The sequence below is a fragment of the Panicum virgatum genome, chromosome 4N (assembly GCF_016808335.1).
Source record: "Panicum virgatum strain AP13 chromosome 4N, P.virgatum_v5, whole genome shotgun sequence".
In the NCBI taxonomy this organism is placed as follows: domain Eukaryota; kingdom Viridiplantae; phylum Streptophyta; class Magnoliopsida; order Poales; family Poaceae; genus Panicum; species Panicum virgatum.
Window position 1 is genome coordinate 6,989,538 of NC_053148.1, and position 138,902 is coordinate 7,128,439.

The 138,902-nt window shown below is 46.7% G+C and overlaps 13 protein-coding genes, 1 non-coding gene and 2 pseudogenes across 23 annotated transcripts; 6 read left to right on the top strand and 10 right to left on the bottom strand.

Moving 5' to 3' along the window:
• The first annotated feature begins 15,046 nt into the window (after positions 1 to 15,046).
• On the top strand, positions 15,047 to 22,245 carry LOC120670045 (origin of replication complex subunit 1-like). The gene is made up of 17 exons (XM_039950023.1): positions 15,047 to 15,835; positions 16,280 to 16,415; positions 16,513 to 16,665; positions 16,758 to 16,901; positions 16,972 to 17,123; positions 17,198 to 17,297; positions 17,390 to 17,512; positions 17,616 to 17,777; positions 17,888 to 17,945; positions 18,023 to 18,201; positions 18,583 to 18,691; positions 18,887 to 18,957; positions 19,192 to 19,287; positions 20,710 to 20,786; positions 21,417 to 21,500; positions 21,609 to 21,754; positions 21,862 to 22,245. The coding sequence occupies exons 1-16, from the start codon at positions 15,135 to 15,137 to the stop codon at positions 21,670 to 21,672; spliced, it is 2,409 nt and encodes an 802-aa protein (XP_039805957.1). The 5' UTR covers positions 15,047 to 15,134; the 3' UTR covers positions 21,673 to 21,754; positions 21,862 to 22,245.
• Positions 16,573 to 16,650, top strand: LOC120671719. The gene has a single exon (XR_005673810.1). It is a non-coding gene; the product is annotated as a small nucleolar RNA snoR28 (small nucleolar RNA).
• Positions 22,246 to 22,772: 527 nt separating the features above from the next.
• LOC120668904 (trimethylguanosine synthase-like) lies at positions 22,773 to 24,600 on the top strand. The gene is made up of 5 exons (XM_039948708.1): positions 22,773 to 23,379; positions 23,475 to 23,610; positions 23,825 to 23,916; positions 24,196 to 24,319; positions 24,414 to 24,600. The coding sequence occupies exons 1-5, from the start codon at positions 22,895 to 22,897 to the stop codon at positions 24,498 to 24,500; spliced, it is 924 nt and encodes a 307-aa protein (XP_039804642.1). The 5' UTR covers positions 22,773 to 22,894; the 3' UTR covers positions 24,501 to 24,600.
• A 124-nt stretch (positions 24,601 to 24,724) lies between these two features.
• Positions 24,725 to 26,560, bottom strand: LOC120668903 (UDP-glucuronate 4-epimerase 1-like). The gene has a single exon (XM_039948707.1). It carries the CDS (start codon positions 26,243 to 26,245, stop codon positions 24,923 to 24,925), a length of 1,323 nt encoding a protein of 440 aa, XP_039804641.1. The 5' UTR covers positions 26,246 to 26,560; the 3' UTR covers positions 24,725 to 24,922.
• Positions 26,561 to 29,846: 3,286 nt separating this feature from the next.
• LOC120670769 (RING-H2 finger protein ATL13-like) lies at positions 29,847 to 31,397 on the top strand. Its single transcript, XM_039950914.1, has one exon. The coding sequence runs from the start codon at positions 29,889 to 29,891 to the stop codon at positions 31,170 to 31,172; it is 1,284 nt and encodes a 427-aa protein (XP_039806848.1). The 5' UTR covers positions 29,847 to 29,888; the 3' UTR covers positions 31,173 to 31,397.
• A 22,996-nt stretch (positions 31,398 to 54,393) lies between these two features.
• On the bottom strand, positions 54,394 to 57,740 carry LOC120669058 (annotated as a pseudogene).
• A 5,326-nt stretch (positions 57,741 to 63,066) lies between these two features.
• LOC120670949 (UDP-glycosyltransferase 73B5-like) lies at positions 63,067 to 64,970 on the bottom strand. The gene has a single exon (XM_039951139.1). The coding sequence runs from the start codon at positions 64,896 to 64,898 to the stop codon at positions 63,384 to 63,386; it is 1,515 nt and encodes a 504-aa protein (XP_039807073.1). The 5' UTR covers positions 64,899 to 64,970; the 3' UTR covers positions 63,067 to 63,383.
• A 718-nt stretch (positions 64,971 to 65,688) lies between these two features.
• LOC120671624 (serine/arginine-rich splicing factor RSZ21A-like) lies at positions 65,689 to 69,287 on the top strand. Of its 3 annotated transcripts, XR_005673726.1 has the most exons (8): positions 65,689 to 65,843; positions 66,115 to 66,216; positions 66,555 to 66,643; positions 67,308 to 67,542; positions 68,001 to 68,114; positions 68,185 to 68,308; positions 68,429 to 68,617; positions 68,686 to 69,287. XR_005673726.1 is itself a non-coding variant. In XM_039952013.1 (6 exons), exons 2-6 carry the CDS (start codon positions 66,128 to 66,130, stop codon positions 68,204 to 68,206), a joined length of 549 nt encoding a protein of 182 aa, XP_039807947.1. In that variant the 5' UTR covers positions 65,689 to 65,843; positions 66,115 to 66,127; the 3' UTR covers positions 68,207 to 68,501. The 3 variants fall into 3 exon arrangements, 1 of the variants encoding a protein (XP_039807947.1); XR_005673725.1 differs by having other exon boundaries at positions 68,429 to 69,287; XM_039952013.1 differs by lacking the exon at positions 68,686 to 69,287 and having other exon boundaries at positions 68,185 to 68,501.
• A 1,656-nt stretch (positions 69,288 to 70,943) lies between these two features.
• Positions 70,944 to 76,291, top strand: LOC120671623 (cyclic nucleotide-gated ion channel 17-like). The gene is made up of 7 exons (XM_039952012.1): positions 70,944 to 71,333; positions 72,560 to 73,055; positions 73,390 to 73,602; positions 73,734 to 74,020; positions 74,257 to 74,368; positions 74,699 to 74,935; positions 75,091 to 76,291. Exons 1-7 carry the CDS (start codon positions 71,272 to 71,274, stop codon positions 75,730 to 75,732), a joined length of 2,049 nt encoding a protein of 682 aa, XP_039807946.1. The 5' UTR covers positions 70,944 to 71,271; the 3' UTR covers positions 75,733 to 76,291.
• Positions 76,292 to 76,903: 612 nt separating this feature from the next.
• Positions 76,904 to 81,789, bottom strand: LOC120669751 (glutamate receptor 2.8-like). 4 transcript variants are annotated; one of them, XM_039949599.1, is made up of 5 exons: positions 81,366 to 81,789; positions 78,613 to 79,862; positions 78,210 to 78,522; positions 77,729 to 78,135; positions 76,904 to 77,644 (listed from the first exon to the last, which is right to left on the bottom strand). In XM_039949599.1, the coding sequence occupies exons 2-5, from the start codon at positions 79,642 to 79,644 to the stop codon at positions 77,261 to 77,263; spliced, it is 2,136 nt and encodes a 711-aa protein (XP_039805533.1). In that variant the 5' UTR covers positions 79,645 to 79,862; positions 81,366 to 81,789; the 3' UTR covers positions 76,904 to 77,260. The 4 variants fall into 4 exon arrangements, with proteins under 4 accessions (XP_039805533.1, XP_039805532.1, XP_039805531.1 ...); XM_039949598.1 differs by having other exon boundaries at positions 76,904 to 77,363; positions 77,476 to 77,644; positions 78,613 to 81,774; XM_039949597.1 differs by having other exon boundaries at positions 81,031 to 81,773.
• Positions 81,790 to 84,697: 2,908 nt separating this feature from the next.
• On the bottom strand, positions 84,698 to 88,328 carry LOC120669827 (UDP-galactose/UDP-glucose transporter 7-like). 2 transcript variants are annotated; one of them, XM_039949681.1, is made up of 7 exons: positions 87,757 to 88,328; positions 86,914 to 87,019; positions 86,575 to 86,820; positions 85,868 to 85,978; positions 85,612 to 85,770; positions 85,227 to 85,370; positions 84,698 to 85,112 (listed from the first exon to the last, which is right to left on the bottom strand). In XM_039949681.1, exons 1-7 carry the CDS (start codon positions 87,792 to 87,794, stop codon positions 84,945 to 84,947), a joined length of 972 nt encoding a protein of 323 aa, XP_039805615.1. In that variant the 5' UTR covers positions 87,795 to 88,328; the 3' UTR covers positions 84,698 to 84,944. The 2 variants fall into 2 exon arrangements, with proteins under 2 accessions (XP_039805615.1, XP_039805616.1); XM_039949682.1 differs by having other exon boundaries at positions 86,914 to 87,082; positions 87,754 to 88,327.
• Positions 88,329 to 88,499: 171 nt separating this feature from the next.
• LOC120669828 lies at positions 88,500 to 90,855 on the bottom strand. Of its 2 annotated transcripts, none has more exons than XR_005672826.1 (3): positions 89,515 to 90,855; positions 89,109 to 89,413; positions 88,500 to 89,021 (listed from the first exon to the last, which is right to left on the bottom strand). XR_005672826.1 is itself a non-coding variant. In XM_039949685.1 (3 exons), the coding sequence occupies exons 1-3, from the start codon at positions 90,137 to 90,139 to the stop codon at positions 89,006 to 89,008; spliced, it is 966 nt and encodes a 321-aa protein (XP_039805619.1). In that variant the 5' UTR covers positions 90,140 to 90,853; the 3' UTR covers positions 88,500 to 89,005. The 2 variants fall into 2 exon arrangements, 1 of the variants encoding a protein (XP_039805619.1); XM_039949685.1 differs by having other exon boundaries at positions 89,495 to 90,853.
• Positions 90,856 to 91,106: 251 nt separating this feature from the next.
• LOC120669059 (glutamate receptor 2.8-like) lies at positions 91,107 to 93,582 on the bottom strand. The gene is made up of 5 exons (XM_039948880.1): positions 93,282 to 93,582; positions 92,969 to 93,150; positions 92,411 to 92,729; positions 91,878 to 92,287; positions 91,107 to 91,757 (listed from the first exon to the last, which is right to left on the bottom strand). Exons 1-5 carry the CDS (start codon positions 93,580 to 93,582, stop codon positions 91,218 to 91,220), a joined length of 1,752 nt encoding a protein of 583 aa, XP_039804814.1. The 3' UTR covers positions 91,107 to 91,217.
• A 1,820-nt stretch (positions 93,583 to 95,402) lies between these two features.
• Positions 95,403 to 102,236, bottom strand: LOC120671289. 3 transcript variants are annotated; one of them, XM_039951587.1, is made up of 10 exons: positions 101,654 to 102,236; positions 101,465 to 101,566; positions 101,185 to 101,372; positions 100,659 to 100,837; positions 100,446 to 100,551; positions 100,049 to 100,362; positions 99,450 to 99,824; positions 98,161 to 98,245; positions 96,465 to 97,961; positions 95,403 to 95,996 (listed from the first exon to the last, which is right to left on the bottom strand). In XM_039951587.1, exons 1-10 carry the CDS (start codon positions 101,677 to 101,679, stop codon positions 95,821 to 95,823), a joined length of 3,048 nt encoding a protein of 1,015 aa, XP_039807521.1. In that variant the 5' UTR covers positions 101,680 to 102,236; the 3' UTR covers positions 95,403 to 95,820. The 3 variants fall into 3 exon arrangements, with proteins under 3 accessions (XP_039807521.1, XP_039807520.1, XP_039807519.1); XM_039951586.1 differs by having other exon boundaries at positions 100,659 to 100,840; XM_039951585.1 differs by having other exon boundaries at positions 100,659 to 100,840; positions 101,164 to 101,372; positions 101,654 to 102,213.
• Positions 102,237 to 106,414: 4,178 nt separating this feature from the next.
• LOC120669520 lies at positions 106,415 to 109,338 on the bottom strand (annotated as a pseudogene).
• LOC120669060 (glutamate receptor 2.9-like) lies at positions 109,034 to 111,373 on the bottom strand. The gene is made up of 3 exons (XM_039948882.1): positions 111,024 to 111,373; positions 109,127 to 109,346; positions 109,034 to 109,040 (listed from the first exon to the last, which is right to left on the bottom strand). Exons 1-3 carry the CDS (start codon positions 111,328 to 111,330, stop codon positions 109,034 to 109,036), a joined length of 534 nt encoding a protein of 177 aa, XP_039804816.1. The 5' UTR covers positions 111,331 to 111,373.
• Positions 111,374 to 138,902: the final 27,529 nt, after the last annotated feature.

A 138,902-nucleotide genomic window follows, 5' to 3' on the forward strand; every position in this document is an offset into this window, starting at 1 on the left:
GCAGATCCCAACAAAGCCATTACCCACCTTAGCTAAACCTGACTAGCCATCACGGGATGCACCAAGGGGTCATCGACCGTTCACTTAGGTATAACCGGGCATAAGTCACTCGGGGCTTATCCCTTCTCCTTAGTCACCCGTTGCTTTCAGCTCTCCTGATGGCTATCAAATTAACTAGTGGGATTTATGCTAAGCCGTTGCCCATTCAACGGTCGAGTGGTTTGCACGAAAGTGGAGTTAGGTGAGATGTAACACCAACTCGGTCCTTAGTTGTGACAAGATGGATATCTCCCTTCCTTGCCCTGCCACACCGGCACGAGCACACCAAACGGCAAATCACACTGAAATGCTATCCATCCCGTCTAGACTCATCTTTCGAAAATCCACTTTTATCCCTTCCCACACACACACATTTTCATTATAAAACAAGTTGTATAAAGTAGCAGATCCTAAGCGTTCTAGTATCGATTAACGTCCAAGCAAATTCAGACATTAATCTAGGTGGTCAAGGAATGGTTATCACAAATCAAGGGGTGGCTATCCAACTGTGTTTTCATGCAAGCAAAACATATGCAATTTTGTAAAACAGGCCAATAGGTTGTGTTTATAAAAACTAGGACAAAAACATGCATCAAAGGATGGGATTGAACTTGCCGTCTTCGAAGCCTTCGGGGAGATCCTGGTCGAAGCACTGTCCTTCAGGCTCGGGGTCGCGAAGCTGGTCCTCGTTCACGGGCTCGCAGCACTGCTCGTCAACGGGCTCTCCTTCGTTCACACCGTGGTCTACGACACGCACAAACAAACACACAATCAAGAAAAGGAAATAAAAGTTTTATCGTTGAGCTCGAATCGGGAATGATTAAGATACGGAGTTCGGGGTAATGTTTTCATGTGGTTTCCTAATAGCATGGCCGAAACTAGGTTAAGAAAGGCGTGGTAAAGTTTCGGGCCGATCAGAGTTCGTTTGGTGCATAAAATAATAGAGCAACGGGATGATTAGGGTTAAATCAGTGGTTCAGGGGCTTGTTTGTAAGTTTTTCTGGAAAAGAAAGGGCTTGGTTATAATTTCTAAGAATATGTGGGCCTAATAGAAGAGTGTAGGGGTCTATTTGTTATTAAGTTTAACTAGCGGAGGGTTTGTTTGCAAAATAGGAAAACAGGAAGGGTGTTTTTAGAAAAAGGGTTATAAAAGGAGGGGTTCTTTAATAAAATGGGAGGAGAGGGAGGGCCTAAAAGCAAAATGGCCACTCATCCCCTTCCTCCCGACGCGGAACAGGGGAGGCGGCCAGGGTCGGCGGCGGCGGCCAATCCGGCCGCTCCGGGTCTCGGGGGCGGCCGGGACCGAGGGGAAAAGGGAGAGAGGGTTGCGGGGGACCGATCCCCAGCCTCACCTCTAGCTGGGGTGACGCGCAGAGGCGGCTCGGCGGAAGCGGGCGGCAGTGGGCGGAGCGGTTCGCGGCGGCGGCGCTGCTGCGGCTCGGGAGGAGGCGGGCGGCGGCTGTGATGGCTTGGGGTGTGGAGGAGCGACGCCGAGGGCCTTTTATAGGCGCGCTTGGTCGGTGAGGCGGAGCGGGTAGGTGTGTCCGGTGGGGCGGTGCGGGGCGAAGTAATGGCGCTCCGGCCGCTTGCTCGTGTCGGGACGCGGCGGCGCGGGCGACGAGGCAGCACAGCGGCGACGTGACCGTTCAGGCAGGCGGCGAGCGCCGAGCCGAGCGAGCGCATCGCGACGTGGCGTGGGCAGGCGGCGTGGCTCGGGGCGGCGTGTCGCGGGCGCCTCGTCCTGGTGCGCTGAGCGTCGCGCGCGCGCGTGCGCGGGCGGGCAGGCCGGGGCGGCGCGGCGTGCAGACGTGCAGGCATGACCGGCCAGGCGGGGTGCGGCTCGGAGAGCGGTAGAGGGAGCCGGGCCAGGCGGCGTTCGTGCGGGAGCGAGGCAGGTGGTGCGCTCGCAGGGCAGGCGAGCGGGGTCGGGCCGGTGCGCGCGCGGCGGCGGGGAGCGGTGGTGCGAGCAGGAAGCGAGAGAGGGGTCCGGCGCGTGCGTGACCGAGGGGAGAAGGAAGGAGAGAGGAAAAGACAAAGAAAAGAAAAGAAAATGGAAAATGGGAAAAAGAAAAAGAAAAGGAGGGGAGAGAGAGAAAAAGGAGAGGGGGGAGGAGGGATTCGCGCCGCGTTCTCGGCGCCCGGTCGGCCACGCGCGGCGTCTGGCTCGTGCGTCGCGCGGGTCGAGGGCGAACAGGGAAAGGGCCGGGGTTAGAAATCGGACACTTGGAACAGGAAAAGATTCCGAGAAAGAGGGTTCGGGGTCTAGGAGGGTTTTGAGCTCAACGATGAAAAGAAAATTTTGAAAAAAATTGATTAGCGTGTGATTTGTTTGGTAAATTTTCCGGGATGTGACAGTTGATTTGAATTATATAGTTTCCCCAGTGTTGAATGGAATCAAGCCTATTTTGGGTTTTGCTGCTGCTTACTTTTAAGCATTGTTGGATACTCTGATTAATAAACTTCATTGATACATGCTGATATATGCCTGATTTTCTTGTTTCCTCTCTGAAGCTCATGATTATGGAAGTACCAATGCAGTATGTTCTCGTCTCCATTTTTTTTTCATGCAATAGCCCCAAGTCACAGTTAGACAACAATTTTTTTTAGTAGAGCAAATTCATGCATCTCATTAGGTCATCAAATCTCAATAGAATATTTGGCAAGTTAAAGGTAATGTACTGACCGACATATTCACTGCAGTAAAATCTGGTTATATAGATGGTCTCACTAACTTTTGCTCTAGTTGTCCGTTGCAATGGGGGTGTAGGCAAGCCTGACTGGGTGCCATTCAGGGACGCAATGGTGGATGTGGTAGTGAGTTTGTGCTAAGTCGTAATTGCTGCCACTGGTGTTCGAGAAGCCATGTTATTAGTCAGGCAAAATACTGTTATTAGAAAGCCACTTTTCCTTTCGATTTTGTTCTGCTCAATTGGAATTGCTTGCATTTTTCATAATTTCTCCACTCCACTTCATGCTGGTAGGGATAACTTAAGCTCATCACTTGTTACTTTGATTGGGTCGGCACAACAGCAGCAGTAGTTATTCTTATGTAGCAACTTTTGTGTTCTTATGATCTGGTAATGTTTTCTACTAGTTTAGTTCCTGCTTGGTGTTTGGTGTTAAGAGCAGGCTCACACAGACCATGTTGCAACCAATTTATGCTTTTTTGAGTTTACTATATGATTTTTTTGTGGTAGAAGGTATGCACTTTTAGCAAAACTCATAACCATTTTAATTAGATCACTTATGTGTTTTTTTAATCTCATATAAGTATTTTAATGTTGGTTCTCAATAAAACTATTATGTGGAAGCAATAATATTGATTCCCAATAAGCAATTTTATTGTTGTATCTAGGCATAACAATACATTTGTTTAAGCAATTTTGTCTAAGCATTTTTTCAAAATATAATTAAATGATCATGCCATCATTTGATTTTGGATGTTTCATTTTGTAGATGCCAAGTGATAGGTTTTTGGCACCAACAAACAACCTAACTTCCTGATCTGCTTTTGTTTTTCAACATTCTCTGCACATGGATTTCTGAGGAAAAAATGTTCAGCTTCTGAAGAAAGGCACTACCCTCTTGGTACTATTCTACTCGAACCTGCATTTGTTGTAGTTTCTCTTCTCTGCTTCATGCCAACAAGATCCCATGGATAAAATGAGCCCATCATCTCTTCTTTGATTGGATCGGCACAGCCGCGGCAACCATTGTTTTGCCACCCCCACCAGCAGCAACAGCGTGCCAACGTTTGTCATCAGCTTAGGGAGGTAAGTAGCTCAGCGATCCAGCAATTTTTCAGATGTCATTTTTCATGGGATAGTGATGCAACTGCTGGCTACAGTTTTTTAATCATGGCTTGCTTGCTTTTGGCCATGAATTGAATTCAGTACAATGAATTTTAGCTCGTGTGCTTTTGTTCATCTCATTCGACCTGTCCATTATCTTTTACTGGTATGTTTTAATAGAAGCAGGTAGCTGCAGCTTGACTTCGTTTAGAGAAATTGAACAACACTGAATATCTTTTCATTCCATTTTTCATTAGGTAATAACTCTAAATTAGGCAATAATATAGGAGGAATTATGCAACAATGATGTTCTATATAGGCAGCAATGTTGATTCTCCATAAAATTGTCCTATAGAGGCAATAATATTAGTTCCTAGTAAGCAATAATATTGTTCTATTCTAGGCATAACAATATACTTCATTAAGCAATTTTGTTTGAGTATTTTATAATTCATTAGGCATAACAATAACATGATTTTCATTCGGCAATAACATTATTTTCTTTTAGTTAATGATGTTACTCCTAGCTAGACAAAAGTCTTCCTCCCATTTTAATCAAAATGCTATTCTTTGTCAAGCAAAGTTCTGTTCTCAGTTAGTCGAAGTATCATTCTTAGACAAATAACTGTTAAAATCATTGTTAATACTAGCAAAATATTGGTTACGAATAAGCAAAACAATGCATTTGCTTAGCCAATTTCCAATGACCTTTTGTTTTTAGAGTGCCTCTGTTGATTATTAGGATACCCAAGCTAGTTCTCCACCGCCTAATGTTTTTTGTTAGGATGGCTGGGATCCCTAATTTTGTTTGGGCTGAAAAGTTGATAACCTTAGTTCCTACTTCGGTCCAACGAACGAGAGTACTACCAGTTCTGTCATTTTTTTTCCTGGTTTGATCAAAAATGTTTATGGCGTTCCCAACAAGCTAGCAACTTAGCTAGCTGATGTGAAGCTGAGAGAAGAAAATTAACTATACTGCTCTCTCTCTCTCCTATCATGTATTACATGTGGCTAGCCAATTTTTGTTACACTGATTTGGTCTTTTTTTTATATGGCTTATAAAGTAAGCTCATCAATCATGCAAGTTTGAAGTACAATAATGTGTTAAGAAAAGGCAATTCAGTGACTAATTATTTAGCTGCCTAATTATTTAGCTTGATCTTATTTTTTTAGTCTAATACATGTCCATTGCAGAACGGAAAATTGTAGAAAAACAATACTGGTAGGCTGTGCAATTCTAAAATGACTGAGTTGATGTTTTTTTGTGCATATGTTGCCTGATCATGCGTGATGTGAATGGGGTCTGACTTGCTGTTTTGATTCAGATTTAGCACAATGAAAAAGTTACTTTAAGGGCGCACCGACCGCATATTTGGTTGCAACTCTGGATGATTTGCCTGGGAGCAGATGCTGCATGTGAATATGTTCGATTTCTGCTTTTGCCCAGTAACTTGTAGAGTGGATTGTTTTTATCGAAGTCTAGTGCGTGATAACTGAGCCATCAGAGCGATTTTAGAATATTGGTTCAGCGGCTGCTGCAACAAAACTTGCCCTGAGTGTTTCAGTTTTAGAATCTTGTGTAAAAGCATGTCATGTTCTGTAAGAAATGTAGAGTACATGTATTCTTCTTATACAAATGGATGCACTTTGTTTTGTATGATAGCATATCATTTGCTTGGTCGGAGATGATTTTTTGTATAGATGCACAATGTACAGATTCTTAAAAGAATTGCATGTCATGATGTGGTCAATAAGGAAAGCAAATATGCATTTTTCTTTTAATGTTGTTTGCTTGTATATTTTACTCTAATTTTTCTTCTAATCAATCTATTTAAATTGTTTGTACATTTATTCTAAATTGCTTCAGAGTTTATTACAATATGCTTTCAACTTTTAACAAAACTGCTTTTTGGGACTGCATGAGAAAAATATCATCGAAATATATTGAAGTGAGATCTTGTTTTGATGTTTTTGTTGAGGGCAACTTAATGGTGCAATCAGATTTTAATTTCGATGCTCTGGTGTAAAGTTACAATTTTTTTAAACTTGAGATTGCTTTTGCATGCACTGATGTCATATTTTTTGTCTTTATCCTCCTCTGATAATGAAGTTGCACTCGGATAGTAGTTTTTTTTAATAAAAAAGGAAAATGTTATCCAAATAACTAAAAAAAGGTAAGCCACGGCCGGCCGTACGTTAGCTGCCTCCAGAAAGAAACCAAAAGTTCTGGAACACAGAAATAAGTATAGAGGAGCATACCATATACAGTACAATTCTGCTTTAGTTTATTGAGAGGAGGGGAGAGTGGAGGCGACGACGAGCGCGGTGGGGAGAGGAGAGCGGACGACGACGAGCGCGGACGGCACCCACAACCGCAGCTCCTGCGCCTGCGGCAACGCGCGGGGCTTGCCTTCTCGCTCGCGGAGAGGCCGGCATTTGTGAGGGTGGGCGCGACGGCGGCGCACGTTGGGGGTGCGGGAGGAGCCGGCGCGGAGGCACGGCGGGGTCGCCGGAGCGGGGCGAGGCCGCGCGCTCACGGGAGAGAGCGGCGGAGGTGAGGGCGGGCGAGACAACTGCACGCGGTGGGGGTGGGAGCGCAGGCAGAGGGACCAGGGGCGACGGCGTGCGGATGCTAAGGGAAAGAGAGAGGGGGCGATGCGAGAGGAGAGAGGCGAGATGAAATGCTCGTGGGAAGTGGGGGCGGGGAGGCGAGGAGGGAGGTGTCGTGAGCGGTTTCGTTAGCGAGGGCGAGGAGGCGGAACCGTCGTGAGAGCGCGCGGCACCCGCGGTGAGACGAAGCAGAGCGTCGGACAAACGAACGAAACGCAGGAGGATGAAAAAGGGTGACAATTAGAGTCTTTTTAGTAGTAGAGATAGAGAACAAAAGAGACATACTACTATACTAGAGTAATAGACTCATCACCAGCTACGCTGCTAGCCCTCGTCACTGGAAGGGCAATGCCGCTTCTGCCTGGGCCCACCGGGCAGTGGATAAAATGGTCGACGCTTCGAATGGGTCCGGTACTTCGGTAAGTGGCCCTCCAGGGACGCGGGAAAAGCAAGCGCTCCGGGCACGCGCTAGCTGCACACGAAGAGAAATGCAGGACACTGTTCTGATTCAGTAGCCTAGCCTTTGTTTAGATGCGTAAAAGGGAAGTTGTAAAGTACTGTAGCATTTTCGTTTGTATTTGATAATTATTATCTCGTCATAGGTTAACTAGGTTTAAAAAATTCGTCTCGCAAATTACAGACAAACTATGTAATTAATTATTTTGTTTAGCTACATTTAATACTTCATGTATGCGTTCAAAGATTTGATGTGACGTGGAATCTTGTAAAATTTTAGAATTTTGAAGGGAACTAAACAAGGGGCCAGTAGGATTGCTCTACACTCGTCAACGGCTGCACTCACGGTGTTGCTTCGAAGTTTAAGCAAAGTTCAAGCCGGACAAGAAGACACGAGGATCTTTGATCATCACCATCGCAATGATCAAGTTGGTACTGGGATTATAAACTAGAAAGTATCCATCCGTCTAAGATTATTGGTTAGTGCTAAGTGTAACTCGTTACTCTATATAACCATGATGGTATTGTAAATGATTAAGTTATTATTATTACTGGCATAGTCAAAGTTATCTATGTAGCATTGAGATCTTGTGATGGTGAATATAAGCTCGACTATGTTTGCGAGTTTGACTCTATTTGCCACTTGAGAACAAGGTGACTTTTTGTGGAAGTTGATCATGAGTTCACCCACATTTTTTAGTTCGCCAAAGTAAAAGTAGACATAACAAAAGAGTACACCCTGAATCGAGTAATGACTTTGTTCCCACTTCTCTTTAACTTGCTCTCCAACTTAGTTGCATTATGTGGCATAATTTAGTCGTACTATTTGGTTGGATACCAAAATTTGCCCACCTCTCACATTTACCCTACCAAAATGTGGGCAAGTTTTTTGCCCAATATTTTTTACTAGCCAAAACTTTGGCATGCCAAACTTTTGGTAGCAATCCAAGCAGGCTTGTGTACCTCTCTCACAAATACACACGAAACACACTGATGCGGAATCCATAATCTTAGCTTATGATACAGTGACATTAGCTAGGGAGGGAACTAGAAAAATTAAATGCGAGAGGCCAACTGCTAATATAACTCTCTCCGGCTATTCTAGAGATTATACGATAGATTAACAATAAGACAAAATGATCATATTTACCCCTATTTATTACTCATATTGGCTATAATTGATTGTTATATGCACATGCACACTTTCTAAATAGGATAAAATAGCTTATTTGTTGGGATAAATTTTGGATCCCAGAATAACTTATTTTTAGGACGAATGGAGTATAAAGTGGTCCAAATGAAGCTACACAGGTAACAAAGCGAAGGTTGGAGCACTATTTTATTTATATAAATATCCAAGTGATTTTAGATGGCTCCAGTGCTTATAATTTCTGATGCTGCAGCTGTTCAGGAATCACCATGGGGGCCATTTTCACCATGGGCCCATTTTTTTTAACGGCATCACTCCACACTGTGGAGGGTCTAACTTTCAGGATAAATTGACAAATGCTCGCATGTAAGACTACAAAGCTGCCATTTTGATATAAAATGTCAACCCCTTAAAGGCCCTACTAGTCTTTGTTGAAAAAAAAACATGTGTGTTCAATCAATTCTGTTGATAAGGGAGGAGACAGTGACGTATCTAGAGGGTGAACCGGGTGGGCCGTGGTCCACCCTAAGATTCGGCCCAACAAACTCATCCACAATATTTTCTTTTTTTCTGAAAGAACTTGATTGTATTTTTCAACCTCATGACTGCTTAAAAAAAGTTCGATTTGCACCGGACCATCCTACATTGACATTTGAATTCGCCACTCGGAGGAAGGGGCATATGCTCCCTCTCCATACCCATATGTGGAGGAGATATGTTCAAGCAATCATGATGAGGACATCACTCCTATGGATATACAAGAGGTTCCTCCGTTGGACATTCAAACCATTCAAGGACCAATCACAAGAGCTCGCGCGCGATAATTAAATTTAGAGGTGAGCTCGCTCCTAAGCATTTCTATTAATAATTGTGAGAATGGTTTGCTACCTAATTTTTACAATGTGATTAGGAACCAAGGAGAGGGCCAGAGAACACATGGAGAGGAGCATGGAGGTGTGGAGGAACAGCAAGGGCCGCCAAGCCACATGGAGGCCCAATACAATTTAACTTCGAGTCCACCTCGGAGTCCAGGAGCAGTCTGACGTAAATTGGACGCCCAGGCCACATCCGAAGTCCGAATTCGACGATCCACATATGGATGGAAAGCTAATTTCATGGAGCTTCTATTGGCGTTGGTTTCAGGCCCAAACTCATTCTGAGTCGTCGGGAATTGTCCGAGGAAGTTGGCATCCAGAATCTGTCCCGGTGCTGCGACATCGTAATTTGGCCTTTGGGCCGTGTATCTTCGTTGAGCCCATTAGGGGCGCGTCTAGGGGGGAGCCATGCCCCTATCCCCTATATATCAGTAGCCGCCGCCCTCATTAGGGTTCGGGTTTTGCTTTAGATCAATCTGTCTTTGAACAGTCGCCGTCTTTCGGTTTGTAGAACCCCAACTTTCGAGCTTAATCATTGATCTGCAGTTGTTACTTCAATTTGAGTGCTGAGTTTTTTTCGAGTTCTTGCTTGTGTTCTTCGTTTCGCAGGTAGGGATTAGCCTTCTCAACGAGGTCAACCAAATTGTGACTACGGTTGATAACCAGAGGAGTTGTGGTGCTAAGATTGCGGGGTTCGAGTTGCTGACTTGAAGCCGGATCGGTGTGTCGCATTCCGACCAAAACGAGTTATCCTTGACCTGACGGAAGATCGGGCATCCCCGTTCATATCAAATCACTTCATGTATCTAAGCTACTTTTCAAAATAGAAAAATTTAGAACTGCCGCACCTGTGTCTCTGAATTGACGTCATGTGCTACTTCTTCACATGTCATGTCTTTCATCTCATTCTCTTTTCCCTTTCATTAGTCAGTTGTTTAGGATAAAATTTTACTATCCTCCAATTACAATCTGCCATTAAGAGAAAACTTACCAGGGCAGGTTGTTCCTTGACAACCTTTTCTTCTTTGTATAGAAGACTACTATGCCTATCACAACAACCACGCCCACTGAAACCTAAACCTAAACGGCCATTTCCTTCTTGCGGCGGTAAGCAACTGCCTTATCATCCTCTTCAAACAACAGTTGTAACAACATACTACAATCACTGAAAGAATAACAAATATTCTAATTTTGTCTGTTGTCTACTATTTGCTCATTTAGAGAGTCCGCTGGAAGGCTAACTGTAGGGCGGCCGCTGAAGAAGGTGTGTAGTGCAAAGCGATAGCTGCACCACACTAAAGCTGCATTCCCGCCCAATATGCTCCTCGCCAGAACCGGACAGTGCCTGCGTCAGCTTTTGGAGGCAGAAGTCGCAGTCTTCATGAGCCAAGGATGGTAAGCACTGGGCGGCTACGTAGAGGTTGAGCTGAAAATCAATTGCATCAACTACCTTCTACCCTATGGCAAACAGCCGAGAAAGAGGCGATTGTCCTCTCTATCACAGCCCGCGCCAGCTCACGAACAACATTCTACTGCAGCATGGTCCCATCTGCTCTCGGAACTGTGTGGTAAGAGGCGTTGTTGGGAAAGAAACTCATCTTGTTGTTGTAGTAGCTGACGATGGACAAGTAGTGAAAGACAGACGTGCCAACTGTTGATGACCAAAATTGGCACTGGTCGAATAGACCGGTCTGATCGGTGCTTGAGAGCGGTCTAACCGGTCTGGACCATGTAGCCGGTCTGGCAACACCGACCGGTCTGACCGGTGGGTCTGACCGGTCAGACCGGTCTACCTGGAATCCAAGTACAACTAGAACTCTTTGTAGATTTAGATCTATAATAGGATTTCTTGCGGGATAAGTCCACCCCACCCTATAAATATAAAGGGTCACGACCGATTAGGGTATCCAATCGATCAAATCAATACAACTTTTATTTTTTTACTTTTCTCTTGCCCTAACTTTTCCAATCTACTATTTGCTGTTCCTCCGTCGTCTCTATGTCGATTGAGGGCGTTCTAGGTGTCTTGCCGACCCTAGAACAACCCTACATGCGCCTGCCCCGATGGGTCTTCCCGGGCTAACGTTCGTAGGCTTCATCACCGATCTGCCGGCGGCGATCGGTCTGACCGCTCCAAGGGACCGGTCTACGCAGGAGGCGCTACAGCGAGCTGCCTCTTCGCGCTGCACGTTCGAGTGCGTTCGTGTGTTGATCCTGAAAGGCGTCAACACCAACCTTGAAACACAGAGCCGCCGATTATCCTCGAAGGCTCCTCTGATGCAGCTCTTGCTGGCAGATGATGCCATTGCACGATCGCGTATATAGTAGAGGGGAGGAGGACGCCCTTCGCTGAAGAACAACTGTTGTTAACAGGGGAGGAGGGGACATGTGCCCCTAACTCACTCCCCTACGGATATCTGGAGGAGGAAAAGTTTTTCTAAGTATATAGGGTATAAAATTTTAATTTTGTGATTTTGAAGTTATGATGTCCAAATCTTTTGAAGCGATGATTTGAAAAATACTAAGAATTTAGGTATAAAGTATTCAATAAAGTATTTGAATATAATGTTGATATTCTAATTTATAAACTTGGTGTAAGAATTTGGTTATGTGATTTGAAAGATACTATACCCAAAGTTTCAAACTATAATTTAAATTTTCTTAGATTTTGTTAAAATATTAAATTTGTTGTTTGAAAGTTTAGAAAGTTATTGAAATTTTGATACAAACTTTTGCCTAGATGTGACAGGGTTAAATATCATGGGTACTCTGAAGTACAACCTTTACGGGACTTATCACAAGATTAGCCCTCCACCGCCCCGATGGCCTGGCCCAGTCAAGTGGACACAAAGCCTCGATCCGTCAAACAAGAGACGAAGTCTCGATGAACCAACAGCGGACAAGCACGGGACATCCTCCTGACCCATAGCGCCACCCGCAAGCGTAAGGACCGCATCGCCCCACTCCCGACGGGAAGGCTACGCCTCGCGCTGACCCTGAGGGCACGGTCTCGGGCTCGCCCGAACCCCCGTGGGAAGGCTTCGCCTCACCCGACCCCTCACCCGACCCCGAGGACTCGGACTCAGCCTCACCCGACTAAGGAATGTGGGACCCCCATGGTCCTGCACGCCCTACCACTAATGGCGTGGAAGACCGAACCTGCGGTCAGACCTCTGACATAGGGACATGGGCAGACACGCCCCTACGAGGCCTATGGACAGGACAAGCGGGCTAGACACACAAACATAAATTCACTAGTCAGCGGTTTGGAACATCGACAATACAACTTTACCAACAACTGAATGCCAAATGCCTTATTTTTATGAAAAGTAAATAACTTGATGGCATTGATCCCTAGCTAACTTTAAGCAATGTTAGAGCCAAGGCTCCAGTTAGGTTCACCTGAATGTTTCTCTAGGTAGGTTTCCTTAAATCAAGCACAAGCATATCACATAGCTCTTCTACTTAACCGGGAAGAAATGTCTCTTGGATATTTGATCAATCACTTAGTGAGTTGAGGAAGGAAAAAGACATCGCAACATCAACCTCCAGTGCACTACCTTAGCAGCTTTATTGAACTGGAGTCTGGAGATGAGAAATCAATGCTAGTAGGGAGCTCTGCTACATATTTCCCCAATCCCATCAGGGCTGACTGCCTCCGTTCCCTTCTTCCTCATGTCGCTGCACATCCTGATGCCGCAGGGAGTCGTCGGCGCACCCTTCTGAGCTCATCGACGTGAGTCTCCGGAGCTGCTGCAGCGACCTCATGTCCCTATCGCCAGTAGCGCTTGCGGAGGGTGACCCATCTTCGTGTGCCCTTGCATCAGGTTGTGGAACTGCCTTCTCCTTGCTCCTCTTCCTCCTTGTTACCACAGGGTATGATGCGTCCGAGCGGCCGAAAATGCAGCCAAGCAAGGTGCTGGGGCATAGCCGCACATGCAAGGGTTTATCTTGTCCCCATGGTCAGTATGGCAAAGTAGCTCATTGCGGGGAGGTCCTTCTGCAAGAAGGCCTCCATGACCGCTGGGTTGCTATTGTACACTACTACCAAAAAACATTAACTGTGATCTTTAAAAATACCCTCAGAGGCGGGCACTATTTTGAACCGTCTCGGTTAATGCCTGTGATTAACCGAGACGGTCATTTTTTATTAACCGAGACGGTTATATAAAACCACCTTGTAAAATCGATTAACAGAGGCGGGAGCCTTAAAATGTCCGTCTCGGTTAATAGACATTAACTGAGGTGGTTGTTTTAACGTAAACGTCTCGGGAAATATGTTAACCAAGGCGAGCCTTGTAAATCAACCACCTCGATTAATCAGGCCCAGCCCACTAGCCCACACAACCCATTTACGTGTGCTGACTGCCTAGTGCGGACAGTCCGGTCTTAGGGCGCGGACTGTCCGTTAGTTCGGACTTCCGAACTTTTTATGACTTCAGATGTCTGAACATTTTTTTACTTCGGACATCCAAACTTTACATGTGGACGGTCCGCCCCAGATGGTACATCCCTGGCGGATGGTCCGGCCCTGTAGAGCGGACGGTCTGCCATATATCTTTTGACCGAGACGCTATAAATCGGCGCTCCGCCCGCCTACCGCTTTCAAACTCTCTCTCTCCCCCCTCTCTCTCCTGCCCTCCCTCCCTCCCCTCCTGTGTGAGGCTGGATCCGGCGGCGGCATGGCTCCCTCATGTCCCTCCCCTCCATCCGCGGCTGCAGCAGGGCGGCGGCGAGGGTTCGGCAGCTCGACGGTGCGACGATGAGGATCTGAGCGGTCGGTGGCGCGTCCCCTCCCTTCGAGCGGAGAGATCCAGCGGTGGCGGGATGCGGCGGCATGCGAGCGGCAACGATGATGGGATGCGGCGGAGGCTGCCGATGGGTTCAGCGGATCCGTGATGGGCTCGGTGGGGTTTCCCTTTTTTTATTTTTTTTATTTGATTAACCGAGGCGGGCAGCACAACTCCTTGAAAAAAGAGGTCATTTACCGTGACCTTTGCTCCGAGATGGTTGGAGTTGCCCTTCTTAATTAATAATTTTTTACTGTCTCGAAAAATATTTATGTAGTAATAGTAGTCGCTCCGACGTAGGCTGTGTGCTCGAGAAATGTTAGGAGAGTGAGTGGGCTGGAGGACTTGACCGATGGTTGAATTTAACCCAATAGAGATCCAACTGTTGAGATTTTGAATGTGACATGGCCCAATCACAGCTTGAATTTCTGTCTAGGATTCGTTTTAAGAAGATACCACTTAGGTTCATGAACTCTCGAAATAAAATTTTAGAACCCTACTTGTTAAGTGATGCACTATAGACCCATGCCATTTCTCCGGTGCATTTTCTTGCTGATATGGCATTGCTAGGGCGACGATGATTTGTGTCTATGCTTGAGTTTTGTTTCCGGACACGGACAGAACCGTGACATGCGCTAAACAAACTAGCCCTTCTCTTAAATTATGAATATCAACGCCAAAACTCCCGCATAAAACATAACAATTGCACGTAAAAAATGGCACGTTGGTGAGAAGCACGAACAAAGGGATATGACATGCGACCTATCGCTTAACAATATCATGGTGTTAAAAATGTATTTTAGAGTTTAGTCCACTACCAAAAAAAGGTTTAATCAAACCACAAACGGCCATTTATTTTACTTGTGCTTTTATGGAAGCTTAGATTTGTTAGTTTGTACTTGTTAAGAGTATCTAACATAGATAAAAGATTGCATTATGGGCTCCATGTTGGCAAAAATTGAGGGAATCCGCTTGGTGTATGTCTTCTTTTTTCAATAAAATTGTGTAGGGTATGTTTTTTCTCTCTCTCGATAAAATATTCACTCTGTTCCAAAATGTAGGTCGTTTTGATTTTTTTAGATTCATAGTGTTTACTATGCATATATATATAATATATGTCTAGATATATAGTAAAATATATAAATCTAGAAAAGTCAAAACGATCCACATTTTGGAACGGAGGGAGTACGTTATAAGATGGAATATCAAAATGAAGGGACATGGAAATCTCAGGCCAAGACGACCAAATTACCATAATCAATGGACTAAATTGCAAAAGTACCACAACTGCCGTGCGAATGGGCGCCAAACCGCCCAAACCCTAACGCCGTCCGCATCCGTCAGTCCCCTCCATTTCAAATCCACACTCCTCCCTTTCCTCCGCCTCCTTTCTTCCCTCGCCGTCTCCGGCGAGAGCCCGGAGATGGATCTCTCCGCCAGCCCCTCCAAATCCAAGCTCAGATCCTCGCTGGCGAAGCCAATCGCCGCCTCCACCGAGCCTCAGATGGACCTCTGCACTCCGTGCAGGCCCACGCCCAAGCGGAAGTCCAAATCGGCGACCACGCCGGCGCCGGTGTCCCCGGCGAACCCATCCACCATCCGACGCTCCCGCCGCCTCCTCGAAACTCCCACGAAGGCAGCTCCAGAGGTGCCCGTGAAGGCTACGCCGACCCCCGTCGCCAGGGGCAAGCGCGCCGCGCCGTCGCCCAAAACCCCTGCCCAGCGCGAGCCCAAGCGGCAGCGGCGGCAGCCGAGAAAGAGAGCGTACTACCGGAAGGTGGTGTACGACGGCGGGGAGTTCGAGGTCGGGGACGACGTGTACGTGAAGCGTCGGGAGGATGCGGAGTCGGACGCGGAGGACCCAGAGGAGGAGTGCCGCGTGTGCTTCCGCGCCGGAGGCGGGGTGATGGTGGAATGCGACGAATGCCTCGGCGGGTTCCACCTGCGGTGCGTGCGCCCGCCGCTGCGCCGAGTGCCCGAAGGGGATTGGGCGTGCCCGTACTGCGAGGCTGAGCGCGCTGGCAAGGCAGTCGAGCGGCCCAGGCCTCCTAAGGGGAAGCGCATCGTGAGAACTGCCAAGGAGAAACTCCTCTCCAGTGATTTGTGGGCTGCGCGCATCGAGAGGTCAGTGAGGTTTTGGTTTGCCATACAGCTCTGGAAATTGGCCTAGTATTTTGTTTTCCTGGAGACATTTGTATTGACTATAGTTGGTGATACTGTGATTTGGAAATGAGGTGGTGAATTGGTGCTGTGTTTGGATAGACCGTGCAGCATTTTCCCCCTATTCATGATTTATGTGTTTTACACTGAGTGATGCATACAGTCACTTTTAGTTTTTAATGTTTTTAGTGGTAATATTGGTTTTCTGAGAGGCTTTATTGTTCTATATACTGCTGTGTGCCTGGTCCACCGCTTTTTCCTAAAGTAAAAAAGGGTTACAAATACGATCTGTCATGGTAGAAGTACCTGAATATATCTCCAGATATGCTTCTTATTCTTATTGTAATGATTCTTCTTGTTCTGTGCATTGTCTGTGGGTTTACGTAACAATGCTTTTGTCTGCAACAGTTTATGGAGGGAGCCAGATGGCACATTCCGGGCGAAGGTAAGGTGGTACATTATCCCTGAAGAGACTGCAGCAGGAAGGCAGCCACATAATTTGCGGAGAGAACTGTACCATACCAATGATCTTGGTGACATTGAGGTGATCATGCTCTTCTCTCTATGTAGTTGGCTTGTTCACAATTTTTTATGCCTGTTCATTTGTAGTTTAAAGTTCTTTATTCCTATGACTTGTGCAGATGGAAACAATCCTTAGACATTGTTCTGTAATGTGCCCCAAAGACTTCAGGGATGCCAACGATGGAGGGGATGATGTATTTTATTGTGAATATGAGTATGATATACACTGGCATAATTTTAAGCGTTTGGCTGACATTGACGATGAGCCTGAGGTAGACGCACATAAACTCAAAATTATCTTCTTAGGGGCTTGGGCACCGTTGAAATTTACCAAGTGATCGTTCTTCCTGTTCATTTCTTGTAGACAAGGGAAGATCCCAATGATGAGCCTTACATTGCTGGTAACGATTATAACAGTGATACAGATGAAGATTCAGAATATGATGAGGAGGAAGAACCTAAATCATGTTTCTCTGCCAGAAGGAATCAATCACATGAGTTGGCGGCGGTAATAGTCATTCTTTTCTCCCTTCATCTGCTATTTTATATTGTTTTATTTAAACGGAATATTTACTCAGAATTCAAGGAAGGGTAGGACATATGGCCTACAAAAAATTGGGATACGTAAAATTCCTGAGCATGTTCGGTGCCACCAAAAGACTGAGCTGGAGAAGGCGAAAGCAACCCTGTTACTGGCAACTCTTCCTAAGTCATTGCCTTGCAGGGATAAGTATGTTTTTTCATCTTGTTGGATGTTTCTTATGCTTCTTACAAAACTTCTACTCAGCTTAAGTCTCGTTTCAGAGAAATGGAGGAGATATCTACATTTGTGAAGGATGCAATTTGTAATGACCAATGTCTAGGACGCTGCCTTTATATCCATGGTGTACCTGGTACTGGCAAGGTAAGAAGCCTTTTTTTTTCCTGCTTTTATGGTTTCATCTTATCTTCTGTGGCTAAACATTAAACCTTATCTTCTGTTTTGTCTACCTACAGACAATGAGTGTACTTGCTGTTATGAGGAGGCTGAGATCTGAATTTAATTCCGGAACTCTGAATCCATATTGTTTTATAGAAATTAATGGCCTTAAATTAGCTTCTCCTGAGAATATCTACAAGGTACTTCTGCTGATTACCTAATGATAAATATGCCCTACTCAACTGTAGCTGGCAGCAACCCTCAGGAAACAATTGTAATGGGTATATTGTTGAAAATATGCAGGTTATATATGAACAGTTGAGTGGGCATAGGGTTGGGTGGAAAAAGGCTCTTCACTATTTAACAGAGCATTTTTCAGGTGTTTCGAAAATTGGAAAGCAAGCAAACCAGCCAATTATTTTACTCATTGATGAGCTTGATCTTCTTTTGACAAGAAACCAGTCGGTAATAATTCAAAACAAACCTAGTAGCTTATTTTGTTTTGTAGGTTTTATTAATGGTATTTCCATTTTCCATTTCCCCCCATTATTTGACTGTTGACTATATTTTATCAGGTTCTCTATAACATTCTTGATTGGCCCACCAAACCAAATTCCAACCTAGTTGTTATAGGTGACCATTCTTTATTTTTATCTTTGATTTTTGCCTTACCTTTTATTTACCCTTGGTTATTTTGTTAATGAACGCAGGTATAGCAAACACAATGGATCTCCCTGAAAAGTTATTGCCTCGTATATCTAGTCGGATGGGTATCCAACGACTGTGTTTTGGCCCATACAATTTTCGGCAGTTGCAGGAAATTATAACTAGTCGTCTGAAGGGTATTGATGCCTTTGAGGAACAGGCTATTGAATTTGCTTCTAGAAAGGTTTGCCCCTGCAATACCATGTTTACATATTTTTTGTCATGCCGTTTCATCCGCCACTGTTACTCTGTCCATCATTCCACCAAATCAGAGGCTAAGAGGCAGCAAGTGTGCCAGCAACACATGAAGTGATAAGTTCATGTTATGGTAGATCATAGCTGAAGCCATGATAGGTGTATGGGGCATAAAAGTCAAATAGTAGTACAAAAAAAGAGGTCATCTTGCGAAGTCTGAAAATAAATATTGAAGTGGTGCAAACAAATAATTTAAAATGGCTAGCAACTCATATACCCCACTAATTAACTTCTCTGTGAATTAAGCCATTTTCTAATGTAATTTTGGCATTGATTTTCGTTCATTTGATTATGTTTCCTTTGCATGCAGGTAGCTGCCATGTCAGGTGATGCTAGGCGAGCTTTAGAAATTTGCAGACGGGCAGCAGAGTTCGCAGACTACCGTATCAAACAGTCTGGACAGACTTCTGCAAATAAAGGTACTATGCACATATGTATGGGGATCTAGTCACCAAAAGTGTTTACATTGGATTTTTCTTTCTTTATGCTTACATAAACCTTGATCACCAATACAAATCCACCCTTCGCTACAGTTTTATGACCTCATCATTATTGTTTAGACTCAATTCTGAGTTTGTATATAGCCCATTAAACATGGATCCCCATACTTGTAGGAGATGGTGTTGTTTGCATGCGTGATATAGAAGCTGCTATTCAGGAAGTCTTTCAGGCACCACATATTCAAGTAAGTGGACAATAGTTGCCTCTTACATGAGCCAGATCAATAACCACAGTCAAACTGACATTGTTTGTAACTTTCAAGGTTCAAAAAAACATTATTAAACATCGTTTAATTGAGATTAAATGCTAAACAGAGGCCTAACGTCTACGCTTAACCTTCCTAGGCGCTAGTCAGTAGGCTAGCGCCTAGTGTTTTCTTGAACATTGGTAACTTTGCAACATTTTCATCTCGTTACAGGTGATGAAGAACTGCCCAAAGTTTGGAAAAGTTATTTTGGTTGCTATGGTCCATGAATTGTACAAAAGTGGACTAGGTGAAGTAACTTTTGATAAGGTGAGTGCATTTTGTTTTGGTGTTCTTTTATTTCCTATGTTAGTTTTTAATATTTTGGGTGCAAACAAAAATTTACCTGGTTAAGGTTAAGCCCAGGTGTCAGGCTGTATGCATGGCTGGTTCTTTAGGCCTTGGTGCCTATGCGCCACGGTCTTGTCTCGAATCCAATACTTAGGATGAAGATTCTTACCTTGTATGTTAATTTGCCAGGCCAGTTGTGTGGCACGACCCCTTCTGTGGCTGTTTCAGCCCCATGCTGTCAGCAGGGTAATAGGGTATACTGACCATAGAAGTGCCATCTATGATTGAGTTCATTTAGTGTTATCTTTGCTTTGCTGTCATTTTTTTCTCTGATGACTAAACTATTCCACCCATTCTATTATGAGAATTTGATAATTTATTCAAGCTTCAGAATCCCTTGTTGAATTGTTTAGGCAATCTCCAGTCGCCCAGTCTGCAGTTACCAATAACTTTTTTTTTCTGGTTTTCCCCTCTTTTATGTTCCCCAGCTAGTCTGCTAATCTTTAAGCTGGATGGAACTGTTGTGACTGCACAATTATGTTACTCTGATACTCACCCATGCAGTATTAGTATCTATGACCCCTTGATACCTTTCATTCAACATTCCCAAGTGAAGTTCACTCTGATACCATCACTAGCTCTACTCCAAACCCATTTCTGCACTAAGGGTAGGTTGATAACCCACTGCGGAGGGCATTCTCCCTAATAAGGCGGATACTTCCGATCCCGCTTGAACAAAATGAAAGATATTATCGATGAATAAAAGCACGTCTTGCATATTAACATCTCGGAAATATTCTGCCATAGTTAGGGCAGTTAAACCAACTCTCATACGAGCTCCCGATGGTTCATTCATTTGGCCATAGACTAGAGCTACTTTTGATTCCTCAATTTTTTTTTCTTTAATTACTCCAGATTCCTTCATTTCCATATAAAGATCATTTCCTTAACGAGTCCCCTACTCCACCAAATACGGATACGCCTCCATAAGCTTTAGCAATGTTATTGATTAATTCCATGATGAGTACTGTTTTACCTACTCCTGCCCCCCCCCCCCCCCCCCCCCAAAAAAAATAGTCCGATTTTGTGTCCACATCGATAAGGAGCTAAAAGATCGACTATAACCATACTACTGTTTTGTTCCAAGATATAGGAAAATATGTGTACACTTGATGTATCCTTGTTTCCTTGTATCAGTATATCACCATACCTGTATTGCCTTTGTCCATGTGAACTGAAGCATGAGATGAACTGTTTCATGCTTACTTTGGAAGTTTCATAGTGGCAGGATATTAACAATGCCGCTCCTTTGATGTCATTCCTGTCTGGGGACATGCACATAATGATGTTTTAGTATGCGTGCTTCTGAAGAAGAAAATCTTTTTTTTTCCTTTTCTGCAGTTAGCAACAACAGTTCTCTCCTGGTGCCACGCTAATAGAGAATTCTTGCCTGGATATGACACTCTCATGAAAATCTGGTATGCTATTGTAATGTGTAAAAGTATTTTCTGCATACAATTGACTCCGTGAGTTATGTACACATACCATCATGTATTATGTATTTAGTGATGTTGTTTGTTGCCTTTGCTTCTGTGTGCCCTTGCAAATGTAGTTGCATTGGAATGTCCTTGTTCCAATTTCCAACTTGAGTATGTTTAGCACACTGCGATGCCATTTCATTATGGTTTTCTTGTTACATGTAAAGACAATATATGGACTAGTGCATGCTTGGACGCAAACTGAAGTGAAAAGTTCAGTCTTTCGGGTTCTGCTTTTCTTGTATCCTTGTGTCTCTTGTGTGCTAATTTTTTTGTGGATCTTTTTTTTTTAAAAAAAGTTGAACCATGATTCAAGGTGGTTAAAATTGGTTCAGGTAGCTCATTTTTTTACACTTGGTGCAGTTGTTGCTCTTAGTTAGCTGGGAATTATTTGTGCACATGCTTTATTCTTCTTGGACATTATCTTCATTTGTGGCATTTTTGTCTATTGTAGCGAGATATAAACATCTAAGTTTCCATACAATTTTGAATTCTTCTAACTTTTATTTGCACTTCCTTTTATTTGATTTGGTGATCTATATCAATAAATTTTACATATTCCACTTGCAGCTGCAAGTTTGGTGAAAGCAAGATCATCCTCTGTGAAGAAGGTAGTAAGCACAAGTTGCAGAAGGTGCAGCTAAACTACCCAAGGTGAGCTCATGGAACTGCATCCAGAACTTCCAATTCAAAAACAAAAGCGAATATCGGTTTGAGCCTTTCATCTCGCATGATCTAATACTTCATTTTCTTGGTCGGCAGTGATGATGTAACCTTTGCCCTCAAGGAATCCCCCGATCTTCCTTGGTTGTCCAAGTACTTGTGAAGCTCATACTGCAGTGGTCGTATTCCTAGCATTCTATTCTGTTCTCTAGGGGAGTTAACGGCACTTGCCACTTCATCCCTCAGTAAGTTCGCGTGCCCCTATTTCTTGCACCACCAATGTTTGTTGGGTGGCCTACTGCCCTTTGTTTTGATGTCTCGGCCTTGCTAAGCTACGCCACATTTTTTGCAGAACCTTGAAGCTATACAGATACATGGAGAATCCTCTGATCTGCAATATAATGTAACCGATTATGGACGAGCTGCACCGCGCCGAAAGCGTCACAAACATTTTTCCTCCGTTGCACACCAGGATTGTAACCTGCAATGCGCGAAGCAGCTAGTACGTCTGGATTTTCGTCGCACTCAAAGTATGATGTTGTTTCCTTGGCACACTGAATCGCCTCATGTGTGGCTCCACTGCTTAGAACTATGGAATTCGTTGCTTGTAAGATCGTTTCTGCGATTCATAATTTTAAGAAAAGAACATTTGAGACATCAGGTATTTACCCTCCCTGTTGAATACAAACAATGTGATTTTCATAACTCTAGTATGGAACTGTACACTTTGTGAGACTGGCTTTACTTCCCCCACTCTTTCTGAAAACGGGTGGTAGGGGGGGGGTGTATTCCTCGCACTATGCGAGATTAGACCAACCCATCGCAGAGGTGAGCACCCCCGGCCGCCCCCGCCGTCGACCACCTCCCCGGCTCCGGCGGAGGCCGCCACCTCCGCCACCGCCCTCCACCACCATCATGCTAACCAATCTCGCCGTTGTGCCGTCGATTCACCACCGCTACAGCCTTCTCTCGCCCCCGTTGCCGGCCTCCGCCCATCGGAAGTCCTGCCCGGCCGGCCTGCCGCCGCCGCCGGGCCGCCGCTGCCCCCGGCCCTCTACTCTAAGTCCGGCAACCATGGAGCCAGCCCCAGCCCCCAGCAACCCGAAACCCTAAAGCTCCGCCGCCTCTCGCCACCACCCCGGCCGCCGGTGACCTCGCCGGCGGCCGCTCCGCCCACCTACCACCCATTCCCGCTCCCTCCCCCTTGCTCGCTGGGGCAGAGCCCCCTCCCCTGTCGCGAGGTAGAAGAACAGGGGAGGGGCGAGCGCTTCTGCGACACGGCGAAAAATCACGCGCACGATGAATAGATTCTGCGGTGAGTGGTGACCCTCCAAATTCATTTTTGGACTCGTCGCCTTCCGCCCCGAGACGGCAAGACTCCGATTATGGACGGAGGACGAACCAACCAACCAAAGATGGCGAAAACAAACGCCGCGCCTCCACGCCCCGGCCGCCGAGCCCGCGCGCTCCCGTTCCTCCACCACAGGACCACGCACCGCTTCCTCCGCCTCCTCGGCGCCACTACCACGAAAACCGCCCGCCGCCACCGCCGAACGGCCAGGCCCACCCACAATCGCAGGGTAGCGAGACCGGCGGAGCCGAAGGAGAGGGCCGTCGGGGCGGCGGAGCCCGATGGACCGCGGGACCCCGATGCCGCCGCCGACGCGGCCGTGGTGGCGGGGAAGTACTGGGCGCACCGCCACAGCCTCTTCTCCCTGTACGACCGCGGCGTGCGCATGGACGGCGAGGGCTGGTACTCCGCCACCCCGGAGGCCATCGCGGCGTCTCAGGCCGCCCGAGCCGCACCCGGCGACCTCGTCGTCGACGCGTTCGCCGGGTGCGGCGCCAACTCCATCCAGTTCGCCGCCAGGCACGCGCCGCCTCATCTCCCCCGCGCCGGCCTCCATCCATTTTCTCTTCGTGCTGCAGCAACTAACTCGGGCACCGCCGCGTCTCCTGCTGTAGGGGTTGCTTCGTGGTCGCCGTGGAGATCGACCCCCGCAAGGTGGAGCTGGCGGCGCACAACGCGAGGGTCTACGGCGTCGAGGACAGGATCCAGTTCGTCGTCGGCGACTTCTTCCGCCTCGCACCTTTCCTCAAGGTATGTCTAGTCATTCAGTAGCGCAGGGAGAATTCAGTTTTGAAAATCATGAGAGTTTGCCAAAGCTCTGAACAGCATTCGAGCTTTGAGCTTGTGATTCCTAAACCTCATATCATAATATCTGCACCATGCCATACTCTGTCACTGTAAAGAAGAATGCGCAGTAACTTCAGCTGTTAAATTGTTTCCTGATTGATAACTTGTATGGCACCAGGCTGATTTGGTGTTCCTTTCACCACCCTGGGGAGGGCCATCATACATCCATGCTCCAGTTTACACCCTTGATATGCTGAAGCCAAAAGACGGGTATGGCATTCATTGATTCTGCTTTCCTCCCTACTGAAAGAACAGCTGTAGCATCCACTGACATTTTATCCTGACAAGTTATTGGCAGCTATACAAGTGTAGCTCTGCAATTCTCTAACTATGAGTATCAAACTTTCCTCTGAGAGTTCCAAGTGAACCAGAAATTTTACGTTGGTTCCGAGTAATTGCTGACATGTTTTCACTAGTACATTAGGATGAAAACTTGACATTCAAGAGCTCATCAACACTTGGGTCTTGACATTACATCTTTGCGTGCAGGTACACAACATTCCAAGCTGCCCAGAAAATAGCTCCTAATGTCATCATGTTCCTGCCAAGGACGGTCGACATCAGCCAAGTAGAGGAGCTTTCCTGGTTGTCTTCTCCAGCATTGGATTTCGAGGTATGGTATGTTACTGCTCTTTTTTAGATTCGAGCTTTCTGTGGGGGACTAGTGTAGTGTAACTCCATGATCCTGTGAACTCTGGTCATTACAGAGTGAAGAGAACTACATACACCACAGACTAAAAGGAATCACCGCCTATTTCGGAAGAACAGCAAGACTTCCAAGCGATCATTGCTGAAATTGGGATGACGAACAACCCGCTGATTAGTTCTGTAGGATCTCTGCGCAAAAGAAAAGGGGCTATGCAGACTTTTTTTAAGTCAAAATTAGAACCGGGAGTTTTCAGCAAAATTTATGTGGAAACACCGTATCCCACACGTTGATCTGAACCTGAACCGTGCCCGCACCTGTAAAATCGCACTATATACCAACATCCACCTTCCAGTTTTGAGAAGAGGTAAATCTATAATTGATCTATAAGTGGTACAATTTACAGAAGAAAATACAGAATGAAGAGGATCCACCCCTCCATTTCATCGCTCTATCGCTGTTCCCTCCTCTCCTGGCCAAGAACTACAGAATTCTTCCCCAGAACCAAAAGAATGTCAGTCTCTGATCAGAGTGTGGAAGACCCAGGCAGAATCATGGAGTATTTACTCATCATGAGTTCCTGAAGGTATGCGTTCCCCGGTTGTATCCGTAGTAGGAGAGGTACCACCTCACGAACTTCTTCAACCCCATCTCCAGGCTCGTCGTCGGCTTGTACCCGAGCTCCTCCCGGGCCAGGCTGATGTTGGCGTGCGTGTACGGCACGTCGCCATTGCCGGGCATCTCGATCACGTTCTTCTTCGCCTTCACCCGCAGGTACCTCTCCAGGATGGACACCAGCGTGGGCACCGTCACCGGCGACGTGTTCCCGAGGTTGAAGATCCTGTACGGCGCCGGGCCGCGCTTCTTGCCGCCGGTGCCGGTGCTCCGGCCCGCCGTGTCCAGCGACGCCAGGCAGCCGCGCACGATGTCGTCGATGTAGGTGAAGTCCCGGGCGAGGTCGACGTGGTCTCTGCCCTGGTACACCGTGATGGGCTTCCCCTGGAGGATGTTCCGGGTGAAGGAGAAGTAGGCCATGTCGGGGCGGCCCCATGGCCCGTACACGGTGAAGAAGCGGAGCCCCGTGACGGAGAGGCCGTAGATGTGGTTGTACGTGTGGGTGATCTCCTCGCCGGCCTTCTTGGTGGCGGCGTAGAGCGACGCCGGCTGGTCGGTGCGGTGCGCCTCCGAGAAGGGGACGCGGTCGTTGAGGCCGTAGACGGAGGAGGAGGACGCCCAGACGATGGCCGGCTGCGGGTCGGCGTCCTTGCAGGCCTCGAGGAGGGAGACGAGCCCCGCGACGTTGGAGTGCACGTACGACGCCGGGTTCTCCATGGCGTAGCGCACCCCGGCCTGCGCGGCGAGGTGGAGCACGTGGGTGAAGGGCACGACGTCGAAGAGCTTCGCCAGGAGGCGGCCGTCGTTGATGTCGCCCTCGACGACGAAGACGCCGTGGGAGCCCAGCAGCGCGCGGCGGGCCTTCTTGAGCGACGGGTCGTAGTAGGAGTTGAAGTTGTCGATGCCGACGACGCCGTCGCCGCGCCTGCGCAGGGCCAGCGCGCAGTGCGTGCCCACGAACCCGGCCGCGCCCGTCACCAGCACGGACAGCCCGGCGCCCTCGGCGGACCCCGGCGGCCGCCGCGGCGACGCCGACGCCCGGATCTGCCGCTCCCAGTGCAGGCCGCCCCACGACGCGGCGAAGTAGCGCGACGAGGTGTCCACGAAGGAGTGGACGCTCAGGTACGTGGCCGTCATGGCCACCAGGAAGAGCGCCCACAGGAACATGGTCCCCGTGGACGCGAAGCAGCGGTGGACGTGCCGGCTCATCGCCCCCGCCCGCTCCACCTTCACCTTCCCCGGCGTCGACGGGTACAGGTCCTCCTCCAGCACCCGCATCCTCCTCGCATGCGACCGGGCAGCGCGGCTCCTCCACCGGCCGCCGCCGACCGGACCTCCTGCTCCCTCTCGATCTCTCTCGCTCTCTCTCTTCCTTCCTCGCGCCAAGATATCAAACCTCTGATTCGACGACGCGCGTCTCCTCTATGTAACCACGCCCCTCCTCGATCGCGCTCCCTCTTGCGGAACTTGCTCGGAAATGGCGGTGCCGGCGCGCGCTAAGGAGGGGACGAGAGAGAAGGGGAGGTGTCATAAATAGCCATTGGAGTACGTCGTGCTGTGCATGCTTCCAGGGCTCGGCGATGTTGATGGAGGTCCCTGTAATTTAGCCCCGTTTATTTTTAGCCACTGGAGGTTGAAGACACGGAGCGAGGGTTCGCCTCCTCTTCTATGCTCGGTCGCCGTGGAGGAAGCGTCCTTCCCACCTCCCGGTAATGGCGGTTGACGGGAACTCGAGCAGGCTTACTTGAAATTGAAAGTGGCGTGGTCATGGGGCCCGCTAGAGCTTCTGCCTCGTCTCGTTCTCTACCCATTCACAGGGCTTGTACACTTCAAAAATTGTCAAAAGTTCATAAATTATATATCGCATGCATATATCTTCATAAATATCTGCAAAAAGTCACAAAAAAAGGATAGATGCAAACAGTCAAAAGGGAGTTAATATAAAAAGAACATCCCCCCTAATAAGCTACACTACATATACACACACTATAGTGCACAGATTACTACCATTCAAATAAATGGAAAAAAACAAACTTTAGCTCCCTTAGTTTGTCACTTGATACTCTTACGTGTCCAATGCAAGGTCACGGTCATGACTCATGACGCCAGTTTTCCCTTGCAAGGCCCAGCAGCAACGTAACAGAAACCAAAGCGCGCACGATTCTTGCATCCTCGTAACATCATTGCTGCCGCCATTCCCGAGCCTTTTCAGCCCTGTTGCTGCTGCTGCTGTGTGTATGTGCTGCCGTCATTTCCCCAGAGCAAGCCATTGGTCATGACATGTATGCTAAGGGTCTCCAACTGCCTACCACTAGGTGGCCCTCCCTTTTGTTGATGAGCAGGCACCTGGCATTTCTTCTCATGTGCTTTTCTGTTGGTAGTTTTGTGACACTGAACTGAGGAAAACGTGCGTGGTGGCAGTTCCTGTGGTGGACCAGGATCGTCCCTGCATCCATGTTAGCCTAGCCTCTGGCTCTGGCCAAGGCCAACTAACTGACATTGCCAATCATGGCGGGGGGTCTGCACATGGTCTGGTAGGCGTGCGAACAGGTCCGGAAGGTTCAGGGATTTTGGTGAAGATTCTACCGATTTGGATGGCCAGCCGAGAGTGGCAGCATGCGAACAGATCCACGAGGTTCAGCGGCAGGTAGGAGACAGGCCAAACTGGGCGTGTTTCCCCTCCTTGTGAAGCTCCCAAACGAAAGAGTAGAAAAAATTCTGAAAAAGGAGAGAGATGCAGTTTCTATGCGCACGGGGTTGTATGGGCTTGGCGGGCTGTCTGTCGCAGGAGGAGGCCAATAGTTAATTGTTTATCCCGCCGGGCCGAACAAAATCTAGCTATGGGCCACACAATGGGCCTTCTCGACAATGAAAGTCACGGCCCACGTGTGGCGGCGGGCTACGGCTGAGCCCACCGCCAGCCCGGCAAACCTATCTAGCTTCGAGCAACCCGTTTCTTACAGGGCTCCCTCTTGCACTACTGCAATGTGCCGGCAAGAAGGCAAGCTCGGCGGGGTGGGAGCCATATGAAGAGGTGTGCGGTGGACGGAACGGCTCGGTAGCGTTATCGCCATCGGCCGCAGGTGGTGGTCGAGGCTGGCGACGGCCGAGGAGGTTAGGATTTCGGGTTTTTGAGGCTCCAATGGCCATCGACCTTAGAGGGGAAGGTCGGTGGTGGAGGCAGGGCGGCGGAGCTGAGGCGGTACGGTAGCGTAGCCAGCTGCCCGAAGCCTGACAATGGGCAGTGGCAGGGGCAAGGAGAGGGGGGATGGAAGATGGAGGAACGTGGTGGATGGGTGGTGGGTGGGCGAGGCAGGAGCCACCGGCCAGGGTGGAGAATGATGGGATGAGAGGCTAGGAAAAAGAAGCTGAAGAGGAAGAAAGAGATGGTCATAAGCTAAAATTTAGAGCTCAAAACATAGCTCCTATATAGCTTCCACAAGCCAAATAGGAGCCCTTAGCATCGGTGGAGGATCTAGCAACTGTCTTGTGCTTTTTGTAACTCCAAAAGATAGTTCCTTCCTGGAGGAGAGAAAAGATGGTGGCATAGACTACAGAGACAGCGCAACGCGTGGCGGCGGCGCGATGGGCTATCAGAACCCGTCGCCAGCGGTAATGAAGCGGCCCCTAGAGCGGCACAAAAAAAAGGGCATGGCCAAAGCCAGTGGCACAGCTAGGGAGTGCTGGGGACTCCAGCTCCCCTACCCCATGCAGCCCATGGTCCATAGAACCTCCTCCAATGCGTCCCATCTACAATTTTCGACTACGAATGAAGAAGTGGAAGAAGAAAAGGAGGAAGAGGAAGAAGAAAAAAGAAAGAAGGGAGAAAGACGAGGAGGAAAATAAACTCCCATAATGCCGTGTTTGGTAAAAATTCCCGCAAAAACACGAACGCACGCATGGAGTACTAAACGAAGTTTATTTGCGAAATTTTTTCATGGATGGGTGTAACTTTTCGAAACGAATCTAACGAGCCAAGTTACACCATAATTGGCTACAGTGATGCTACAGTAACCACCCCCAAATCATCCTCTAATCATACGGTCAAAGACCTCATTAACTACAGTACCATGATTATGAAGATTGTTTCATAATTAGACTTCATCTAATATCTCTAATTAGTTATCAAAGAGCCAAAAAGTTTACATGAAAATTCTCTCAGGGCCTAACCAAACACGGCCTAAATTTCCATTCTACCACTGGCGGGTCACTGCATTCTGCTAGCATCAGCAGCACTCCAGCTTAGCCGGCGATCTGGAGGGCCAGGCCAATGACGCCCCCAACAGTTCGTCTTCTGGTACGAGCACGACCGGTGTCTCTTGTGCCCGATCACTGCTTGGCATAGTGCTCCATTCTGAACAGCTTTACAGGAGGGGACGGACTGACTAACGGACAACCGAGCCTGAGGCTGACCACACCGGAGGGAGCAAGAGCAAATTTCATCCCTCCTCGTTTCCCACGCCCTCTCTGTCTACAGTGCCAAACAATGCATCTATAGTGCCAAACAATATATTTGCTCCTTCATTCCCTCCTTCCACTGTGGACGGTCTGACTGCAGCCACGCACAATCATCAGGAGTTCAGGACACGCAGCTGCGAGTTCTGCCTGCAGGCTGCGGCTACTTTCTGCATTCTGGCTGCAGGCTTCCACTAACAGCAGGTCCTTGGATCCCAAACCCTCTGACCATCAGGCCCGCCACCGCTCTGCCACTCTGTTCCTCCCCTCTTGCATCACCGTCGGCGTGACGGTGTCCGTCACCAACCCTCCCCCAAACAAAGTCCGCGAGAGCACCCACTAGCACTCCACCACCGCCGTCCCGGTCTCGTCCCCCATAAAGCACGCCACGTTCTTCTCCTCGTCCACCGCCGCCGCCGCCGTTGTTGCCGCGGCGACGGGGTTGGCAATTGCAGCGGCCGCGGGAATGGACGCAGCTCCTGCGCCTCCACCGCCGGATGCCGGTCCGTCGGCGGCGAGCACCGTCGAGCGGAAGCTGAGCCCGGGGGTGGTGCTCCTCGTCGCGATCCTCGCGATGGTCTTCTTCATCATCGGCCTGCTCAACCTGCTGGTGCAGAACCTCCTGCGCCTGCGGCGGGCGCGCCGGCGCCGGCGCCGGGTCGGCGACGCGGCGGCGGTCGGCGACGGCAGCCCCACGGCGTTCCAGGGCCAGCTGCAGCAGCTGTTCCACCTCCACGACGCGGGCGTCGACCAGGCCTTCATCGACGCGCTGCCCGTCTTCGCCTACGGCGCCGTCGCCGCCCGCCGCGAGGGCAAGGACCCGTTCGACTGCGCGGTCTGCCTCTGCGAGTTCGCCGCGGACGACAAGCTCCGGCTGCTGCCGACGTGCGGGCACGCGTTCCACGTGCCCTGCATCGACGCCTGGCTGCTGGCGCACTCCACGTGCCCGCTCTGCCGGGGCAGCATCCTCGCCGACGCCGAGTACTCGCCGGGAGGCAGCCCGGCACTCCTCGTGCCCGAGTCCGAGGACCTTCACGAGACGGTCTCCAGAGGCGGCGGCGATCCGGGAGATCGAGACAGCGAGGATGCACCGAAAGATGCAGAGGAGATCGTCGAGGTGAAGCTTGGCAAGCTAAGGTGCGTGGACGGCAATGTCAGTGCCAGGGACCTCGCCGTCGATGGCACAGGAAGTAGCAATGGCACAGGCAGGGGAAGTCTCGGACAGAGGAGGTGCCTGTCCATGGGATCCTACGAGTACGTCATGGACGAGCACGCCGCGCTTCGCGTCGCCCTCAAGGCGACGCCCAAGAGGGGGCCCGCGAGCTCGAGGTCGCGCCGGCGCCACGCGCTGTCGGCGTCCGACTTCGGGGGCTCCAAGAAGGGTGGCTGGGAGGCGGCGGTGACGGGGGCCGCCGCCGGGCGCTGCGGCGACGGCACTGCGAGCCTGAACAGGGATAGCTTCTCCACGTCCAAGATCTGGATGGTGCCAGCCGCCAGGAGAGAGGAAGACGGCCGCCGGACAGCTGAATCGGCCGGGGAGAGGCGCGCGGCGTCGTTCCGGTGGCCGGCCATGGCTGCCGGCTGCAAGAAGCACCGCGTGGGCGGTGGCGCGGCCGAGGCGAACTGTGACGTGGAGGCGGCGGGAGGCCGCGGCGACAATGGCGCGCCAGATCCCGCGGAGGACCGGCCGTCGCTGGCGAGGGCGGCAATGCTCTGGGTTGCCGGCGGGAGGCAGGGAAGCCATTCGTGATCTGCATTTGGTTGGCACGTTGGTTGAACACACACACAGGATTGTCTTTTTCTCGTTTGATTTCTTCTCTCGTTTTGTTTTGATTTGTTTCTTAGATTTATTATAGTGATTGCAAAGCAAGCAAGAAACTGTAAAGAGGAAAATGTGTCGCAGGAATTGCATTCGTTTGATTTTGCCAGCTACAAACTGATGGGTTTGCTTTAGAAGTTCAGCAGAGTTATCTGCGTTTTGCTTTACAAGTTCTTCGTTGTTTTGCTTTAGAAGTTCAGCGGATCTGGAGGAACTTGGAAGCCACTCATGAGGAAAAGAACCATTTTTTGTTTTGATTTGTCAGGTAGATAGTGATGGATTTGAAAACAAAAATTGCAAACCTCGTTCTCTGAAGCTTCATGTACCCTGATGGAAATAATCGAATCAAGAAAGGTTTTTCTTACTGACCATATAGGAGACATATTAGTTGAGAATTTGTCTGATCATCTTGTTCTGTTTCAGCTGAACTCCCAAGTCTCACTCTATTAAACTCTTTCAGAAACTGGTGAATGCAGACAAACAAAGAGCAGGCCTGCCTCATATGATAAATGACACGTCATGTCCCTAACCCTAATAAGAAAGTGGGTTTAGTGGCCTACTGGGCCATGGGTCACTGGTGCCATTAGCATCAAGTGGTGCTGGCACAGTTGACTTGCGACGGCCAGCCTAGGGATGGCAACGGGTACGAAATATCCGCGTACCCGCGGATACCAAACCCGACGGGCGCGGATACGGGTTTGAGTTTGTGCCCGCGGGTACGGGCGCGGGTACAACTCTAAACCCAACGGATATCTTCAAACGGGTTTGAAAAATTGATACCCGAATCCGCAAACCCGCAAATAATGACTTTTGTGATGTATTATGTATGAGACTAGTTCATTATTTGCTAAAATTTATTTGTTTCCTTAAATAAATGGAGTTGACGTGTTGATTATTAGGTTATAATTTATTAATATTGAGATATAGATGTGCATATTAATATTTACATGCTATTAAAATGTGCTTGTGTGCTTGATTTTCTAAAACTTGCGGGTATGCGGGTGTACCCGCGGGTATGCGGGTATCCGCGGATAGCGGGTACGGGTATCATTTTCTACCCGTTGCGGGTTGCGGGCGCGGGCACGGATTTTAGCACGCGGGTACGGGTTTATGAAGTTGATATCCGCGCGGATTTTACCCGTTGCCATCTTTAGGCCAGCCTTAGGTGCTGTCGAGCTGAACGCTGTGTGATCTGCATCGGGTTTCTTAAAGAGGGCTGCCTCCTCCGCGCACGGGAGCGTTTCCCGGGTACGGCATGCCTCCTCCGCGCACGGGAGCATTTCCCGGGTACGGCGTGTGTACGGTGTTCTTTCCTAGCTGCTTACGTTTTAAAAAAAAATACCAGCAGAGAACAGTTGGTCACTGTGTTCATTATCAGAGTCAGAGAACAGGAGCAGTGTGCCCGTCCCTAGCTGTCTCCCTCAGTCTACGTCCTGCAGTGTCGCCCCTGGCTGGCCTCCCACGCAAAAAAAAATAAGGCGGCCGCTAGACTTGTGAGTTGTGCTGACAGAAAAATGACAGGTGGAAGTCCACTTGTAGTTGCTTTTGCTAAGAGCAAAGGCAATAAAGCCTCTTCCATGTCATCTAGAGACATCACTTAGAGACATATACTACACTAATCTGTATTTTAGATTGTCCCTTGTGGGGCATAAGAACTTTAAATTTTTAGATATAAAAATAAATGAAAACTCATGAAATGCGTGCGCAAAAGACAGTTTAGGCTCCAAAATCGACTATTGTGCTTTGTTTCTCGTGCTGGAGACGTCTCTTACATAAGAGCTCATAATACTCTCTCACTTTATTTCTCCCTCATCCACCTAGAACTGTTGGTAACATGGACACGCTAATAAACCCTTTACCTGCTATGAAGGAGCGAGAACTGTGACCGGGCCCAGCATATGGGATCGCAGCACTCGCTTCATGCTGTTTCAATCCACGCAGGCTCTAAAATATTTAGTAGCTACAAATGATGATCATGAAATGTAATATATATGGCTTCACAGAACCTAGAGGCTGCACATACCATAGGCAGCCATACAAATGTTGTTTTTTTATGGAACGCCATACAAATGTTGTTAAGAACTTAAGATATTTACATTTGACCTTATGATAAGTTTGCTATTTCAAACATTTCTTTTAATGTTTCTTCAATTGCACTATACTCATATTTACATGAACTACATAAGAAAACTCTAGATAGGGCGCGCAAAGCGCGCGTCATGTTCTAGTGTGATGAGAAGGTGAGTGGAAGCTCAGAAGCTGGAGAAGCATTCCAAATCCTGTTCTTCCCATGTTGCTTTTGTTTCATTCGTGAGCTGTTCTCTTCTGGATCTTAGTGGTAGTGAAGTGGGCCAAGCCATATTTGCCAATCTAAACTTAACTGCACACCGTATCAGGATGAATGTCTTCTAGCTTGCTAATCATCTTCACATGAATTTAGCACGGATTGGCAAAATTTCATAGTGAGATAGAAAGTGTTTTGCTTGAAAAGAGGTAAACATTGTGAAAAATTTTGCACCATTGTTGCTTTTCAAATTATAAGTTGGGACATATGACCATCATTAGCTCTTCGTTGGTCCGCCCGAGCGCTTGTTTATAGCACTGCCTTTTACCCAGGCCCTGTTTGGTTTGCTCTAGCACAAGTAGCATAAAAATTTTGACCAATAATTAGGAGTACTAAATAAAGTCAATTTGTAAAACTAACTCCACAGCCCTGCGTTACTTCGCGAGACGAACCTAATGAGGCCTTTGACTGCACGATTAGAGGTTGGTTACTGTAGCATTACTGTAGCCAATCATCGATTAATTACCGTCATTAGATTCGTCTCGAAAAGTTACACCCATCCGTGAAAAGGTTTTGCAAATAAACTTCGTTTAGTACTCCATGCATTGAAGATTCTTTTTTCGAGAATTGTGCGTGCTACCGTGCTGCAAGAACCAAACAAGGCCCCAATGTTGGTTTTACAGTCGCCCGGCAGCCGGTGAACTCACGGTCGACTGACCGACGTGGTAGGTCCCATGCCCACCTGATACTACCTACTAGCCTCTCTCTCCATTCCCTTCTCTCGTTTCTCTCTTCTTCTTTTTGCTTCCAACTCGGGGGGGGGGGGGGGGGGGGGGGACTCCGCGAGCTAGCGGCATGGCGGCGGGCTCCGACATCTCCGATTGGAGGGGCGGCGTGGCAGGCTGGTAGCGGGCTTCCCGGGAGGTGCGGCGCCTATGCTAGGCTTCCCGGGACCTCTCCCCGGACTCCGCGGGGTTAGCCGTGTTTTTTTTTCCTTTTTTCAACTTTGGATAAAATTTTTTTACACAACTCTTTTCCCAAACTTTTTTTAGTTTTGGATCTAGATGTAGAAGTTTTTTTGTTTCAATTTGTTTTCAATTTTTCTTGAAACTTTCCCTTTCAAATTTTTTCCCATCAAAGTTTTTTCTTCAAAATTTTTGTCATCAAAAGTTTTTCTTCTCTGAAATTTTTTTTATTAGAAAACGACAAAAAAGTTATTTAAAAAATAAAATATTAACCTTTGTTGTGTGGAGAATCGACCGGACGGATTGAAACTCACGGGCGCCCGCAAATTTGAAACCCCCACCTTTCTTACCTTTGTGGCTTTGTCTGTAGCTATTGCCGTTTACATGCCACTCCCTCCTTCCCCGTTTATAGGGCGCATGACCATTTTCAGTTTTTCTCCTAATATAAGACGTGCAGCCTTAGGATTTGTTACGTACGAATTAACTCACAGAAGCAATTAACTCACAGAAGTTGAGCAGCCCAGCGACGGGAATAAAAATGGACCGATCTCTGTATTTTCTCCATCCATTCCATCCTGATCCTTTCTGTTTTCTTCCCATGGCTAGCGCTCCCGCCGCCGGCAACAAGGTCGTCGTCGGAGGTCGTCCTCTCCGACGACGGCTGCGGCGAGGTCGTCCGCTCTGATGGTGATGGCGCCCGCGCTAACGGCAACGAGGTCGTCCGCTCCGATGGTGGCGGCGAGATCGCCCGCGCCGACGGCAACTTGGTCGTCCTCTCCGACGACGACGGCGAGGTCGTCCGCTCCGACGGCAAAGAGGTCGTCCTCACCAACGACGGCGGCGAGAACGTCCGCTCCAACGGCAACGAGGTCCTTTCCGACGACGGCAGCGAGATCGTCCGTTCCGACGGCTGCTCCGACGGCAACAAGGTGGTCCTCTCCGACGAGGATAAACAGGTAGCGGAAGCTCTCGTGCATCTCTCTTCTTTGCCCTTGGAAGTGTACATGTCAAGTTTCTGCAAGTACGAAGCTTTCAGGATAATGGGGCCGCTCTTGATCCCTTCCTACTTCGGTGCCCACACAAGCGACGTACGTGAAGCTGCGTTTGCAATGGATGCAATCCGCCGAGGTGCAACCATGAAAGATGATTTAGACGTATTGGCAAATGAGAATGTAGAAGATGCTATCCATGTTTCAAGAATGTTAGGATTTCATTTTTAGGTTGATGAAACAATCTTAGCATCCGTGTTTACAATATGCATGGAACTGTACCCCGCCGGCAATATGCATGGTACTGTTACATCAAGGATATGTGTGACTACTGTAAGCTTTCATGCGAGTAATTCAGAGTGAGATGCAAATGATAAGTTCATTAAAATTAAGGGATTACAAAATTCAGAGCTTACATAATCGATTAAGGTTCAGAGATTACAAAGTTGACTAAACATGATCACACAGAGGCTAGAAACTCTATTGCTTCTTGAACAATCGTTGGATCACATGACAAAGTTTTTGGCAGTATTCCTAATCTCTCCAACGTCGCCTTCTTCATGTGAGGCACAGGGTAGTGTTTCCCTCCTTTTTCTTTGAGTATCTCCCGTAAGCAACCTTGAAGAGTGAGGAATACTCTATTCGACCGACCAACTGGAAAATTCCAATAAGCTGCTTCAACCTTTTGCACAATTTCATCAATGGTTTTTGGCATGCCACTCCTTTGGAACAATGCCTGTATGGCTGCAAACAATCCAAGGTCCAACACGTTTGTGTCGGGGGAATTCGCTGGTTGACATGTCAAACGGATATCCCATCCATCAGCTTGAGCCGCTGCACAAAATTCAGGATCATCAACTGGGATATGACTTCGACAATTGTCCTGTTGAATCCATATTGTCTCATGTCGTCCCTCACCTGGCAATTTTGCCTTGATATCGGGCAACATCTTGTCAATGAGATACCGTCTGATTACATCCCTTGTCACTGATGTGATTGGCTTTGTGATCAGAGTACCACGTGGCCTATTAGGACTCTTCCTTTTAGCAGGTTCAGTGGTAACGAATGCATATATGCCAATCTTCCCATAAAAAACACAGACATTTTGATCATTGAACCAAGGTCGAGATTGTCCACCAAAAAACATAACTTTTTCAATGTAACTTTTGCTCTTGCAAGTTCGACGAGGTCTTTCTTCACCCGGCGCGCAATAATACTTTTGATTCGCTTTAGTCCTATAGTACCATTTTTCATCCGCATGGATCGCATTGTACATATGTTTAAAGACTGGCTGGTGAGGAACTGTACCTGGTTCTAACATCTTGAGAGCATGCTGCACCCGTGCCTTCTTATTTTCATCTGTAAGAAATGGCTTGATGGCACTCGAGTGCCGTTCAATTTTTCCCTCTTTCAACCGCCTATGGACATGACTATTGGACACTCCCAGCCTTCTTGCTAGATCTTCTAGAGTTGTTCGGTCTTGAAATGGTATGGCAGTGATGGCTTCCATTGGAAGTTCAATTCTTTTACGTCCACAATGCCCCACTCTCTTGTTTATGACAGCATGTATTCCTCCCCTTTTTTGGCCTTCTTTCCAAATGCGCTGGACACATCTGAGTGAAACATCCATAGCCAAAGACACATGCAACGACAACCCTTCTGGCAAATGGCCTCACACTGATCCCTCTAATAGCATGGCGTATACTGCTTGCTTTGTGTCATCACTGTATTGCTTCCGTTTGCTAATATTTGTACCTGAGCAATAAAATAGGTCATCCACTGCTATGAACACCATCCTTTATCATGAAAAATGTGATAATCTTACCAGAGCTGCTACCTTGACCAATATTAGAACCAAAGTCCTCGAATATGTTTTCAGTACCATCCTCTACATCTGTACAGTAAGGCAATACATCATGAAAAGGCATTACATTGCATTCAGATCATGAATTACTAATGCATGGCAATTGTGTAAAAGATACAGGGCATTACCAGGCATTGCATTCAGATCAGGCAGTACTGATCCCTGGCCATTGTGGTGTCCATCACCACTAGCATCAGGAGCTTGTTCATCTTCTCTAGCGCCCTGAGCAGGTGCATCTTCTCCGGCGTCCTGAGCTTGTGCATCTTGTGCAGCGCCCTGATCTTGATCTAAGAATTTGACATACCGTTTAGCGACCAAAACAAGAGCGAAAAGAAAGACATAACTTCAAGTAATGCAGCAACCTTCTTCAGTCTGATGAAAAAATATGGGGTTGTCAAAATAAAAAAAAATCCTCTTGCACCTGATCCCAGTCAATCGGGTTACTTATATGAACCTGATCCTCTTGCCGCAGCTCCTGATCATCCTCTTCAAGCTCATTTTCATACGCTGGAACATTGAGATCAATTCCATGAACAGGGTGTAGATCTGCCATGGCTAAGTGGAGCTCAAGGAAAGGAGTGGCGATGGGAACAGGATAGCTGGGCAGGCCTATTTGTACACATGAATTCCATTTTCTTTGGCGCGGATTGAAAATTTTAGATGTAATTCAAAATTTCGGTGGGAACTGACGTCTCCTGAGAGGGATGATGTGACGGAACCGCCAAATTAAAACTCTAATTAAGCGTAATGGCCGTCATTTGAACACATCGGGCTCATTAGCTTAACGGCTTAATTTGGCGATCCTTTCTCAACCCACATCCCGATCGAAACATCACCGATAGTCCCACGCGAAGGTGGGCGCAGATGGTACAAGCACGACACAAATTTGAATATACAACAAATATACATAGAACTTGACCTTAAGTTTTACAAACCGAGTTTGAATAAACACATAATTCACAAACTTTACAATACTGAAATCCTGGTTCGTCTAGAGGAACGGGGCCTACAGCTACCAAAAGTGAGCCCTAGAGAGATCCCTAACTAAACGTCCGGCTCCACGACCACCCATCCCTCTGCATCCCGGCGGATGAACTTGGCGCAGCAGGGACAGAAGTCTACGTCTGCGTGCCCTGAAAATATTGTGGCAACAAACCCTGAGTATACTAATACTCAGCAAGGCTTACCCGACCAGTGGGTATAACTTAGCCCACATATCTAGACATGCAAGGCTCTTGGCTGGTGGTTATTTTGCAGAAAAAAGCAACTAAAGTAATTCCTTACTTTCATTATTTTAGCTTCAGATTCTATATAAATTAACTCTCATCTCATATTCGCAAAGACCTACTATAGCAATCATGGTGATGCAAGCAAAATAATTTGATGAGCTCAATATTTTATATAAACATACCTAACTCACTTTCTACATTTTTGCTACGGTGTGACAAAGAGACCAATGCCCTCATAACCGCGAGGCACGGCGAATCGATCCGATTTAACGTTGTAAGGTGGACCTAACCAACACGGCACGTATTTGCCCCGTCAGACTATACATACCAACCATTCCCCTCCCCGCCTCGAGCTACAGGAACCAGCCCAACGACATATGGTCAGCCGAGCTCAACGTGAGACCACCAAAAGTAAACACATGCATCCCAATTCTCCGCGACTACTCGACTCGCCTCAGGAGTTGGGTGCGGGTTCCTGTACTTTCGAAGCAAGGCAGTACTCGGCTTACCGGTTTCGACTACCTCCTACTCCCGGCATGCGGTTAGTACAGTTCAATCCCCGATTAGCACTGCCACATCCACCGGTCCTTAATCGACACAGACGGGGCTAAGACACCCAGGAACCCTATCCTGCTGCCATACCTATCCATCATCCCCGCCCGGTCTCACATTTCCATGTTCATTTCGAAACCAATCTCACATACTGAATCATATAAAGATAATAACGTATCTCGCGAGTAACCGGAAATTACTCGACTCCTAACATCCTACATCTCGCGAGTGCAGCAGACCACTCGTCTTCTACCGGTAACATTAAGCTTAGCACAACTATCGTCCTATACATGCTAGTATAACTCCGGGAATCCTATGATTCATGCAACTAGGGTTCCAAACAATTCCTGAACTTAATGCACAAGTAGTAGAAACATACATAGGTGTCTTAATTTAAAATACTAGGATGTGCACCGGGGCTTGCCTTGCGCCTGCTGCTCAACACTGGGGTCAGACGGGCCTTGGGCCGGGTGCTCACACCTCTCCTCTTGGGCTTGCGTCGGTTGCTCTTGTGGTGCCGCGATCACCTCAAAGACGGCTCCCTCAGATGCGGATGCTACACGTATGCATATGAATTAAAAGAGTGCAGCCCAAGAATGTAACTAGTTTACTTTAACTGAAATACCCTGCGGACTGTCCGCGCCCGAGTGGCGGACTGTCCGCCGTACTATCCTACCAACCCTGCAGAGGCAACAACGTCTCTGGAACTTTTTTCCCATTCTACCTGCGGACTGTCCGGCCACCCCTGGCGGACCGTCCGCAGTTCAAGTACTCAACCCACCAGAGACGAAAACGTCTCTGGACAATTTCCTAGACTCTACTGCGGACTGTCCGCGCCCAAGTGGCGGACCGTCCGCCGTTCGCCCCTGCGAACCTCCAGAGACGACTTCGTCTCTGGAACAAATTCGAGCCTCAATGGCGGACCGTCCGCTCCCCGGTAGCGGACTGTCCGCAGTCAAACTTGCAAAAACAACCAGAGGCAACACCGTCTCTGGACAAAACTATCCTGACCGGCGGACCGTCCGCGCCTCCCAGGCGGACCGTCCGCGATCACTAATTTCTGACCCACGCCCTAGGCGGCAGCAAGGGCGGCGGCGACAGCGGAGGCCGTGCTCCGGCGCCGGCGACACTCCATGGAAGGGGAAAAAGGCTGTGAAGCATAAGGGACTCACCACGAATCCATTCCCGCGGTCGGTTCGAGTGGAGGACGACCGGAGAGGCGGGTCGGCGGTGGAGCAAGCTTCAAGCACCTCCAATGGTGTCCGGTGGTGGTGGAAAAATTCCGGCCGTGGAGAAGCCGATTTAGGGGTTTGGGAAGGTGGAGGAGGTGCCGAGGAATGTTTCCATGCAAGGAATCAAGGTTTGGTGGACGGAGGAGGGAGATCGAAGCAAGGGGCGACGATGGCGCGGGAGCTCGAGCTCCGCTCGGCTCTGGAAGGAAAGAGGAAGAAGAGAGGATTGACGAGTGGGTCCCACGCCCACCTAGATAAATATCTGGGCGACGCCTCGCGGACTGTCCGCCGTCACCTCGCGGACTGTCCGCGTGGCGGTTGTTACAGTCCTACCCCCTAAAAGAAATCTCACCCCGAGATTTAATGAATCGCTAAAGGGAGAGTTATAAATTGGGGTGTACCTTGGTAGACTTGTAGCAATTCCGGACATTTAGTCCGAACAAATTCCTCCGTCTCCCAAGTAGCTTCCCGCTCGGAGTGATTGCTCCATTGCACTTTATAGAATTCACTGGTTTGATTCCGAGTGACCCTGGTTTTGTGATCAACAATTTTGATTGGGTATTCGGAATAGACAAGATCGGGTTCCACTTGTAGTTTCTCAATGTCAAGCACCTTCTCTGGAACACGGAGGCATTTCCTGAGCTGAGATACGTGGAATATATTATGAACCGCGGATAAGTGGGCAGGAAGCTCCAAACGATATGCCACTGGCCCACATTGCTCAACAATAAGAAAAGGCCCAACATAACGAGGTGCGAGCTTTCCTTTCACCCCGAACCGTTGAACCCCTTTCATTGGAGATACCCGCAGATATACATGATCCCCCACTTGAAACTGGGTGGATTGACGCTTCTTGTCCGCATAACTCTTTTGTCGGGATTGGGCAATCTTCAAATTTTCCTGAATGACCCGAACCTGCTCTTCTGCTTCATTCACCATATCGGGCCCAAAGAAAGTTCTCTCCCCCGCTTCTGACCAATTCAAAGGCGTTCTGCATTTCCGTCCATATAAGGCCGCAAATGGAGCCATCTTGATGCTTTCTTGATAACTGTTGTTATAAGCAAACTCGGCCAATGGCAAGCACTCATCCCATTTCTGACTGTAGGTGAGCACGCAAGCTCTAAGCATGTCCTCTAATATTTGGTTTATTCTCTCTGTCTGACCGTCAGTCTGGGGATGATAAGCCGAGCTGCGGAGGAGCCGAGTGCCGAGGGCGGCATGAAAGTGCTCCCAAAACCGGGCAATGAACTGAGCACCCCGGTCCGAAATGATTGTTTTTGGAATTCCATGAAGACTCACAATGCGATCTATATATAGCTGAGCGTATTGCTTCGCCGCATGTGTGGTCTTTACCGGTAGAAAATGGGCCGACTTGGTGAGACGATCTACAATAACCCATATCGAGTCATACCCTTTGGAAGTTTTGGGTAGGCCGACGATGAAATCCATACTAATGTCTTCCCACTTCCAGGATGGAATACTCAATGGCTGCAAGGGGCCGGCTGATCTCAAGTGGCTAGCCTTAACCCTCCGACAGGTGTCACATTCTGACACATAACTTGCGATTTCCCGCTTCATCCTTGTCCACCAAAACCGTTGTTTCAGATCCTGATACATCTTGTTGCTGCCAGGATGGATAGAATACCTAGAGAGGTGAGCCTCATCAAGAATTTGTTTCCGGAGTTCTAAATCCTCAGGTACCACCAGCCGGTTCTTAAACCATAACACACCCTCGCCATCTAGCGGAAAACATGCCACACGAGGGTCACTTTCCATGAGCCTCTGCCTAATCCTTTCCATGCCAATATTATCTCTTTGAGCGGCAACAATTTGATCCCGCAGTGTTGGAGTGAGGGTAATATGAGTAAGTGTACCCTCAGCTACTATAGCCAAATTCAACTTCTCCATCTCTTGGCATAGAGTTGCATGCATAGGGGTTACTGAGATACAGTTGCAACTTGCCTTTCTGCTCAATGCATCTGCTACCACATTAGCTTTGCCCGGGTGATAGTGGATTTCCAGATCATAATCCTTAATCAATTCCAACCACCGTCTCTGGCGCAAGTTTAGCTCATTCTGAGTAAAAATATACTTTAGACTCTTGTGGTCGGAGTATATATGCCAGGATTACCCAGAAGATAATGACGCCAAATCTTCAGCGCATGCACCACTGCTGCCAATTCCAAATCATGAGTGGCATAATTCTCTTCGTGTCGCCTAAGTGCTCTGGAAGCATAAGCTATCACCCGCTGATCTTGCATAAGGACGCAGCCAAGGCCCATACCTGATGCATCACAATAAACATCAAATGGTCGAGTGATATCTGGCTGAGCCAGGACAGGAGCAGACGTCAGAAGTCTTCTCAAGGTCTGGAAAGCCTGCTCACAATTGTTGCCCCAACTAAATCTCACTCCTTTCTTGAGTAATTCGGTCATGGGCCTAGCAATTTTTGAGAACTCCGGTACAAACCGGCGATAATATCCTGCTAGCCCAAGAAAACTTCGAATCTCAGGAACAGAGGTAGGAGCCTGCCAATCCAGGACATCCTGAATTTTGCTAGGATCAACAGAAATCCCTTTGTCCGAGATGATGTGGCCCAAGATTGAGCCAAAAATCGCATTTGCTAAATTTGGCATACAGCTTGTGCTCCCGCAGGCGCTGAAGCACAATGCGGAGATGCTCTGCATGCTCTTCTTCATTCTTGGAAAATATAAGAATGTCGTCGATGAAAACAACGACAAACTTATCTAGCTCGGGCATGAATACCGAGTTCATGAGGTACATGAAATGAGCAGGGGCATTGGTTAGCCCGAAAGACATGACTAGATATTCAAAAAGTCCGTATCTGGTGGAAAAAGCTGTCTTGGGAATATCCTCAGCTCTAATCTTTATCTGATAATAGCCAGAGCGGAGATCAATCTTGGAAAATACTTTGGCCCCGAATAGCTGATCAAACAGAATATCAATCCGGGGAAGGGGATATTTATTCTTGATTGTGACAGCATTTAGAAGTCTGTAATCCACACACAACCTGAGGCTTTCATCCTTCTTTTTCACAAAGAGTGCAGGACAGCCCCAGGGTGACTTGCTAGGATGGATGTAGCCCTTATCAAGCAATTCCTGCAATTGCTTCTTTAGCTCTGCTAGCTCATTGGGTGGCATCCGGTAAGGTCTCCTAGATATCGGTGTCGTACCCGGTTGCAATTCAATGGCAAATTCCACATCACGGTCCGGTGGCATTCCAGGCAAATCATCCGGAAAGACGTCCGGATATTCACACACCACTGGTATGTCCTCTAGCTTCTTGCCCTCGGCGTGGTGCACCGCATGAGTCAAAGACGCTGGATCCCTCAAATTCAAAGTCATACTACCATGAATAGAGGAGTTGATGTGCACAGATTGTGAGGTCGTGTCCAGAGTAACTCCCTGACCCTCCATACAGTTCATACCCAATATAATATCTATCATTTGGGTTGGTAACATTATCAGGGCCATAGGGAAAATTTTTCCTTGCAACTGTAGGGGTACTTGCTTAACAAACTGATTGGTAATTAACTTTCCCCCAGGCGAATGAATGTGGTATGGCTTAGGCATGCTTTCAATTTTTAATCCCAGTCTAACAATACACCCCTTGCTAATAAAGGTATGAGACGCCCCTGAATCAAATAATACTGTAACGGGTTGTTCATTTACTGAGAACGTACCCGCCATCACTGGAGCTCCCTCAGGAATACCCTCGAGGGTGGTGTAGTGCACTTGCCCCGGCTTGAAGTGGGCCACTTGCTGCTTCTGACCCTGCTGGCTCGACTGCTGGCCTTGCTTGGGTGGCATTGGGCAATTCCGTGCAAAGTGACCCGGCTGCCCGCAGTTGTAGCACGGAAACAGATTGGGGCGCACCCCCGGCTGCTGCACCTAGACCTTCTGCTCATTCTGCTGAGGAGCAGGAGGCCTGACCGTCCCCTGTGACTGAGTGTGTACTGAGGGGGCCTGTATCCCCACTGCTGCTGTGGCTGGTGCTGAAAGGGGGCTCGCTGTGAGCCCGACTGCACCAAGCGAAACCTCTGAGGGGCACTGCTAGAGGATCCCGCTGCCAGCGCCTTTCTCTTCTTTTCTGCCTTGTGAGCTAGGTGGGCATCCTCCTGTATGATAGCCCAGTTGACTAGCTCACTGAAACTGTCGAACCTGACCATCGCCAAGCGATCCTGGAGCTTGGTACTGAGCCCCTGCCTGAAACAGGCCTGCTTCTTCTCGTCAGTGTCCACATGGTACCCAGCATACTGTGAGAGAGTGTTGAATGCTTGGGAGTACTGTAGTACACTGTTATTGCCCTGCTTCAGGGCCAAGAACTCGGTGAGCTTCCTGCGAATAACCCCTGCAGGAATATGATGCGCTCTGAAGGCTTCCTTGAACTGTTCCCAAGTGAAACGAGTGTCCGCGGGGAACATTGTCACATGATTATCCCACCATGTGCGTGCTGGGCCCCTAAGCTGCTGAGCGGCAAATCCTGCCTTGTCACCATCATTGTACTGGTGCAGGGTAAATTTGGACTCGATAGTCCGAAGCCAGCTGTCTGCCTCCAGCGGTTCATCCGCTTTATGGAAGAGCGGTGGTTGAGTAGCCAGAAACTCTGGATATCCAGGAGCAGGCGGCTGGTGGTGATGTCCAGGCTGCGGCGCTCTGCCCTGCGCCACGAGCTCACGGAGGAGTGCCGTCTGCTCATCGCGCCCAGTGAGCATGGCCGTAATGGCCTGGGCCAACTCAGGAGGGTTCGGTGGTTCTCCCATTCTGCATTCAACCATGACGAGGTTAGTTCCATCATCCATGGTAAATCAAGACAAAACCGATAGCAACTAATCCTTGCAAGTCATGGCACAATGCAGAATGTAGGGCTTCAAAACAATTCTGAAGGATACTAGCAGGCGGGGCCAGGCGATCGATCGGCGCCACCAATTGGTCTGACCGAGCTGCCCTGGTCCAGCCGAAATTAGTACGGCGGACCGTCCGCAGTACATGGGCGGACCGTCCGCAGTACATGGGCGGACCGTCCGCTTCCCAAAATCCTAGTTGACCGGACTGTCCGCGGAGAGTCTGCGGACCGTCCGCCGTGCGCACTGTCCACCAGATTCAGTTCCACCCAGCTCTGGTAAATTTTTCTCAAGGTCCGGCGGACCGTCCGCGGGTCCTCACCGGACTGTCCGCTGAACATGTCTCGCGACAGTGCCTCCGGTCCGGCCGACGACACTCTCGCATCCTTTCACGCCCCCCCCCCCCCTACCAGCCCTCTCGGTCCGTACGTCATCTACAAAGGTCCTTAGGATCGTAGACTCACACCCCCATCAATTCCCACGGAAAAACCCCAGAAACCCTACAAAAATGAAATGCATGCTCGCCCTACGCTCAAAACCCATTTTTTTATATTTTTAGAAAAACTCGAAATTTAGTCATGCCTGTACCACCCTCGGTGAGTTTCGGCTCTGATACCAGCTGTGACAGAACCGCCAAATTAAAACTCTAATTAAGCGTAATGGCCGTCATTTGAACACATCGGGCTCATTAGCTTAACGGCTTAATTTGGCGATCCTTTCTCAACCCACGTCCCGATCAAAACATCACCGATAGTCCCACGCGAAGGTGGGCGCAGATGGTACAAGCACGACACATATTTGAATATACAACAAATATACATAGAACTTGACCTTAAGTTTTACAAACCGAGTTTGAATAAACACATAATTCACAAACTTTACAATACTGAAATCCTGGTTCTTCTAGAGGAACGGGGCCTACAGCTACCAAAAGTGAGCCCTAGAGAGATCCCTAACTAAACGTCCGGCTCCACGACCACCCATCCCTCTGCATCCCGGCGGATGAACTTGGCGCAGTAGGGACATAAGTCTACGTCTGCGTGCCCTGAAAATATTGTGGCAACAAACCCTGAGTATACTAATACTCAGCAAGGCTTACCCGACCAGTGGGTATAACTTAGCCCACATATCTAGACATGCAAGGCTCTTGGCTGGTGGTTATTTTGCAAAAAAAAAGCAACTAAAGTAATTCCTTACTTTCATTATTTTAGCTTCAGATTCTATATAAATTAACTCTCATCTCATATTCGCAAAGACCTACTATAGTAATCTTGGTGATGCAAGCAAAATAATTCGATGAGCTCAATATTTTATATAAACATACCTAACTCACTTTCTACATTTTTGCTACGGTGTGACAAAGAGACCAAGGCCCTCATAACCGCGAGACACGGCGAATCGATCCGATTTAACCTTGCAAGGTGGACCTAACCAACACGGCACGTATTTGCCCCGTCGGAATATACATACCAACCATTCCCCTCCCCGCCTCGAACTACAGGAACCAGCCCAACGACATATGGTCAGCCGAGCTCAACGTGAGACCACCAAAAGTAAACACATGCATCCCAATTCTCCGCGACTACTCGACTCGCCCCAGGAGTTGGGTGCGGGTTCCTATACTTTCGAAGCAAGGCAGTACTCGGCTTACCGGTTTCGACTACCTCCTACTCCCGGCATGCGGTTAGTACAGTTCAATCCCTGATCAGCACTGCCACATCCACCGGTCCTTAATCGACACAGACGGGGCTAAGACACCCAGGAACCATGTCCTGCTGCCATACCTATCCATCATCCCCGCCCGGTCTCACATTTCCATGTTCATTTCGAAACCAATCTCACATACTGAATCATATAAAGATAATAACGTATCTCGCGAGTAACCGGAAATTACTCGACTCCTAACATCCTACATCTCGCGAGTGCAGGAGACCACTCGTCTTCTACCGGTAACATTAAGCTTAGCACAACTATCGTCCTATACATGCTAGTATAACTCCGGGAATCCTATGATTCATGCAACTAGGATTCCAAACAATTCCTGAACTTAATGCACAAGTAGTAGAAACATACATAGGTGTCTTAATTTAAAATACTAGGATGTGCACCGGGGCTTGCCTTGCGCCTGCTGCTCAACACTGGGGTCAGACGGGCCTTGGGCCGGGTGCTCACACCTCTCCTCTTGGGCTTGCGTCGGTTGCTCTTGTGGTGCCGCGATCACCTCAAAGACGGCTCCCTCAGATGCGGATGCTACACGTATGCATATGAATTAAAAGAGTGCAGCCCAAGAATGTAACTAGTTTACTTTAACTGAAATACCCTGCGGACTGTCCGCGCCCGAGTGGCGGACTGTCCGCCGTACTATCCTACCAACCCTGCAGAGGCAACAACGTCTCTGGAACTTTTTTCCCATTCTACCTGCGGACTGTCCGGCCACCCCTGGCGGACCGTCCGCAGTTCAAGTACTCAACCCACCAGAGACGAAAACGTCTCTGGACAATTTCCTAGACTCTACTGCGGACTGTCCGCGCCCAAGTGGCGGACCGTTCGCCGTTCGCCCCTGCGAACCTCCAGAGACGACTTCGTCTCTGGAACAAATTCGAGCCTCAATGGCGGACCGTCCGCTCCCCGGTAGCAGACTGTCCGCAGTCAAACTTGCAAAAACAACCAGAGGCAACACCGTCTCTGGACAAAACTATCCTGACCGGCGGACCGTCCGCGCCTCCCAGGCGGACCGTCCGCGATCACTAATTTCTGACCCACGCCCTAGGCGGCAGCAAGGGCGGCGGCGACAGCGGAGGCCGTGCTCCGGCGCCGGCGACACTCCATGGAAGGGGAAAAAGGCTGTGAAGCATAAGGGACTCACCACGAATCCATTCCCGCGGTCGGTTCGAGTGGAGGACGACCGGAGAGGCGGGTCGGCGGTGGAGCAAGCTTCAAGCACCTCCAATGGTGTCCGGTGGTGGTGGAAAGATTCCGGCCGTGGAGAAGCCGATTTAGGGGTTTGGGAAGGTGGAGGAGGTGCCGAGGAATGTTCCCATGCAAGGAATCAAGGTTTGGTGGACGGAGGAGGGAGATCGAAGCAAGGGGCGACGATGGCGCGGGAGCTCGAGCTCCGCTCGGCTCTGGAAGGAAAGATGAAGAAGAGAGGATTGACGAGTGGGTCCCACGCCCACCCAGATAAATATCTGGGCGACGCCTCGCGGACTGTCCGCCGTCACCTCGCGGACTGTCCGCGTGGCGGTTGTTACAGATGAGCGCGAGGACGGGAAAGTTTTTGGCGACGGGAAAAAAAATAAGCGCCTGAAGGAAAGGGATTTAGATTTGGCGAGGGAAAAAATAAGCGCCTGCACGATTTCAGGGCGGGAGAACATTTGCATGCCGCCATGCAAAATTCCATTTGCATGTGGCCATGCAAGGCTGCATGCGGCCATGCAAGGCTGCATGCGGCCATGCAACAACTCTAAGATCGAAGCGATGTCGTTTGCTCTTCACAGTATTAATGCAAATCTTGGTACCTGTGTTATTTGCTCATGCGCCCTACAAATGGGGAAGGAGGGAGTAGTTTATAGTTATGTTCTACATGTTATTTTATTTCGATTATCGAACGTAATGGTCATTTTTGACGATTGCACTGTGTCTACAATACTTCTCTAAAAATCGACAAATGTACAAGGTGAAATTGACTTAAGATGAATTAAGATATCTTAAATTTGGAATGTAAGACGTGCCATTTATGTAGTCACAAACCTTGCATACTACCAATTTTGCATAATCAAATCTTGTAATTTTGAAGAGAACCGCATGGATTCGAGACATAAGAAAGGCTTCGCGGTTATCTTTCCTACAAAAACAAACTTAGAAAAAGCACAACCGCGTTTTCTTTAAAGAAAAATAAGGCACCGTATCAGATAAAGCATTTGATCATCGATAATACTTTCTGATGAACAGTATAGACAAAGCTGCACATTGGACACCTTGCATATTGTGCCACCCACACACAGCTACCAGGCTGTTGAGTCAAACTCCGCTAGACTAGTTACCAGGCCGGGCCATACAGCTACAGTAAAGCCCACCATTTCAATTCTTTGCCCTAGTTTTTGTTCTTTAACCTGGGTCCAGGACGTCACCATGCTGCAGGCATCATTAGCTTCGCATACCCGGTGACTGAAAAGGTGAATGCGACCGGTCAAGCGGCACAAAAGCTGGTTAAGAATTGACCATGTTTTTGAGCATGGGAGCAAGCAACATGCTATCATCTTGAGTTGATGGCAAGGTTGACAACAAAGACAGTAGACAGGCAAGCAAGCGTGCCGCATGCTCCAATGTATATAGCAGAGAACTGTTATGAGGTTTGAAGGAGAAAAAGGATCTGGACCAGGCAGGAAGTTAGTCACACAGTAGTAGTAGCTTAAAAGATTGGGAACTAGTTGTACCAGTACCACATGAGTTGCTGACGGAAATAGTCAACAATGCAATCATAAATTGAGCTCATTTTCCATGCGTACCAGTTCCTGACAGCCAAATACGGCTACTGCAGTTTAATTAGAAAATACATGTACTCAAGCTATCCATGTGCATGCCTGAAAGACAAAACAAATGATTTACTGTTAGTTTCTTCTTTCTCTTTCTCTCTTTTCTGACACACTAGTTGTGTATTGTGTGTGTTGAATACTTGAAGTGCGTCCATTGATCTTTTCTGAAGAAGAAAGCTGCTCCATGAGCTTGGTATATTTAGGGTCTATTTAGTTCTCAAATTTTTTCTGCGCTATAGTAATTTTGAACGTTTGACCATTAATTTATTAATTTATTATTTGGCCAACAAACGGAGCCTCCACATTCGCTCTCAAGGTTTAGAAATTCCCACGTTAATCGGAGAAAATAAAAAAAATAAAATTACCCACCACTGCCATTATAATAAAAATTAACCTAAAATACCCCTGTGCCTAATTAAAAATCACCCACCAATGTCATTATGAAAAATTAAATATAAAATACCATTTAGCTATGTATCAGTTACAAATATATACTATTAATAAAAATTAAAGCTAACAACAATCAATCAAAATAAAATAAAAATAAGAATAAGAATAATTATATGCAAAATATTATTAAAGTTCAACAAATCAAATTGTTATTATAGGTAGATCATATTTGAATTGTTTTAACCAACAATAAGATATAATTTACAAGAACAGGGTGATATATGGTAAAAAGTAGTATAATCTTTAAGTAAAGATACAACGATATGCAAATTTTTGAATTTAGCCTAGTTAGGAGAATTAAATGTGGATAACTGACAAAACTCATTCGATAACATTGGGTGAAATCGCGAGACGAATTTAATGTAATTATACAATGATTAGACAATGTCATGCTACAGTAAACAACCTCTAATGATGGATTATTTAGACTTAATAGATTCGTCTTGCGATTTTCCGTCCATCCGTGTAATTAGTTTTATAATTAGTTTATATTTAATACTTCTAATTAGTGTTGTAACAATTTTCAAAGGGAACTAAATGCGCCCTTAGCACCCCTGCAAGACTCAAAAGAAACAAAGGCAACAAATTTACCCATGGGCACTGTTCTCACTGAATACAGTCAGTTGTAATTAACCGTGCCAACTTTAGTTTTTGAGAAAAGAAAATGTAACCTCAGTCCAGTTCCCTTTTCATCAGTGCCAGCCACCCTTGAAGCTCTGGCCAGAATCCCCAAGAGTCAGGGGCAGATCGCAGGTATCGCATCGCGCATGAACATGTCTCTCGCGCTTGCTTTCGAGAACAGATCGAGTTCGGGAGCAGGAAGGTGAGCAGCAGAAAGGCAAAGCCAAATCGCGGCACCACATGCGCAGGAGATGGTTTCCTATGTCGTCTCTCTCCATGGCGACCTGCCGTCTGCCGTGTCCTCTCTCTCTCCTCCCTCTGTTGAATACTCCTACTGCGTCGCCGTGTTTGGCGATGGGTCCACGTGCTGCGCCATGAGTGAGATTAGCGGACTAGATGTAGGCTGTAGCTGGTCTTGGGCAATGATTGGCAGCATGGGGCATTGAGCACTTTCCAATTGCAAGTGTGTTGGGTTTCCGGCAACCTCTGATCGTAGCGTTATTGAAAGAGATTCAGACCAGATCACTGGGTTAGGTGATCTCCAGTGACACCGAGAAATTTTGATATTTGACATTAAATACGCACGTCTCACCTATTTTGACATTAAATTCGCGAGCCTTTCAAAATATGACACCGAACATGCAAATTGTTTCGAAACGAGGAATTTCTCATCTTTATTGGTTCGCGATTCCGCTGAACCTTAGGTGGCCTAAATAAATCGATGAGCTTAACTAAAAAAAAGAAATTTCTCATCTTTTTCTAGATTTTGTAAACCTTTCTATTATTTTCATTTTACAGGGCCTATGAGGTACCCAAATTGCCCCTGAACCCAATTGGATTGGATCGAATAGATCCTGCGGCTCCTCTCTCTGGTCTATCTTCTCTTCTCTCTTGTGTCTCTATTACCTTCTTCCTCCTCGCGCCGTTTGCCGCTGGGCTTCCCACACCGGCTCTGCTGCTCGTCCGCCGCCGCATCGGCTGCTGCTCGCGGCAGCGTCGGCCTTCTGCGCTCCGCCGGCCGCCCGCCCCTGCGCTGTGCTGCGCTCGTCGCCTGCCCACACGGCGCCGCGCCGCGCCCCGCGCTCGCCGGCCGCCCGCCGCCTTCACGCGCGGAGCAGCGCCTCCCGCTCGTCGTCCTGCGCCACAGCGGCGACCCCGCGCTCGCGCTCGATGTGGCTGCGCACCGGTGGTGCCGCATTGGGGCGGGCAGGATCAAGGGGAGGTTCCTGTTCTCCATCGCCGGCGTCGGGGACGACCTCTCCCTCGGGTGCCTCCGGCTCAAGGACATGCTGAACGAGGACGCCGACTCCATAGAGCTCGCTTGGTCTTGTGACATCCGCCGGACAGGAGGGCGAGGAAGGCCAGCCAAGGCTCGTCATTGTTGCCGTCGGCAGACGCAGGCATTGGAGCTTGGCAAGGAACAGGGCCAGCAGCGCTCCTGCACCGGCGCTCCGACCGGTGGCGCTCTGTTCCGGCAGCAGGGGCGGCGGTGCTGCTGTTCGATCCAAAACCGATTCGATCCAAAACCGATTGGTCAGGGGTAAAATGGGTAGTTTAGGTGCTCTGTAAAACGAAAACAAAAAAGAAATTCGTGAAATCAAGAAAAGAAGGAGAAATCCCCCATTTCGAAACAATTCGCATGTTCAGTGTCATATTTTGAAAGGCTCGCGAATTTAATGTCAAAACAAGTGAGGTGCGTGTATCGATGTCAAATATCGAAATTTCTCGACGACACCGGGTTCACCAAGAAAAGGATATTGTGTTTTCCACTCCATTGCGAACAGATGTCTAGCCAGATTGGTTAGGTGGTCTCAGTAGCACTCCATGCCAAAGCACGAAGGGGTGTTTTCTGAGCTTACGTGAGAGATCTCTTATTCATGCTTGGGGTTTCTTCCCCAGCCGGCGAGTTTCCCACTCAATTTGCTCTAATTCAATTGGGGACAAATACTAGGGATCCTGAATTCTTAGTGTTGAGTGGCAAAGATTGTGCTGCTGACGCTGTGCATAGAATACGGTCACAGCCACTTCTTAGAGAATCTGCTCAGAAAGAAAAAAGCTGTGCCAAACAGGGCATTACTTCTCTAAAGAAGCTTGCAAACTACAATATCCATATAAATAATTATGGAATTTCACGAGAGGTCAGGCCACATCATGCCCTCTACTCTTTTGGGCTGTGCTATCCTGCAGTTGTCTCTTCCAACTCCACCAAGAACAACTCCAATCAAGAGATGTCCGGGGCATCGTATACTGAATTTCTGAACCAAACTTAACTCCGTTTCCCCTCTTTTTGGAACATACTTCTTACTGTTTTCTATTATTCTGAATAAGGCATGTAATTTCATAGTGATAAATTAGTCTCTGATGAAGGAACAGCTAATTCATGAGTAGTGTGCAGTGGGAAATACTTTATTGCATCATCCAACAGTCTGCTGTTTTTTTAAATATCTGGGGCACAAAAGCATAATGCACATGACATATGCATCTCACATTTTGTTGATAACTGGATTGCTTGCCACTATAGTCTCCTGCACGTGGAAAACCTAAAAGCCCTGATTCAGGCTGGGGTTTCATTAGCAGAAGCGAATGCCTGCAGACTGCAGTTGCTAATGAGGATGATCGGGTGCTGATACAGAAAATGCCAGTCACATTCAACAGAGGGGCGAAAAAATTGCTTAAGACAGTTTGAGAGTCATTGCATGGTCGATGATTGCAGCAGGAATCAATTGCAACAGGTGAAACTAACTTATAACACGATCAAAGTCAATTGCATCAGGCGAGATACATGTTCCTTATGCAATACACTTCTTATTTCAGCAAAGTATGACTACAGCACCGGCTGTATTTTCTCCCTTTTTTGTTCTGAAAATGAAAATTAGAACAAACACTGTCGGTACCCCAGGACTGGAGTACCCCCTCTTGCTGTGTCTAGGCAAGTGTCTCGTAGTTATTCTTAATTACGCCCTGACGGCCGAATAGCCGGACCCCTGCGGTCCGGAGCCCTACTCTCCCGGCAAACGGCCCGGACCCGCTCCCCGCTTGGGGAAGGTCCGGTGGCGCCATGAGCACGCCAACACAGCCAAGTTGCGCTAGAACGCGTCAAGATAATGGCCCACCTGCGGGTCCGTACCTCCCCCGAGGTGGGCCCGGGGCCACTGTCGGTACCCCAGGACTGGGGTACCCCCTCTTACTGTGTCTAGACAAGGGTCTCGTAGTTATCCTTAACTACGCTCTGACGGCCGAACAGCCGGACCCCTGTGGTCCGGAGCCCTACTCTCCCGGCAAACGGCCCGGACCCGCTCCCCGCTTAGGGAAGGTCCGGTGGCCCCACGTGTCCCGGAGGAGGTAGCCCTCAGCCAAAACAGATGGGGGCCCCGGACCTCCCAGGGAGTACCGGACCCCCGCCGGGTCCCGGATCCCCACGGACGGCGCCAAATGTCGTGGGTTTTTGGTATGAATGAGTCTATCCTCTGGCGAGCGTCTCCCTTTTATAGACCAAGGGGACGCGTACACAGGCGTTCAGACCCCGACAGGTGGGTCTAACGTGGATGTATAGTATACTGCGCAGAAAGCTTCAATGGAGCTACACCGGTTGAGAATCTCTTCTTGGATACGCTTCACCGCCCTGTAGACTCTCTTGACCGAAGGGAGTCTTTATTTGTTCCATCAGCGAGGCGCCCGTTGGGGCAATGTAGCATGCGGCGTAGTCTGTCGAGGCTACCATGTAGGCGTCATAATGGGCGAAGCCGAGCCGTCGTGCCCAACTGGCATAGTAGACTGACATACACGGTGTGGGCGGCGCCAACGACTGCACTGTGCGTCTTGGTAATACGCGACCAACAGTGCAACCTGGCAAAAGCCGTCTCGGGCTCTGCTGTGGCAGAGCGCACTTCTGCCTACCGCATTGAATGCGGTAGGTAGGCGAGTCTTCCTGTGCTCAATGCTTTTGTATCTCCCATTGCTTAGAATCTGCAAGCGATTGATTGAAAATGGTGAACACCTAATTTTCAGCATCATTAACCAGCTACTAGTATCAAGGGAACACTTGAAAAAACATCGGTGCTCACACAACATGATGCAGAGGCTAGTCATATATGCTTACCTCAAGTGTATCTCCGATGTTGACGATGAACGCACCATCAAGGGCGTTTATAGCGATCCACTTGCCATCCTTTCGGATCTGCAGCCCCCTGAACATCATTTGCTTGGAGCAGTAGAGTCAGTCCCATTCTGTCAGTGTGTGGTGACAGGCCCACAACCTTGTCAGCCTGCCTGCATGGAGGGTAGTAGGTCATCCGCATGCTTTGAGGCTGGCCTCTGAATATCTCCAGGAAAGACTCTGGTTCAACACCCATATCTATGACCAGGAACTTCAGCAAGCAAGATACTAGCTTTGCTGCCTCAGAAGAGTACCTATCTATGGAGTTCCTATCATGAATTAAAATCATGAAGTAGTATATACAAAAGATTCATGATGTAAAATGGTTGTTCTGTGGGTTCATGCAAACCTAAAAGATGGGGGGTGACTTGGCCAGAATCTCATGTCCCTTGAATCTATTGGACGGAGCACGAGACTGAACAAGTCTCCCCAATCCAGTTTTTGATTCTCAGAAACTACAAAGTGCTGGCCATATCCTTGAAGATTGCCCGGTATCATCGAGTACACCTTCTTTGATTCCAGTGGCTGTTTAAAGAATTCAGTTATGTCGTTCCTAAAGTTGCTGATCACTTCATTTGGTACACCATGGTTAATGACCTGCGGTTTAAACATGTGCGGATAAAAGGTTATTTTATTTTCTTTCCATGTGCAAGCTTTTGCATGTTTGCAAAAAAAAAAAAAATTGAGATGCAAACTGGCTATGCAACAGTAATGTTAGTTATTGATGTTTTGTGAAACTAAACCGGCCCCAAAGAGCAGTTGCAAGAACTTTGCTTCACCTGAAAGAAGCCCCACTGCCTACAGGCAGATCCAAGCTTTGCACACTCCTCTTTTGATGAATGCAGATCCAGCAACTTGCTGACATCAATGATTGGAATTGCAGAAGAGATACCATGATCAACGATAACCTCCTCAGTGGCCTCTTCCACCCTGATATATCTTTCAGGGATCTGTTCATCTGATCTGTTGTAAGTTTGTGCAAGTGCCTGCACATTTGGCACTGGTAGAGATCCTCCAGCTTCAGCGTGCGCTATTGCGATCTCCCACCTCTGCAGGTGCAGGTGGATAACCTTGAGAACATGACTTCATAACTTGTCTTCTTATACTGAAGACCAGAGTAAGGATGATATCTAGGAATGGTGGCCAGGATGGCAAGATCAGAGTCACATAACCGGCCAATGAATTATTCTCACTAGTACATGCGAATTCAGGTCATGAGTCAATGTTATGGTAAAAAAAAGACTGCTTACAGTACCCAGTTTCTTGAAAGCATATGCAAGATGACGTTTAGTCATTTGCATTTTTCCTTTTTCCTTAGCAAAATGTTCACAATATATCACTATTACTAGCTATATATACAGGCACAATTGATAAGCAGTTCAGATTCAAACATTATACAGATTGCTCATGGTGAATCCGGGAATCGAGATGAGCGGTGCACATAAAGCCCAAATCACATTTCATTGTGACTCAAATAGTAACGAAAAAATTGACACCGATTATCTGACCTGACATTGACTTGGAAGATACTATTATTTCCCTCCACACAAAACATCTAGCAGCTCCATAACCCACCAAAATTTCAGAAAGAAATTTGGATTACGGTCAGGGAACAGGTTCTGTGTTGCGAGTTACCTCCTCCGGTGGGTGCAGAGGGATGCCGGGGAGGCCGACCGGCCTAGCGGCAGCGGCCGCGGTGGTGGCAGGAAGAGTTGGAGCAGAGTCGATTGAGGACGTCCGCGAGAAGGAGGGCCCAGGGCGGGGGAACTCGCCGGGGTCGAAGAGGAACGGGCCGCCGGCGAAAGAGTATGAAGAAGGAACACAGCACCGACAGGGGCACAGGGCGACAGTCGCCAGTCGGGCAGTGCGTCGGGCAAGGTGTACGACGTCGCCGTTGGCGGCGCCGCTATCGCCTGCCTATCGGTTGCGTCGTGGACAGGGAAAGATTTTTTTGTTTTAAGCAAAAATTAAATTACTCCTCTCAATTATAATATTATTTATTTGTACTTGAAGCGGATTGTTTGGTTCAAGAGACTAAACTTTAGACTATATCACATCAAAGAGAATCTTGATATTTATTAGTACTAGTGGATATGTCTGTGCCGTGTTTAAAGTCAAATGGTTTAAAAATAATTGGATTCATCGAACTACTACTAAAAAAATATCATTTGTTACGTGATGGAATAACACAACAAAGAAAAACAGAAGAGTTTTATGACTTACTTACCAAAGACCCATCAACCTCCTCTATCTTTTCTTTGCCATATAGACGCTCAACCAAAGCGAGAGCAAACTCAATTGCTGTTTCTGGACCCCGGCTGTATACCCTAGGGATTGGTGCTCTAAGAATTCATCGCCTGACGCATACAAGCAAATTAAAAAACAAACATTGTTAAATAAAGTTCCTAGATGATCGATGTTGCTTGATGTCCTACGTCATGAAGAAAATAAATACCTTGATACAACATGCAACTTGGGGTCAGGATCTAATGGGAAACACAGGTGGATTCTGACAGTGTCCTGATTTAATGAAAGTGCCCTGATTTAATGAAACAAAGAACAAAGATGGAGGTCAGCAATCTCGACGGCAGTTAGCAAAACAAAAAACAAACATCGCTAGACAAATCCCTAGACGCCATGGAGAAAACATGCACCATGGCCAAGGTGCAACGAGGGGAGGGATGTCATCCTCACCGCTGATTTAATGAATTCAAGATCAAAAATGAAGGTTGGCACTTGTCTGAAGCAGTCGGCCATCGCGACGACAGCATGTTGCAGTGGGCGCTCGCGATGGCAGCTTGACTATAGTGTGACGGCTGCCCGCGAGCCAATCTCGGTCGAGCGTGGGAGCGGCGCACCTGATGGAGCACAAAAGCCCACAAATGGAAGGTTTAGCACTCAATCAACCAGCGCACAACACAAGACGAATCTAATGAGTTATATTAATCCATAATTAGATGATGGTTATTGTAGCATTAGATTTATCTCGAAAATTAGCACCATCTGTCAAAAAAAATTTATAAACAAATTTTATTTGATATTTCTAAATGGTAAGATTTCTTTTAATATGACAGGGGCTAAAAAAATTGAAGGAAACAAGCAGAATCTAAATTATTTTGCTAGGCAACAACCTCAGTCTGTTTGGACAGCTTGTTCGCAACAAGAGCAAAAGTGAGCCGAGTCGGTAGGCCACATACGCACACTGACATCCAGCCAGCGCTGGCAACCCTCCCTCCTCCAGGAGAAGAGGTCGTTGGATTATTACTTTTTTCTCATAGCAGTTACTTTCTTTTCACAGCACTTACTTTCTCGTGTGTACAGATGGAAGTAAATTGGAGGGCTTTCAATTTAATTTTAAATTGAGAGGGTTCTCCGTGTAGGAACTATTTTTTTTTTTTTGGACGAGGTTAATGCACCGGTAGCATAGCGCGCGACCCTCTTGCCTTCCACTTTTCCTTCTCGCACGACATTTTTCCTTCCATTTCAGTAACCTTTTTAATCTTTCTAAAAAAAATTTTTATCTTCTTCACACGAACTCTGTTCCGTTGTGTTTTATGTAATGAGATGGTCAAAATTAGATCCCATAGCAAGTTGCTATATATTATACATAAGTTGTCACAAAAAAATAATAAGTCATTGCACAAAACTTGCCACACATATAAGATATGAATTGCAATATATATAAGATAAAAGTTGTCAAAAAAATATTTATAAATTATCATAAAAATAAAGTTGCTATAAAAAATATAATCTATTATAAACATAAGTTGCCACAACCAAAATCTATCGTATAGGTAAGTTGTCACAAACACAAAATACCATATAATAAGTATACACTCATACACATGAGTTGCTATAAAATAATAGTTGCTATACATACTAATTGTTACTTAACAATTTTATTAATACGATATACAAATAAATTGCTACAAAAAAGAGAGAAAATCATCACATGATTTATATTCATAATTTATTAAGAGACATACACATAAATCGCTACGTGTTTAATATATAAGTAGCTACTACATGTTCAATATAAGTTGCCAATACATAAAAAAATTTCAAAACATATGCATGTCGCCCGTTAAAATTTTTCTTTTCTTGGAGCTTGCCGCAGCCTGCGCTGTGAGCCTGCGACCAGGGTTTACGAAACCGGTCCGGCTCGGTTTCGGTTTGGGCCGGTATGAAACCGGCCCAAATTCAAATTTCAAATTTGAATTCAAAAAAAGAAAAATTCCCAAAAAAATTCCTAAAAATGCTTCAAGGTGCGACGAATCTAATGGTATCAAATTTTCTCAAAAATTCATTCATTTAGCATAGTTTGCGGAATTTTGAATTTAAATCAAAAAAGAAAAAGAAAAAAACCGACGGCCCATTAAGGCCTACGGCGCTCTGGCGAGGTTGATAACGTTCTGGACAGAGTGGGGGGGGTCGCGCGACCCCCAGAACCCGCTCCCTGTCCGCTGCCCCCAGGAGGCGACCGGCGCCAGCAGCCGGAAATCCGCCCGGCTAGCCGACCGGTTAGTCCGGTAAGCCGGCCCGGCCTCGGATCTGGTCGCCGACTGGCGCGCAGAGGCGGTTAGCCGGCCGGTAGCGCCGGTGCGACCGGGAGAGAAGGTAAGAAGTGAATTTTTTTAATAGAATGATTGGTTAGGTGTATGATTTAGAATATTAGATGATTTGTTTTAGGATTTAGGTTAGAGTTAGGTGTATGGCTGATATGTTTTAGATTTAGGTGTAGGAATTAGGATTTAAGTAAGATTTAGGTGTAGGATTTAGGATTTTATTTATGTGATTGATATGTTTTTGTTGTCCATGAATGCAGATAGATAATGGCAGGAAAAGATGTTGTATGAGAACACGGTGAAAATCTTTATCCCGGATGGCGATGCAACTATTGTCGTACGCAGAAAGGAGGAGGTGGTGCGACTAGATTGAAACAATATTTTATTTCAAGATGCTGCATATTTGCTCAAGGTAGCCCCTAAACATGTTCCATTCACATTGAGTATGTTTTGACATGTTACTAAACAATCTGTCTTTGTTTGCAGGAGATTCGAAAGGTGGTGGAAGAGATTGGATCGGAGAATGCCGTGCACGTAGTCACCGACAACGGCTCGAACTACAAGAAAGCATGCAAGGAACTACTAAGTAAGGTGTATGAACACATAGCTTAGACACCTTGTTTAGCACACACCGTCAATTTGATATTGAAGGATATAGCTCGAAGGCCTGAACATGGTGTTATGATCAAGCAGTGCAAGCGAATTTCAAATTGGTTACACAATCATGGTCAGTTGAATACAATGATGAGGGACGCAATCGGTGGTGAGTTGGTCAAGTGGAATGCCACTCAATTTGGAACCAACTACATGTTCCTAGAGAGCATCTATCGGAAATGTGATCGTTTCATGCAGTGGATGGCATCTACTGAGTTCCAACACAGCAAATGGGCGAATACCGAAGATGGTAGATTTACTCATGCAAGTTTTGCAAGTATGGAGTGGTGGGATGCATTGAAATATATCATCGACACGGTTCAACCAATATACAAGTTTCTCCGCTTCGCTGATCAGGACAAGAAGCCGAATATGTGCGAAGTCGTGATGGCCTACCAGACTATGAAACAGGAGCTGCGGTCTTTCTTTGGAACAAATATTTCCACACTGAAGGAGTATATTCAGGTGGTGGACGAGAGGTTGGGTGAAGTGTCCATAGGCACGTATGTGAGTCCAGGTAAGCACACACGCGTCATCTATTTTTAAGCTTTATTGACCTTATGCTTATTTGAAGTGATTTATATTTTACAGCTGCTGTCCTAAATCCGAGGTATGCATATACGATGGATCCAACTCAAGAAATATTTCGTGGACTCAAGGATACATTTCAGCGCATGACGGATCTCCAGAGCGTTGTGCAGGCATTGTAGGAGTTTGACGTGTTTCGGCAGAAGGTTGGCGAATATGGCAGTGAAATGGCAATGCGGATGGCGATGGACCCAAAGACATCCCCATGTAAGAGTTACTCCATACGACATTGTTGTTTTCTCTATTCGAATATATTGCTTACATATTCGATTGCACATGCAGCGTCCTGGTGGATGATGTTCGGATCAAGCACTCCAAACCTGCAGTACCTTGCCATGAGGCTTGTTTCACAATATTGTTCGTCCAGTGGATGCGAGCGGAACTGGAGTACTTTTGCCTTGCTGCATACAAAGGTTCGCAATCGGTTGTCGCACAAGAAACTTAATAAGCTTGTCTATGTCAACTACAACCTTCGTCTCCGACTTGAGGAGGTCTCCGGCCCACCGATGCGTGAAGAAGGTGATTTCATTGACCAGCTGGCCCATCTTTCTTTCTATGATGAGAATAATCCGGTGCGGGAATGGATGAAATATGGTAGATCTAACCAGGCTCCAGTTCTGGACGAGGATGACGACGACGGCGACATCCCTCTCCCGTCCCATCTTGTCAGAGATTAAATAAACTTGTCAGATCTACGTGAGGCTACGGGGGATGCTTCCATCAGCGATTGGGCACGTAAAAATGTGGGTGACACTCACCTAGGGAAGTAGAAGTTGCAGAAAGGGCCTACGAAGAATCACCCGAAGCGTCGAAAAGGCAAAGGAACAGTAAAACCAGTAAGCAGCGACACCGAGACTGATGATGGCGAAGGTGAGCGTAGTCCTCCATATCAGGAGTCCAAGGATAGCACCTCGGCCGATGATAGTGATGATAGTGACGGTGCTGATGCTGGTGGTGGTGCTGGTGGTAGTGGTGGTGGTGCTGGTTGTGCTGCTGGTGGTAGTGGTGGTGCTCGTGGTGTTCGTTTCACAGGTATACATTACACATATAAATACACACATATTTCTGACTATAAGTATTGACTACTAATTATGATATATGGTTGATTGCAGGAGAGACTCAGTTCACACATGCTACTCAGGACACCGACCATGGAGCACCGCAATCGCAGAGGAGAACAGGTGGACCGACGGACTACGACACTCCACAGGACTCTTCTTTCTCCTACAGCGATTCCATGCACTCTTTTCACTACCCCATTCCTGACATCAGCATGCAGCCACCGACGAGATGGGTGTATGAATGGGAAGACCCCCATTTCCACACTATGTTAGTTCAGGAATGGCAGACAACATCGGCATGGACGGGCCAAACTTGGCAACACTACAAGGCTGAGCTGTTTAGAGTGCGAAGTATCGCTTTGATGTCCACCGCCGAATACCAAACCGCGTCCCAAATGGGGGTCTTCCCATTCCTACGTTGAACTCTTATTTGATGTGTATAAGTGTATGACTTGGTATTTGTATGCACGCTTATTACTATTGTATTTGTATGCATGATTATAAAGTGTTGCTTTGATGTGGTCATTTACATTAATATGTGCATAGCTCATGCCGAAATTTCCTTTTCTTTCACACCGGGGAACCACTTTTAACCGTCGGAAAATATAATTAAACTAGCGGTATACCGGCCAAACCGGCCGGTAAACCGGTCTAACCGACCGGTAAATCGGTCCGAACTGGTTGCACTACGGCTTTTGAATTCAAATTTGAATTCAACCGGTTTGGACCGGTTTCCGGTCAAACCGGACCGGTATACCAGTACCGGACCGCGCCGGTTTGGCCGGATCGGTCGGTAACGTTAACCCTACCTGCGACACGGTGGATGATTGAAATATTAGGAGTCATACGTGTGACTGTCAAATCATCACATAAGGCGCAACATTTTTTATACTATTGAACAATTGTTCTATCTTTAAAAAAATATTTCACATTCAAAAAATATTCCGCACAAAAAACCGCATCCAAGTGTGATCTTATTTTCAAAATTTCATCGCAAGGAACATAGTGGTGCAGTTAGATTTTAATTTGGACATATGATTTTGGAAAATATGATTGTCTGACAACTTAGCTACTAGGTACACGTATGACTCCTTGGATGATGGCTACTGGCTAGCTATAGCTAATCCGTTTTCTGCAGCGTGCGGCTCTCCCGTGCTCTTCGTGTCCACCTGAGCTCAGCATCCCTCTGCACCTTCTCAAGTGGCGAGCTCCACGGATGCAAGTAGATCCATCTTTATTTTCATTGACTATGAACGATGGGATGCAAACATCGGGACGTTGGGTTGGAGTTCGACCGTATAGTAGACGACACAAATGCTAGTTTCACACCTCCAGTCCGCCATCTCTCGCCGGGAGATGCTCCTGCACTAACACACAAGCAGATCAACTGCTCGCTCAGCCAACGACAAGGCGACAAGCCCATCGAAATCGAAGAAACTACGTGACATCAGGACAACAACACAACCAAAAGCTCACACTAATGACTAATGTTGATGTCTTTGACTCTTTATTGATCACCCTGTGGGCCGCTGTCACACGCTCGGTTTGGCGCTTGCCGCCGCCTCCCGCTGCCCGCCGTCGCCGCCGCCGTAGCTCCGCTGCAGCTCGTCCACCAGCCGCCGCAGCGCCAGCCGCGACGTGCCGCCGTCTCCGACGGCCGCCCGCGCCGCCTCCCCGACGCGCTCGGCCCTGGCGCGCATCCCCCGCCCGGCCTCGCCGCCGCCGTCCATCAGCTCCCGGACCTTCCCGGCCACCCGCGCCCTGCCGACCAGCTCCGGCGGCGCGTTGGCGCCGGCCTTCACCCCCGCGCGGACGCCGGCGCCGAGGACGTCCGCCACGTGCTTCGCGTTCGCGGCCTGCTCCGCCATCACGGGCCACGCCAGCATCGGCCGCCCCGCGGCGAGGCTCTCCAGCACGGAGTTCCAGCCGCAGTGGCTCACGAACCCTCCCACCGCCGGGTGCGCCAGCACGCGGCGCTGCGGGACCCAGCCCCTGGCGATCTTCCCCTCGGGCCCCGCGTCCACCGGCGGCGACCACGCGTCGAAGGTCCGGACGGCCCAGAGGAAGGCGTGGCCGGAGCCCACCAGCCCGTGCGCGAGCTCGTCGAGTTGCGCGGCGCTGACGTGGACATGCGTGCCGAACGACACGTACACCACCGACCCGGGCCGCTTCGTCGCCCGCTCGTCCAGCCACGGGAGGCACCCTTCCGGGTCGTCGTCGCCGTCCTCTTCCTGCGACTCGCCGGCGGCGAGGAACAGCGGGCCGACGAGCCATGCACGCGCCCCCGGGAGGTAGAACGACTCGAGGATCGCGGCGTAGTCCCCGTCCAGCGCGTCGAAGCTGTTCACCAGGACGCCCCAGCTGCGGTAGTCCCAGTCGCGGACCTCCTCGAGCAAGAACCGTGTCACGGGGTCGTCGAGGTCGGCCGCCTGCGCCACGGCGTGCGGGACCTCGTCCTTGGTGATCGTGAAGCCCTCCGGGAACCCCGGGACGGGGAACGGGGCGCCGTCCTCGACGCTCCCGGCGGCCGGGGGCGAGCGCTTGGCGAGGGAGAAGCAGAGCGCCAGCGAGAAGGCCGACATGCCGTGGAACGTGATGCGGCGGACGCCGGCGTCGCTGGCCACGCGCTGCGTGAACCCTAGGAAGAAGTCGGAGACGAGCGCCAGCGGCGGCGCGGGCAGGGAGGCCAGGTACCCCGCGAAGGGCTCCCGGAGCATCGCCGTGGCGCGGAGGAACGCCGGGAAGAGCGAGTGCGAGGGGAGCGCGTCGGTGGACTCGACGCCGGGTGGCAGCTCCGGGTGCGCGGGGAACGGGAGCGCGACGAGGCTGACGTGCGCCGGGACGCGGCGGCGCGCGAAGGCGAGGTTGCCCGGCGTGGTGAGCACCGTGACGCGGAGGCCGCCGCCGTCCCCGTGGCGCGCGGCGAGCGCCGAGGCGAGGTGGAGGAGCGGGATCGTGTGGCCCTTGGCCATGAACGGGAACACGACGACGTGGTCGCGGCCGAAACCGGCCGGGGCGGCAGGACGCGCGGCTTCAGCGGTGGCCATGGGGAGTAGTTCCTCTACAGTAGTGGAGTGGAGATGGCGGTCTATCTAGGCTGCGGGTGACGGGACCTTCTCGTGTCCTGTGCGCGGGATGACTATTGATGATGATGTCGACGTGACGGTAGATGATGCACATGTTGAATTGCTGTGCAATATACGATGAATACGAGATATTTGTGTACCGTCATTGCATTGAAAATTGAAAGGTTCCTATATACCAAGAAAGTTTGGTTTGGTCTTAGTATTGTCTCGTCTAAACTTAATCAACCTATAATTTATTTGGATTAGAGTTTGGTTAACTACCATAAATCATAACTGTGGCAAGCAATACTTTCTAACCCTTGACCTGCACATCATACACTCATTTCTTTGACTAAACTTTGCCAAGAATTCGTTGGCTATATTTTTGTATCAAACCACGCTTTGTCTAATCTAAGTTGTGGCTATGTTAATCCAGCAATTCATTTTTCATTATACTGATAAGGACAAAACTTAGTCTATACATAGTACAGTTTTGCATCCTATACATTATTTATCCCAGTAGTTTTTTTTTGAAGGAAGATTAGTTTTTTTTATGAGAAGGTTTTGAAGGAAGATTAGTAATCCCAGGGACTCTCGATTGCGGAAGAGAAGAGAGAACCAAGCAGATACTACTTCAAAGCCCAGCCCAGCCCAGCCCAGTCTCGGTAGGTTAGCCCAACTTTTTTTTTGATTCATAGGTTAGCCCAACTAAGCAAGCACATACTTTTTTTTTTTAAAAAAAGCAAGCCCAGCCCACAAGAACCGTGCGGCCTTAATAACCAGTCCGCAACGGCGATTCATCAATCCTCGCCTTCTCTCCGCGCCGCGACGCTACCCCGCCCCATCCGCCAGGCCGTCGCCGCCAGCAGTCTCCCCACCCTCGACCCGCTCCGCCGTCGCGCTTCCGGAGGAGGCAGATAGGAGAAGGTGAGCTTCCGAATTCTCTCCCCCCACCCTTGACCCTCCTCCTGTTCTTTGTTTTTTTACCCACTAAGCCCTAGATCTGGTGGATTCGTGCTCGCCGCGTCGCATGCCGCGGCTGATTTTGTTTTCGAGCTGTAGATCCGATAATTTTCGGCTGGATCCGAGCGATTTGGTCGTTTGATTTTGCCTGGCGCAATCGTCCTCTGCATTTTTCTCGCTGACTTCGCGGAAATCTGATTGGTCACGGTGTCGCCTTGCGGCGGATGGTTTGCAGGTGATCGGCTGCGATGGCCCGCTTGTACGTCGGGAACCTGGATCCTCGGGTGACGGCACGGGAGCTCGAGGACGAGTTCCGCACCTTTGGAGTTCTTCGGAGGTCGGTGCTCTCGCCCCAGATCTTCTCATCTCTGTTTGATTGGTTTAGCGCCTCTTAGAATTCATAAGGGAAGGACAACTATTTGTTTGCTAGACCCTTACATGGTGTAATCTTTTAAAAAATTCACCAGGGATGATCTTAGGTTAGCTTATCTGGACAAACTGAAAGTTGTGGTCTGTTTTCTGAACACCAAAGAACATGATGTTCTGGATCTGTAATGTCCCTAGTACTTTTTGCAATTTTCTGGATCATGAACATTACGTGCGCGTATTTAACCATATATGCTTCTTGATGCTAATGATTTCTGATACATTTTTTTATTTTATTTGTGGATGCAGTGTTTGGGTTGCTCGGAAACCACCTGGCTTTGCATTTATTGATTTTGATGACAAGAGGGATGCTGAGGATGCAATCCGTGATCTTGATGGTATGCCGTGAACATGTTAAACCTTTCTCAGCATGTTCTGTTAGATGTATATGGCCTCCATTTCAGTCTACTGTCATTTGGTGAAGGCTATATGTGTTCTTGTGTTTTTTTGTGAGGAATATGAATTACTGTTAAATTACATCTTGATTTTCTATGGAATTATGATTTTGGTTTTGGATAAATGGTCATAGTTGCCTATTTGTTCAATCAGATGCTGACCATTATAGGTATGGGAAAGTAGGAAACATTACAAATGCGTTTTCTGATCACAGATAAGTGAAATGTATGGCCACCAGTATTTAAAATTTCACAGAGATTAACAACAAAAGATTTGGGCCACTATATTTATCATAGAAACAAACTTTCATAGCTTATGACCCTTCTTTCTAAGTGAATATTGTTTCTATAAATATTTATAGTCAAAGTGTCAAATTGAAGGCCATGTTGATCTCCTAAACTCCTAATGGAGTTGTATGAAGTAATATATGATTGAGTTCAAATTATTTGATTTTTTGTTAGCATACTTTTTAGTTTCAGGGATTACATTCCTGCCAGCCTTATTTTGTAGTTGAGGATTTGTATATTTGTGTGTATATGGTCCTCTACTGATGTTTCAATCCTTGTAAAGCTAATGATACCTCTTGTATTATGGTTTTATTTATAGGCAAGAATGGATGGAGAGTTGAGCTATCACGTAGTGCCAGCAGTGGTCGTGGTGGTCGTGATCGGTATGGTGGGTCTGAGTCTAAGTGCTACGAGTGTGGTGAGACTGGGCACTTTGCTCGTGAGTGTCGTTTGAGGATTGGTTCTGGAGGTCTAGGCAGTGGAAGGCGCCGAAGCAGGAGCCGCAGCCGCAGCCGCAGCCCCAGATACCGACGGAGTCCAAGTTATGGAAGAAGGTAACTGGAATCAATGCTGCATACTGTTAACTTATTTTGCCCCTGCTTCACTGACTCTTTATGTATATCAGTACATATCCATTGCTATAATGAGTATAATCTATATCTTGTTGCCAACCTACTTCAGTTTTTCTTCCATCATTTTGGATCTTCACACATAATGACAGTGTCTAGTTTGTTCTTTTTTTAGTGGAAATGCATGTGGATCATGCTCTCTAGGGGAGCTTTTAAATTTTATTCTGACCTCTTTCACCTTCATCAACAATTCCACATCCTCCGGGCTATGTGGGGTTTGAGTGATGAATGCTAGTAGATTTGTGTATTGAACCAGCAAAAATAAAATCCATACTCTTATTTACATTACTTTACTATACAAATATGTGCTTGCCCCCTGGACGTCTAACGTAAGTTGCATAGTGAAACAATTGATCTGATGAAAACATTATCTATGCAAACAGAAGCTACAGTCCTGCAACACGCTCTCCAAGGCGTCGTAGCGTGTCACCAGCCCCAGCTCGTGGACGCAGCTATAGCAGGTCACCACACCGTGCACGGGAGACGTCTCCTAACGGGTAAGGCAGATTTTAGTTACCTTTTTAATTCTTAGGCACTGAAATATTGATGCAGTTTCACTATTGCCAGATACCGCCGCAGCAGGAGCTAGAGCCAGATATTTGTCTGTGACAGATATTGCTCTTTGGCCCATCATCTATGATCAATAACCTACTTGAAAGATCCATCGCAGACTGCTTGACTTTTGGTTAAGGTTCTCATAACTTTTATCTATCTTATTATGCCTGTGTTTACTTTATAATCAGTAGTAAAACATATTGGTGGGTGTATCTATTGAACTAAGACCAGCTGTCTTTTCTTGTGTGGTATAAAGGCATCGTCCTGCACTGCTTAAACGACTCGGCCGACTACGGCTCAGTAATGTCTTCATGGTTTTGTTCTGCGCTCTTCATTCTTCGCACGCCCTCGCATGCTTCATTCAGACAAATGCTGCATGTTATCTGCCTACAGCTCCTCTTCGTGATCCATTTGCCTCGTTGAAGATGCTGCGCATCGCAAAGCAGTAATGATCTTCCTTCTCATACCATTTGGTAAGGTTTGATTGTGCTGACAAATGCAGCATCTGGTAAGTTTCTCCGTAGGCTGGGTCACCGTAAACCGCTCCTGATTCAGGAACTGCAGTGTTTAGATGGATGACTCACCTGCGCATCACTTGCTTCAGAGAACCAAGGTAAGTGAGTGCCAGAAAGTTAACTGACCAGGCCGAGTGCTACATTGAGTCGACTTCTGGCTTTGCTCCACGTTTGCCACTTGCCACCACACGTTGCCTGCCTTCAACAGAGGAAGACTGTTGCATTCAGCAAAAGAAGTCTTCCTCGCCTTCTGCCTCCGTCACTGCACCCTGATTGACATTCTTCATAGATGCCTTCTACGAGCGCCTTCTGATTGATGTTCTTCATTAGAGCCCGCGGTGAAGCTGAATCCTACGCCCATCATATGCTGTCATTTTGTGGTTATTTTTGCAGATAATATATTATCTTTAGCTTCTAATCCTGTTGGATAGGTTAAATGTTGGGACTAAAGATGGTAGAATATCGGATGCTATTGGATATCTATACAAATGGTAGATACATACATTCTGGTAACCATCAGTTTGACAGTTTGATAACTGTCTGCGCCCTGAATTCGGACCGCGCAGCTCATGGTTGCTATCTGCGCTTCCATGTTTCTTATCCAGTTTATCGTGCTGTTGATGGTGGTTGTATTCCAAATTATTAGTCGTTTTGGATTTTCTAAATACATTGATTTTGCTATGCATCTAGGTATAATATATATTTAGGTGCATAACAAAATCTACACACCTAGAATAAGCCAAAAGGACTAATAATTTGGGATGGAGGGAGTATCAACGTCGTCCAGCAATCCAGCATGTTCGCTTGCTTACAATCTCCGAGGTCTTGAAGGTGGTTGGCTTGCTGAATCAGGCGTCTCGGCAAGACGGCAACGGTCGGCTCAGCAACGGTTTCGCCTTCGCGTCTCTTTGCTTGCGTAGCTGCTCGTATTTTGCGTGAGCTGTTCGAGATGCGACACGCAACTTTACTGCTGGAAAACAAAGCAAAGGAGCAAGTCCAGGTCTAGAGGGGTGGTGGGTTAGGTGATTGCACCGGTGGCGTTCGGCTCCGAGCCAAACATGGATGACAAGGGTGCTTTCTTTTTTCCCTCCCTGTGTGCATCATGCTGTAGCGTTGACAAAAAATATGGTGTTTTTCTGAAGTATACGATCCAATGACACGTATAACCGAATATCTCTGTTTGTACACGGGTATATAACACGTGCAACGTATTCAAGTGCCACGACAAAGAATAAACGACTGAGCTAACAAAACGCGTGAGAGGAGAACAACAAACTAAGCAAGTGAAATAAACATTCCGTTATAAACACAACTTAAAATATGGTAGTCCAGATGTCCGATCAGAATTTTTTTTGGAGGGTCCATTGTAACATTAATAAATAACAGTTGTAACATTAATAAATAACAGTTGTAACATTAATAAATAACAATTGTAAGTTGTAATATCAGAAATCAACACTTGCAACATCAGAAAAACATATATACAAATAATTCTAACGTCCGAATTGAGGGTGCAAATTCCCACCGCAATATTGATACGATGTTTCGTGCAACATCCATTATGAAATATGAAAAAAAATTGCAACATTAGTGTTTGTCTCTTGTAATATGTGTCGAGCGTATGACCGCTGAACAAACATCGGATATCTGATTCGTAGCATTACCCCTTCTACTATATTGTCCGCGTCGACGTCTTATCACGGAAGTGGATGCCTAAGCACAACTTCTACTGTATGGTGTCGTAACCTTCTGTGCGTTGTACTAACCGTAAGAATTTTGATGAGTCATCCCAACTTCGTGGTTTTCTTCAGACTATGCAATCCCTAGGTTGTAAGGAGTTTTAATACAACTATAGTATTAATAATTGTGCTCGTAAAATACCCTAGTCACAAAAGCATGCCGTTTTTTACATCTACACAATCACAAATATATCACTTTGACAATTATAGTTGCTAATACAAAATGGATGCATAATATTAGAAAAATTGAAATGTGTTGGAACTTTTCAAAACAACATTAGCTATAACTATTTTAATGGTCCAACCGAGATACTGTAGTCAACACGACAGTATTTTAAGATTACAATTAAGAAATTACACAACCGAACTGTACTTTTAGCATCTCCATAGCCGTGCATGTAGATTATTGTGCCTCGCATCTGAAATCTTAATCTGACCTTTAGTGATTTTTACAGCAGCTTGGTAACAAGGTCAACAATAATATCTTCATATTTACCTCTAGCAACAACCATGGACTTTCTTCTCCTCTCCAGAGACTCCAACTGCAATCGGTCAAGTCCAACCCAGTGCATGGACACGGTCCACTGTCTTCTCCCCAGCAGTTCTCGCTTTCCAACTTCCATTCCCTGTCGCTTCCCTCCCCTGTCTCCTCTTCCCCTCCCCTCCCCGAACTCCGCGCGGGCGGCTGTTAGTCCCAGCGTCCGAGCGAGCACCCCCTGCGAAGGACCGGTCTCCTCTCCCGGCGAAGGACCGGCGTCCGGCTGCTCCGGCACCGGATGAGCGAGGAAGGCGGTTTCTTGGGCGAGCTGCGGGTCAGTGTAGCGGCGGAGTAGCGGCCTGACTCCATGATGTTCGGTTCGAGGAAGGTGGAGGATGAGATGGCGCTCACGAGGCAGAGGACCGTCAGGTGAGCACAGCGCGAGGACTCGGTGTTTCCGTGTTGGTTTGCCGTTGTCTTTGCGCGTGGGGTTGGAGATTTTTTTGGGGGGTTGGGGTTGGGCCGTTGGGGTTGTTTGTTGGAGCCTCGGAGGTGATCGAAAGCATGGGAAAAGGCGCAATTTTGCTACGAATTTTCGTGCTTTCCGAGGGTGTTTGTCAGGAAGAGCTCTTGGTGGGGTTGCCGTCCCAAAACACAAAATGCAAAATTTGTGTAAATCGTTTGTATGGTGTACTAAATGTAGTTTAAAGATAAATCGCATTATACAAATGGACTGTAAATTGCGAGACGAATCTAATGAGTCTAATCAGGACGTGATTAGGCACTAAATTGCTACAGTAAACATACTCTAATGATGGATTAATTAGGCTCATTAGATTCATCTCGTAGTTTATAGACGAGATCTGTAATTAGTTTTGTGATTAGTCTATATTTAATATTTTAAATGTTGAAGATTCCCTTCCAAAAATGTGAATGCAAAATGCAAAGTGATCTAAACACACCCTAAGTTGGTTGTGTCGTGCTTTGCAGTCCTCGTGGTTTCTTTGAGAAACTTGGAATTGAGTGTTTTGTTTTGGTTCCTCGAATTCGAAGCTAGCATAATTTATTTTTCTAAAAGGAGCCATGCCCTTTTATTTTTCTCGAAATAACTAAAAAATCATGTTGGATGATCCACTAATTTGCTAGCATTTTTTCGAACTAATCTGTTCACTGATTATAACAGTTTATCTTTCGTGTGAGTAGTATTATTTTATTTCTGGCTGTGCTTATGGGTTATGAATGGATGGCTCATCGCTGATAGCCTAAATGATTACTGAACCATCCAGTATGCTATCGTTACTGTTACTAGAAAATACGCCCATACATTGCTACGGTTGAAGATTAATGCATACATTATTGAGTAGTATTATTTTATTTCTGGCTGTGCTTATGGGTTATGAATGGATGGCTCATCGCTGATAGCCTAAATGATTACTGAACCATCCAGTATGCTATCGTTACTGTTACTAGAAAATACGCCCGTACGTTGCTACGGTTGAAGATTAATGCATACATTATTGATTATTGCTTGTTTTAGAAATAGCAGAGATAGAGATCAGGATTTCGATTGACGGGCTAAGAAATTATTGCTTGCTTTAGAAATAAGTAGAAATAGAGATTACTAAAGGGCAATTCTAATTCTATCTCATTCCCAGGTTCCGTGATGAGAGGGCAAAACCAACTATACCCATCCACCAGAAGCAGCAAGGCCTAGCTGCTAGCAGGCTAGGCTTGGGAAGTTCAGGGGAAAACAAGATTTTTGTTTCAGGAGATGACTTATGGTACAACAAAATTATTGATCCGTCAAGTGATTTCATCCTGACATGGACCTATGTTTTCCGTGTATCATGCTTCATTGCTCTATTCATGGACCCTCTGTATTTCTATGTGCCCAAAATCTTTTATGCCCCAACCACTTGTGCTGGGAAGGATAGACGCCTGACCGTCATCGTTACTGTCTTTCGATCAATTGCCGACCTCTTTTATGTCCTACAGATGATAATAAAGTTCAGAACAGCCTATGTTAATCCGAGCTCAAAATTAGGGGTTTTTGGTCGAGGAGATCTTGTCACAGATCCGAAGGAAATCGCAAAGCAGTACCTGAGATCTGACTTTATAGTTGATTTAGTGGCTTCATTGCCTTTTCCACAGGTAACTTGGTTCCTTTACAGAACTGAAAACTGCAATGCCTTTATGATATGCTGTGTATATACTTTGTTCTTGTTTTTTTTTTCTTTGATTGGCTGCCTTTGGGTTACCAAAATAAATTCTTTGTTCTCATTTACTATTGCCCTCTGCCAGGCATGCACACATACTCGCTTCTGATTTTTTTTTCAAACATGAAACGTGGTTTCTCTGTTTTTTAGCCTTAAATATTATGCACTGTAGTTGAGAGTCTGTAGATGGTGAAGCTGTCTGATATCTGATGTTCGAGTTATGGCTGTTACCTGACTAACTGATATACTTATTTTTTCCTTTCTTGCAGATCATCATTTGGTCTGTGATACCAGCTCTCAAATATTCTTTGTCTGAGCATAGCAACGACATACTGCTTCTGGTTGCTCTTGTTCAGTATATTATAAGATTATACCTCATGGTTTCCTTGAATAATAAAATAGTCAAAACTACTGGAGTTTTCGCAAAGACTGCTTGGCAAGGAGCTGCCTACAATCTTCTGTTGTATATGATTGCTAGCCATGTATGATACTTAGATCAGTAATACTTGCAGTGCTTGGTCACTTCATATCTTGAAATTTTTCATATTAATTTTAGAGTGCTACCATTTTGTTCTATGGTGGAACTTCTCATGACGTACTTTTCTTCTTTCAGGTTGTAGGAGCACTATGGTACCTGCTAGCCTTTGATCGCCAGATCACATGTTGGAAAAAGTATTGCAATAATGAGACTGATTGCGAGACTAGGTATATGGACTGTGGCGTACAACAAGATCTGAATTGGAATGGAACCTCAGTCTTTTCTATCTGTGATGCTAATAATACTGACAATCCCAATTATGACTATGGTATGTTCGAGTCATTGTTATACAACAGAACTCCTAATCAGAGCTTCCTGAAGAAGTATTTCTATTGCCTTTGGTGGGGCTTACAGAATCTAAGGTATGCCTTTATCTGAACAAATGTTCTCTGAAAAAAGTCATGACTGTTTATTTACTACTCGAGGAAGTTCAAATAGTAATCTGTTAATTGCTTGGGTTTATCGCTGGGTTATGCATGGGAAAGAAACCCAAAGATATTATAAGAACAGTGAAACTGACAATTTAGTATGATGATCATAGTGCATTTCTAATATTACTCTGTGGCACTCCATTCTTTCCCTCTCTATGTTTGGACAGTTGTTATGGCCAGTCATTGTTGGTGAGTACCTATCTTGGTGAGACGCTGTATGCTATAGTCGTGGCGGTGGTTGGTCTTGTCTTGTTTGCACATTTGATTGGAAATGTCCAGGTACTTTTATCTAGCTTATTGCTGATTACACGTGCAAACTAAGGAATATAAACCTGAGATTTTTGTGTTGATATGCTCACAGTTTCCCATGCACTGTATGTTTATTTGTAGAAGTGTGTGTGATAGTGTCATAGTGGTTTGAAATCTTCAAATCTTTTGTCTTGTCTCGAAGTTGGTAAACTGAAATCTTAACAAGTTAATTATACTGAATAAGCTCCCCAATCCCAATCCCATCATGTCCAAGTATTAGTTAGATTTTGTTTTTGAGGGGTAATGCCAGCAGTTCTTTTACAAGGAAAATTCTGCTTATTAAATCTCGTTATCTGCTAGACCTACCTGCAATCAATCACTGCAAGGGTTGAGGAGTGGAGATTAAAGCAGAGAGATACTGAAGAGTGGATGAGACATCGACAACTGCCCCACGAATTACGGGAGAGGGTGAGAAGATTTATTCATTACAAATGGCTTGCAACTCGAGGTGTGGATGAAGAATCTATATTGAAGGCTCTGCCTGCAGATCTTTGCCGTGACATCAAGCGCCACCTTTGCTTGTATCTTGTTCGTCGGGTAAATTAGCTTACTACTGTCTCAGTTTTGGCTAGCAAACATAGATGATAGTGTTAGCTGGCATATATCTCTTAGGAGTTTCATGGAGAATTCATAACCTAGCGGATTTCTTATGTCCGAGTATATTATTAACCTTTTATATTGCAATCCTGCAGGTCCCACTTTTTTCCCAGATGGACGATCAGCTTCTAGACGCCATATGTGAGCGTCTTGTATCCTCCTTGAGCACAGAGGGAACATATATTGTCCGTGAAGGAGACCTAGTGACTGAGATGCTATTTATCATTCGTGGTAAGCTGGAAAGCTCCACCACAGATGGTGGCAGGACGGGTTTCTTCAATTCAATCACTCTCAAACCTGGTGATTTCTGCGGCGAAGAGCTCCTTGGATGGGCTCTCGTCCCCAAGCCTACTGTCAACCTGCCATCATCCACTCGAACAGTTAAGGCGATTCTTGAAGTGGAAGCGTTTGCTCTTCGAGCAGAGGACCTCAGGTTTGTCGCCAGCCAATTCAGGCGCCTCCACAGCAGGAAGCTGCAGCACACATTCAGGTACTACTCTCACCACTGGAGGACCTGGGCTGCGTGCTTTATCCAGCATGCTTGGCGCCGCCACAAGAGGCGGAAGATGGCCAAGGACCTGAGGATGAGGGAGTCGTTCTCCTCCATGACATTTAATGAAGACGATGCCTCCCAGGAACAGAATCTCAAACTCATGAGAGGAGTCAGCATCATCAAGGAACTCCCTAAGTTCAGGAAGCCTTCTGAGCCGGACTTCTCAGCAGAGCATGACGAGTGAGGGATAGCTGCGTAGCTGATACACATACATTATTTGGTAAGGGCAAGATGGCTGTTTCTGCTGTGAACAGATCCTACCTCGTTGGTCTTCCTGCAAACACGCACTGGTTTCAGGCTGACAAGTTACTATTGTGGATAAAACTTTCTAACATCTGGGCACCAACTAATATAGGCGAAACAGCTAAGAAGCTGGGTAGTCAGGGTTTCGGTGTTTGAAAGAAATGAGAAGAGAAGACTGTTATGTTGTGAAGTAACTTATCCGTAGCGCATTTTCATTGGATATGCATTCAACCGATTGTTCATACTGTACGTACAGATATAGTTGTGCTTGTGCAATAGGGACCTCACCTTCGAGTGGAAGATTGCTGTGTTGGCTGGCCGAGCAGGATTTGCGTCCCTTGGCCAGGGCTTCAACTATTCTTTTTTTTTAAGTGTGTAAATTGCAGCGTTAATTGTTTGTTTTAGACCTGTAACACCATACCCGGCTTGGTTATTCGTTGTAAAATTTGTGGTCAGATTAACAAGAATGAAACAATGTGCAGATTCTTTTTATTTATGTATTTTACTTCCTGATTTTGTTCCAGTTGAGTGGGGAAGTCAACAAGGTGATAAAAGTACGCAACACTAACGTTGTGAAAACGGAAAACCAGAGCAACGAATAGGCATGAATCCTCGGCAACCCGAAGTAGCATCGGGCAGTAAACGAGGGGAGGCGGGGTGTTATTTTTTTAGTATCATCCAACTATTAACAGCGTCCAATTTTGGCCATCAAACTTGAAAACCAGATATCTTTGATTACCACTGCCAGACTATGAAAACCAGAACGATAGAAAAATGAACTTCTTCCTTTTCCCCATTGCCTGAACAATAGAAAACATAGTTCAAGCTAGACGAACTCACGTCAGGAGTATTCAACCGGGCAGACAGAAGGATCAGCGATTCAGCGACAAAGCCACAAAGGAAGTAAACAGGACTGTTTCTTGACGAAGTGCTCAAGAAATCTATCCTGCTTCGCGAACAGTTCCTGGCGCCACGATCTCTCAATCAGCTTCTGGATCAACTCAGGGTGAGCTGATTATTTTTGTGTAATAGAATCTTAAGCATAAATTGAACTGAAAGTTGGGTACAGTCAACGCATTGTGCCACTAGAACTAAACTACTGCTACTACAAATTCAAAGAATAGATGCCGTATATTTCCATCATAGGACAAATGTAGCAGATTGCACAATTCCAGTTCCTCCTAATAATTGTCTTTGGTTAGCACTTAGCAGCACACCTTGTTCAATGAAGCACAAAAGGCTAGCTTACAACAGAATCCTATATTACTATCAACTAAGATCAACAAAGAAGCAAGTTCATCCAGCAAATAGAACTATGTATCAGCTGCCATTGGATCAAGAAAAGAAGCAAGTTCTCTAACAAAAGGGTGCAGTATGGTTGCTTTCCTTCCACCCCCTACTTGTTGACCCCGTTGCCAGCATCCATTCAACCATCTTCCTGAAGCAGATTTGACCAGCGGCCATCCCTCTCATACTCGCCTATCTGCTTCTTGATGATTGATGGTTGACTTGGTGTGCTCGGTGCTGCCAAGGCGTTCAAGCCATGTGTGCAGCCTCTGCAGCGACATCGACCTGGTGCGAGACAATGCAGCCCTGAGCTTGTCTCGCTCCTGGTAAACGAAGATGCTAAGGCTTATGAGAAGGGCAAGACCAGAGGTCATGCCAGTAATGAGGAACAGCCCACCAAAGTTGCTGAAGCTGAGCCTGAACGAGTTGATGCCGCCGCTCTTGCTCTCACAGGCTCCTGGGTCACCGAACCATTTCCTCTCTATCCACGCCATCTCCTGCTGCACTGCGGGTGTCATGATGGCCTGTGATACATCGTGCGCCATGGGTGACCCTATTGGAAAAGCCTAAAACAATGTATCGCAAATCAAATCCAATCCAGCTTTTTCACAGTACATGAAATATCACATTGATTTGTGGAAAGGGCTTACAAATCCAAAGCCTCCCAACTTGTAGGTTGGGCCAACCATGGTGTAACCTTCACAGTACTTTGACAGGAATATCTTCAGGTAGGGGACTTCGTCAACTATTGCAGAGACCCCTCCGTTGCCTGATCCCCTTTGGAGGGCCTCAGCATACTCCTCTACTTCGACATAACCCAGCAAGTCCTTCTTGTGGAAGCCCATTTCCTCCAGCCAATACTTGACAATAGAACCATTTTGGTACCCCACACGGTCACCATTTCTTAGAAGATCTTGCACGCTAGTCACAGTTGGCTGGAGTCGCTGGACTGTCAGCATTGATGTCAAACTCGCTGTATAGCTTGAGGTCAAGATAAGCACGACGAATACCCATACGATCACCACAAATCTTGATAGGTTGCTCTCCAGCTTCTCCTCTAAAATCAACAAGTTATAATAGGTAATGATTTAATCAATCCTCTTTAGCAGCGAACATGGAGGAAATACTTACTGTGGGAGAAGACAAGAGTCGAGAAGGCAAAGTAGAAAATGATGCCAAATTGTTGCCAAGGTGTGCCATGGAATTCAGGGTTTATTCGGTGCTCAATTGCCCACACAACAAAACCTGTTAAGAAGAAGAAGGCAAGGCTGGTGATCCAGAGGGTACTAGTCAGTGGCTGTAGAAAGATCCACATGCTCCCGCTCGAATCTTTCTTCAGTACAACGATCATCGACAGCCCTGTGTCGGTGAAGGGCATTGTGAAGGCCACCTTATTCATCCTGCTCATCGAAATCGTCGTGTCACCAACCATGACATCAGCTTTCTGCAACAGTCACTGCCAGTTATTGTTCACAGAAATCACTTCAAATTTTCTAATGGCCATATTAAGAATATTTATCATGTCTGCACTAACCTTTTCAAACACCAGACTGAGAAGTTCTTCATAACTGCTGTAAATAGTAGATGGCACATATTGGTAGGCCACCGGATAGGGTAGGTTCTTCACCAGCGCATCGAAAACATCGATGCAGTAACCTGTGACGAAAGAAGTGTTGGTTCTCAGGCTGTAGGAAACCTCCACAAGCTGATTGAACCCAAGCCTTGAAGGTACTGCAATACGAAGCGGCCTTCCTGTTGAAGACATGCTCCACCCACTTGGAGCAATTGCTAGATCACCTGGCCAGAGGATTTGTTTGATCCCTTTCTCATTGGTGGCCTTTAAATTCTTGAAGATCCCAGATTCAGGTGTCCAGAACCCAACTGTCCTTGCACTTTTACCGATGATGTTAACAACCTCATATGTTGATAGCTGCAATTGGCCATTTACAAGCCTGAACCTCCCAGCCAACCCATCAAATGTTGTGTTGAGCACTGCACCTAGAAGTGTTCTTCCAGTTCCAGGTGTTGAGCTGGACACACTGTATTTATTGATTGCTGCAGCAAGAGACCATGCTGTATCATACGCCCAGAGCAGAGGCACACTTGGGTTAGGCACATCTCGAATGCCCGAATTCTCCAGCAGGAACCTCTCCTTGAACCTTACAGTGAAGTTCATCACACGGTCAGTTGCCGGGACATAAGGTCGGAAGGTGACAACCCCTTGCATGTCATGAAACCTGTCAGGACCAAGGCTGTCCACTGCACTGCCAATACCGGCGGTGGCTATCCAGACATAACCATCAGACATCATATTGGCAACACTGGCCCGGTGGAAGACACGAGCAGCAAGGTCTGGGAGCATGTGCACAATAAATACCCGTGTGGAATTCTCCTTGAGGTGGTATAATAATGTGTCCAGGTAGCTCTCAGTTGCATCAATGGGCAAAGCTAAACTATCTGTAACCCGAGTGTTGTAACCCTGAAGGATGTATACAAGCTCTGGGGTAATGCCAGCTCCATATGTTGAGTCTTCATAGATTAAGCTGGCTGTCCGCCATTTGAACATATCAAGGATGGCAGCAATCAACTTGGCCTGAGAGGAGGCAATGGGTGCAGTATGCAGAAAGAATGGTGTTAATGATGGTGCTAATGCTGCAGAAACTGGAGCGAGTGAGAGGATTGGAGTGAGTGTGCGATTCCCAAGGTAAGCAATGTATTCAGCTTCTGCTGAAGTCAGAGGCCCAATAATTGCTTGCACCTTATCGTTTCTGATTAGATCATCGGCTGCAAGCACATCAGCACACAGCACAGTATACATTAGTGACATTCAATGTTGACCAAAATCAGATATGCATCAAACTTGCTGTTTCCCTGAACTATGGTTTGCTGACAATTACAGCATGTTAGCAGAGCTGATATACTGAAGCCTAAAGAACTTGGTCAATTCTAATTAGTAGTTTCTTACATATTATCAGTTAGAAGGGCGGGCCTGGTGCAGCGGTAGAGCCTACCGTCTGTAACCGGAAGGTCCCGGGTTCGAGCCCCAGCCTCTGCACATTTGTGTGGGTAAGGCTTGGGCTTAAAAACAACCCTTCCCCAGACCCCGCACAGTGCGGGAAGCCTACGGCACTGGGTACGCCCTTACATATTATCAGTTAGATGTGCCTACGGTCTATTATACTCTATCCAAGCACGTAGAATTCAATATCCAAAGTCCACTTCTACCAGGGATGGCAAAACAGCCTGCTTCTAGGCAGGGCAAACGGCTAATGGAGCTGTATATAAACAGTGGCAGAGCTTGCCAAGGACTTGAGTGGGGCCAACAAGAGCGGATTAGCATACATAGAGCAATTGCTTTAAGTAGCGAAATTAGCTATTGCCTTCACAAACAGAGGAGGGGGGGGGGTGCTATGCCACCTTAACCACAAAGAAGCTCTGCCACAACAGCGATTCCAGTGATACCAAAGAAAAAGATGAACGGTGTATTAAACTCTACAATAGAACACTTGGAGCAGAGATAAGATATCTAGCATAGGGTGCAGAGTTGATGCCTTGGCTTGGTGGTATCAATCAATATGTTGTGCCATAGACAACTAAACAAAATATAGCTCATTGAAGAAACTCCAAATGTAAGTATGTGGAATTGGATGATTCTAGGATGGCTTAACAAGCTAAACTGAAACACAAACTTTGAAGATTAGTGGGCTGCCTGGGATACTCAACAAAGTATAAGAAAACCAAGCCCAAGTTATATCAGACTTAATCGTCCTAGTGCTCTGATAGTGGAAGGGCTTTTTATTCAAGCCAAAAAATGATGGATGCTTGATTTAAGACCACTACTCAAGGATGAAATGGACGGGGTGGGTGCAAACTGGAGCTAAATATGTTATGAGATTATAGTGTACTGACAGCAGTCTGGGGCTTGTGCCTCTGCACATACTTCCTTGCTTACCTTCCATACTTGGTTCTCCTTTCAATCCTTTTCTGTTCTCTACTTCCCTTTTGCAATGGTTCTTTACCACTTCTCCAATGAAATGTATCAAAGCTCAGTAGCTCACTGCCCCTCTATTAACTCTTTTTGTAACTAAGAACCACACCAATTTGATAACTGGCACTCCAACTGCTGCTGTTAGTTTCTCAAACCTTAGACATGACATGAGTACATGACATTGCCATCTTTTCTTTGATTTTCCTATTTCCCTATCACGTGAAATCATGCCCCTGCTCCTTCACTTGGTAGATCACGTTGTATGTGAATCGATCCAATTGCTCGAAAGAAGCACGTACCTTTTCCTTCGGGGTTCCACTCACGAGTCACCAATTCAGGGAAAGGGGGACGAGCCCCCGGCAGAGCTCAACCAGGAGGCAGATGCATCCTGGTTTAGGAGGAGTGGGCATTAGCCTCGATACAGGACTATTGGGGGCGGCGACGGCGCCATTGAGATCGGCCCGAAGGAACTACGGGACTATTGGGCGTGCACGGCATGCATCCCGTCAGATGGGCGCTGAGAGCAGCAGCTGAGCGCAGCAGCCGATAGGCTCCGGTGCTACCCCAGAAGGGCGCTCAAAGGGCGGAGGCAGGGGTCGCGGCCTCGCGGGCTCGGTGGTGGCGGCGGCGGTGAGCCCCAGACTCACAGAGCCGCCTCGGTGCCGCGGCGGCAGGGCCAAGCTCCGACCGAGTCTGGAAGGTTATTTTGTGCAAAAAGAACAAACAAACAGATAAAGTTTTTTTGCGGGTATAAAAGCAAACAAAGTTGGACCATTACTACTACACAACAAATATTAGAGTTTCACACGCGAAAATGATATAAAAGCCAGCATAAATAGGGTACCTAGTTTTTTTCCGAAAAATTTGGATTTTTTTTACTTTAGAACAAAATAAATGCAAATATTTTTTTAGTTGTATCTTTCTAATAATTATTTTGTTCTAATGGTCCAGACACGGGTGCAATCTTTTTTTTCTTTATTATATTTTGTGGTGTAGTTTTGGATAATAATTTAGAAGGAAAATAAATGTTTTTTATAGAACATATCTTTTGGAGATTTACTAAGACTAGCTAAATATCTATATACTTATTTTGATATAAATACTTCTTTAAAAAATGTGATGTACAATTTTTCTAGGTGTTCTCATTACTGGGCATAATAAATAAATTATCCTAGACTAGGAGAAGATTCAGGTAAGTGGTTCAATATCTATACCACCAGAAGTATAAAATGCTTTCTTTTCATTATTCTCCAACCACTCATTGTATAGCCCAGTAATGCATGCTCTAATATTATCTTAGGCATATAGCTATCTCCATTATGCTCCCAACAATCTTTGTCCTCTATACCTCGACAATCGAAGATATGTATCGCTGATAGTGCACGTTATTACCTTTTGTTGAACACTATTTTAAAGTTGCTTTGTTCTAGATCTAGCATCATCACTCCATAGTGGTTGTATCATCGGTTGGTTCTCCACTTCTAAAATTCTTTAGCTCTTGGCCATCAACAAATGATCGACATGCTACATAGTTGTTTCATGTAAGTTGTTGCTATTAAGTTGTGCTCATGCATTACTGGTCTAGCAATGTTGTCGTGCCTCTAATATTTTTTCATAATACACTTTGCCCAACTTGGCAAATGTTAAAGTAGATAGACGTGAAGATGTGCAATCGAGGAGCTCTTGGGCTATTGAGGTTGTTTAGAAACCATGTACTACTAAACTAAAATTTTTGATTAAGTTCAAAAAATGTGCAAGTTAACATAAAGCTTAAGTAAAATTCAAATGTTTTGGAATCACGTTAAAAACTGTCATCAACATTGAGAAAAAAGTTTCTTACGTGCCACTTGTTGAACCATCAGGTACTCCCTTCATATTGTAAATGAAGTCATTTTGAGTTCGTTTTAATTCAAACATTTTAAACTTTGACTGTAAATAATTTTTTTGGGTTCAGTTTGAAAATATGAAAGCGATGTAAGTAGATTCATCTGAAATGTAGTTTCGTAAAAGTATATATTGACCATATTTTATAATTTTTTTGTAAAAACATAATGATCAAAGTTGTTTTTAGAGACTGTGTCGATATGCGAAACGACTTCCTTTACAATATGGATGGAGTACCACTATCAGTAAATGTAGTGGGTTATACATGTCATAGACACATCGATGACAATGTGGGGTTATGAGTTTTCTCGATGGTATATACGGAAATTCCCCAAATTTAGAATATAGAAAAAATGAAGAAATTCATAAGATTTAAGTCATAGGGAAAGCCCTTTGGAACGAACAATTAAAGCTTTAGAATAACTTTTGGTCTCATACAAATTCTAGAGTAGTTCTAAATGGTATCCAAATTCTGAAAAGGCTTCTCCTGTTTCTGTTTTTTTTCTTACACTCCATCGAATGGCATTCATGTAGGTTCATGTGCTACTCGTAGTATATTTGGTCTCATACAAATTCTAGAGTAGTTCTAAATGGTATCCAAATTCTGAAAAGGCTTCTCCTGTTTCTGTTTTTTTTCTTACACTCCATCGAATGGCATTCATGTAGGTTCATGTGCTACTCGTAGTATATAAAGATGTACGACACTGTAATGGATCGAGGAATACATATTTATCAAGGCCTTTAACCATTAAAAAAGAAACACATAGTGACGACATGCCTTTTATTTGCCTTAAATCTTGGTTAAAATTTTACTACATCCATTCTTAAATAGATGACGTTTTGAAGAAGGAGATAGGAAACTTCCGGATGCATGCAGATCGATGCTAGCGTTTTTGCAATGGGCCACGTTGTCTGCGTACACTGTATAACCAGTTGAGCTTAGGTAATTGTCCGACTATGGATCCTCCCATCCTTTTTCTTGAACAATACATCAGCGGTAACTAGATTTTTTTGGTTATCGCCATAGGAGTAGTATAGCCACTGCCCATTGGACTTTTTTTTTTTAAAAAAAAGAATGGCTCTGTAGTTTCGAATCCTTAAACCTGTCAAGTCGTTGCGCTCTTACCAGCGTGCGCCGCCGTGACGACGTCTCCGCTAGAGTCCCTGACGCGGAGAACCACCCGCCTGCTGGAGCTGGCACGCGCGGCGCCGTAGAAGTCGTCCAGCGCCATTGAGATGCAGGCGAGGCTCTTCCTCCCCACGTCGCTCGTCAGGTCCAGCACCACGCCCACGCGCACGCCGGGCGCCGCCGCCGCCGGCAACGGCACGCCGCGCGCGCAAGACGTGCAGGAGGAGCAGAGCGAGAGCGAGGCTGGGACTGGGACGGCTGCAGTGCCTCAATGACCACTCCATCTTTACAGTACGTGTTCGAGCCTGATGCCTCCCGTTATTAATAGGCGCGCGTAGCCGCGTGGAAAACTAGTAAGCCCCAATGGGGACAGTCAGATTGAAATAAAAGTAGTAGACTCTGAATTTTCTTTAGCACGAGGCTCCGAGTTTGACAGGTCCAAGTGTCCAACTGAACTCCGGATCTGGCATTCTCGACGTGTTTGAAGTTCTTGTAGATGTATCTGTACCCGAAATGACACAGAAGCTTAACTTTCTTCTATTTTTTTATAAGTAGCCTAACATACCCCCGTGGCTGCCAATATGGCGGAAGACCACATATCAAAACTAGCTCAAGTGTAAAAAAATGCAAGCTATTCATGCTTCAAGGGTCCCTTTATATGGTTTTAGAGTTTGAGGGCCAAATCGGACTTTTGTAATAATTCAAGGATAAAAATGGACTAAAGAAACTACCTCATCTATTCCCTTGCACCAACTATATATTCGCTGGTGGTGAACCAAGCCCAAACAAATTGGACTTAAACTGGTGTTCCAGTAGTTATCAGTTCAAAAAATAAGGTACAACCATAAAGTTACTGAATCTAGCGCTACTTGTGGGCATGTGACTCTACATCTGGTACCGGCTTTCGTGGTGTTCTCTTTTTCTGCTTGTACTTGGCATAGGAGTACCAGACACCTCCAAATGTGTTGATCACCAGTCCAGTAACATTAAGAGCGTGTACTTCCACACCTCCCAACAGAATAAAACCCAGGGTCTGAAAAGAGGAAAGGAAACAAGGTGTAAGATCTCTTGAATTTAAAACTTGAGCTAAAATGCATCAAAGGTTCCAGCAACAAATTAAAATGCTCAGACAGAAGGGCGTAATTACCGTAGACCCAACACCCTTGAGAACTCCTACTATTGTTGTCGTCAGGGCAGAATTCACAATCGTGCACCAAAACATGGTGAAATTGAGAACGATTCCCATCACCAGAGAAATGACAAGAATAACACTGAATGACAGAGAGGCTGTCTGCAATTCACCAGATGATGTAAGTTAGTACAGAGGCATACAAAAAAAATTTGATGCAGAAACCTGACAGTACTATCATGCTAACGAACAACAGTGAAGTGTGAGACTTTAAAAATAAAATAAAAGTGAGACTATTTGCTCTAGAAACTCAGGAGAACATCGGTGGTGAATCAAGGGAACGTAGATTGCTACCTTAGATATACTAATCAAATTTTGATCATGCTGGATGCAGTATACTCACCTTTGCAGATAAAACTGCAAGAGAATGGGGGAATTCTCCTGTTGCTATAATGAGGAAAAACAAAAATGGAAGTGACAATATACTGTTGTAAAACATCAAATCCACTGAAGAAAGACCATCCTCGGCACCTGATTTCTCCACCAGAACCAAATACATTGTCTGCATAGTGCACACATTCAGATGTCAGCTGAACCTTGCCTCAAGCAAGTAAAAGAAAGAATTATCTGACAACAAATAAGAGTAGAAATAATGTAACCTGGAAGAAGACTGATGTTAGAGCCATGCAGTATCCATATAGGTCAAAGGAAAAATCTCCAAGTGCTGCAATAAGGACACCTGCGGCGGTGCAGATAACTGAAAGAGTGACCTAAAATAATTTCGAATCGATCAGGACATGGCAAAAAATTGCAAAGAGCTGTTCATTCCCAGGGGAGAAACCATGCATTTTCCTACATTTTGATTTTCATTTTGCATATGATGAAATTTCAAAACAAAAAGAGTACAGCAGACAAAAGAGTTTCAGTTGCTATGACAATGCCTTCCACAATATTTACCTGAAGCGCTTGCACAATTTTACTAGAAAGGCATGGATGCCGGAAGCTAAGCACTGATGCCAACCAAGAATATTAAGATCTATTGGCTGGAAAGTTTGAAAAGTGCGATTTATGCTATCTAGTAAGGCTAGAATTCCCGTAAACTTTTGATTAACTATGTTGATACAAAAACTTTTGATTAACTATATCGACATGAAAACTTTTGAAGTTTTGATTAACTCTATCGGCGCATAAACTTTTGATTAACTATATCAACAATTGTCTAAATTCATGAGACAACAATTGAAGGAGACAGATCCATTTTTAAAACATCAAATGGAGAAAGTGAGGGTTCTACAGCTGGTGTGAGCATTGTAATGTATGTAAAAGGAAAAAGGAAGCCCAAAGAAGTCTCAAAATGCATCCTTGCCTGCGTTGGTGGCTTTCCCTTTCCCCGTATGCACCCACTCACTAACACGGCAAGGGGAGTGATCCTCTTGATTGCAATATACATAGGAATGTTAACTCCTTTCAAGCTTGCTAGAGCAAATCCCACATTTGCATTGTAGAAAATTGACACCGGAAGAAGCTTCTTTGCAGTTATCAAGTTGAAATCTTTCCGTTTTGACATTCCTAGAACTTGACCAAAATGTATCAGAAGCGCCGTGGCTATTTGCTGCAGAAGTAATGGAGATATTGAACAAAACAATCAGGCTTAGTCAAACATGGAAACAGATTATGATTTGTAGGCCGTGATGTTTAGCGATACCTGTAAAGTGAGCAGTGTCATGGAGTGAACATACTGCATAAGAACTGCTTTGTTCACGAAAACCATTGCCATAGACGAAACTCCATAGGAAAAGGCTGCAGCTAAGCTGCATGAACATATATACAGGGAAATGGTCCGGTCAGAACTTCCAATGCACTTTAATCTTCAATCTGGTCTGAACCAATAGTTGTATAAAATGATATAAAATGCTTTTGAAATTATGCCTACTCCAGCATCATCAGGTCCTGAATTACCGATGTGGCGGGCCATTACTAATTTCTAAACTTTTTTTTTTGACCGGAAATAATTTCTAAACTATCCTTTCGAAATTATGCCTACTCCAGCCGTGACTCTAAATGCAAGTACTCTACAAGCATTTATCTGCCGAAGGGACCACATTTTGCCCTTGATTGAGCATTATGCCGGAGAGCGCCCATGAAGACGGCCTTGCCTGAGTACAGGGTTGAACAGAGCAAATGGTACTCGTGTGCGCCAATCTGACGAACCAAATGGCAGCAGAAAGGGAAATTGCTCGCGGGAAAAGCCTCCTTCCCTTGCACGACGCCGGTTCCCCCGCTAATTCACTACCCAGAGCACAACCGAATCGACCCTCCATTTCCGCGGCTCGTCCTCCCTCCACGAATCGCGCGGCCATTCAGCTCGCCAAGCGTCGAAACCAGCGAGCGGTTGCCCACGCGAAGGAACCCCCCGTCCCTCCCTCGGTCCCTCCCGTCCCCGATCCCACGGCGAGGAGGGGGGAGGGTCAAGCAGAGCAGGGCAAGGCGACGGAGAGGCGCAGCGAGCGAATGAGCGACGAAATAGGGTGGGCGCGGGGGAGCTGACCTGAGGATGGAGCTGGGCTCGCCGGCGTCCGCCCCCATGTCCCGAGAAGCCGCGCGGTCGCTCCTGCTCCGTGCCCGGGCGCGGGCTACATGGACCGGCCGTGCCTGCCGACGCGTGCGGGAGAGCGCGAGGGGAGGGGTGGGGGGAGATCCCGTGACGAGACGACGCGTGACTGCGTGAGGAGGAAGCGATGCGCTCGCTTTCTCGCTCCCAAGCTTTCCAACTTGCAAGCAAGGAGACCGCGGAGAAGACGGAGATCGAGGTTTGGTGGGACCGTGGGAGCGGGGCTGCTCCGCCGTTCGCGAAAGAATGCAACTTCAGAGTTTAAAAGTTGTTTCTAAAAAATATAAACTCTAGCGTAACTAACTAGTGTAGAAGCTATTTTTATAGGGATCTACGGAGTATAAAGATGACTCGATGAAAAAATCGCTGACCGGGTACATGAGCGTGAGTACAGATAGCTGTTTCGCACACAATCAGTGTTCACCCGTCCTCTTGAGCTGAACAAAGAATGTCACATAGATCCCACAAGGCTTCAGGCCTACTAGCAGAGCAGAAGAGTTGGAGCATGATGCTCTAGTCAGCCACCATCCAAGGAACAAGCGAACAGAAGAGTTGCGTATCGATTTCGACCACAGCACGTTTGGAGAAAAAAAATATATTTGATGATGGAATTCACGCAATGGATATGCCCAGATCTATGCATGGAGTATTTTAACATGTGAGCCAACACATGATTCGACTTGTCTGCAGAATCCGATTTTAGCTCTTTTTGCAGCATCTGAAAGGGCCAAATCTGGCCGGCAACGTGGGTACCACAGTTTGGGCCCTCGTTCTATGAGCAAGTCAATTGCTTCTATAAATATCATATAACAAAAGCTACAAATCTTTAGAAAACCGTTGAGTAGTTGCCTTCATATAACAAGGGCTTGTTGGTAGACATCCATAGACAAAGAGAATTTAGTAGCTATCTGTTTCATGATTCTAACCATTGGGCTCTTGGATTTCTTATTAGGACTTGTACATGTGCTGGTAGTGCTACAACTGGGTCTCTTCAAGCTGTGGGTACTTGTACTCATAGGGGTGCCACCAACATCATCTGCATCATGTCCCCCATTGTCTTCATCATTTTCTTCTATCTCATAAAAGTCTTGGCCTGGAATATACACTGAAGTCCCATCCACAGTGTTGCCATGAAACATCTCTTCAAGCTCATCCAAATATGGGGGAGGACCATACTTTAGTTTCTTCAACCATGGTTTCCCCTTTGATAAACAACATTAAGGTCTGGTAAGCTAAATTGATGAAAACAGTAAGGTGGAGAGACTCAACATAAAAGGACTGAACCATACCTTTGTATTTTCTTCCACCAATTTGATTCAGCATCAACACTGCCATCTGGAATGCGGCCTAATCCAGTGTGTGCTTGCATCACGCGCCAAAATGAATACAAACTTTTCAACTGGGTAATTTCATTCTTCATCTGCTGCCTATCATGCTTAAGTCCCGTTTGCAAGTAATAGCCATCGATTATAGCTTGGTACCCAGACCCATTCATTTGTCCACCAACATAATTCCCTAAACGTAATTGCTCAATGCACAATCTTAAGAATTTAGCACAATTTTCGTCAGACCAATTTGCCTTGGTTCTTCCTATCTAGAAGACACAACAAAAAATATGGAATACCATTCAGGAATATGAACATATTGGATAAACATGCAGGTCTGATAAGATTACCATGGAACCGCCAGAATTACCGAGGTGCTCGTTGATGTCTTCATCTTCATCTCCAGATTCTATGTTCTCGTAGGCGGCCGCCTGTGCTTGTCGATGATTGGTAGTGGCAGCGGATGCAGCTCGACCACCACGACCCCTGACATTTCGGCGGTCGCTGCCACGCGCACGTTGACGTGCAGGGGCCGACATGGCTGCTGCATTGCCTCTGCTGCCAGTACCCCGCAAGGGCATGGGGCTGCCACTTCCTCCAGCTCCGGCCGATCTCGACCCCGCGCCAACAAAGTTGAGCTGCCGCCCACGAACAGGAGGCCTACCGACATTGCCGGTGCCGCCGTTGCGGACAGTAGGTACCCCCACTGTGCGAGTGGCACGAGGAGGAGGGTGAACAAAGTCATGTGCGGCCGCTGCATCTTCGACGTCGTCGGACCGGAGCAAGTTGGAGTAATCCGCCAGATGGGCGAACTCCGTCGCCGCAGCATCCTCGGAGTTGAGGTCGAAACCACCAAGGCCCGTCGCCGCTGCCGCCCGGGGAGCGTGAACGCGGCCGGTCGCAGACGCCTGGGAGAAAAGGTCGAAGCCGGCGGCGAAGGAGCTCGGATTGGAACGAAAGTTGGGGAAGAAATTGCGGGAGCCATCGCCCTCCATCTCAACTGCGTGAGGTCAACCACCGCAACAGGGGGCGCGGATCCGGAGCTTCAAACCGTCGGCGGCGCGATGGGGCTTCGGGTCAGGGAGACCGGCGCCGGGATGACGATTTGGGCGAGGAAGGATTCGATCTGCAGTGGTCGGCCGGCTGGCCGAGCTTGAAGTCGCGCAGGGGAGCGAGGAGGCGGTCCCGGAGTGCGGTCTCGGTGGGGTCCCGGGGCCCTAGCGTCGGCGGCAGCGGCTTCCGGCAAGGGCGGCGGCGCGCACTAGAAGGTGGCGTCGGCGGCGCGGATGCGAGCCAAAAGTGGCAGAGGGCGGCGACGGTCTGGATCGACGGACCGGCGCGCAAAGGAGCTTGGAGCGGAGGTCGCCCACGGCGGCGTGGGAAGGGCCGCCGGCGGTCCCGGGGCCCTAGCGTCGGCGGCAGCGGCTTCCGGCAAGGGCGGCGGCGCGCACTAGAAGGTGGCGTCGGCGGCGCGGATGCGAGCCAAAAGTGGCAGAGGGCGGCGACGGTCTGGATCGACGGACCGGCGCGCAAAGGAGCTTGGAGCGGAGGTCGCCCACGGCGGCGTGGGAAGGGCCGCCGGCGGTGGCGGCGATGCAGTGCGGGGGGACAGAGGTCTTCAGTCAGGTGAGGGCGGCGGCGCGCACAAGTGAGGGTGGCGGCGGCGGCGATGCAGTTCGGGGGGTGGGGGGTCCCTGGCGGCACAGTCGGGGGGTGGGGGCCTGACTGAGCAGAGGAGAGGATAGGGATTGGGGGGGGGGGGGGGGGGGGGGGGGATGATGGTGGGGTCCACAGAGAATTAGCCTAATTAGCATACCTTGGAGGGGCTAATGATTTGAGGGAGGTTAATTCCCTTTAACTCACAATTAGCCCACCTGTTTGGATGCATATGACTAATTTTGGGCTAAAAGTTGGAGGGCTACCAATTATCCCTGGAATCCAAACAGAACCATGCGACCCCTTCTGTGTTTTTTCTTTCTCTTACACGGCTCCCCACCACTTTCGAGTGTGTGTAGCATATTGTCAGTCAGTGACTATCTGCCAAAAAAGAAAAACTGTTTTTCTATCTGCTGCCTACAGGCCCCTGCCCACACCATGGCCAGTGTCACTCATCTCGATCTGGATACGAACTTCAGGCACGGAGCCATTAGGCATGCTACCCTGCACTGGACCAGCCTCTTCGTCACCGGTGGTGCTTCCGCCACTCCCATGGGCATTTTGGGAACTGCTATCCCTGACTTCAAGATGGAGGAGTTGATCAGGCATAAAGCCATTGCCCGTGTCGTTCTGCAGAGCTCTGAATTCTCCATGGCGCACACTTCCGCCATTCTCGTCTTGCGGTAAAGAACCTCTCGCCCTGGAGTACTTGGCATAGACCGACCTGGCGATGCTTATAACCGTCATGGAAGCTGAGACACTTCCAGTGATGACGAAGAGACCAGAGAAGCTTCGCAAAGTGAGAGGCGTGGAATCAGCAATCGGGCTGTTGTCGCCTTTCAGTTGCGCAGCTGAGCCTAACCATTCCTGCTCGATTCTTGTGCTCTCTTTCCCTGCGGTTAGGTTCAAGATAGCAATCGAGAGATCATGCACCAGAGGACAGCCTCTAGGAAACACCTGAAGACAAAAATGATGGTGCCATTAGTTTGGTTGGTCAGCTTTTCTTTGCCTTGGCCCTAGCATCCAAACTATTGAACAGAGAATGTACATACTCAAGTGCAGTAGCAAGGAACTTACGAAAGCAAGTCCAGGGGTCTTGTACAGGCACTCACCCATCTCGAACTCTTTGTTGTTTTTATCAGAGAGGAAATAGGTCAAGTAGGGAATCTCATCCATGATGGCTGACACTCCACCTTTCTTGGATCCCTTCCTCAAAGCTTCAGCATATTCTGTTTGGTTCGTAAAGGTCCTTAGCTTATCATCTTTGGCTCCTTTGCTTATCAGAAAGGATTTCACAAATGCTCCTTCTTGGTATCCAATATTATCACCATTGCTCACCAGCTGGTCGAGACCAGTCACTGATGGCCGGAGCCTCTTTGCAGTGAGCATGGATGACAAGTTTGCAGTGTAGCTCTGCACTAGAACCAGCACTGCGAAGCACCATATCACAACAACAACTTTTGACAGAGGGCTTGTAATTATCTGGCCTGTAATGGAATAGACACAGAAAGGCATTGTCTGACCATCCTTATGTCACTAAAAGAAGCTACATAAAACCACTCACACAGCAAATTGTTATTAGAAACTTTGAGCTCGATCGAGGTGCTGACCATGAGAAAACGTCAAGGTGGAGAAAGCAAAGTACGAAGCTGTGCTGAATTGTGCCACGCTTGATCCTTGGTACACTGGATTATTTCTGGGCCACTCGATCACCCACACGACAAAGCCAGTGAAGAAGAAGAAGCCCACCGTAGTAAGCCAGAGCTCCTTCGTTAGTGGCTTCAAGAATATCCACTGGATTGCTGGTTTGGAGTCATTGTCAGCGAGCACAAGCAAGGACACACCAGATGGTGCATATGGCATTGTAAAATCTACAATCTTGGCACGTTCATCAGTTATGGTCACATCACCCACTGCTCCATCAAACACCTGCTTATTGCAAAGAGAAAAACATAGCAAATGAAACAAAATGCATGCAATTGCATGCATAACCTTTGTTTCTGTACTCTCTTTCTCTTTATCAATGAAATAAGCACACTCTCGTGCTATTCGTTCAAAAAAAAATGCATGCAATTAGAAGAAGTAAAAAACTTCAGGCAAGCCTTATACTAGTAAAAGGAAATATATTTGCAATATAATGCAAGTACATATAAATAAATAAGGCTCACCCTTTCAGATACATTCCCAACTAGCTCGTCGTAAGTACCCTCGAAGGCACATAACTCATAGCTTGGAGGAGATTGTAGCTTGTCCAAAGCGGCCCTGAATATATCGATGGCGACGTTCACAAAATCTTTAAAGGTGTGTTTCAATGGCACAGCAATAATAAGCTTCACAGAGATTCTTGGCACTGCGCATGATTAAGAAATGTTTTATTAGGATCATGTCAATGTGACAGTAGGTCCAATCTTCTCAAGTTATCTTGCCCTATGGGGTAACAGAAAAATGCTATCAATATGGTTAAGTTTTTTTTTCCGTTACCAGCAGTAGCTTCTGCACACTTCCGCAGCTGATCGATGGTAGTAGCATCTCTGCGTGAGCCACTGCCACTGGCGTGCAGGGCGGCCATGAGGTAGGCGGCCTCCCCCGTCGCCATGGAGACGCCGGCGCCGTGGCTCCTGCTAGTCCCGGGGCTGCTCGCCAGCATCATGTCGTCGTCCAGGACGCCGGCTCGCCGCGCCGCCGCCGATGCACCCCGAGTCGCCGCGAGCAAGATGACGACGATGAGCAGTGCGACGATGACGGTGAACCAGCAGCCGCAACGCCTCGTCCGATCACCCATTGATCTCCCTAGCCTAGATGCTAGCAGCTCCAGAATTGTATATATAGAAGCATCAAGCATACTAGGTAGGAGTACTAAACTTGACTGTTCGCCTATACATGCATGTATTCCTGTTTGACGACGAAAAACGGCAGGAACCATCACTGTCACGAACGTGGAAACGTTCCACGCGGCATTGCAATGCTCGAACTCCAAGTCTCGATCGATCATTCAACTTTTCTTGATCGAATCGTAGGGCCGGATGGAACAGTTTGATTGGTTGACAGACAAGGCCTTGAGTCAGGTCTAGTTTCAGACAAGGCCTTGAGAGGCGAATGCTCTCCATCACTTGAATTTGAAAATTCACCGTACCAGAACCATTACATGCGATCAAGTAGTCACTGCACACTTGGTCAGTGGTCACTGGTCAGTCAGTCCTTCCCTTACCCTGCAGGTTTTCTAAATGACTTGGTATGTGGATACTTATACTAAAAGTATTTGAGCTGTTTGGAGTTCATCTTTTTTTTAGCAATGCTTGGAGTTCATCTGATGGAGACAGGAATGGAGAAGGATCCGTGAAATTTCAGAAGTAACAAGGGAGGGCAGAAATCTTGTAATACTATAAGAGGCATGGTTCCATGAAAAAAGACTTGTTCTGTTATTTTTTTAAAAAAAAACTGAGAAGTATAGGAATTCGTTCAGATGGATTCCACCGAAATCGATCCATTGATTTTTGGTAACTTCAACTAGAGAAACTGGAGGAAGAGATTTCTGGGAAATAGCTTGGGTAGAGAGAATACACTCCACAGTTTGACCACGAAGATCTAACAATTAAAAGAATAATTGTTTCAGTATTTACATGAAAATCTTGTAGCACCCATTGGACAATTTGTTCTGACCAGTTCAGTACTGAACTATCTGTCACAAATTTTTCTAAGCAACTGAAACTGTCAAAGAATACGACAGTTGGTCTGCTTTCTGTTCTACAGTGTCCCCACCCCCTTTTTCCTTCTATCTAGGGTGTTCTTTGCAGTATGTCTATAAGCGAATTTTCGTATATTTGTTGAAGGATTTTAGATGGAATGAGGAGTACAGTAGGGGTGGTAAATGACCTTAAAGTTTAGTCTAGATAATCTAGAGCCGGACTCGAAAAAGACCGAGCTCTTATAAAATTTTAAGCTAATAAATAAGAATTAAGTTGTACATGAAACTTTTCAATATGCTAAGTTGTACATGAAACTTTTCAATGTGCTAAGGACCAATGGGTTGAGATGGAGTCGGTAACATAGTTTACTATTAAAAACAAAATTAGACCCTACTTTCCATTCCACGTCTTGAACTTAAAGAAGAGGGAATGCACGAGGGGCCCCAGAAGAAGTGCGTGTCTCACCAACACAAAAGATTTCAGGTGAAACGGGCAGTGCGTGTAACTCATTAAGCAGGCAGCTGAAATCGCCATAGCCCATGAACCATGCATGTGTTACGGTGACTCGTGTAAGTTCGAATTTCAGAAACAAAGCAGGAGATGCTTCTATTAACATGGTTGCTTATTAAGGTACAGAATGGACAAATCTGGTGCTGCTCACATTGAGTAGCTTCCATTGCTTCCAAAAAGACCAGAGCCGTGGAAACATCTCTGACGACAAGCATGACGCGACATTTGCACAACTGGCATGGTTGCCAGACGAGTCTACTGACAGTTTGCATTGCTGCAGGCAAGAAACAACTCAATTTATCATGGATTTGAGCAGAATTTCTGCCACGAGACCTTTCTGTCCGACAAAACATTTCGAGCAAGCAGCAGGCCCAACTGACATACATAGTCTCCTGACACATGCAAATATGTTAATCTGGTTCACTATTTTTTTCCTTTTTGCAGAAATAGCGTTTATACAAAATCGAAATGGGTAGTTGTCAGACACAGGGCACAAACACATTACACAGGTGGCTGCTAAGACAATGACAGCGTGCGGTGTGCCTGCCTGTCAGCACATCATATCCGTGTTCCCAGTAGACTTACCGATCCAGACCATAGATCATAGACCCGTTCCATTCCTTCACCCTCCACAAAGTACATACATGCTACAACACTACCAGTGAAGTGAGTCAGGCACCCCCAATCAGCCATGGCCGTCGATTGCAGATACTAAACCAAGTTAATGGACGACACAGGATGCAGCGGTTTGGGTAAAGAGTGACCACACATACAACAAACCACACTTCTGGATCCTTGGATTGTGCAAAGCATCCAGGCATCCATCATCTGTATCTTAACTTCGTGTCAAGCTCATGCCCGTACATCCCGCCAGGTACAGGGCCAGCAGCCATTGCTTGGTGGTGCACCTGCTGTTGCTTTGATCTGGCTGACATCTCCATCTGCATCAACCTTTCAAAGGCCTCTGGATGATTGCCTCTCACCTCTTGGCCTGATGGGCCTAAACGATGGCAGAGAAAAGAATAGATCAGCAAATTTTGCTAGCATACTCTTAAGTTTGCAGAAAATACAAGAACCAATTACTAGATAAAAAGTTGAAAATAGAAAACAGAACAAGGAGAAATCAAAACTGAAATCTTAGGCTCATGACAGTTAGTTGCTTCTTTATACTGAAACAGTGAAACACCGAAGAAGTCCAAACAAAAATATTAATCTCCAAAAAAAAAGCAGAAAAGTATTCTGCTCATGGAAACCAGAAGGATTCAACTAGGAGAAGTGTGACTGAATGAGTCAATGTGAACACGTAAATCTTATGTCCTGCGATCAGGGATATCAGATATAGGAAACTATTAAGCAAAATTCCCATTGATAGCAAGTCAGGCAACATGGCATATCAGAACTTGCAAACTGTGATGAGTAACATCTGCTAGTAAGCACAACATACAAAATTAGTGTCTGAGAGTCGTACCTGGCATCATCAATCCAAATTCTCCATAGTTGGGCTGGCGAGGGTGCATGTGGAAATTATTTACATTGCCAATCTCAGGTCTATAACCAGCCATGTGACGCCCAGGCTGAGAAGGCAGAACACCTCTTGGCAAGCCTTCTGGAGGAAAATTTCCAGGCGTGGACATCTGTTGTAGCATAAGATGATGTGCAGCTGGGTCCAAGTGAGGGACCCCTGGACCATGAAGATTATGTTGCATAGAATTCACGTTAGATGGGAAAGAACGGTGAGGATCATGGCGCATTGGCTTGGGCATGTCGAATGGGGCTTGCTGGTTCCTATTAACAATGTGATCCATCATAGGACGAGGTGCCATCATAGGTGGCCTACCCTGTAGAAGATGGTAAAGATTCTGAGACTCAACCTGTAAACGCTGGTCACGAGGATGAGATCCAAGAGCATCAGGACCAAGTACTTGAATGTGTTCTGCATCACCAGGCACAAGACTTTGAAGCCTATAACTGAGATCGTCAACTGCCTTTTCAGGCAATAGCCCTTCCACCCTACTAGATCTCATCGATGACAAGATATCAGAATTTTGACCAGGCAGAGAGTCGTTCCCCGTAAACAAGTTATCTTCTTCAGGCAGATGAATTTCCAAGCTTTTCTTGTCAAAGCTAGTGTTCCCCTGATTTTGACCACCAGCTACCACTGAATAAGAAATTCCTGGTTCTTTAGGGACAGCAGCATCTTTAGCATCATTGAAGAAAAGGGTCTGTTCTACAGGGTAGTATCTTTCGTGGCTAGATGACAATAGAGTTTCACCTGTCTCTGCAAACTCATTAGGACCACCAGTTGCAGATCCTCGAATGGAAACTGGTGCATCTTTGGAATGAAGCTCATTCATAAACGCAGCCCCGAATAATGCTTCCAGTGTCAGATTCTTCCCTGAAGTAGGAGCATTGTCAACTTTGTTATATGTATCACTTCCAGATATTGCACCATTGGCCATTAAATTTGCATCAATACTCTGTGGTTCATCAACTGATCCTATCTGGAAACCAAGAGAAGATGATCCCTTATTATCTGTTCCCTTTTGCAACAATGAAAGAAGATGTTGTGATGCATGATTATCTACAGATACTTTCTGCATGGCAACTGGCTCATCCACAACAGCCTGATGCTCCTTTGTTGCATTTCTCTGGGTTGAACTGCTATTGCTCTCAACCTGTGCCAACATTGTCTGCTCAAGATCCTCACACGTCATCATAACTGGAACTGTCTCTGTAATATCAGAACGGTTGTATTCCAGAATTCCGTCAGCAGGTGTAGAGGATGTAAATGAGACAAGTTTTGATGCAGGATCAAATTTATCAATAGGTGCCCTTGGTGATAAATTCTGGACAGCAGCATCAGATAAAGGAGGAGCATGGATTATATTTTCTGGCCCTGGATTTTCATTTCTGACAATCATGGAGAGCAGGCTCTTTGAAGATAAGTCTTCTGCAGGTTTCAATTCTGCAGGAAATACAAAATACAAAATCAGCAGAACATACAACCAAATGAATGCTATGGAGCAATAAGGGGCATGTCCTCAGATTTTATTTTTTATTTGGAAGTATTTGCGGCATGATGGCCTACCAAGATGCTAATAGCACTCACTAAAAAGATGTCTACATAATGAGACCAACTAGCAAAACTTATGAAACGAGATTACCTTCATCAAGGAACCAGCGAGCAAATTTGGATGTTTCTGGTAGAGTAGAAGCAACCATGTCGTCATCAGTTTTCAGTGACTGGCTCTGCAAAACACGTCCAAGAAAAAATAAGCATATGACCCATGTAACAGTATGTTGCAGTAATTTCAATGCTCAGAAGTCAGAACGATTGGAGCTTTCTTTTTCAGATAGGCAAAATAGCCGAATTCATCCCTGAACAATTGTGCTTGGCTCAATTTCATCCCTCAATTAAGAAAGTGTCCATTCAATACCTGAACTATCCAAATTGGCCCTACTACATCCATTTGTTGATGTGGCATGCCACGTTGGCTCGCCAGTCGCCACGTCACTGCCCGGTCACCTTAGGGTTTCAACTCCTATTGAAATGACCATTTTACCCCATCCTCATTTTGAACAGACCAGCAGCATCTCATTTTTGAACAAACCAAACCAGTCAGCAGCATCTCGTTTTGAACAGACCAGTAACCAGTTGGCATAGACCAGACCAGTCAGCAGCATCTCATTTTGAACAAACCAGTTGGCATAAATGAGATGCTGCTGGTCTGTTCAAAATGAGGATGGGGTAAAATGGTCGTTTCAATAGGAGACACCCTGGGCAGTGATGAGGCGAGCTAACGTGGCATGCCACGCTAGCAAATGGACGAAACAGGGCCAATTTGGATAGTTCAGGGACTGAATTGGATGTTTTCATAGTTGAGGGATGAAATTGAGCCGAGCACGGTAGTTCAGGGACGAATTCGGCTATTTTGCCTTTCAGATACTTCAATGGAGAACAAAATTAGAGCTTTCTACTTTTCGGAGCACATGCCTGGTGGGACGAACTAGAAAAAAATTATCATTTCTAACTGTAACCCAGCACATGCTATATTTAAACTTAAGAGATTATGATGTGGATAAAAGGCCATCTGAGCTGGTGAATAAATAAAGTACAAAGCCATCACATCAACGCACAGCACAGAAGCCAACACAAAGATGAATGTTTCAAATAAGAATCAAAGTTTAACTGCCATCCTTTCCTATAAAAGAATTGGAGCACTAAAACGAGTAATATTTAAGACCTAAATGTATTGTTAACATGAATTGCACAATAAAATCAGATAAAATTGTGAAGGTGCAAGTTTACATCACATTGACATTCAACATATTTGGTGGATGGTATTGCATGTTTAATGTTTTAGCTCATATAACAAAAAACCATAAATATCCAGATGTTTTTGTACAGATACGGATCATAGGAAAACAAAGAGTAGGCAGGACCAAACTGTACCTCAACATAAGTCGGCAAATTGCTGCCACTTTTTGATAATGCATTGCCAAAGAACTGTTCTAATATTGAGATTGAATCATCCTTCCTAACTGAATCGATACTCTTTGATTTGCCTTCTTTTCCAATAGAATACTTATCCATCACATCAGCTTCCCAATCCTCGCTACCTTTCAGAATGCTAGAAGCCAATTCAGGTGAAGAGGTAACGCCACCAGATGGAAGCGTGTGCTTTGGACCCATAATAGCAACATTATCAGAAATTCCCTTCTCTTTGCTTTCAAATGCAGAGAACTCTGTTGCTAACTGGTTACCCTCTAGCCGACCACCAAGTCGTGCAACAGTCAACATGTTAGCCTCAGTAGTTGTGTTACGATCCTACAAAGTACAAACATATTAAGTGACACTAGAGTGTTGATGGTTGCTTTGCTATCCCTCTTTTGCGAAGGAAATGATTCCATCAGAAATAAGATGAACTGAAGGTTCAATCTTCAATGAAAACAACTTTCCATAAAATGGTGTCAGTGACATGAATGGTAGCAGATAATTGCATGAAATTGCTGGCGTTATCTTATCTATAGAAACAACATCTGGATACACACCTTTGGCTCAAGTGAGATGTTGGACGACTGTGACTGAAGCTTTTTGTCCACAAATGCATTTGCAAAACCAGGCGGGACAAGAGGCCTGGCAGCAGGAGCTAGTAAAACTGAAGATGATTTAGTGGTATCTTCCTGATATGACGGTACTGCAGATCCATCTAGCTTCCCGTTTTTAGTTTTGACATCAGCCTTTTCAGTAGACGTCTGTAACTGTGAAATGATGTCATCACTGGGATTTTCCTTTAGGATATCAGGACCATTCTTCTTTCCTTGCATGGCTTTGTGTTGCTCTTTCCTCATCAATTCAAATGACGCTGCACATAGGGGAATGTGAGCTGCATAGATTATTGCAGTGAAAAAAGAATGGAGGTTTTTTGTTGTAGTAAGAGAAACGAACCCCTCCGCTTCCTTTCCTCTTCTGCTCTATCCTCATTTGAGCATTCAGAAGACCCAAATGTCTCATCATTCATTGAGTCAATATCTTTCCGTGAAAAAGGAGCAGCCTGTCATTGATGTGCAAAGTACTCATGAAAATTGCAAGGTTGCTAATCAATAAGAGGAAGGAAGGATGGAGGGAAGGAAGGAAGGGCACATGTGCACAATCTCCAACCTTGTAAGGACGTGGTGGCTGGTAGCGTTCTGATGTCCTGTTTAGCTGATGTGCATTACCATGATCCTTTGATCCCAACTGCCCAGTATATCCTGATGGTCGAGGGAAACCACCACTTCCCAGCAAGCCATCATGCTCCGTGTTCTGCCAATTGCGCCTGTACTGGTTTCCACCACGCCCTGCTGCATGACAACATTAATTCTTCTATAAGCAAACTAAGCAATGCAGTTGACTTTTCTATCCTTCCATGAGTAAGATGGACAGCAGGAAGTAAATATGCATGACTTGTTAACGATATGATCATGCAGTCAGATGTTCTCCACCTCCCTTGGTTTCCTACAATTGGTGAAGTAAACGCATGCATATATTTGTATAGACTAGACAGCATCTGAATGGAAAGTTCACAAGCTGATGAATTGGGCAAAAACGTCACGGAGAATTAATTCTTTAAATAAACCATAGATCGCCGATACCAACAAAACAAGAACTCAAATGACTAACATACCCAAAAAGAAAGGTGAATTACCCTGTGTCAGAGGCTCGCGATCAGGTACCTCCCCATCCCGATCGCTTGATCCAGTTGAGCGAGTGTCCCACCTCCCTCCAGAGTTCCCTCCACGAGACGAGTAAGTATAGCCCCCCGACCCATCTGACCTTCCTAGGGGTGTATTGTAATAGCCCTTGTTTCTCTCAAGCACACCTGCTGACAGCTCACTGTTGGACGAGCAACAACAAAGATCATCAAACAGTAATCCCACTGACAGCTGCGCAAAAGGCCTAAACAATAGAAACGGAAGCGAACTGACCTAAGAAGCGCCGTATCAAAGCCAGGGGGCAGCTTCTTGCAATGCTCCAACTCGCCAAACGACAGCAGAAAATCCCTGGAGTACACTATCCTCGTCTTCATCCTGTCATAGATACAGAGACACATGGTGAGCACATCACAATCTCGAGGACCTGGCAGCTAGCAACAGTGAAATGGAAGGCGTACTCACTTGGGCTCTGGGGGCTCGGAGCTCATCTCGACACCGCGCCAACGACCTCAACTACCCTCGTCTAAGCTGAATCTAGGGCTTGATTGGTTGTCACCCAGAGCCGAATTCGCCTGACCGGAGTCCTCCCAGAGATTTACCTGAGTGGTGTTCCGTTGGTGACTCAGGCAACCGAGGTCAGGCTAAGGCGCGCGGAATCGAACGCCCGAGCTCGTCCCCCACGCCCTTCAGGCAACCCCGCAGAGCACCGCCTCCATCGCCGCCCCGCCGAAGGTTCAACCCACCACCCAACGTCGAGGCGGAGATCCACGGCGTCCGTCAGGCGCTGCCTCCCGTGCCCTCAACCCTGCGTCTGCGCGGCCGCCGCCCCGCCTCCCCGCTCGATCCTGCAACGAAGCAAGCGGTTCGGCCACCGATCTATTATTTGGTCTGGGATTGGAGGCGCGCAAGGATGAATTGGGGGGTCGACGGGATCTGGGGATGGATTTCCTTCTATCGCTTTTGCCCTTTCTCGCTCCCTCTCTCGTCTCTCCTCGGTTTACGACTGTTGCGCCGAATGAAGCTGAAAACGACTCCACCCTACTTTCGCATTGTAACGATAAAAGCACACTTTGCAATTTACGCTTCTCGTGTTCCCAAGGTATTAACGTTTCCACGTGGGCATGGTTCTTAATTTATAAATAACTAATTTTCAACAATACCAAAAATAATAATCAATTTACCTTACTACTCCCTCCGTTTTTATTTATATGTCATGTTAGGTTTGTCCTAAATCAAATCTAGCTAAATTTGACCAAGTATATAGAAAAATATAGCAACAATTGCAGTACCCAACATATGCACTATCATTATATATTTCATAGTGGATACAATGAAATAAATTTGGTATTGTCAATTTTATTATTTTTTCTATACGTTTGTCAAAGTTGATCAAGTTTGATAGAGGACAGATCTAATACGGCATGTTACTAAAAACAGAGGGAGTATTCAAGTATTACCCACCGTATGTTAAGTCTATTTGGTAGTGCGAGCTTCACCTGCAGCAAATCGATATAATACCTACACAAATTAATAGAAAAATATAACTAGCCAACAATCAAGCAGTTAGCTTGTAGCCAAATAGTTAGACTGTTGGGAAACAAATCTTGTAGCCAAATAGCTAGTAGAGGCACTCTGCCAGTGCCATGTGGACCAGGTTGCAATCAGGCCCGTATGGCAGTGGCACGAGTCTTGGAGACTCATCCAGGCTGTTGAGCTACAGCCGCATATCCGCAGATGTAGCAGAAGTGAACAGATTTGTTGTATCACACATGTATATGTACCTGCATACATATATGGTTGGAAAAAAATAGTCAATCTACCATGCATTTAATATACTATAATTATAAACAATAAGAGGTACGTGAATCAATTGCCATGTTCAATCTATAACAATGCATCTTTTTCTGATGCATCTAGCAAGCTAAATGGTGGGCATATAGCAATACCAAGCGAAATAGTACAGTCGTGCTGATATCCGAATCCAACCGGTCGATTGTTGCAGTTTTGAGTTGAGTTTAGAGTTTACCCATATTAATGTCCCTAGAAACTCCTATTGTTTTGTGCAGTTCGTTAAAAAAAATAGTGAGCATATATCTTGTTAATCCTACATCATGAACATAGATTAACACACTAATGTCATTGGGATAAGGTATAGATAGGCAAGTTTGTTTCTTTATTTTTACTGAATGTTTATTTTAGAAATTTTCTACTAGAATGTTTTTGTACTTGGTTGGGTGATGATACATACCCACTTCAGTGGCGGAGCCAGCCCCAGCATCTAGGGGGCTTTCCTTCCACTTCCTCTCTCTTCTTCTTCCGCCTTTCCCCTCTATCCTCCTCCTTCCTCTTTACTCCAATGCAGTTCCTGGGGCAGGAGGGCTGGTAGGGGGCTTGATCCCCCCTGCCCCCCACGCTGGCTCACCTCCGCCTTTGATCCGCTTTGCGCCTATATGCAACAATAGGGCCGCACAGCACTGCTCTATCTTTGGCCATGGAGGAGGCTGAGGGACCGAAAAGGCGACCAGAGGGGGGTGAATGGGAGCCGATTAAATTTTTTTTGCAAACGAAGGTTCGGCCTTTGATCCCGAGTACACACCCAACCCTAAAAACCTAGGTGAGATGTGGAGTAGCTATGGACGAGCTACACCAACACAAAACAACCCATGGAACAAGCGAGAATAATCGCTGAAGCAAATGTGATGAACAGTACAAGATACAGCTAGGTATATATCACCGGTTGATCCGACGTAAATAGACTTGAGTACGTCGGTTTGACCGATGATACAGGGCCTGCAGCACACGAAAACCGAGCACCGGTTGATCTGACGTGTAATTTTGAACGTCGTCGGTTCAACCGGCGATAGACACCGGATGATCCGACAAAATCAACTCCAGCGTCGGTGCAGTTGTCCAGAGAGGTACCAAAATGAGATTCCAAGCACCGGTTAAACCGATGCTATCAAAATCGATATGCCGGTGCAGTTGTCCAGGGAAGCAGCAAAACAAAAAGACCAGTGCATCGGTTAAACCGACGTCAAGGAAAAACTATACACTGGTGCAACAATCCAAACTCCAAAACCCTAACAGTGGAAACTCCTACTCACCGGTTGAACCGATGATATCGAACCCGAGCGTCGGTTTAACCGGTGTTAGGTAGAAATTCAACCTAAGCCCAGAAACCCTGTTTTTCCTCTCGACTCGATCCAAAACACGATGATTGGAGGATCAAATCGAGTCCAAACCTCACCAAAATTTGCAGGCACCTTCACAAAGGACTTGTCAACATGTCCACAGAAGGAATTTTCGAATCACTCCATGGTTTGGGAGGAATCGAGGAAATTTGAAGTAAGATTGGGGTTTTCTCAGGAACACAAAAAAACTTCGATTCAAGAGGACACGTGATTCCGGGGGTTTAGTTCTAGGCTAGATGGATTAGAACCAGTCCAAGGAGTCACGAAATCATCAAGTAACAACTCGTCATCTCGTGCACAGAATTCGACCAAGGAAAATCAAAATTCATTCAAACAAAGCACAAGATGGATGAACTCGAATCGAAAACAAACGCCCGGAGGGCACAAGGAGGATTGGGTCTCCTTTCCCACACAATCTCAGTACATAGTCTTCAAAAATCCATACCTCTAATCCCTAGAGAGGAGAGGGAGGAAGAAGAAATGGAGACAGGAAGAGGAGGGCGGCGCCAGGAGGAGGTGGTGGCGTGGTACTGGTTTTTTGGCTGGCGCACAGTGAGTTGGCTGCCCTCATCTCTTTTTTAACCCCACTAACTCTCTAGACTAAAGACTAAAATACCCCTAGACTTAACTAAACACTAGAACGCTCGTAGGAGCAAAACCGAAAAAAGATACAAGGACTCATCCGACGGTCGAGGTTCTTTCTTCGAGTCGAAGTCTTCTCCGCGATGCCGCCGTGTGGATGAAGATCCGGTTCGCGGTTTTGGGAGGTCCGCGAAACCCGGGTAGATGGTCGGTTTTGAGAAAACCGCCAAAACTCCATGCGCGGGAAGATTCCCGCCTCCACGCCGTGGCCCTAGACGCCGTTCCCGCCTTGGCCTTCTGACGGCCCTAGACGCCGCTCGATGCCCGTCACCTCCTCGCCCGCAGCGAGGCCCTAGACGCCGTCGACGCCCGTCGCCTCCGTCAGTCCCGAGACCGACGCCCGTGTCTCCACGACTTGGCGTCTTCTACCGCCGTCCGCCTCCTTGGTTTTGTGGCACAAACCAAGAAACCCGCCTTCCGTCACCGCTTGCGCCCTCGATCCAGGAGTGGACACCACAGCTGCTGCCCGGCCTGAGCTCCTCCACGGCAACTCTCCGTCGACACTCAACGCCCGTGTACCTGCAATCCAAAGACCAAGCGCACGATCACACCGCACGGTTGACAATTCACTCATCACAAGTAAGATAGAGTACTCAACATTCCTCAGAGGCCCAGCTGTGGAGCTTAGCAGCAGCGAGGGGCCCTGCTTTCTGTTCACAGAGTGGGTTAGTGTTTTGGCCCCTGTTTTGGTTGCTTTAATTTTTGTTGACAGGTGATTAGCTTCTAGGTTGTTTAGTGGCGGACCCAAAATTTGAACCTAAGATATGCCTGTCATAGAGATTTGATGCAGGACTGCAAAACAGTAGTATGGGAGTTGTCTATTTGCTGTTGATATCTAACTAGCAAACAAAAGAATGCAAAAAATCCAGATAGTCCTAGGATTATACAAAAACTGCCTGGGTCCGCCACTTTGTTCGGGTCTATATATGCTCCTGTGGCTCTTTCTTCACAGCACGTCCACGACAACGCCGGCTCCCGGCGGCACCACCACCGGCCCACCGCCAACGCATGCTCTCGATCATTTGACTGAAGATTTACCAGAACGGGTTGTACGTGAGGGTGGTTAGTGATCAGTCAGTCTTGTGCAGCTGTGCTGCAGGTTTTCTTCAGTAACCGATATTTTTTAGCGTGACTGAGCAATGCTTCCACGAGACCTGGAACTGAAGTAGTAAACATGACTAGTTCGTTGAGAAAAGTTCAGTTCTATACTCTCTCAGAGAAGCTACCACGGCATGCCTACTTGTTAAATGTTCAGGTCTGCAGACTTTAACTAGTCTGATACTCAGTAAACATGATTAGCTCTGAAAATCAGAAAAGAAAGTCAGGGTCAGCTGAACAAGCAAGTGCTGCAAAGATGATCGCAGTGGAGTTTCAGCAAAGCTCACAATTTAACTAAAAAAATATGACGTCTCAAAAAAAAAATCCCATACTCCCATAATTTACTACTACATATGAGATTTTCTTCCAGCCCAAGCCTAAAGGGAAAAACCTACACGAAGCAACCTAACAAGCAACATCCTAGTTGGTCTCCCGCTCGATCTGGGGCGGCTCCGTAGGCGCAGCGTCATTGTTCTGCAACTGTTGTGGTTCATTGTCACTAGCAAATTCTCCACTGCTTTGAGCACGCTGTAGACTAAGGTTTCTCAGCTCGGTGCAATTGGCACGAACGAACTCAGGCAAGTTTATCACCAGCATGACGCACAGAGCAAATCCATTGACAATGAAGAGACCTTTGAAGCTCCTTAAACTGAGACGTACGGAATTAGCATCTGGACTCCCATAATCAGGGGAAGGAGTTGCATCGCCAAACCACTTCTTTTGAATCTGAAGTCCTTCACACCCCTCTGTTATGTTCAAGATGGCCTTTGAAAGGTCAGGCACCAATGGGGAGCCTCTAGGGAAAACCTGCAGAAACTTAAGGTATTAGGCTAGCTAGGTGAGCATGGTTAGAAGATTGTATGGTTTACGGTCTATCGAAGCGTAGCAGTATAGCAAAGATGCAAAGGAGCTTACAAAACCAAATCCATCAGTCCTGTCGATGGGGCCAACTATTTGGAACTCTTTTCCATACTGTGTGATGAAAGAATTTAGATAAGGGTTCTCATCAAAGATAGCTGATACCCCTCCATTCTTTGATCCTGCCTTCAATGCTTTTGCGTATTCCTCCAATGTGCTTAAAACCTTTATCTTGCGCTCATCAAACTGGAGTCTCCTAAGCATCGCGTGCACGAATGATCCATTCTGGTATCCAATATAATCTCCGTTTCGCAAAAGTTGCCTTGGATCAGTCACCGAAGGTTGGAGCCTCTGTGCAGTCAGCAAGGATGACAAGCTCGCAGTATAGCTTTGTACTAACAGAAGCACCACGAGGCACCAAATCACCACCACAACTTTTGAATGAAGTTTCTTGATAATTTGATCTGTCACAAAGTTTAACAAAAAACTTATTATTTAGAAGTAAAGCTAGAAACTAAGGCACGAAGTTTGGGTCTAAAAGGCTGCAAAGATGCTTGCAGCTCTGTGAAGTACTAGAACAGAACAAAAATGGTCATAATCACAAACCGTGAGAAAAGGTCAAAGTGGAGAAAGCGAAGTAGAAAGCAGTGCTGAACTGCTTCCACTTTGAACCTTGGAATTTCTTATTTTTAGGATTTTCAATCATCCACACGACAAGACCAGTGAAGAAGATGAAGACAACAGTGGCAATCCAGAGGTCCTTTGTTAGAGGCTCTAAAAAGATCCACATGGTTGTTTCATCATCATTCTTAGCTAATACAAGCATCGAGACACCAGACTCTGTGTATGGCATCGTGAAGTCCACATATCTAGATCGATTGGCGACAATTGTCACGTCACCCACCGCTGCATCAAACTTCTGTCATCCAAAAAGGAAAACAACAGGGAAAATGTTTAGTGATAAATGTTAAAAAATCAGTGGCTAGAGAAAAAAAATTGATTATATCACTGGAAAGGCTAACCTTGTAGTACACCTGGGATATCAACTGGTCATAAGAATTGGCACAATCATAGGGAATGTACTCATAGCGCAGAGCGTATGGAAGTTTATTTACAGCAGCCTCAAAGATATCAATGCTGTAGCCACTAACCCTTGATCCGTTGGTGTTATGATTAGCCTCAACATTAACAAAAAATTTAAACTCATGTCTTACAGGTACACCAATCCTAAGTATCTTTGCATTAACTGGAAAGTCCCAACCTTTGGGCACTGTGGTTGAATCTCCCGGCCAAATGATGGGTTTTAGAATTCTGCCAGCAGTTACAGTGGATTTAGTCTGACCTTGGGTACTGCTTGAATTTAAAAGCCTCAAGAGTCCAGAACCAGGACTCCAAAACCCAAGGCCTCTTGCTTTTTCTCCTATCACATTGACAACCTCATAAATGGGAACATGCATATGCCTGTCAACAAACCTGAATCTCCCAGCCAAACCATCAAAGTCTACTTCCAAAATGGAACCGAGGATTTGTGGCCCAGCAGGAGAGGCTAGGAGACCATTTACTAAGTTTTTGCCCACACCTTGTGGTGTCTGAAAGCCTGTATTTGAGAATCCAACCCTCTTAACCTTCTCAACTGCAGTTGCAACTGCCCATGCCACATCATACGCCCAGAACTGGAATACGTCTTGCCATCCTTACATCATGAGCCTCATGGTACTTGGCCCTGAATCGTGCATCAAATCGGCTCATAAAATCAATGATCCTTGCAGAATTTGCAATGTATGGCCGGAATCCGACAACACCCTGCATGTTTTCAATAGTATGTTGGGGAAGTACATCAAGGACAATACCGATGTTGTCTGTGACAATCCATACATACCCTTCAATCATCATACCGGCTGCTGAAGCCCGAGCAAATAAATGGGAAGCAGGGCCTGGCAACATATGAACAATGAACACCCGTGTCTGCATAGTCATGAGCTTGTATAGTTCCTCATCAATGTGATGATCAGGAGAAGAAGCAGGGATGGCAACCCGGTAAATGATATGTGCATCAACATCTTGAAGAGCATCGGTAATGGAGGGGAGGATCCCCGCACCATAGTTGTCGTCCTCGTAGACAACAACAACATTTTTCCAGTCATACTCCTCAACAAAGGAAGCAATTGCAGCTGCCTGGAAGGAGTCCTTGGCACAAGCACGAAGGAAGTAGGGGAGGTGATACTGGATGGCTGCATCACCTGTTGCTGAGAAACTGATGACAGGAACCTTAGTCTTGTTCGCTAGATATGTAACAAACTCTGCTTGTAAAGCGCTCTGAGGACCAATGACAACGCTGACCTTTTCATCACGGATGAGATCTAATGCTGCAAGAAAAAGGACAAAAGGTTTCATCAAATTTGGCACATGGAAAATCTGTTAAAATTAGTAAGTTGTAGAACAAAATGCATGTCCTGAAGGCGTTCGATATTGAAAATTACAAGTCAACAGCAAGAGATGTTGTTCTCAAGCATTGGTCTACTTAGCTTTCATTCATGCCTAATACCTATCTTGAAGAAATTTTGAAAGGAAAATACAAACCATGGATATTAAATGTTTTGTATTGCTATTTTTAGATCAGCCTTATTTCTTCCTTCTTCATCATTCTAATACAAAATAACATTTCCTTAAAACTTTAGATATTATATAGAAATGAATGATGCATCGCTTCAACATTGGCAACAATGGAGTGAACTATTAACCTTTTACAGTAGGGAAAATTCTAGCTTACACTCTCGAACTATCATAAAAGTCTGTTTTTCAACCTTCAATTACAAAATCGGATAACATAAACCATGCAACTGTCGGAAACAGGCAAGTTTGGCCCTTAGGGTGGCTTCAAAGGTGGTTTTTTATTTATAAAAAAATAAATATTTAAATTTCAACTAAAAATTTATAAATAATTCATTTTAAATCAAAATATATGAAACGAGTTCCAAAAACTTTCTAAAAATGTAACCTATCAATTGGCACTCTACTTCTCAGTTATTTGCATCTATTTTTTTTATGTTACTAGTATTTGTTTGCTTGTAGTTATTCCTATTATTTTTAATTAACAAATAAGATTTAATAGATAAATAATATAGACATGCTACATTTTTAGAATTCTATTAGTTTGGCTGTGGCTGGTGGCCGGTGCTGATTGTTATGATAGAACAGTACTGCTGGTTGGCTGGTGGCTGGTGGTTGATGCTGATTTGGTATGAGAGAAAAGCACTGTTGGCTGATTGGCTGACAAGTCAAGCGAACAGAGTGAGAAAAAATTTAGTACCCATTTCATATTTACGAATTTAAAATAAATTAGTTTTGATATTTTTAGATTATAAAATCACTTTTGAAACCACCCTAAGGACTGAACTTATCTGGTTTTGATAGTTGGATGGACCTCATTATTCAGTTTTGTAGTTGAAGGGTGAAATTTCAAGGGGGTGTAAACTTGTCTTGTCTGCTCAAATGATCAAATCATTGGTGTGAAATGGCAGCTGTCGCAGGTAGGACGGACAACAAACACATGCGCAGCGCTACCGGCTCCAATAAACAAAGAGCTAGAAGAAAACAATCGCTGGACTCTTTGGACTTTGGTCATTTGTCATCTTCTAGCTCATTTCTTAAAAAAATATTTCATCTTCTAGCTCGAGGTACGCGAGGCGAGATCCAAGTTAATCTATCTACATATAAAAAGAAACCATAGGAACATGCGTAGAGTCAGTTCTCAGTACTTGCGACGCTCTCTAGCGAGCTTATATTATTGCTTGTCAGACGCTTGCGGAGATTCTGATGCCGATTTTATCCAAAATGCATTTGGCGCATAGAATCCAGGCGAAATGCTACAAATAATACATCCATTCTAGCCAATTCTAGCTAGGACCTTGCATTGACGCTGCTAGATTTCTAGGAGCAAGCTATCCATGCCATGCAGATCACTGCAAACTCTTAATGATTAGCAGATCGCAGTTCGCAGAACCGTAGAGCAAGTGATGAGCAGCTAGCGTCTCTTAACCTACCTGCGGAGGCGGCGGTGACGACGTCGCGGTCGGAGTCCCTGACGTGGAGCCTCACCCGGGTGCTGAAGTTGGGGTGCGCCGCGTAGAGGTCCTCGAGCGCCATCTCCAGGCTGAGCAGGCTCTTCTTCCCCAGCCCGGTCGCTAGGTCCAGCACCACCCCGACGCCGATCGGCACTGTCGTCGTCGGCGGCGGCGCGGCGCCGCCCGCCGCGAGGAGCGGCACGAAGGCAGCTAGCAGGGCCACGGCGGCGAGCAAGGGATCGGCGCCGGTAGTAGAAGCGCACGCGCGCGCGGCGTCGTGAGGCATTGTGATCGGCGGCCGGGAGCGGTCGAGCTCGAGCCTACGCTTGCCTTTCGCTCGGTCTCCTCAACTCCTAACACTGTAGAGGCGGCGGCGGCGCTAGTTGGGTAGGCATCTGGCACAAATCGTAGGAGCGCGCGTGCGTGCCCCGTGACTGTGCCACGCTAGCCTCGGCAGCGGCGTCATCAAGCCGGTCGCTCCCCACGTCATTGCTAATGCCATCCCTGGGGTCCTTCGCTCAGGCAGAGGCAAATTTCTATATAACAATGCCACGAATGTCGGCGGCTGGCCAGGCCGTCCACGTCGTCCAAAATGATTTCCACCGTCCGTTCCATGATACACGGTGGCTGTTGCCTCCTCCTAGCCTTTGCTGCGGTAAAAAATATCTCTCAGCGATCTGGTGCCCTTCTCTTTTTAAGCCCGAGCTCCCTCCACTCCGGCGGCGGCGCATCCTTTTCGGCCAGATGCGGCCGGCCGCCGCTCCTCCACCCCTCCCCGCGGCCGGATCTGGCGGCAGCGCCCGCAAATCGGTAGGTGGAGGCGCGGATCGAGTGGCGCCGGGCGGAGGAGTCCGCGCGGGCACAACTGGAGCTGGGCGGGCGTGCCAGCACGCGGGAGGCGAGCAGCGCGGAGCATGGCGATCGGCGCGAGACCGAGGCACGGGACCCGACGAGCTGCAGGTAGGGCAGCGCGGCTGCGCGCGACGCGGGGGGCCTCGGTCGCGGCGGCGGCGACGGCGGCTCGGGCAGGCGCAAACGGCGCACGAGCAGGAGGCCGGTAGGCGCGGGCGCGGCCAGCGAGGCTGCGCGCGGGCGGACCGAGCCAGCGGCACGCAGGACCCGGCACGGCGGCGTCAGAAGCTGTGTGCACGACCCGCGGCCGGTGGCGGCGCCGAGCAGCTCGCCCGCTCGGCAATCGCTGCCTCGCCTCCACCTCCCTACTCCTGCTTACCTCCCTCGCCGCCCTGTCTGTGGCCGCCCCCAAAGGCACACGACCGCGCACGGTCGGTGGCGCTCCCCACGCGGCGGCGGCGGAGCTCCGCACGTGCGCGCAGCGGTGCTCCCCGCGCGGCGGCTCCGGAGCTCCGTACGCGGCTCGCGGCCCGCGGCGCCACCGCTTCCGCGCTAGCCGCCGCACGCCAATCGCGCCGCCTCAACCCGCAGTTCCCCGGCCGGCGTCGCCTAGCCTCGCCTCCGTCCGCGGCTGGCAGCTCGCGTCAACTCCGCGCTCCCGCCTGCCACCGCTCGCGTCGCCTCCGTCCGCAGCTCGCGGCCTGCATCCCCACGGCGCTCGCGCCAGCCGCCTGCCGCCGACGCTGTTGTCCCTGACGCCACCGACGTTGCAACACCAAGCAAGGCAAGGCGGCCGGGCGTGCCTCATTCAGCCCCTCCCCTCCTTGACCTCCCTCCCCTCTGCTCCTGCGTTCCCAAGGGCCGCAAGCCTCGCCGGCTGGCCGGCCGCGGCTGTGGGGGCGGCGAGCGCGGATCTGCGTGCGGAGCATGGAGGCGGTGCGGCTCCGGCCACAGGGCGCGGCATGGCTCTGGCCGCTCTAGTCGTCGCCGTCGAACCAAAGCCGGACGCCCTTGCCCATGAAGATCATGGCGGCGGGACTCTGTAGGTAAGCCACGAGAGCATAAGCTAGCTAGCTGCCTGTTAGGTGTTCGAAAGTTTGTCTGTGTACCTTATTTGCTTTTCATCCCCCTGATTCAGATACTATATGAAAACTAAATTTAGATTAAAACAAGTACGAACTAGAAATTGTTAGGAACATATGATCCAGATTTTATTATGTTTAACAGCTACTGTCCAGTGAGCATTAGAGCTCAATTTGATTTTAGAAATTTGAGATGAGGACTACAGTTCAACAGGTCTGTAAAGGTTCCTGCATTTTGTTAAACATTCCTACCCTTTTCTTGCAAGAGCGGTTAGTTTATGTCCAGGCATGGTACTGTTTACTATGTTGGCATAAAGTGTACCTTTCCAAGTATGGGTACATGCACAATTTAAAATGTCTAGGCACTACTACAATCAAGGTAAGATATTCTAAGAGCACGCCATTCATGCTATGTTCATATGCATGATATGGTATTATTGTCCTGGCAATAGTAACTTCACCATTTTGGCTGGCCAAGAAAGTATCTGTACCATCTCAAAAAAAGAACATATTCTTACATGAGAGTTGAAACAATGGTAGGCTGCAAAAATGAGCAGTTGAGAATTTAATTGCTTATGTGCCTCACATATCACAACAAAGAGCTGAAACAATGGTAGACTGAGAAAATGGCTGTAGAGATCAATGGTTGTTAAAAGTGCAGTGATGATTGTGTAAACTTTGCCATTTTAACTCCTTAATATACCAGATAGGGAAGAACTATTAATTTTAGCTTTGCCATTTAATTAGAGCAGGTAAGCATCTTTCTGCTTGCTGCCCTTTACTTCAAACTATGATCAGGAAAAGATATTCATAGGTCATACACCCTGGATGTTTCCAGCCCTTTACTTCAAACTAAGATACATGTACTACCTCTGTTTGTACATATTTATTTATACATGCACATACTATACACTTCTGATTACTTCACTAAAACTTAATTTATTGAATTTAGACTAAAATATATTGTCAAATGGAATCAAGCAAACAGTTTACGCGCGTGACTGCACTCGTCTACAATAACATTCGTGGCGGGCTCGGCGGCCGCCCGGCCGGGCCGTCAGCGAAAAAACCGTCGTCCATGCGATTTTCATCCGGTGGCTCGCGGCGTTTGCCCAATCGAGCAGCTGCCGTGCATCTTGCTCTTGACGCGTACCTCATTTCCAGCTCGACGCGGGTTTCCCGTTGGACTGTGACGCGTTGCCGTACTATCAGTTCCCCCTGCTTGTTGCTAATTTTCTATGCATGCATACTTTGACTAATTTTCTTAAATTATTATGGACATCGTCATACAATGAACCAAGTCCCATCACCATCTGTTTGTTATGCATGCATCCTTTGACTAATTTTCTTAAATTGTTATGGACATCGTCATACAATGAACCAAGTCCCATGCTTTCTATGGCAAACATTTTGTTTCACTAATTTTCTGCTAAATTTAATTAGTTTCAAGTATGAGTGCGTTGTTTACCACTATTGACACAGGTACACAGCCTGCATCTGCATATCAAAATATTGCTACATTCTCAAAATATTGCTACCATAGTACCATCTAAGCAAACTTGCATCTGCGTATGTAAAATATTACTATTATCTTAAAATCACTTCAATTATTGCTATCATCTCATAATCACTTCTACTGTAACCGTTTTTATTATATACTAGGTGATTCCCCACGCGTTGCTGCGGGACTTGAAACATAGAAAAAAGATTATTTTAGTTAAATAAAAGATTAACGATAAAATGGAAGGGCCAGAAGGTGAAGGAGGTTGAGGATACTGGCTTCAAACTTTGGTACACGGGAGCAACTCCGGGTAGGAATGATGTAGGCATCTTGATTGATAGGAGCCTTAAGGATGGAGTCGTAGAGGTTAGAAGGCAAGGCGACCGGATTATCCTAATCCGGTTGGTAGTTGGAGATTCGGTTTTGAATGTGATCAGTGCCTATGCCCCTCAGGTAGGCCTTAGTGAGAGCACCAAGATGCAGTTCTGGAAAGATCTAGATAGCATGGTTAGTACCGTGCCTACCAGCGAGAAACTCTTCATAGGAGGAGATCTCAACGGCCATGTGGGTGCGACTAATGTAGGGTTCGAGCGAGTGCACGGGGGTTTCGGGTATGGTAGCAGGAGTCAAGAGGGGGAGGATGTGTTGAACTTCGCGTTAGCCTACGACTTGGTGATAGCGAATACCGTGTTTAAGAAGAGGGGATCCCATCTTGTGACGTTTCGTAGTGGACAACACTCGAGCCAGATCGACTTTATCCTTGCTAGGAGGGAGGATAGACGTGATTGCTTAGATTGTAAGGTGATACGTGGGGAGTGTGTTGTTCCTCAACACAAGCTTGTGGTGGCGGACTTTCATCTTCGGGTACGTGTCCACCGGGACAAACGTGCCAAGATTGCGAGAACAAAGTGGTGGAAGCTTAGAGGGGAAGCGGCACAAACGTTTAAGGAAAGGATGCTAGGTGAGGGGCCTTGGGAAGAAGGAGAAGACACAGATGACATGTGGCTAAAGATGGCAACATGTGTTCGGAAGGTGGCCTCAGAGGCGTTGGGCGTGAGTAGGGGAGGCAAACAGGAGGGGAAAGACACCTGGTGGTGGAATGACGAGGTGCAAAGGGCTATTAAGGAGAAGGAGTGTTTCAAGCGTCTCCACCTTGACAAGAGTGCAGCCAACATCGAGGGCTATAAATTAGCGAAGATGGTTGCAAAGCGAGCTGTGAATGTAGAAAAGGGTAAGGCGTATGATGACCTGTATCAGCGGCTAGGCACGAAAGAAGGGGAGAAGGACATTTATAGGATGGCTAGGATCCGCGAGCGGAAGACAAGGGACATCAACCAAATCAAATGCATTAAGGATGGGACAGATCGACTGCTAGTGAAGGATGAGGAGATCATGGATAGATGGAGAGAGTACTTCGACAAGTTGTTTAATGGGGAGAGTGAGGGCCCTACCCTTGAGTTAGATGACTCTTTTGACGATACCAACAGACATTTTGTGAGGAGAATTCAGGGGGTAGAGATCGGAGAGGCTTTGAAGAGGATGAAGGGAGGTAAATCGATGGGCCCTGATGGTATCCCCATTGAGGCGTGGAGATGCCTAGGAGATAGAGCAATAGTATGGTTAACTAAGCTTTTTAATCTCATTTTTTGGTCAAATAAGATGCCGGAAGAATGGATGAGAAGTATATTAGTACCTATCTTCAAAAAACAAGGGTGATGTTCAAAGTTGTACTAACTACCGTGGGATTAAGCTGATGAGCCATACGATGAAGCTTTGGGAGAGGGTTATCGAGCATCGCCTAAGAAGAGTGACAAGTGTGACCCAAAACCAATTTGGGTTCATGCCTGGAAGGTCAACCATGGAGGCGATTTTCTTAATACGACAATTGATGGAGAGATATAGGGAACAGAAGAAGGAATTGCACATGGTCTTCATTGACCTTGAGAAGGCATATGACAAAGTACCGAGAAATGTCATGTGGTGGGCCTTGGAGAAGCACAAAGTCCCAACTAAGTACATTACCCTCATTAAGGATATGTACAAGGATGCGACGATATTTGTCCGGACATGTGATGGCAACACCACTGACTTTCCTATTAACATAGGCCTACACCAGAGGTCAGCATTGAGCCCTTATTTATTTGCTTTAGTGATGGATGAGGTCACAAGGGATATAAAAGGTGAGATCCCTTGGTGTATGCTCTTTGCTGATGATGTAGTGCTAGTTGACGAGAGTAGGGCAGGGGTTAATAGGAAGTTAGAGCTGTGAAGACGCACGTTAGAGTCGAAAGGGTTCAGACTTAGTAGGACCAAGACAGAGTACATGATGTGCGATTTCAGCGCGACTAGGCATGAGGGGGGAGACGTTAGTCTAGATGGACAAGTGGTGGTCCAGAAAGATACTTTTCGGTATTTAGGATCGGTGCTACAAAAGGATGGCGACATTGATGAAGATGTTAGGCATAGAATTTCAGCTGGCTAGTTGAAATGGCGGCAAGCTTCTAGCATCCTTTGTGACAAGATGGTGCCACAAAAGCTAAAAGGCAAATTCTATAGGACATCAATTCGTCCGGCGATGCTATACGGTGCTGAATGTTGGCCTACAAAAAGGCGACATGTCCAGCAACTGAGTGTAGCAGAGATGCGGATGTTGCGGTGGTTTTGCGGGCACACAAGGAGGGATAGAGTCCGGAACGAAGTTATTCGGGATAGAGTCGGAGTGGCACCAATTGAGGAGAAACTTACCCAGCATCGGCTGAGATGGTTTGGACATGTCCAACGAAGGCCTCCTGAGGCGCCGGTGCGTAATGGGGTTCTTGAGCGGGTCGACAATGTAAAGAGGAGTAGAGGTAGACCTAAACTGACGTGGGATGAGTCGGTTAAGAGAGACCTTAAGGATTGGAATATCTCTAAATAGATAGCTTTGGATAGGAGCGCTTGGAGACTAGCTATCAATGTGCCTGAATGTTGAACTTATTTCTTTCGGGTTTCATCCCTAGCCTACCCCAACTTGCTTGGAAAAAAAGGCTATGTTGTTGTTGTAAAAGATTAACGACAAAATAGCACTCGTAAAACATGAGACAATTTTTGCTTTTTATTTATTTATAATTTTTTCTCTCTCTCATTTATTTTTTCCTGTCTATTTTCTCTACCTTTTTATTTTCTTTTTCTTTTTCTCCCTTTAATCCTTATCCTTGTATACTTATTATTATATTATTTTTTGCCCGCCTTTTTTCCTCTCCATCAGAAAACCATAAAAAAGGAGATTGAAAACCAAACACCTTGAAGATGAGCGTAAACACCATAAAAAACATTTCATCTCTTTTTTTCTAGATGCCGTTTTGGTTGGGGAGCGGACGGAGGGCATGAAGGTTGCAGCCCTGCAGCACGGCAGTGGCGTTACCGAAGATGAAGTCAATGATGCCCTTAGCTACAGCCATGTCGAGTAGGATAGGGCGTGCCGGAGGTGGAGTGGAGTTATTTAAACTCGATTGCAGGGACGATCTTTGAGTTTCTTCGTATTGCAGTGACGACCTTTGGTTTTCTTTAGCTCCTTTTAGATATGTTTGTTGTGGTGGAATTATTTGCGCTAGAATTGATGGCTTACAATAGTGATTTGTGGTTGTGCACAGAAAATTGGTAGAAGATATAAATAGAAAGTCCTAGTGGATAATGATGTGGATAACTCGCAAGTTAAGAGAAATAGAATTAATGATTTTTAGTAGGACTAATTTTATAGGTATTATAGCCAATCACTAGTGATCAGTGGACGGAGGCCCGGCCCCGCCGCGTGAAGCCGCCGCCCGCCCGGTCCCGCCACGGCGGGGCCGCCGGATCGATGTGGCTCCATGTGACCCAGCACGTGACACGAGGCCGGCCGGGCGCCTGCGCCTTGAACAGCCAGCTTGCAGCAAGCAACTCCCCCACTCCAGTAGAGGCAGTGTTTGGTTATCCATCACATTAATTTTTCAAAAAAATAAATGTTCGCATGGAGTACTAAATGAAGTTTATTTGTAAAATTTTTTTAGAGATGAGTGTAACTTTTCGAGACGAATCTAACGAGTCAAGTTCCACCATGATTGGCTACAGTGATGCTACAATAACCGCCCCTAATTATCCTCTAATCATTCGGTCAAAAACCTTATTAGCTACAGCACATACTACAGTACTATAATTGTGAAGATTGTTTGGTTTGGGGTGGGCCCTTTGACCACTAATTTAGAGTATTAAATAAAATCTAATTACAAAACCACCTCCATAACCCCCTTTAAATCGCGAGACAAATCTAATGAGGTCTTTAACCACGTGATTAGAGAATGGTTACTGCAGCATCACTGTAGTAAATTATCAATTAATTACTATCATTAGATTCGTCTCAAAAATTTACACTCATCTCTGAAAAAAATTTACAAATAAATTTTATTTATTACTCTATACATATAAAATTCTTTTTTTTAGAAAACGTGCGCAAAAAAATCACTGCAGAAACCAAACACGGCCAAATCTATCCAGCAGCTTGACGGCTGGTCGACCAGTCAGGCTTGTCGGGCCGCTGCCGCTGGCGACAAAAGCAAAGGGATTTTGCTACTAGGCCCTTGTTTAGATGGATAAAAAGATAAATTATAAAGTACTGTAATATTTTCGTTTATATTTAGTAATTATTATCTAATTATGAGTTAATTAGCATTAAAAGATTCGTCTCGCAAATTATAGATAAACTGTGTAATTAGTTATTTTATTTAGTTACATTTAATACTTCATGTATGTATTTAAAGATTCGATGTGATGTGAAATCTTATAAAATTTTGAAATTTTGAAAGGAACAAAGGGTAAATCCCAGCGTGTGCGCTGCTTGTCAGCGCGTTTAGCGCTATGCCTCGCGGATCAAGCACTGATGATGAGTTGCCTGGCTGATCTCCAGTTCTTAACCTATGACCAACCCTGCCCGATCCCTGAACAAAGATACCAGCGCCCACGCGTGCTCGCTCCTCCGTCTTGTTTTTTCTTCATTGTTTATGGAGCTGTTGCCCGGTGTCCCCAACCCCAAGAAGGCCTTGTTATTCGGAGGCTGAATTACATCCAGTCTGATTGTCTGAATACACCGAGAGATCGATACCAGTGAAATACTGATATGCTGGCAGCTCACGCGGAATTAGGCTGTGTTTAGTTGGTGAATTTTTTTTGAGTTTGGGTGCTGTAGCACTTTCGTTATTATTTGCCAATTAATGTCCAATCATAGACTAATTAGGCTTAAAAGATTCATCTCATCATTTACAGTTGAACTGTGTAATTAATTATTTTTTCAACTATATTTAATGCTCTATGCATGTATCTGAAAATTTGATGTGACAGGTACTGTAGGAAAAATTTTGAGAACTAAACAGGACCTTATGGTTATCAAGGCATCACTCTGAGTCTCTGAATGTAACAGTAACACTCTGGTGAGAGGCAATCTGCCTCTTCAGAGTTCAGACTTCAGTCTGCCTTTCCTTTCTTTTTCCGAAAGGATTTTCAGTCTGTCGTCAGACAAACTGGCCCCTCGAGATTTTATCCGGCTATGGCAATCTAGGATGCACCGATACTGGATACTGATACTCCGATACTGATACTCCGATACGGCAGCTGAGAAAAATAAGGATTCTCTAATACTCCAAGTATATAAAAAATTAATAAATAAAAATAACAATGAAGATAATTAAAGAAAGCATGGTTCAACACATTCCAGACAGGATAGTACTTTATTCTTGCAATAAAGTTCTAAAAAGAAATGAGAAATGACTAATAATATAAGATAGCAAGTAACATTTAGCTGCATGGTCAGATTAAATGAGACTTCAAGACTAAGGTTGGTCTTAGTCCAGCTCCACGTCAAAAGATCCTCTTTCGTCACCTTGAAATAGCATCACTTCAAATTCTGGGTCATCTAGTGAGAGATCAGCAAGCTCAAGTACACTAGCACCATCAAAGTCTCATGATTATCTCCTCCAACATCCCACATCTGAGATGAGCCCTTTAGGTACTCTTCGGATTTTCTAGACAAAAGGCGCATGTTATTGTGAACAAACACTAAATCCTCAGCACGTGAAGGAGTGAGCTTGTTTCTCCTCATGCTATGGATGAATCCATATGTACTCCAGTTCCTTTCGCATGCAGAGGAAGATGATGGTTGGCTAAGTATTTTGAGTGCAAGTGATTTTAATTCTGGAGCATGTTGACCATGAATGCCCCACCATTGCTTTGGCTCAAAAAGATCTCTATCCTCAATTGATTCACGGCTACCAAAACATCCTCCAAAAAGAGAAAAATCTGCAAACTGTTGCTTGATTTTCCTAAGATCCTCTGGATTGGGAAATACCTTTCTAAAGCATTTGTTTCTCATGTCCGAAACTTCAGTGTCTTCATGGGGACGTACACGATTAGGAACTAAAGAAAGCCACTTTTTAGTATAGTACCTACATAAAGAAGAGCCTACATCCGTCCTAAATCTGATATAATATGAATAAACGACAACTAAAAAAAGATAATTGGTAGCTAAAATTTACCTAGGGTTGAGAGAATGTGCCAAGCAGTGGAGAGGTGTATTGCTTTTAAGCCACCTATCATATAAAATGGCATAAACAATGTCATAGAAGGTAGATTCTTCATCATGTGGCTTTCTCTCATGTTGATATATGCAAGCTTTAACTGCCTCTATCATTGTGTCCCACATCTCATAAATCAAATGGAGAGATGGCTTATCGGTGTCTGCTGCCCTTAGCATTGAAAAAATTGGCTCAGTGAAATCAACAATGTATTTAACATTGTCCCACCATAAATCATCAAGCACCTTTCCTTTCACAAATATTGCTTTGCCCTGATCATCGTCCCTATACGTTGTCCATTTGTCACTAACCACCATTAGCAAAAGAGAATCTTTAAGGCGAAGGAACCTCTTAAGCATGACAATATGTGATGCAAATCTTGTATCAGCAATAGCAAGAAACTTAAGATCACTATATTCATTGAATATTGATAGCCGCATGCTGTGATTCATTATAAAGTTCTTGATCATGAAGGCATCATCCACAGTTTCCTTGATCCACATGAGGTCATCATTCTCACCATCATTATTTTTTGCAGAACAAATGTTCTTCAGTGCCAAATTCAAAATGTGTACAACACATGGGGTTCAAAAGATGCGGTTGTACTTCTGTTCAACAATCATCCCAGCACCTTTGCAATTTGCAGCATTATCTGTCACCACCTGGACCACATTTTTTGCTCCTACTTCTTCAATCACCGCGATCAATTTTTCAGCGATGTATTCCTTCCTCTTGACCTCTCCTTCAGAGTTAATAGCTCTTAAGAACATAGGGTCACCCTCAGTTATTGCTATAAAGTTGATGAGTGGATGTCGTTGAGCATCAGTCCAGCCATCAGATGTAATAGTCACCCCTTTTGTACACCATGTACTCTTGAATGGTTGCAGCAGCCTCTCAGTATTAATTTTCTCATGCTGGAGAAGGGTCGTCCTCAGCTTGTTATATCCAGGAGGAACATACCCACCCAAATCTGTGTTTGCAAGAAATTTGAAAGCAGCTATGTAATTTGGATTTCTTGCCAAATTGAATGGAACACCTACAAAATAAAAAATAGCAATAAACAAATATCCTGTTTGGAATCATGTTGACAATTTAAGAATACAAATATACAATTGTAGAAATCTAAAATGCATACCGCCTGAATAGAACATCCTTGCAATGAGAGCATCTGCTTGCTGACGATTTTCAGTATGAAAACTTTCTTCAATCCCTATTTGCTTCCTTCTCTTTCCCTTATTGCTAGTGTTTCCTGCACTCCCTGTTTGCGTTGGCAATGGAATATTGTTGGGTTGACGACCATTAACAAGTGCTTCGGCTTCAGCTACCTCTCTGTGAAGTTGCTCAAGTATGGGTACTGTCACTTTCTGCAAATACTAACACATTGCCTTGGTATCTTCAACAAATGTGCCCTCACTCTAGTATAGCTTCCACTAATTATTTTCTCACAAAACAAGCACTCTGACTTTGTATTTCCTCCACTAGGACCATTGCTCTGAATTATTTTAACATGCCTCCAAAGTGAATACCTAGGATCAGTAGGTTCATTCTCACCGACAGGATCAGCAGGAGCAGAACCAATGTTAACACGAGAGTTTCCACCAGCACTTGCCATCTCTAAAAGGCAAACTGACCTATAGCAGTAGCAGATTGAAAAAAATAAAAAAAGATTTCTGATCTAAAGATGGAGTCACGAAAGGATGCATGCCTAGGACTAGGAGACTAAGAGACGAGATTTTGAGTTGACGTACCTTTGATTCCTTGAACAAGAGATGCAACGATCGCAGGATGGAACTGCCGGCCGGGCATCTCCACGAGACTGCGACTCTCCGTCTCTCCGAGACTCCGACTGTTCAGTTCCTGCTTCTACGGGATATGAATCATTTAGGGTTAAGGTTAAACACCGGCAACCCTATCTATCTAACTGCGTAATGGGTGGCCAACAACAGAAACGGGCTGCAGAACTGGGCTGTTGAGTCTACGGGCTGCAAAATGAATGGTTATGGGCCATAAGTATCGAAGAGGTATCGCCGAATAAGTATCGAGATTAATTTTATTTATTTTTCTACCATTATTTTCTAATACTTTTTCGATATAGTATCGTTGGAGAATCGGTGTATTGAAGTATCGGATACGTATCGAGATACCGATACTGTGGTTTGGAGCAGTATCGGTGCATCATAGATGGCAATCGCTGTGTTCGCTTGGGTAGTGCTAATTTGTTATAAGAGAACAGTACTGCTGACTGGCGGGTAGCTGGCAGCTGGTGCTAATTTAGTATGAGAGAACAGTACTGCTGGCTGGTTGGCTGACAAGCCAAGCGAACACATGCAATACCATCTCGCATAAAAAATCCACAAGATCCAGCAAAGTTAAGTTGAAAGAGATCAGATGCACTCGTTGTTGTTGCCATCGCGGAATCGTTTGAGCATTCCATACCTCTCTGAAACGAAGGCAATGCATGCCAAGGGAGATAGACGCAGAGGAGGGCCGGCCCTATCCACGGCAGTAGGAAGTTATCGTTCAGGGAGAAAGATGCAGAAGAGGGCCTACCCACTTTCCCGGTAAGGTCCCATGCATCATCTCCGAGAACGGCTTCGAACTCGCCGCATGCGCCGCCGCCTCGCTGACCCCTACACGGCTACACCAACCCTCGCCTGCTTAGAGCAAGTATGATAAGTATTATAAAGAGATGAGAAGCGGGCTAAATTATACGTGGCAGAGAGAAAATAGAAGAGAGAGTGAAGCAGACGTCTAGCGAAACGCCCGCTCAAGCGAGCGAAGAGCTGCTACGACGGCTGCTGCTGGCTGGTCTCTCTGCTGTGCAATAAATAGTTATAGGGCCCGCCACTGCTTGCAGCCAGCAGCTGGCATACCCATTAGTCTTGCTCTTAATAGTCTAAAACACAATTACTGGTCCAACACAAGGCCTGCAACGGATTTCGTAAAATCTAACTGAACTGTCTTCGCGACTTCGCACTCAGTGCCAGAATGGAGCTGAAAGCCTGAAACGGTTTTCGTCCAAAAGAAATGCTGAATAAAATGTTTTCGTCGAACGGGCGGATGAAAATATATTTCGTCAGTGTAGTAGACGGAATCTCCTAATTTTTGTCGCGAACGATTTCTCTCTATTAGGGCCCGTGATCATCGTCCTACCCGCACTCTCTCTCTCTCCTTCCTCGTCTCACTCTCTACTATACCTGATCATGGGCTACCGACTAGACAAACCCGACCTGACCTGCCCCGATTAATGCATGGGTCGGGATCGGGTTGAATTTTTTTGACCCGACAAAAACGAGCCGGGCTCGAGCCGAATTTTTTGACCCGAAACCCAATCCGACCTGTATTTTATACAAAAAAATCGGTTTGACCCGACCCGACTCGACCATGTGGGTCGGGCTCGGGCCAAAAAATTCAGCCCAATGGTCGGGTCGAGTACGGGCCGAAGGAAAAAGTTTCGAGTTTTTTTAATCCGACCCAAACCGATAAATGATCAGGTCTACTCTCGAGATCCGGGCACTGGCAAGGCGGCGGGTGGCGCGCGAGCAGGCGGCGGGCGGCGCGTGTGCAGGGATCGCGGGCAGCCGCGGCGCGTGTGTGTGGGGCCCGTGCGTGGTGGCGCCATCAGCGGTGCTGTCGGCGGCAGCGGTGTCGCGGGCAGCCGCAGCACGCCAAGGCGGCGGCGGGACCAGGCCCCCAGCGCGAGGCCGCCGGTGGGAGGAGGGAGCAACGGAGCAAGGTTTTAGAATTTTGCAATTTTTTTCTAGAAATTAGTTTATATGATTTTCATTGTATTTTTTGTAGGTAATATCATAATATTATTGTTTGTGTGATTTAGATTTAGACCTAGTTTAGATGAGTTCAGATGCGTATTTAGTTAGAATTTAGTTAGAATGTGAACTAATTTTGGAATAAACTAGTTATAGATTTAGATTTTAAAATAAATTATATGTATTTAAGTATACTTTAAATACATATCTATACCTATTTTACATTTAGAATTTAATACAACATAATTTTAGGTTTAGTTTTATTATTTCAGTTAAGTTTACATGATGAAAGTTAAGTTCGGAAAAAAAAACACTACTTCAGAACATGCCTTTGATCCTACACATTTGTCCCGGCTATGGTTGGACCCGGAATCAATAAAGTCTTTAGTCCCGGTTCTAAAGTCTCGGACCAGTAGAAAGCAAAAAGAGACATTTTATCCCGATTAGACATTTTAACAGGGATCAAATAGCATTCTTCAGTCCTGGGTGGAGTCCCCAGCCGGGACCAAAACATTTGGTCCTGGCTGGCGACTCCACCCAGGACTAAAGGATGCTATTTAGTCCCGGGTGAGGGATGCAATCGGGACAAAAGGTATATCACTGGCTGACTGCTCATTTATTTATCTCCCGCACCCCTCTCTCCCCCTTATCTCTTTCTTCTCTCCTTCCGATCCCCTCCATGCCTCTCTCTCCCTCAGCTTCCTCACCCCTCCCTCCCTCGGCTTCCTCCCTCCCCGACGCGGGCGGGAGTCAGCGGACCGCTGCTGCCAGCGGGGTTGGCGAGCCGCCGCCGGGTGCGTGTGCGACCGCTGCCAGCGGGTGCGGCCGCCTCCGTCGCGCGAGGCCAGGAGCCGGCGGGGACGGGTGCGGGCCGCAGAGCCGCTGCCGTCGTCGTGCGAGGCCAGGAGCCACGGCCAAGCGCCGGCGGGGATGGGTGCGGGCCGCAAAGGCGCGGCAAGTCCCGGCGGGCGGCGCCCCGGCCCGGCCTGCTCCAGCATTGTGACAGACCCGCCGAGGTGTAACATCCCAAAATGCACCAAAATAAAACACGCGCTAATTATAATTTTCGAAATCTTTCATCGTTGAGCTCGATTCACTCCAGACTTTTCCGCCCGATCTCCCGATTCCCGAATGACCCGACCCCGGCATCCGTATCCAACCCCCCTGTTCACCCTTGACCCGCGCGTCGCGCCCGACCGCGCACACGTGCCCGGCGCCGCGCGTGGCCGACCGCGCGCCGCAATTCCGGCGCGAATCTCTCTCCCTCTCTCTTCTCTCTCCCCTCCTCTCTCTCCCCTCCTTTTCTTTTTCTTTTTCCTATTTTTTCTTCCTTTTCTTTTTTTTCCCTCTCTCCTCCCTCTCTTCTCTCTCCCCGCGCTCGGCCCTTTCCTCCTTTCTCCCCTATCGCACGCCGACCGCACACCCTCCTCCTCTCCCATGCCACATGCCCGAGCGCCCGACCTGCTCCTGCCCGTGCGCACGCTAGCCTCGCACCCACACCCCGAGAGCTGCTCGCCACGCCGGCCCCGGGCCGAGCACACGCGAGCGTGCGCGCACGCTTGCCGCGCCACGAAGCGCCGAGCCGCACGCCGGCCGTCCGCACGCACGGCCAGGCCAAGCCGCACGCGCACAACACCGACGACCTCGGCACAGCACCGCCTGCGAAGGTCGCCGCCAGCCCGAAGCGTCGCATCGCCTCGCCATCCGCACGCCAGCACGCCACCACCATTGACGTTCGCACAGCACCGCCTGCCCGAGGCGTCGCGTCGCCTGTGCTCGCCTCGACACGCTCACAGCGTCAACGTTGCACCTCCCCGGCGACGTGACCACTCCGGCAGTGCCTTCCCACACCATTAACGCCGCCTACAAAGCTTCCCCGCCGGCCGTCGCCCCGCTCCCACCTCCACCGCCTTGGCCGCCTATAAAAGGGGCCGCAGAGCACCCCCGAGCTCCACAGCCACCCCCTCAACCTCCACCGCCGCCCCCCTGACCTCCTAGCGCCGCCACTCGCCATTGCCGCCACTCCCGAATGACAGCCACCGCGGAGCTCCCCTCCCCGCGGCACCACGGCCCGAGCCAAGGTAGGCTTTGGGATCCCCGAGATCCCCTCCTCCTTTTCCCCCGAGACCGGTCTGTCGACGAGCTCCGTGGCGCCGCCCCCACGCTCGCCACCGCCTGCTGCCACCCGCCGCCGTAGAACCGCCCCTACGGGCCACCATTTCCTCAAATCGAGGGAGGGGATCGACCTCCCACGTCGCCCTCCCCCTTTTCCCCATCACTCCGGCCGTCCCCAAGGCCCAGGGCCGCCGGCCGAGCGCCGCCGACGCCCCCTGGCCGCCTCCCCTGTTTTCCCGTGGAGAGAGGAGGAAGAAAGGGGCCATTTAGCCCAAAACCCCCTCCCCTCCAGCCAATTTAGTAAAGAAACCTCCCACCTTTTGCCACTTTGCAAAGAAAACCCTGCCCTTTATCCTATTTCAAAATAAACCCCTTCCTTATACAGACATAATTCTAAATTAACCCTTGACCCTTCTAAAATAGTCCAGATATTTCTAGAAACTACAAACAGGCCCCTGCCTCCTCGAAAATATTTATAACTAGGTCCCTGATTCCTGATCTAGCCCCTCAACCTTTATAAAACCTATCATTTCATGCGCCAAACGACCTCGTATCAACCTAAAAATTTACCACGCCTCTCATGACATAGTTTTGACCGTGTCATTAGGAATCCACCCAAAAATATTACTCCGAACTCCATATCTTAATTATTTCTGATTCGAGCTCAACGATAAAACTCTTTTTCCTTTTCTTGATTGTGTGTTTGTTTGTATGCGTCGTAGATCATGGTGTGAACGAAGGAGAGCCCGTTGACGAGCAGTACTGCGAGCCGGTGAACGAGGACCAGTTCCGCGACTCCGAGCCCGAAGGACAGGACCTCCCCGAAGGCTATGAAGACGGCAAGTTCAATCCCGCCCTTTGATGCATGTTTCAGTCCTAGTTTTTATAAACATAACCTATTGGCCTGCTTTATAAAATTGCATATGTTTTGACTGCATGAAAACAAGGTTAGATAGCCACCCCTTGATTTGTTATAACCATTCCTTGACCACCTAGATAAATGTCTGATTTTGCTTGGACGTTAATCGCTATTAGAACGCTTAGGACTCTACACATAATGCTATTTGTTTTATAAAAGAAAATGCGTGAGTATGTGGGAAGGGATAAAAATGGTGTTTTTGAAAAGTGAGTTTAGATAGGATGGATGGCATTTCCGCGGGATTTGCCATTTGGTGTGCTCGTGCCTGTGTGGCAGGGCAAGGAAGGGGAGATATCCATCTTGTCACAACTAAGGACCGAGTTGGTGTGTCATCTCACCTAACTCCACTATCGTGCAAACCACTCGACCGTTGAATGGGCAACGGCTTAGCATAAACCCCACTAGTTGATGTGATAGCCATCCGGAGGGCTGAGAGCAACGGGTGACCAAGGAGAAGGGATAGGCTCAGTGTGACTTATACCCCGGTTATACCTCAGAGTTAGGTCGATGACCCCTTGGTAAATCCCGTGATGGTGAATCAGGTCTAGCTAAGGTGGGTAATGGCTATGTCGGGATCTACACCGACACTACGGTGTTCGTGTTGTGGTAACCCGCTTGTGGGTAAAGTTGCACACCTCTGCAGAGTTAAAAGCTATTCGAATAGCCGTGCCCACGGTATTGGGCGAGTTACGGTGTGGTCACATAACTAGTGTTTCTTTGGGGATGGGTTAGCGTGAGTTGTTTTGGAGTTGTGTCTGGCAGTTGTGCCGTGTGCTACGACGGACGGGGAGTCCGGTAGCAGTTTAAAACTTGAACTCCGTGTTACTCAATATAAAAACTGGTTTCTGAAATGTTTTTAGCTAAACGAACCCCTGTATAAAATTTAGCTTTCTGCAAATTAAACCGCAACCTTATCCTTGTTTTACCTGAGCATGTTATTCTGATATAACCCCCTCCGTGGGTATGGTTGGACTTGCTGATTACGTTTGTACTCACCCCATTCTTACTTTTTACAGAAGAAGACCCAGACTTCGTACCAGACGACACCGAGTAGGGTTATTGTTCTACACCCAACCGTGCCTGTGGAACCGGCCCTGTTCAAGATGTTTTCGCTGACGCAGTACTCTGAGCCCGAGCTGGATCCCATGTGGGTCGCGCTCTGGCGTTATGTCGTAGCTTGGTTACTTATTATCATCGTCTGTATCGAGTGTCCTCCTCGGAGGTTTGTACGGTAATGGACCATCTGATGTAATAAATGTGGCATCAGCCTCCTGGGTCTGATGTTTGTATCACATTTAAGTTTTCTCTTATGAGGGGACGCTTCAAGAGGTAAAATGCTTAATTAAGCGTAACCGCCATCATTTGAACACATCAGGCGCATTAGCTTAATTAAGTGTAACTAGACAGGCTGTTTCCAACAGACAGGCCGATCGAAACACACCAGAAGTCTCGCACGAAGGCGAGCGCAGAAGGTACCAGCATGAAGCATGATAAAATATTATAAAAATAGTAACTAATATTAAGGCTTTTACAAAATAGCTTCAAATTTAAAATGCACATAAAAAACAATAGCAGCGGAAGAGAATCTAACTTACGGAACATTTTTACTAGAGAATAAATAAAACAAACTAAATAAGTTGAGAACTACTAAGACGTGAAGACAAGGTGTCACATCGAGCCCACCGATGTGAAACCTAGTTAGCTCCTATACCTGAAATAGGGTAAACAACAAACTCTGAGCAACTAATACTCAGCAAGACTTACCCGACCAGTGGATATAACTTATCCCACATACCTAGACATGCAAGACATTTGGCTGGTGGTTATTTTACAGAAAAGCGACTAAAGTAATTCCTTAATTTCATTATTTTAGCCCCATGTTCTATATGAATTAACTCTACCCTAATATTTGCATGAACCAACTATAGTAAATATGGTGGTGCAATAAAAAATAATTCATTGTGTCCATCATCTATAATTATTATTTCCATCATAAGACTACGATGTGACAAAGAGATCCGGGCTCTCAAAACCGCGAGACACGGCGAATCGATTCGATTTAACCTTGCAAGGTGGACCTAATCAACACGGCACGTATAAGCCCCGTCGGACCACACGCACCAACCCTTCCCCTCCCCGCCTCGAACTACAGGACTGCCCCACCATCATATGGTCAGCCGAGCTCAACATGAGACCACCAAAAGTAATACATGCATCCCCATTTCTCTGCGACTACTCGACTACCCCAGGAGGTGAGATGGAGTCCTGTACTTTCAAAGCAAGGCAGTACTAGGCTTATCGGTTTCGACTACCTCCTACTCACGGCATGCGGTTAGTACAATTCAATCCCCGATAAGCACTGCCGACAACGGCCGGTCCTTAATCGACACAGACGGGACTAAGACAACCAGGAATCCTGTCCTGCTGCCATACCTATATATCATCACCATTCCCGTCCGGTCTTCAATTTCCATATCAACTTCAATATCTCATGTACTGGAATATAAATATATCCTAATTCTCGCGAGTAACCGGAAATTACTCGACTTCTAAACATCCTATATCTCGCGAGTGACAAGAGATCACTCGTCTTCTATCGGGAACCATTAAGCATAGCACTGCTATCGTCTTATACATACTTGTATAACTCAGGGAAACCTAAGGATCATACAACTAGGGTCCCAAACAATTCCTGAACCTAATGCACAAGTAATAGAGACATATATATAGGTATCATAATTTAAAATAATAGGACATGCACCGGGGCTTGCCTGGGGTAACACTAAGTCAGTGTTAATGCTATCAAGGCCTTGAGCCCTTCCGACCTTGGACTGGGTCTTCGGTTGCTTCTTAGGGTCCTTCCTTCTTCTGGAGAAATCTGCCAAACACCGTCTTGTGGTTCGACTCCACACCGCGTTCTTCACGTCCACACGTCGTACATCTAGCGTACCTAAATGAGGTGCAACGATGCATATGTATGAATGCATGGATAATGCAATAAAAAGTGGAGCAATACAAGCACAAGGTCGATATTGCCTAACTATAAACAACTACATCGGCGGAGGTTAATTAAACCTTACATGAGTCTACACAAAGTTAACCCAACTTGTTTTGTATTTTTAGAATTCTCCTAACTCCAACTATGCATTTATAAACTATAAAAGCATTTTGTCTAGCACAATTAAAATTACATGTAAAAATTGTCAAACAATACACTTTATAGTTCTATCCTACCGAGCATGGAAATATAAAGATAATAAACCTAGTTTTACATTCACCACCGTTCAGATTCAAGACAAAAAATCCGGAGTATCCGGACAGATACCAGGAGTATCCGGGACAACATTTCTGGAGTGTCCGGGTTAATACCCGGACTATCCGGGTTTCTCGCCATTTTCGCCCCCAAAACTGAAATTCTGATTTTGGCAAAACTACCCCACAAAAATTGAAACCCTTCTAGACCCTGGTAGAACGACTCGTATGGAGATAATTGACCTAAGAGAAATCACTCAAAACCTCCTAAAACACCCAAATCGGCTAGCCCTAGCTTTTAGCACCTTGAGCTCACCTTTCTTGCCCGAAGAACTTGAATCAAAGCCAACCCAAGGTGGAACATGTAGAAAAGATGATTTCCCTACGCCGGTAGAAGCTTCTTTGGCCTTGGAATGGATTTGGAAGGAAGGATTTGGAGTTTAGGGCCAAGGGGAGAGGGAGAGCTCGTGAGGGAGTGAGGAATAGAGAAGAGCTGATGTTTTAACGTTTGTGTCGGGTACCACGATTAGGGACACCCTAATCGGGGTACTAAGACCACCCTAAAAATGCAAACACATGTTAGGCAACTGAGCCCACGAAGGCCCACGGCCTCTTTCCAATCTGGAAGAAAGAAAAGGACTCAAGGAAGCCCAGTACGCGGCCCATCCGCACCCCCCTTGGACTTGCGGGGTGATCTCCGTCTCGCTCGAGGGCTCCCATCGAGACCCTCGACTGCGCCCCGCGTCTCCGCCTCGCTCGAGGGTAGCGAATCTACCCTCGAGCGGGCAAAACATCTCCGCCTCGCTCGAGGGTGGCGAACCTACCCTCGAGCAGGACAAATCATCTCCGCCTCGCTCGAGGCCACCCTTCGACGTAAAGGACAAACGGCCTTTCCACTCACCCGCCCATTGTACGAAGGCATTAAATGCCAACTACTCCTCCACAGCGCCCTGGACAGACGGCGTCAGGCCACCATTCCCCACAGTGGCTGTGACCGGAGTCCCGTCCGCCAACTCCGGTCACTGCTCCGCCATCTCGGACGTTGTGGCAGCACTGTGGGACATGCGACGCGGGACGAGACGTGCTCGGCACAGCTCCTGTTACTATTCTGCCAACTCCGGCTGACCGGACTCCACCTCACCACACGTATGGCCCCGGACCTGCCTCCTGCTCGGGAAGGGGTCCGGCGTCGCCACGTGCCCCTCCGGGAGGGACGCTCAGCATTAGCAGACGGAGGCCCGGACCTCCCCCTCGAGGGGTCAGGGACCTCCACGTGACTCCCGGACCTCCTTAGTGCACACGCCAGCACTACGTCCAGGGGGTCCGGGATCGCCACGCGCCCCGTTACCGCTGGTACACCTATATATGCAAGACCCTGATCTGCATGGCCCACGGGGTGCCACCACGCCACATCTAGAGGACTGTACGCCCTACAGCGACGACCACGCCGCCTGCTGGGGCTGGCAGGACACCGGCGCGATCTCCGCAAGACCAAGGACAATGCCCAGGACGACTGCCATGCCCGACGCCATGCCCCACAGTGTACTTCCTATAGTATTCGACCACTGCACCCCCGCGATTCGGGGGAAAACGACGACTTCCATGTTCTCGTGCGCATGTACAGCGTCCCTCCTTGTGACTATAAAAGGAGGAGGCAGGCTTCCTTTAAAGGGGGATCGTGACCTTAGTCGACGTCGCGATCATCGTCATACGATCAGTACCACTGAGCACCCGATATTGGCACTTGCCTCAATCGACTTCTCCTCTAGCAGAGACCTGGGAGCTTTCCTCCCTGTCTCGCCTTGCCTGTACCCCCTACTACAGGCACCTCCGGTGCAAGATAATACAGTGCCCTCGTACACCCCCTTGTTGGACGTACGGCCCCGCGGCCGGAACCATGATAAACCCGTGCGTTACTATGCTGCCTCTTGCATCAACATCTGGGACGAGGAACATGCAGGATTACTAGTTGGGATCCAGACCCCTCGGGTCAGGACACCGACAGTTTGGAAACAGAGCAAGAGCTAAGACACGTGATATAGAAACTCCAGGTCCGGACTATCCGGAAGCAAATCCGGAGTATCCGGGTAATTTCGAAATATCCGGGTGCAAACCCGGAGTATCCGGGTTTTCCCAGGCTCCAGAAAATTGGACTGAACTTGAGTCGATTTTGGTGACTCAATTTGTACCCAAACGATTAGGTCTCTAATTAACTAGTTAAGCCCGTGATTAATCTTGATTATAGGTGATTAACACCTGGGGTGTTATAATCCTACCCCCTTAAAGAAATCTCGTCCCGAGATTTAAAGGGAAAGGAAAGGCCGAAAATGGACTTCTAAGAACCGTACATGGCCATGAAATCTTACATACTTGCTTAATCTCCATGCTAGATATTCCAATTGAGGTCAAAAAAACAGTGGGAAAAAGAAGGACTCGAGGAATTTCTGACTTGGGTTGGAACAGAAATCCTTACTTATACATCATGAGTTTTCAAGGAGCTCCTGAAATCCCTGAAGAAAGGGCATCAAGGCAAGTTTGTATTCAAGAGCATTCTTGCTCAACTTTATTTGTTAATTAAGTTACATGATGCAAAATGCACATGTTACTATGCAAATTAATAGATTACGATCCCCAGAAATTTATTTATAAACAACCCATCCGCATTGTTACTTCCAGAGGGCCTACCCCCTTAAAGAATAAAAGCAGAGGAAAACGGTTCCAAATATTGCACAAAAGAAGTGTCGATGTAGTTTCATCCACATGCACTTAAGCACCAGCGCGCTCCCAGTAGCACAATCGCATGGCGGCCGCACAAACGAGGCCCTAGGTCCCGTCGCGGCACTATAAGTCATGGGGCAAATCTCCACCACATAAGATCCCATAATAACACCCCGAATAACACAAATGGATCGGAAGAGATTAAGTAAGCGGAAAGTAGCCAGAAAACATGTTCAAAAGTTCGAATACATATAGTCAGCCATATAGTCAGCCAAACTACCACCAATGTTTCCCTAACCTTGCATGTCCCAATGCAATGTGATGTGATGTGATGTAATAATGTGGTTGCTATGCAACAAACATGCGACCTTATTCATGTATGACGACTATAATCACGCATGATGACAACAATGAATGCAATCAAGTTTTTAATTTATTTCTATTTATTTGAGCAAGAATGCAAACGGTCCACATAAGATATAGGAATCAAGGTGAGTAAAAATTAAACAATATCAATGCTAGAAGAACAACCGGATGTTCTTAGTCATCAAGGATGACCGGGATGAATTATCTTGGAGCATTTGAAGGTATGGCCCAACGATGAGGATATACGGTTTCAAATTACCGTTGACCAAGAGTAGGAAACATCATCGTCCGGATAAAAGGAAATGGTCATTGAGCCACTAATGAGTTATTGATAGCTGGTTATGAAATGGAAGTCAGACCAAGATAGTCAACCAAGGATATCGCCTAAAGATCACATCCTTATTTCGACCCTCAAGGATAATAGCACCGACCAGAAGACTTCATCCTCAGAGACTAGAAACACTGACCAATACCAAACTCGTATCTTTGAATTTTAGTTGTTTAAACGTGAAGATAGGTTTTGCTCAATTACAGCGCACTAATCTTCCTATTTTTCTAACCACATTAGGTCCGACATCATCAAAAGTGAAACGTGCATAGCGCAAAGAAACTCATGCGGAGATACTAATAAATATCCAAAACAAAATAACATGTATGATATGATGCACGCATGACTTATACGTCCTCACAAAAATGAATTTTTGCCAATCAATCCTTGGCAATATATGAAGATCATTCGGTGGCACAATACGTACTCTCACTATATACACTAGCAGTCTACTATGAACTTTCCCTACGTAAGCGGGGTTAGTGTACCTGCAGAAGAATCACAATACATATACACAACTAAAGAATGGTTAGAAGTTAGTTTATACTATACACATTGCCACATGAAATAACCTACACTATATAGGGCTTATGATCTAATCTCTTCTAATCCCTTAAGCGCAAGGAGGCATATTTTTGTCAAAACTCATTTTTAGTTTTGAAAACACAAAAAATAATAATGCTGGTACCCCCTGATGCATTTCAGCTCTGATACCAGCTGTGATAGACCCGTCGAGTTAAAACGCTTAATTAAGCGTAACCACCATCATTTGAACACATCAAGCGCATTAGCATAATTAAGTGTAACTAGACAGGCTGATTCCAACCCACATGCCGATCAAAACACACCAGAAGTCTCGCACGAAGGCGAGCGCAGAAGGTACCAGCATGGAGCGTGATAAAATGTTACAAAAATAGTAACTAATATTAAGGTTTTTACAAAACAGCTTCAAATTTAAAATGCACATAATAAACAATAGCAGCGGAAGAGAATCTAACTTACAGAATATTTTTACTAGAGAATAAATAAAACAAACTAAATAAGTTGAGAACTACTAAGACGTGAAGATAAGGCGCCACATCGAGCCCACCGATGTGAAAGCTAGTTAGCTCCTATACCTGAAATAGGGTAAACAACAAACCCTGAACAACTAATACTCAGCAAGACTTACCCGACCAGTGGATATAACTTAGCCCACATACCTAGACATGCAAGACATTTGGCTGGTAGTTATTTTGCAGAAAAGCGACTAAAGTAATTCTTTACTTTCATTATTTTAGCCCCAGGTTCTATATAAATTAACTCTACCCTAATATTTGCATGAACCAACTATAGCAAATATGGTGGTGCAATCAAAAATAATTCATTGTGTCCATCATCTATAATTATCATTTTCATCATAAGACTACGATGTGACAAAGAGATCCGGGCTCTCATAACCGCGAGACACGGCGAATCGATTCGATTTAATCTTGCAAGGTGGACCTAACCAACACGCCATGTATAAGCCCCGTCGGACCACACGCACCAACCCTTCCCCTCCCCGTCTCGAACTACAGGACCGCCCCATCATCATATGGTCAGCCGAGCTCAACATGAGACCACCAAAAGTAATACATGCATCCCCATTTCTCTGCGACTACTCGACTACCCCAGGAGGTGAGATGGAGTCCTGTACTTTCGAAGCAAGGCAGTACTAGGCCTACCGGTTTCGACTACCTCCTACTCCCGGCATTCGGTTAGTACAATTCAATCCCCGATCAGCACTGCCGACAACGACCGGTCCTTAATCGACACAGACGGGACTAAGACAACCAGGAACCTTGTCCTGCTGCCATACCTATATTGGCTATATATCATCACCATTCCCATCCGGTCTTCAATCTCCATATCAACTTCAATATCTCCTAATTCTCGCGAGTAACCGGAAATTACTCGATTTCAAAACATCCTATATCTCGTGAGTGACAAGAGATCACTCGTCTTCTATCGGGAACCAGTAAGCATTGCACTGCTATCATCCTATACATACTAGTATAACTCAGGGAAACCTAAGAATCATACAACTAGGGTCCCAAACAATTCTTGAACCTAATGCACAAGTAATAGAGACATATATAGGTATCATAATTTGAAATAATAGGACATGCACCGGAGCTTGCCTGGGGGTAACACTAAGTTAGTGTTAATGCTATCAAGGCCTTGAGCCCTTCCAATCTTGGGCTGGGTCTTCGGTTGCTTCTTAGGGTCCTTCCTTCTTTTGGAGATATCCGCCAAACGCCGTCTTGTGGTTTGACTCCACACCGCGTGCTTCACGTCCACACGTCGCACATCTAGCATACCTAAATGAGGTGCAACGATGCATATGTATGAATGCATGGATAATGCAATAAAAAGTGGAGCAATACAAGCACAAGGTCGATATTGCCTAACTATAAACAACTACACCGGTGGAGGTTAATTAAACCTTACATGAGTCTACACAAAGTTAACCCAACTGGTTTTGTATTTTTAGAATTCTCCTAACTCCAACTATGCATTTATAAACTATAAAAGCATTTTATCTAGCACAATTAAAATTACATGTAAAAATTGTCAAACAATACACTTTATAGTTCTATCCTATTGAGCATGGAAATATAAGGCTAATAAACCTAGTTTTACATTCACCACCGTTCAGATTCGAGACCAAAAATCCGGAGTATCCGGACAGATACCCGGAGTATCCGGGACAACATTTCCGGAGTATCCGGATTTCTCGCCATTTCGCCCCCAAAACTGAAATTCTGATTTTGGCAAAACTACCCCACAAAAATTGAAACCCTTCTAGACCCTGGTAGAACGACTCGTATGGAGATAATTGACCTAAGAGAAATCACTCAAAACCTCCTAAAACACCCAAATCGGCTAGCCCTAGCTTTTAGCACCTTGAGCTCACCTTTCTTGCCCGAAGAACTTGAATCAAAGCCAACCCAAGGTGGAACATGTAGAAAAGATGATTTCCCCACGCCGGTAGAAGCTTCTTTGGCCTTGGAATGGATTTGGAAGGAAGGATTTGGAGTTTAGGGCCAACGGGAGAGGGAGAGGGAGAGCTCGTGTGGGAGTGAGGAATAGAGAAGAGCTGATATTTTAACGTTTGGAAACAGTGCAAGAGCTAAGACACATGATATAGAAACTCTAGGTCTGGACTACCCGGAAGCAAATCCGGAGTATCCGGGTGATTCTGGAATATCCGGGTGCAAACCCGGAGTATCCAGGTTTTCCCAGGCTCCAGAAAATTGGACTGAACTTGAGTTGATTTTGGTGACTCGATTTGTACCCGAAGAATTAGGTCTCTAATTAACTAGTTAAGCCCGTGATTAATCTTGATTATAGGTGATTAACACCTAGGGTGTTACAAGCATCAGGCGTGGCCAGATCCGGCAGGAGGCGCGGCAAAGGCCGGCCGGCGGCGCCCCGGCGCGGCCTGCTCCAGCGGGAGGCGTAGCCAGGCCCGGCGGGCGGTGGCCCGTCATGGCCACCTCCGGCGGGAGGTGCGGCCAGGCCTGGTGGGGCGGCGGCGCAACCAGGCCTCTCCGCCTACCGTTTTTTTTAATTTTTTTTCCCGAAAGTGCCTGTGAGTGGTATTGATTTGTGATTGATTTTGTGAATGAATAAATTGTGATTGTAATGGGGTTGTGATTGATTTTGTGAATGAATAATTTGTGATTGTAATTGATTTTGTGATTGCAATTGCGGTGGATTGCGGTTTGCGTGCGCTGATGCTGGTCTGCGTGTGCACACGCGCTGATTTTTTTTCCTTTAAAAAATCACATTTGTCCCGGTTCCATACCTTCTGGGATAAAAGAGTCTGGCACATTAGTCCCGGATCCATAGTCCCGGTTGGAAAACCGGGACAAAAGGCAGTTACCAACCGGGACTATTGTAGGGTTCTGTAGTAGTGAAACTTGGTTTAACTTAGACTTTCCTTTAGTTTTCACATGGTACTTTATAAATACTTTGTAGAACAAGGTTCTTTTAGTGTTGGTAGTATTATATTAATGTGTCAATAATGAATTATACTTTTGCAACCTATAACTATTAGTGTATATTTGTAGCAGGTTAACCCATGGGTAGCGTAAATCAGATTAGAATATTTTATGGTGTCGGGTGTTGATTATTACTGGACCGTCGGGTGTTGATTTAAGTTTTTTTCCTAATGTGACCATTGAACATTCCAGTCCTAAAACTACCAACATAAGGGATCTCAAAGATTGGTTCATAGCAATGTTTCAAATGGATGGCAATTTATATTCGGTCATGGTTTAATGTCTCTATGTTACAAACATCAATCCAGTTACATATACGCTGTGTCTTGCTGATCGAACTTATAAGTGG

Excerpts from the sequence above, each read along its gene's own strand:
- LOC120671624 (XM_039952013.1), top strand. The coding sequence starts at position 66,128 with ATGGCCCGCTTGTACGTCGGGAACCTGGATCCTCGGGTGACGGCACGG. Across the intron at positions 67,543-68,000 it reads AGTCCAAGTTATGGAAGAAG|AAGCTACAGTCCTGCAACAC; the intron begins GTAACTGGAATC and ends CTATGCAAACAG. Across the intron at positions 68,115-68,184 it reads CGGGAGACGTCTCCTAACGG|ATACCGCCGCAGCAGGAGCT; the intron begins GTAAGGCAGATT and ends CACTATTGCCAG.
- LOC120669059 (XM_039948880.1), bottom strand. The coding sequence starts at position 93,582 with ATGGGTGATCGGACGAGGCGTTGCGGCTGCTGGTTCACCGTCATCGTC. Across the intron at positions 92,730-92,968 it reads TTGGGAATGTATCTGAAAGG|GTGTTTGATGGAGCAGTGGG; the intron begins GTGAGCCTTATT and ends TGCAATAAGCAG. Across the intron at positions 92,288-92,410 it reads CACCTTGACGTTTTCTCATG|GCCAGATAATTACAAGCCCT; the intron begins GTCAGCACCTCG and ends ATTCCATTACAG.
- LOC120671289 (XM_039951585.1), bottom strand. The coding sequence starts at position 101,679 with ATGAGCTCCGAGCCCCCAGAGCCCAA. Across the intron at positions 101,567-101,653 it reads TCCGAGCCCCCAGAGCCCAA|GATGAAGACGAGGATAGTGT; the intron begins GTGAGTACGCCT and ends TATCTATGACAG. Across the intron at positions 100,363-100,445 it reads AGAGGAAAGGAAGCGGAGGG|CGTCATTTGAATTGATGAGG; the intron begins GTTCGTTTCTCT and ends CCCTATGTGCAG.
- LOC120670769 (XM_039950914.1), top strand. The coding sequence starts at position 29,889 with ATGGACGCAGCTCCTGCGCCTCCACCGCCGGATGCCGGTCCGTCGGCG.
- LOC120669060 (XM_039948882.1), bottom strand. The coding sequence starts at position 111,330 with ATGCCTCACGACGCCGCGCGCGCGTGCGCTTCTACTACCGGCGCCGAT. Across the intron at positions 109,347-111,023 it reads CGTCACCGCCGCCTCCGCAG|CATTAGATCTCATCCGTGAT; the intron begins GTAGGTTAAGAG and ends TTTTTCTTGCAG.
- LOC120669751 (XM_039949596.1), bottom strand. The coding sequence starts at position 79,905 with ATGTCACTAATGTATACTGTGCTGTGTGCTGATGTGCTTGCAGCCGAT. Across the intron at positions 78,136-78,209 it reads GACTCTTGTCTTCTCCCACA|AGGAGAAGCTGGAGAGCAAC; the intron begins GTAAGTATTTCC and ends TGTTGATTTTAG. Across the intron at positions 77,645-77,728 it reads AGTTGGGAGGCTTTGGATTT|GCTTTTCCAATAGGGTCACC; the intron begins GTAAGCCCTTTC and ends ACATTGTTTTAG.
- LOC120669827 (XM_039949681.1), bottom strand. The coding sequence starts at position 87,794 with ATGGGGGCGGACGCCGGCGAGCCCAGCTCCATCCTCAG. Across the intron at positions 86,821-86,913 it reads TGACACTGCTCACTTTACAG|CAAATAGCCACGGCGCTTCT; the intron begins GTATCGCTAAAC and ends TTACTTCTGCAG. Across the intron at positions 85,371-85,611 it reads TTGCAGTTTTATCTGCAAAG|ACAGCCTCTCTGTCATTCAG; the intron begins GTGAGTATACTG and ends GGTGAATTGCAG.
- LOC120670045 (XM_039950023.1), top strand. The coding sequence starts at position 15,135 with ATGGATCTCTCCGCCAGCCCCTCCAAATCCAAGCTCAGATCCTCGCTG. Across the intron at positions 17,513-17,615 it reads CTCCTGAGAATATCTACAAG|GTTATATATGAACAGTTGAG; the intron begins GTACTTCTGCTG and ends GAAAATATGCAG. Across the intron at positions 21,501-21,608 it reads GTGCAGCTAAACTACCCAAG|TGATGATGTAACCTTTGCCC; the intron begins GTGAGCTCATGG and ends CTTGGTCGGCAG.
- LOC120669828 (XM_039949685.1), bottom strand. The coding sequence starts at position 90,139 with ATGGAGGGCGATGGCTCCCGCAATTTCTTCCCCAACTTTCGTTCCAAT. Across the intron at positions 89,414-89,494 it reads GTAATTCTGGCGGTTCCATG|ATAGGAAGAACCAAGGCAAA; the intron begins GTAATCTTATCA and ends TGTGTCTTCTAG.
- LOC120670949 (XM_039951139.1), bottom strand. The coding sequence starts at position 64,898 with ATGGCCACCGCTGAAGCCGCGCGTCCTGCCGCCCCGGCCGGTTTCGGC.
- LOC120668903 (XM_039948707.1), bottom strand. The coding sequence starts at position 26,245 with ATGCGGGTGCTGGAGGAGGACCTGTACCCGTCGACGCCGGGGAAGGTG.
- LOC120671623 (XM_039952012.1), top strand. The coding sequence starts at position 71,272 with ATGATGTTCGGTTCGAGGAAGGTGGAGGATGAGATGGCGCTCACGAGG. Across the intron at positions 71,334-72,559 it reads ACGAGGCAGAGGACCGTCAG|GTTCCGTGATGAGAGGGCAA; the intron begins GTGAGCACAGCG and ends TCTCATTCCCAG. Across the intron at positions 74,021-74,256 it reads TGGGGCTTACAGAATCTAAG|TTGTTATGGCCAGTCATTGT; the intron begins GTATGCCTTTAT and ends ATGTTTGGACAG.
- LOC120668904 (XM_039948708.1), top strand. The coding sequence starts at position 22,895 with ATGGACGGAGGACGAACCAACCAACCAAAGATGGCGAAAACAAACGCC. Across the intron at positions 23,611-23,824 it reads GCCTCGCACCTTTCCTCAAG|GCTGATTTGGTGTTCCTTTC; the intron begins GTATGTCTAGTC and ends GTATGGCACCAG. Across the intron at positions 23,917-24,195 it reads ATGCTGAAGCCAAAAGACGG|GTACACAACATTCCAAGCTG; the intron begins GTATGGCATTCA and ends CTTTGCGTGCAG.